Genomic DNA, 137569 nt, shown 5'->3' on the forward strand with positions numbered 1-137569 from the left:
TTTCCATGTCTCTGGTTCTATTTTTCTCATTTGTTTGTTCATTAGGTTCCTTTTATAGATGAGATCATGTGGTGTTTGTCTTTTACCACCTGCTTATTTCACTTAGTACAATACTCTCCAGTCCTACCATGCTGTCACAAAGGGTAGGAGTTCCTCCTTTCTGCAGCGTAATATTCCATTGTGTAAATGTACCAGTTTTTTGATCCACTCATTTACTAATGGGCACTTGGGCTGTTTCCAGCACTTGGCTATTGTAAATAACACTGCTATGAACATTGGGATGCATAGGTTCTTTTGAATTGTTGTTCCAGGAACTTTAGTGTATAATCTCATCAGTGGGATCACTGAATCAAAAGGTAGTTCCATCTTTAATTTTCTGAGGAAATTCCATGCTGTTTTTCTACTGTGGCTGCACTAGTCTGCATTCCCACCAACAGTGCAGCAGGGTTCCCTTTCCCCCACATTCTCGCCAGGATTTGTTGTTTGTTGATTTGTTAATGATGGCCATTCTGACCAGTTTGAAGCAGTATTTCATTGTGGTTTTAATTTGCATCCTCCTGATGGATAGTGATGTTGAGCATTCCTTCATATGTCTGTGTGCCCTCTGTATGTCCTCCTTGAATAAGTGTATATTCAGGTTCTTTGCTGATTTTATAATTGGATTTTTTGTCTTCCTGTTGCAGAGTAGTGTGAGTTCTTTATATATTTTGGAGATCAAATCCTTGTCTGAGGTATCACTGGCAAATATGTTTTACCATATGGTTGGTTCCCTTTTCATTTTGATGATGTTTTCTTTAGCTGTGCTGAAGTTTTTTAGTTTGATGCAGTCCCATTTGTGTAGTCTTTCCTTTCTTTCTCTTGCCCTAGAGGATATATTGGTGAAAATATTGTTGCATTTTTGCAAAATATTATTGAAATTTTACTGCCTATGTTTTCTTCTAGGACTTTTATGGTGTCACAGCTTATATTTAAGTCTTTTATTCATCTTGAGTTTATTTTGGTGTATGGTGTCAGTTTTTGTTCTAGTTTCATTTTTTTTTTTTTGCATGTACCTGTCCAGACCTCCCAGCACCATTTATTAAAAAGGCTATTTTTACTGCATTTATGCTCCTGTCCCATTTGTCAAATATTAATTGACCATAGAGACATATGTTTATTTCTGGGCTCTCTATCCTGTTCCATTGATCTATGTGTCTTGTTTTTATGCCAGTACCAGACTGTTTTGATTATAGTGGCCTTGTAATATAATTTGATATCAGGTATTGTAATCTCTCCTACTTTGTTCTTCTTTCTCAAAAATGCTAAGGCTACTTGGGGTTGATTATAGTTCCATATAAATTTTTGAAATATTTGTTCTATATCTGTGAAATATGTCATTGGTATTTTGATAAGGATTGCATTGAATCTGTATATTGCTTTGAGTAGTAGGGACATTTTGATAATGTTACTTCTTCCAATCCATAAACATGGTATACGCTTCCATTTATTTGTGTTATCCTTAATTTATTTCTTAGTGTTGTATAGTTTTCTGAGTAAAGATGTTTTGCCTCATTGGTTAGGCTTATTCCTAAGTGCTTTATTTTTCTTGTTGCTGTATCAAATGGGATTTTTTTCTTGATTTCTGTTTCTGATATTTCATTCTTGGTATACAAAAATCCCTTTGACTTCTGAACATTGATTCTGTATCCCACTGTTTTGCCAAATTCACTTATTATGTAAAATAGTTTTTGGTAGAGCCTATAGTACAAGTGGCAAACACAAGGCCCATGGGCTGAATCTGGCCCTCTACCTTGCTTTATCTGGCCTGGCACCTTGTTTCTAACTGGCAGCAACGCCAAGCTTTCACTTAACTGTTAAGGAGCAGTTACATTTATACAGTCCTAAAAGTACATTTGGCCCTTTGAAGGCAACTATGAGGCAACCAGGGGCTGATGTGGCCCCTGGTGAAAATGAGTTTGACCCCCCTGGTCTATAGGGTTTTCTATGTATACTATCATGTGATCTGCAAACAGTGACAATTTTACTTCCTCCTTTCCAATTTGGTTGCCTTTTATTTCCTTTTCTTGTCTGATTGCTGTGGCTAGGACTTCCAATACTATGTTGAATAGAAGTGGTGAAAGCAGGCATCCTTGTCTTGTTCCTTATCTTAGTGGGAAAGCTTTTACTTTTTGCCTATTGAGGATGATGTTGGCTGTAGATTTCTTTTATATGGCCTTTATTATGTTGAGGTTGTTCCCTCTACTCCCATTTTGCTGAATATTTTTATCATAAATGGGTGCTGTACCTTACTTACCAAATGCTTTTTCAGCATCTGTTGATACGATCATGTGATGTCTGTCTTTCATTTTGTTTGTGATTTATTACATTTATTGTCTTGCAAATATTGTACCAACCTTGCATCCCTGGGATTAATCTAACTTGATCATGGTGCATGGTCTTTTTAATATATTGCTGGTTCCAGTTTGCCAATATGGTATTGAGGATTTTAGCATCTATGATCAGCAGCAATATTGGTCTGTAGTTTTCTTTCTTTGTTTTGTCTTTACTTGGTTTTGGAATTAGAATAATACTGTCCTCATAAAAAGAATTTAGGAGTCTTCCTTCCTCTTGAATTTTTAGGAATAGTTTAAGAAGGATGAGAGTTAGCTCTTCCCTGTTTGGTAAAATTTGCCTGTGAAGCCATCCAGTTCAGGGCTTTTGTGTGTCGGAAGTTTGTTGATTACTGTTTCAATTTCACTAGCTGTTACCAGGCTATTCAGGCTTTCTCCTTCTTGATTCAGTTTCAGAAGATTATATGTTTCTAGAAATTTGTCTATATTGCCCAGGTTGTCAAATTTCTTGGCATATAGTTGTTCATAGAAATTCTGACAAACCTTTGTATTTCTTTGGTATTGGTTGTAATTTCTCCTCTTTTCTTTCTGATTTTATATATTTGTGTCCTCTTGTAACAGGGTGCAGTCAAGAAGGGGGCCCCAAATAGGGATTTGTAATGAAGTCTGGAAGAGCTTGGAGATAATTGGCTCCACGCCACAGGGCCACACCTGCCCAGAATACTGGCAGCTGTGACCAATTGTGGGAAGAGACAGAAATTGAGCTGCAGAGGAAGATTGGTGCTAGGATCTAAACCTAGGTGTGGCAGCCATTTGGTGTCTGTCTTTGGGACCACATGTCCTTTCAGGGACCACATGGCTTTGGTGGAGTCAGGACCACCAGCTTTGGAAGTGCTCCCTTTTGCCATGTGGATGGTGCCAGGAGCCTGAATCATGGATTTCTACATCTTTCCTGAGATACGGTACCCCAGATTGGGCAGAGGGAGAAGGAAAGACAGCGTGTGTTTGTGGGTATTCTAAAAAACTTTAGTTTGTATAACTTTTAAATAAATAATAATTCATTTCCTCTTCATGAATCTGTGGCATTGAGAGATGTTTTTCCTCTGGCAGCAGGCAAAGCGAACCTAGTACAGAGGAGGAACCCCTGGACAAAAAGAGGAGGTCTTTTATATTGTTCAGCACTCCAGTCTGTTCTGTAACACTCTCTTTTTCTTAATGAGTCTGGTTAAAGGCTTGTTGATTTTATGTTTTCAAAGAGCCATCTCCTGGATTTACTGATCCTTTGAATTGTTTTTATAGATAATATGTCACATCTTCTCTGATCTTGACTATTTCCTTCCTTCTACTGGCTCTGGGCTTTGTTTAGTGTTATTCCTCTAGTTCTTGTAGATGTATGATTAGGTTATTTACTTCAAAATTTTCTGTTATTTTTTTATTTTTATTTATTTTTATTTTTAGGTAGACCTGTATTGCTATGAACTTCCTTCTCAGGACTGCTTTCGCTGTGTCCCATAGGTTTGGGGCTGTTGTGTATTCATTTTCATTTGTTTCCAGAAAATTTTTTATTTCTTCCTTGATCTCATTGTTAACCCATTCAGTGTTTAACAGCATGCTATTCAAGCTCCATAAATCTGAATGTGTTTGAGTTTTATCCTTGAGGTCGGTTTCTAGTTTCAAGCCATTGTGATTTGAGAAAATTCTTGATATGATTTCAATTTTCTTGAATTTATTTGAGGCTTGTTTTTTGTCCTACCATGTGGTCTATATTTGAAAATATTCCATGTGCATTTGAAAAGAATGTATATTTTGTTTCTTTGGGGTAAAGGGTCTGCATATATAAATTAAGTCCATTTAATCAAGAGCAGGAGTTTCAAACTCATTTTCACTGGTGGCCACACCACCCTCTCAGTTGCCTTCAAAGGGCCAAAAGTAATTTTAGGGCTGTATAAATGTAATTTCTCCTTAACTAAGGGTAAGGATCTCAGTGCTGCTGTCAGGTAAACAAGGTGCCGGGCTGGATAAAGCTAGTTGGAGAGCCAGATTCTGCCCGGGGGTGTTGTGCTCACCACCTGTGATCTAGAGTGTCATTCAGTGCCATAATATGTTTGGGGATTCTTTGTTTCAAAGATCTACCCATTGTTGACAGTGGGGTGTTTAAATCCCTTACAATTAGTGTGTTGCTGTCTATATCTTTTAAAGTCCTCCAAGATTTTCCTTATATATTTTGGTGCTCCTATGTTTGGTGCATATGTTTACAATGTTTATGTCTTCTAGATGGCTTCTTCCCTGGAGTATTTTAAAGTGTTCTTCTCTGTCTCTTTTTATGCAATTTGGTTTGAAATATATGTTGTTTGATATAACTATTGCTACTATGGCTTTTTTCCCTGTCCATTTGCTTGGCATATTTTTTTCATCCCTTCACTTCCAGTCTGTGTAGATCTTTTTTCTGAGGTGAGTGTCTTGTAGACAGCATATATATGAGTCATGTTTTCTTATCCATTTGGCTACAATAGCATATTCTTTTGATTAGAGCATTATACCATTTACATTTAAGGTTATTATTGAGAGGTACTTATTCATTGCCACTTTTTTTCGTACCTATGTTTCTCTCTGTCTGTCTTGCACTCTCTTTCTTCTCCTTTTATTGTAGTCCCTTTAGCATCTCCACAGTGGTGGTTTGCAGGAGACATATTTTTTTAGCCTTGTTTTGTCTGGAAAGCTCTTTATTTCACCATCTATTTTAAATGAGAGCCTTTTTGGATAGAGTAGTCTTTGTTGTAAGTCCTTGTTTTTCATTATCTGGAATATTTCATGCCAATCCCTTCTGACTTGTAGTGTTTTTGTTAAGAAAATGGCTGATAGCCTTATCTGAGCTCTCTTGTATCTTACATGCTGTTTTTCTTTTGCTACCTTTAAGAGTCTCTTTTTGTCCTTATTATGTGGAATTGTAATTTTGGTATGTCTTAGAGTAGACCTTGTTGGATTCATTTTGATTGGGAACCTCTGTGCTTCCTGAACTTGCATGACTTTTCTCCTCACCAAGTTAAGGAAGTTTTCTGTCATTATTTTTTCAAACAAGTTTTCTATCCCTTGCTCCTTTTCTTCTTTCTGATATTCCTATGATGCAAATGTTTTTTTTTTTTCATTTCACGTTGTCCTAAAGTACCCTTAAACTATCTTCATTCTTTTTTAGTCTTTTTGTTTTGTTTTGTTTCTCTGCTTGGGTATTTCTTTCTACCTTGTCTTCCAGCTCGCTGATTCACTCGCTGATTCAGTCCTCGGCTTCACCCAGTCTGTTTATAATTCCTTGTAGTCTATTTTTCATTTCAGATATTGTATTCTTCATTTCTTCCTGGTTCTTGTTCACAGTTTCTATTTCCTTTTTCATGCCACTATAATTCCCACTCAGTTCCTTGTAGTTGTCACTGAGTGCCTCTAGCATTCTTATAAACATTTTTTAGAATTCTATGTCTGATAGATTGCTTGCCTCAATTTCATTTAGTTCTTTTTCTGGGGATTCCTTCATTCCTTTTGATTGGGGATTCTTTCTTTGTCTCCCCATTTTAGGTGACTCATTTTGTTTGTTTCTGCATCTCAGGTTGCTGTGCTTTGCCTGCCTGTCTTCATGGGGTGGACTTCTGTGGTAGGAGTTCTGTGGGCTTCAGTCATGCAGTCTCTTTGGTCTCCTGATCTGGATGCTCTAACTTTGCCCTTCATTTAGTTTTTGTGGGCTCTCCTCTAGTATTTTGGCTTTGCTTGTTGGTGGTTTCTGCTCTCTGGCTGGCTGACTGGTAGTACCAACTCCTGCTATGTCTTGTTTGAATTGGATAAAATAGAAGTAGCCATGATATCCTCACCCAACTAGCCACAACTTGTAAAGGTGGAAAGTAAATAAGACTATTATGAGAAGGGGAAAAAGAATGTGAGCTGACTTAAGGATATAAGAATGCTTTTGAGAGGATAGATGGAGGGGAAATAGTAAGAGTAAGGAATAGGAACACTATGGTGTGGGAAAAATAGAATTTACAGCAATGATAAGAAAGGTCAAGAAAAGGGCAAAATGGAGTAAGGCCAGAAAGGGTACAATGTAGAATTTGAAATAACAATAATATAAAACAATATATAATCTTACTCAAAATAATACAATATAAACAACCAAGAGTAGTGAGTTAGTTGGTATATGATTGAAACAAAAGAAGAAATGTTAAAAGGCTATGTGAAAGGAAAAAAAGGAAGGAAGAAAGAAAAACACACTGGCTCTGAGGAAGAGAGATGAATTTCACCTCACAGCTGTTGGTGTTTGCCTTCTACCTTCTTTCTTGATCTGTCTCTGGTTTTGTATCAGCTCAAGGTCCTGGGGTGGGTCATCCCACCCCAGGCAACACTTCTGGCAACAGTGCCTGTATCTCCTTCACTTGCTCCCTCTTGTGGGAGCTTCTGTTGTGACTGAGAGGGTGGGTCCTCTGTGTCCCCCCTGGGAGGCACTGTTCAGTCTCCTGGGAAAATTGTGGGTGCATTCCCTCCCTGCCCCTACATGTCCCCTCTTAGTCTGTTCCAGTTTATTTCCAGCAATATGTATGTGTGTGTGTGTGTGTGTGTGTGTGTGTGTATATAATTAAATAGCTGTCCATTTCATGGGTTGGAGGAGGGAATTCAGTCTGTATAAGAGTCAGTTATCTCCTGTTGGTGTAAATGTCAGCTCTGTGGGTGAGCCATGGCTGAGCAGAGCCCTGAATCCTTCTTGTTGTACCACTTTTAGGTGGTTTTTGAACTCCCTGCTTTGATGGTCTCAGTGAAATAGGGCCGTAGGAGCCAGTGTACTTTGTATCCATCTGAGGAGTTCAAAATGGGCCCTTTTAGGCATCCCTCTTGGTGGCTTTCTTTTGTGGAGAAAATGCTCCCTGCAGTGTTGTTAAGCCTGCCCAGATGTCTTTGCAGATCTTCCCCTGCTCCTGCAGGATGTGGGGGCTGGGTACAACCTTCTCTCTCCCCTGCAGTTTGCCAAGAAAGGGAGCTCAGTCTGGCTTTAAATAATCTCGGGTACTCAGGTCCCCACCCACAGCATACTGCAGCCACATTCTCCACTCTGCATAGCTGCGCCAGGCTAGAGTCAAGAAACCACCTTGCTTTGTACCTTTTTGATCAATCTGTCGGGCTGTACTGAGTGGGAGAAGATCGCACCCACAATACTTTTTCCTTGTTGGCAGGGCAGCTGCACATGCGGGGTCCCTGCCCAGCATACCTCAGCTCTCCTTTTAAAAAAGTCTCTCTGGGCACTCCCACTGCAGCACTGAGTCATTGTCTGGCTTTCTGTACACACCACCTCTCCAAAATGTCAAAAGTCTAGTCAAACATCCAGTCACGGCTAGTTGTGGCCCTCCACCTTCACCACATCCAGGTGCAAGTCCAATCTCAGTCTCTGACACTCTCCCAGTTAACATTTGTCACTGTAGCTAAGGGTGTGCTATTAGCTGTGTGTGTTCAGCCTGGGTGTCCTGATGACTGTATATCCAAGTCACTCCTGGCCCAGTCTGGGGATTCCCTGCTCTGGGTTGGGAGCAAGCTGCTAAGCTATCTCTGACCAGGCTCTCCATGGATGTAGGCACTGTGGCTGCTGGTACTGTGATTGCTGGTGCCATACCTGGAGATTTTTCTTGTCCACCTATAAATCCTCCTTACCACCCATTTTGAAGAATCTTCTGCACTCTTTGGCTTCCAAACTTCATATCAGCTAAGATTCCATTGACTATTTATTTTTTGGAAGATCAACTAAGTGTCCTAGCTGGGCACAAGAGCAAGTGGACTCAGTTCCCACCTACTTGGTCACAATCTTCCAGAAATCATCTATTATTAAGTTTTGAGCATTCTTTATATATTGTACATAAGTTTCTTGTCAGATATGTAATTACAAATACTACTCTCCCAGTTTGTAGCTTTTTAAGTATCTCCTTAACAGTGTCTTTCCTAAAACAAGTTTTCAATTTTGGTGAAATTAAATTTAACATTTTTTTTCTCTTATGGATTGTGGTTTTGATCTCATTTATAAGAATTTTTTTGCCCAGTTCTAGTTCACAGTGATTTCTCTTATATTTGTTTCTAAAACCACTATAGTTTTACATTTTATGTTTAGACCTGTGACCTGTTTTAACTTAATTTTTGTATACTATCTGACATTTAAGTCAAAGGTCCTCTTTTTTTTTAATTTGAAATAATTCTTTAGGTTTTCCTTGTTTTTCATGAGCTGTATTTTTTTATGAGTAAAATCCAGTTGTTTTCAGGTTGTGATTCATCTTGGTTTGTCTAATTATTTCCTCAACACTAGATCCAGATTATGTGCTTTTGTCAGGAAAACTACAAAATGGTACTGTGATCTTCTAGTATATATATTAGAAGGCATATGATACACTGGGTCATCATTTTGCAATTTATTTGGATTTCTTTTATACATTGAAATTATTAATGGCCTCAGGTTCACATCAGATCTTTTTTCCTGATAAAAATCTCACATTTTTAGGCTTTTTCTGATATCTAGTTATTTCTATTTATACAATATAAAAAGTATATGTTTTCTGGATAAATACATATTGAATAGATGAAATAGATATTTTATATTTCTATATAGAATATTATCCTGAAAATATAATTTTTGGTAGTGTGATAAATAGCATTTTACTAGTATTTATTTCATTAAAAAGTGATTTTTATCTATTTGTATTTTTCCAATATAAGACAAAAATATGGCTTTTCATATTTATTTAACCCAAGTTTGATTTCTTTACCAGCTCTGTGATTCCTGGACCTTGATAAATAAGAGGTTCTCGAGTGTAGTAGGTCTTTGTACTGCCTCATTTACCATGGCAGTTTTAATTAAAAATTATAAATGAAGATATAAATTATTTTAAAAGCATCATTGAATAATAGAATCAGATAAATTGCTAAGGGATCAACCACTATAGCTTTTAGACTAAAGTATAGAAAATTAGGACTTCCATCAAGATGGAGATATAGGTAGATATACTTCTTCTCACTCAACCACAGGAAAAATTACAACTATATCTTGAAAGAAATAACACCCAGATCCATCAGAAAGTCAAGCTGTATGGAAGTCTGACAACCAAGGATTTAAAGAAACCACATTCAACCATACAGGTGTGGGGAGGTGGTGGCAGTTGAATGGATAGTCCCACATTCACATATGGTGGAAAAATCAGGAGGGATACCTTGGGAGGGAGTGATTCCAGCTCCAGGCTAGACTGCGAAGCCCAGGGTTCCAGACCTGGGAAAATGAATCTCCATAACTTCTAGCTGTAAAAACCAGTGGGGGTTGGGGTGGTGGAAGAAATGGCCAGGTTTTCAGAAGACTCTGTTTAAAGGGCCCACACAGACTTAGAACATTCACAAACCCACCCACTAAGAGATTCAGCACCAGGGAAACAGCTGGAAGGGAGCCAGTCACACACAGGAAGTGGGTGAAGTGACTGGAAATAAGGCAAGTGCTAGGCAAGCCTCCAGAAGCCAGTCAGTGGCATTGTCCCCTCTCCAAGCCCTTCAACCACAAAAAGTCACAAAGCAGTGAGGCGGGTTGCCCCTCCCTTGTGATTACAGCTCTGTCCCACACAATTTATAGGTGCCTTTTCTACAATAGGACATGTTACTAAGACAGGAAGTCAAAGCAGCTCTACCTAATAAACAGAAACAAGTACAGAGAGGCTGCCAAATAGAGGAGACAAAGAAATATGGCCCAAATGAAAGAACAGATCAAACCCCAGAAAAAAAATAAGCAAAATGGAGATAACCAACCTAATAGGGGCAGAGTTCAAAACCCTGGTGATCAGGATGCTCAAAGAACTCACTGAGTACAGCAACAACATAAAGGAAGAAATGAAGCTTACACTAAGTGAAATAAAGAAAAATCTATAGGGAAACATCAGTGGAGGGGAGGAAGTTGGGATTCAAATCAACAATTTAGCACATAAGGGAGAAATTACCATTTAACAAAAACAGCAAGAAGAAAAAATTATTTAAAAAACAAGGGTAGTGTAAGAACCCTCAGGACGTCTCCAAACATACCAACTTCTTAATCATAGGGATGCCAGAAGGAAAAGAGGAAGAGGAAGAAATTGAAAACTTATATGAAAAATAATGAAAGAAAACTTCCCCAATTTAGCAAAGGAGATAGACATACAAGTGCAAGAAGCACAGAGAATCCCAAACAAGTTGGACCCAAAGAGACACATCTTAATTAAAATGCCAAAGGTTAAAGATAAAAGAGAATCTTAAAAGCAGCAAGAGAAAAGCAAAGATTTACCTACAAAGAGTTCCCATAAGACTATCAGCTGATTTCTCAAAATGAATTTGCAGGCAAGAAGGGACTGGCAAGAAGTACTCAAAGTCATGAAAAACAAGGACCTACAACCTAGATTACTCTATCTAGCAAAGCTATGGTTTAGAATGGAAGGGCAGATAAAGTGCTTCCCAGATTAGGTAAAGCTAAATGAGTTCAACATCACCCAGCCATTATTAAATGAAATGTTAAAGGGACTTATTTAAGAAAGAGAAGGTAAAAATTATGAACAATAAAATGACAACAAATTCACAACTAGCAACAACTGAATCTAAAAAAAATAAACTAAGCAAACAACCATAACAGGAACAGAATCATAGATATGGAGATCATTTGGAGGGTTATCAGCTGGGAAGGGAAAGGGGGAAAAAGGGGAGAAAGGTGCAGGGATTAAGAAGAATAAATGGTAGGTACAAAATAGACAGGGGGAGGTTAAAAATAGTATAGGAAATGGGGAAGCCACAGAACTTCTATATATGACCCATGGACATGAACTGCGGGAGGGCATTGTTGGAGGGAATGGGAGTACTGGGTTGAGGGGGCAAAAGAGAAAAAATTGAGACAACTATAATAGCATAATCAATAAAATATATTTTTTAAAAAACAGAAAATTATTTAACACTGTTCTTAGAATTGGATTTGCCTTAACTAACCATTGGCTCTTTTACTCACCCTGTCCTCTCTCTATGGGCAAGAAACTACCATAAAGCCCCCAATGGCAAAATCAGAAATGTCTGATTTAGATACCTGTGTTTTTCTCTTCCAATATTAATCTTGCTGTGTTCAGAATTAATACAAAGATAACCCTACATTGTTCATTTTACCAATCCTACTATTGATTCCAAAGTTACATTTTAGTCTACAGTGATGTGCTGGAGTGATACAGTGAGCTTGGATGCATATGTTGGCTAACTATTCCAACTATGCAAGTTGATGTAACATCTACAATTAGAAAGGATCTCATTGTAAATCATTTGACATAAATAAGCATTGCACTTTAGGAAAGACTTCTTAATTAAAACAGTCTAATAATTTTAAAGGCTTGATGAGGAATCACACTAAAACCATTGATAGTACTAAAGTGATTAATCAAAAGATATTGTTTATTTTTTCTCAGATATGATTTCTAATTATAGCATAGACAGGATCATGATTGAAGTTCTAATCTTATCAGTATAACTTCTTCATTACAAAATGAATCTACCCACTGCTTAATGTTATGCATTCTAACTAGTGGGAAGAAGAAAGAAGAAGAGAACTGATATTTATTAAAGATCATCAATATAAGGGTTTTCTTATATATTAACTCATCTAATATATATCTAAATAGCACGATAATATTATTATGTGTTCATTATTATATCTATATTTTTAAGGTGAGAAAACATAGACTTAGGAATGTCCTGAAACTTCTTCAAAGATTATAGAGATAGATAACAAGAGAAAGAATTTGGGCCAGATTAACAGAATTTAAATCTCCTATCCTTTCCACTGTATCAAATTATCTCATTTTATAACATTATATCTATATATTATTATTCAGTGTCCAAAAGTAATATTTTAAATTTTATTTCTATTTAGGCATTTTATTTAAAAATTTGATAAATTAATATACACCTTATCTTTATATGTATTTGAGGTTATTTTATCTGTTTCCCATGAAAGATATTGTCTCTGTCTTATAAGTCATATCATGCATTTCAAATGTACAAGTAATTTAATGGAAAGCATTTGTTAAAGCTACCCATCTACTTGTTACACATGCTTCCATCTTCATTGCACCAATAATTTTAGCTCAGTGCATGAACAAGTTGGGAAAAGATGGCTTTCCTGAGTCTGATAGTAACAACCGTCAGTGCCTTGTGATCCCCTGAATCTCTGCACTCATTTTTTCTTCCATCCACCACTAAGCCAGTTAATTAGCTCATCCTATGAGCAAATAGGTTTGGCAATTCAAAGAATTTCTAAATGCAATGAAACATATGAACATGTACATAATCATCAATATTAATGCCATTTTATTCTTGGGACTCAGGAGCATAAATCAGTAGCAATTCTTAGCTCAGACTAACCAATGTCTTTTGGATTTTTTTCCAAACTATGTCTTGTCTATTTTGTTCACAGTGATACTAGTTGAATGAATTGAATGCATGATCTGAGAGTCCTTATCTCTTGCCTTTTTACCTGGAAAGCTTATATTCCAAAATCAAACTACCAGAAATCCCAGAACACGAGTAATGACTTACCATAATCAATATTTTAGGATGAGTCCCTGTGATTTAAATCGTCTTAACAATGGTCATCTGAGCAGTAACCAAGTAAATAAAATTTTCATTGTTTATTCTGCCTTTCAGTGAACTTATGTGATGTCAGTAAAATCAGATCTGAGCCTATAAGCCAATAAAGAAATGACTGGGCAATAAGCATAAGGAAAGATTCACTTCCAAATGCATTCACTTCCCCAGTGCTGAGCACAAATGTATCAGCTGGGGAAATCTAATCTCTCCAGAGAACTAAGGTCACCAAATGTAGGCTCTATGCAAGGCCTACCCTTTGATTTTAAGTTGACTTTTTGCCCCCATCAGGTTAAAGCTCCACAGCTCATACGCAGGGCAATTTAGCTTAGATTCTTATTAAACTGGCTCAAAACATTTTAAAATGAAAACAATCATTCTGAAAGAAATTAGAAATGTGCTCTGGAAATGAAAGTGGTAAAATAAAAACATTGGCTCTTTTATTTCCAAGTCCAAGTGTCAACCCAAAAGGAAGGCTGCCAAAGGCTTAAGGAAAAATAAGTAACATTAACCACTTTGCTTAACAGCTCCCCAACCAATGAGAACTAATTAAAAACTAGCTATTTCATATTTCTACTAAATGAATAAATGTTATTATTGGATGGCTGATAGTTAAACCCTCTTCATCCAGATCTATATTAATAAAAGGAAGCTATTCCTTCACTCTTTAAAAATGTGCCAAGATTTTACATTAGCCAAGCCACACATGTTTAAGAATAATGACCATCAGAAAGGAAATTTGATCCTAGACCCTGTGCCCACAACGAGAAAGAAAAGGATACCTGCGGATCAGGCCTCTCGCCTGACCTCACTCTTTTTTAATTTTCACTGTTTAAAGAATTTTTATGAAAGAAAGACTTATAGCCCAAATTGTGTTTCCTTGCTCAGTTATCAATTTTATTATTTAAAACAGAAATGACATTATGTAAAGAATTACAAAATTAAAGAAAGGAATCTCTAAATTTCTGTACTTTGCTAAAAATTTGTCTTCCCCAGTTCTGTAAAACTTCGAAGACTAGCATTATGTTTGCTAGACCTGGCGTTTACTCAGTACATAAGGTTCACGGTTTCCTTTACTTTTACATTTATTTTATATTTTGCAATGTTTTTACCACAATATTTAAGTTTTTCAATGTTTAGATATTTTTGTCCAAGGAAGCACGAGTTTCTTTTCATGGTGCCTGATCAATTTTAAACAGCTGGAGCACCAGTGGCACTGTTTGCTTTCTGAGCACCCTCGTTAGCTTGGTGGGCTTGTAGTATGGCTACAGATTAACAGAAGAAATCTGCTATGGGAGTTCCCAATCCTCAACATTTTAACACAGATCCACAACTGACCATGCAGCAGCTGCTGTTCATGAACAAGGTCAGGAGCCTTTCACTGCTTCAGGTTGGCATGTGCCCCTCCTCAAGAGCAGAAGCAAAGGTTGGAAAGGGCTGTTCCATCCAACTCAGACTGTGTACCCTACTCTTGCTGGGAATATCACTAGCATGTTGTTGGAGATCAATAACTCAGAACTTCTTCCTATGCTTGAGTCTGCAGTCTCTCTATTCTAACTTGACCTCACTCTTTACTGTCTTCTCCTTAGTTTATTGGTATATGTTAGTTAACAGATGAGTGTTACGCCAAACACTGCAACAATATAAAAGGAGACACATCATGGTCCTTAACCTGCTTTTATGAATTTCCTATTTTGTAGGTGGAGGAAGAGTGAGAAGAAAAAGTAACTAATATTTATCCCTAGCAAGAAGCAGTATTGTATAGTAGCTAAGAACATGGGCTCCAGGTACACCACAATCAAACACATCAATAACTAGTTTTTATCTGCATAAATAAGGAAGACATTGAGGGAGAACTGGCATAATTTTACTTATGTTTTGAAAGGATTCCTTTTGTTGCTGTATTGAGAATAGATTGTATGAGATTAAAGGCAACAATGAAAGCAGAAATAACAACTTTTATATCAGTAGAAGAAAACACACAACAGAAAACAGCGGTGAAGAAAAAAGAAAAAAAAGCACAGCAATTAGGTGGCAAAAATAAAATCCTACTATATTAGTAATAACAATAAATGTAAATGGGAATAATTTACCAAGTAACAGATTGGGGTCTCAGATGACAAAAAAAAAAAAGTCAGTAATACACTGTATACAAGAAATTCTCTTGGGACAAAACAACAGAGAAAACTTTTAAAGATTGAATATGAACAGGCTTTTAAAAAATTATTAGGTAAATAAAACAGAATAAAGCAATATTAGTAGCTAACAAAATATAAAGAAGGTAAAAAATAGCATGAGGAATGTTATATACTGGTAAAAGGAGCAATACAATGAGATGATATACCCCCATTAACATCATTGCAACTAAGATTAATGTTTGAAAATATTTCAAGCAGCAACTGACATAAGCATAGAAAGAAATATGTAAATAATGGTAGCAACTTGGGATTTTAACACACCCATCTCAGTAATGGGTAGATGAAAGACAAAACACAGACATCAAGGATTTGATCAATATTATGAATATGGTGGTGCTAACACAAACACACACACACACAGAAAGGAATATACACCTAACAAAGTAAGGTACTTGTAAAACTTTAACAAAAATAGGCAATATGTAAAGAAAAAAGGAATCACCAATAAAATCCCAATTGTTAATATTATGTTGACTATATGGCCATGATGCAATAAAATTAGAGAATGAAAATCAAATACAGATTCAAAAATTTATGTATTTGAAAGAAGTAAAATATTTTTAAAAGAAAATCACATAGGAAATTCACTAATTTGATGTTAGTGATTGTGAAAACAATATATATTAAAATTGGAGGACTATAACTAAAAGAGTGAGAATTTTTTTAACTCCAAAAGAGCCAATTTTCATTTTTTTGCAGGTGATATCACCCCTGTTGAGAATGTATGCCCTAGATCTGTCTACCAATTTACAGGAATTGAAGAGCACAGAGGCATATATTAACTAACACCGCAGGGATGCAATGAGCAAAAGCCAGAGAGTGCTTATTTTTTTTTAATGGAAGGATAAACAAGAACATTTTAAAAACTATATAAGGAGGGAAAATTAATAAGGTGGAGAGGACAGGGATAAAAGTTTAAATTACCTTAATATGTATTATTTTGTAGAATTGAATTTACACCTATTAATTTTCATAGTTAAAAGCAAAATTAAATTTAAAAGCACTAATCTCCAAAATATAAAAGCAAAATGAAACAAGTTAACACTGGAAGTATTTCCAAGTTAATAAAATATAAAAACTATACCTTATTTTCTTCTGCAAATATATAGCAGGAATATAATTGAGGGGGCATGTACAGATCAAAAGTAACTAAAAAAGCACCTCAGAAACATTTTTAATACTGATTCAAACAAACTGTAAAAAAATCTTGAGACAATTGAACAAATTTAATATTAAGACATCACTCAGTTTTCAAGTCAAAGGAATAAAAAGGATCATGAGCAATTACTATGAACAATTATATATCAACAAATCAGATAACCTAAATTAAATGAATACATTTCTAAAAACATACAGCCTACCTAGACTGGATTTTATTGAAATAGACAATCTAAACAAACATATAATTAGAAAGGAGATTGAATTAGTTATCAAATATCTCCCAACAAAAAAAACCCTGGACCAGATTGCTACAGTGATGAATTCCACCAAACATCTAGAGAAGAATTAACAAAAATCTGTCTCAAATTCTTCAAAATTTTGAAAAGCAGAGAACACTTCCAAACTCATTTTACAAGGTCACCATTACCCTGTTACCAAAGCCAGACAGAAGCTACAAGAAAAGAAAACTACAGGTCAAAATTCTTGATAAATACAGATGCACATAACCTAAACAAAATAGTAACAAACCAGATTCTGCAACACATCAAAAAATAATATACCTGATCAAGTAGGGATTTATTCCTGGGCTGCATGAGATATGGAACTCAAGGTGATATACCATATTAACAGGATGAAAGCTAAAACTCATATGATCATCCCAATAGATGCAGAAAATGTATTCAACAGTATTTAACATCTTCCATGATAAAAAAAACTCAACAAACTAAAAATAAAGGGAAATTATATCAACATAATAAAAGCCATATATAAAAGTCTACATGCAGGGGTGTCCAACTTAAGACCATGGGCCACATACAGCCCTGGATGGCTACAAATGCAGCACAACACAAAATCATAAATTTACTTAAAACATTATGAGATTCTTTTGTAATTACATATTGCAATGTATTTAATGTGTGTCCCAAGATAACTCTTCCAATGTGGCCCAAAGACACCAAAATGTTAAACACCTCTGGACAGCAAACATCATACTCAATAGTGAAACACAGAAAGCTTTTCCTTCTAGATCAGGAACAAGACAAGGATACCTACTCTTGCCATTCCTACTCATTACAGTACTGGAAGTCCTAGCCACAACAATTAGGCCAGAAAAAAAATAAAGGCATCCAAACAGAAAAGGAAAAACTAAAACTATTTTCATTTACCAATGACATGATCTTATCTGGTGAAAACCCTAAACATTCCAGCAAAAAAACTGTTAGAATTAATAAATAATTCAATAAGGTGGCAGGATACAGCATCTACACACACACAAAAATATCTAGTATATTTATGTGTGCTAACAATGAACTATCCAAAAAGGAAAATAAGAAAATAATCTCATGTATAGCAACATCAAAAATAATAAAATACTTAGGAATAAACTTAACTCACAAAGTAAACAGCTTGTACATTGAAAATAACAAAACATTGATAAAAGAAATTAAAGGGATGAATATGGAAAGATATCTGGTGTTCATAGATTGGAATACTTAATATGTTAAAATGTCCATACTACCCAAAGCAATCTTGATGCAATACAATACCTATCAAAATATTAATGACATTTTTTACAGAAACAGAAAAAAACCCCTAAAATTTATATGGAAGCACAAGGTGAATAAATTCTAGAGATCTGCTGTACAACACAGGCCTATAGTTTACATGACAGTGTTTGTGCAATTAAATTTATTTAAAAGGATGAATACCATGTAAAATGTTAACACATACACGTGAAGGGCATGAGGAAAGTTTTGGAGGTGATAAACGTGTTTATTAACTTGACTGTGGAGATGGTATCACAGGTATATGTATTTGTCTAAACTCATCAAATTGTAAACAATATATACAAGGTCTGTCCAGAAGGTATCCAGCCATGTAATGTGAAAAATAAAGACATTTATTAAAGAAGATTCAAGATGCAAAAAAACATTGTGCATAGGACAGTGATAACTCAGCCCCTTTCAAAGTAGGCACCTTGGGACCTCCCACAGTTCTCCCAATTGCTGTCAGCTGCCTTATTGTATTCTCTTGAATTTCATAGATGGTCTGAAATATCTTCTTTTTCAAAGGTAATTTTAGTTATGGGAAAAGCCAGAAATCACAGGGCATCAAATCTGGGCTGTAGGAAACTGAGTCACCTGGGTGGTTTGGTGTTTCACCAAACAACTGCATGAGATGTGATGCATGAGTTGGTTCATTTTCATAATGAATTTGTCAATCACCAGTTACCCACAGCTGCAGCCATCTGAATCATCTGAATAGTTTCCGTGGAAGAATGTTCAAGCTTAATGCAAAACTTGATGTAGATTTGCCCTGGCTGGTGCAGCTCAATGGATTGAGTACCAGCCGATGAATGGAAAGGTCTCTGGTTCAATTCCCAGTCAAGGCACATGCCTGGGTTGCAACCAGGTCCCAGGTTGGGGGTGTGCAGGTGGCAACTGATTGATGTATCTCTCACACATCAATGTTTCTCCCTTTTCTTTCTCCTTTCCTTCCTTAATAAATAAAATATTTTTTAAAATTGAGGCAGATTTGTTGCTCTACTTAGTCATTTTCAACATGATAGCCACACAGTACATATGCTCATTCAGTGGTGTCTACTGCCCCCACTGACTAGTACAGTAAAGTTATCATTGTTCATACATGTGCATTCCAGTTCACTCTCCTCGACTGCCAGGTTACATCACACAGCACTAGCTGTTCTCATTATATTAACAATGGCTGGACTTTTTCTGGACAGACTTCCATATGTGTTGTTTTTTATATGAATTACATCTCAATGAAGCTGAAAAAAATCAACAAGTATGAATAGAAAGAAGATTCCTGTATCACATCTTTCTAGGAATTTCTGAGGAAGCATATATTTATTGGAGTCTTTGGAGTCACTTGGTTGAGTTAGTCTTCACAATAACTTTGTGAAGAGGGTTGCTAAGACCTTTACATAGAAGAAATGAAAAAGGCCTAGCAATTCATTTAATACTGCATGATTCCACCTATATGACATATCTAAAATAGTCAAACTCATAGAAGCAGAGAGTAGAATAGTGGTTGACAGGGGCTGGGGGGTAAGAGAAAGTGGGAGTTACTGTTAAAGAGGTAAAGTTTCAGTTATGTATAATGAACAGGCTCTAGAGTTCTGCTGCTGCACATGACTGCCTATAGTTAACAATACTGTGTTGTACACTCTTAAATTTATTAATAGAGTAGATCTTAGTTAAGGGTCCTTTCTAAAATGAAATGAAATACAACATAAAAAAGATACCACTCAATTTTTTAAATTTTGGGTGGGATAATAGAATTGTGTTTATATTTCAAAAAATCTATATTTGGAGATTATTATGTAGGTATTTGTAGTTTAAATGATATGTTGTATGGATTTGCTGAAAATTAATCTTAGTGGGGAAAGAAGTGTGCTGGGTAGACAGAAGACTAAATTGTCCAGACTATAATTGCTAAAGCTATGTGTAGGTATATGAAGCCTCATTATTCTATTCTCTCTACCTAACATATAAATATTAATTTTCATAATATTTTATATGTTTATACAATGTACAATATAATATAAAACACATATGAAAGTTTCCATAATAAAAGTTTTTTATATGACTGTGCATTCAACTCAAGAATTTGGACTTAGAGCATCAGAACATAAACTCCCACCTCTACCTCCTCTCTAAAAAAAAAACCAGGAGGAAGGAAATAAAGATTAGAGAAGAAGGTTAGCAAAACCAAATGCTGCTTTTTTAAAAGATTACTAAAATAAAACAAAAGTACCCATAATGGGATTAAACAAGGGAAAAGGGGGAAAAATGTAAAAACAAAATTTAATATTAAAAAGGAAAAGTAGCCCTGGCTGGAATAGCTCAGTGGATTGAGTGTGGGCTGCAAATCAAAGTGTTGTAGGTTCGATTCCCAGTCAGGGTATATGCCTGGGTTGCAGGCCATGACCCCCAGCAACCGCACATTGATGTTTCTCTCTCTCTCTCTATCTCTCTCCCTTCCCTCTCTAAAAATAAATAAATAAAATATTTTTTTAAAAAAGGAAAAGTAATTAAGGAGATAGCAAATACTTAAAAATAATAAAAACTACTATGGACAAGTATATACTAACAAATTTAAAAACATAGATGAAATGGAAACATTTCTAGAAACATAAAAACCCAAAAAATGGTACAGAAAGAGAATGTCAAGACTTCTGGTCAAGATGGAGGTGAAAGTAGACACACTTTACCTGCTCACACAACAATAAGAAGGATAACAACCAATGTAAAAACAAAAAACAACCAGAACTGCCAGAAAATTGAACTGTATGGAAGTCTGACAACCAAGAAGTTAAAGAAGAAACATTCATCGAGACCAGTAGGAGGGGTAAAGATGGGAAGCCTGGGAAGAGAGGGTGTGCAGCAAGGTGGCAGCAGTGGCTGGTGGAACAGGCAGTCTTGTATTTATGTGTGGTAGATAAAAACTGGGAGGGACAACTGGAGAGCCAGCCATCCCAGCCCCAGGCCAGGCTGCACAGCCCAGGATTCTAACACTGGGAAAATAAAGTCTCATAACCTCTGGTTATAAAAACAAGCAGGGTTTGCTGAGATGGGAGAACTCCCAGTCTCTCAGAAGAATCTGTTTAAAGTACCCACAGGGTCCTAGAACATACACAAATGCACTAACTTGGGAAATCAGCACCAGGGCAACAGCTAGAAGGGCATCAGTCACTTACAGGAAGTGGGAGAAGTGACTAAAAATGAGGTGAGAGCTGAGCAAGGACAATGTTCCCTCTCTGACCCCTCCCCGCATATACACTGCCACAGAGAAGCAGGTTGCCCGCCCTAGCAAATACCTAAGGCCCTGCCCCTGACAACATAACAGGTGTGCTAACACTGGGAATCAAAGCAATTCTACCTAATACATAGAAACACAGTGAGCCTGCCAAATAGAGGAGACAAGGAAACATGGACCAAAAGAGAAAACAGATCAAAACTCCAGAAAAAGAACTGAGCAACAAGGAGATAGCCAACCTATCAGATGCAGAGTTCAAAACACTGGTGATCAGGAAGCTCAGGGAAATTATTGGGTATGGCCACAATATAAAGGAAGAAGTAAAGGCTATACAAAGTTAAATAAAGAAAAATATATAGAGAACCAAAAGTGAAGGGAGGGAAGCTGGGATTCAAATCAACAATTTAGAACATAAGAAAGAAATAAAAATTCACCCAGAAAAGAAAGAAAAAATAAGAATTCAAAAAAACAAGTAGAGACTTAGAATCCTCTGGGACAACTTTAAACCTACTTGGCATCCAAATCATAGAGGTGCCAGAAGGAGAAGAGGAACAGAATTTGAAAACTTACTTGAAAAAATATTGAAAGAAAACTTCCCCAATATGGTGAAGGAAATAGACATACAAGTCCAGGAAGAGAGTCCCAAAAAAGTTGGACCCAAAGAGGTCCACAGCAAGACATATCATAATTTAAATGCCAAAGATTAAAGATAAAAAGATGATTTTAAAAGCAGCAAGAGAAAAGCAGAGATTCACCTACAAAAGAGTTCCCATAAGACTATCAGTTGATTTCTCAAAAGAAACCATGCAGGCAAGAAGGGGTTGGAAAGAAGTATTCAAAGTGATGAAAAGCAAGAACCTACAACCTAGATTACTATATCCAGTAAAGCTATCATTTAGAAAGGGAGGGCAGATAAGGTGCTTCCCAGACAAGGTAAGGCTAAAGGAGTTCATCATCACCAAGCCCTTATTATAGGAAATGTTAAAGGCACTTTTCTAGGAAAAAGATCAAAACTATGAACAGTAAAATGACAGAAAACTCACAACTATCAACAACTGAACATAAAAAAAAAACTAGGTAAACAACTAGAACAGGAACAGATTCACAGAAATAGAGATCACACGGAGGGTTATTGGTGGGGAATGGGAGAGGGAGAATGGGGAAAAAGGTACAGGGAATAAGAAACATAATTGGTAGGTACAAAATAGATAGGGGGAGGTTAAGAAAGGTATAGGAAATGTAAAAGCCAAAGAACTTATATGTGTGACTCATGGACATGAACTAAGTGGGGAGGATTGCTGGAGAGAAGGAGGTACTAGGTGGAGGTTGGCAAAGGGGAAGAAATTGGACAATTGTAATAGATAACCAATAAAATATACTTAAAATATGAGTATATTTCTCAGAAGAGAAAAATCACATGTATATACACACACAATACTGCCCAGTTAACATAAATATACAATACTATATATATATATATATATATACACACATACACATATATAGTATATATATATAGTGTGTGTGTGTGTACATGAATGTGTGTGTGTATCTATAAACACAATACTGCCCAGTTAACATAAATAGTGACATAACCTATAAGATCCAATAAATATTCATGGAAATACAAGAAAGAGAGAGAGAATATCAGTACAGCAGTAAGCATTAAAGGAATTGAAATGATAATAAAAGACTGTTCCTCCCCAAAGCCTAAGCTATCTTGCCTTTACAGAGGATTCTACCAAATTTTCAAGGAATAATTCTTTACTATCTAATATAAATTATTTTAGAAAAATTGAGAAAGATGCCTAGCTTTTTATTAGGCCAGAGCAATCTTGATTCCAGTCAGATAAGGATACTTTAAGAAATTTATAAGTCCATTTTATTTATATAGGTAGATAAAAAGATTCCTAAGTAATATATTGACTTAATTAAATCAAAAAGTACCTTCAAGGTACATAAGAATGATTCACCTCAAAAGTATTATAGTGATTTTTCATGTCAATAGACTAGAAGAGAAAAATCACAATCACCTCAATTAATGCCCAAAATGATCTGATCAGATTGAACATGTGTTTATAATGTTACTTTTAAAAAGTGAAAACTATAAATAGGATGAAATCTTCTTTAATAAATAATGAATAACTCTATTATAAAAGGTAATCTTTTGTGTGTGGCTACTACATCAGACACTATGCAATGGACTTCATAAATTCCATTAAATCCTTACAGAAATACTAAGGAGTACACTTAGAAAGATTAATTTATTTGCCTAAGATTATAAAGCTAAAAGATGGCAAAGGATAGATGCAGAACCAGGTCTGTCCAATGACAAAGCCAAATGGTGTTTTCATCCTCCACAATGGTTCTTATAAAAGAACCAAGCCAATTTTATTGGTTTCCATCAAGACCTGCAGCTGCTCTGCAGTGAAATCATTTTTCTGAGTGCAGTCAGTGCTCATGATATCTTCGATATTTATGTCTAAACTTTGTCTTGAAACATTATAAACATCCTCATGATACAAAAAATGTCTCATCCAAAGGAGAATATAAAAGGCAACAGGGAATCTGATCCCAGTGGTCCTGAATATGGTAAAGCAGATCTGGATTCTGCAGATATGAAGATCCACAAACCTGGTGTGGTCATGAGCTTACTGAGATGTAATGCACTGATTTCAGAAACAGTAAGAGGAAGGTGAACATATTGCTTATAAACAGCCATAACAGTCACTGCAATTTACAGAATCACAACTGTATGTTGATCACCACTTAACAATTATTATGAGCTTAAACCTCTGCCTAGAGCAGAAGAGTAGGGGAAATGATTTTCCTGACTGATGTTAAATGGGGTAGATGGCAGCCACAGTGGCAACATCAGAGTAAAAATCTACAGAAGAGTGCCAGGAACTCTTGTTGTATATAATCTTCTCAGCTCAGCTTGCCAAAATTAACAGCGAAGGTCTAGGGAACTAGAGAAAGGAAATGCTGGGGACAAGGACATCTGGAAAATTTGTCCTGGGAAACTGACCTTTGATTTGCCCTCTGAGTAAGGACTCAAGAATATGCTGGGGTTGTTACTAGTTGCATTTTTTGGGCAAGCAGAAAAGTAGCTTGGAATCTACAGGATAATCAATAGAGGCAAGATTCTAAAAACAAAAAGCTGGAAGAAAGGCCCTGGACAAGATTCCTCTCCAAATAATGGTATCACTTTGGCGGGGACCTGAAGACCAGGCATAGTTGCTCCTATGGTTCTAATTGCTGGTGTTTCTCATGCTCTAAGAAGTATCTGCATGTTCTTAGTCATATCCTTTGTCTACATTAAAGGAACTTGTCTTATTTACCAGTTTTTACCAGCATCTTTTCAGTAATCATAACCACAATCCCATTATGACATATAGGAAGAGAAGGCCCAAAGATCTTAGTCACACAGCTGGCTTCTAGTACTCTTGACTTACCAATAATGCTACTCATTTTAAACATTAAGGGGATGGAGGAACTGGACAAAATGGAAAAAAGACTCATGGACATGGACAACAGTGTGGTCATTGCTGGGGGGGTGGTATAAGGGGACTAAATGGTAATGGAAAAATTGTATAATAAAGATTAAATAAAAAAACATTAAGTATGTACAAAAAAATAGCTATGATATAAAAGAAAGAATTTGAGGCTACTTATTGACCATCATCTGTCTCCAGGAGTGTCTTTTGGTGTCTCTGGACCACACTGGAAAAAGAAGAGTTGTTTTGGGCTACACATTAAATACACAAACACTAACAAAAGCTGATGAGTAAAAAAATGGTTTTAAGTAAATTTACAGTTTTGTGTTGGACCACATTTATAGCCATCCTGAGCCACTTGCAGCCCATGGGCCACGGGTTGGACACCCCTGGTAGCCAATTCATACATTATTTCTAACCTTTATCGCAAAGCATTGTATAAAGAACAAAATTTTTACATACCTGTGATGGGCAGATTACCGTTTCAGATACATTTTTAGTTCTAGGTGTGGCCATGAGAGTATGTTCTAACCAATGATACATACATCAAAGTGTTGTAGAAAACCTTTGGGAATTCCCTTTTAAAGGTAGGAGTCATTCCAGTCACTGCCTCCTCCATGCCATCCACGAATGTGGTGGCTGAGGCTCATTAGCCATTCTGGGTAATGAAGACAAGAATCACACCTTAGAACAGAGGATCACAGAGCTGGTCCATATCCACATCATGAGGATTCAATATCATGTGAGAGAAAAATATTTTTTAAATATAATTTAATCAACACTGATTTTGGGCTTTCATTATATGCATCTGAATCTGATTCTAACTGATGTAAGAACATAAATAAAATTCCAAGTTCACAGATCTAATAAGTAATAAAGCCAGAACTCAAACCTGCTCCAAACCCAGATCTATCTACAGGGTGCCAAAGTCTAAGAGGTCCAGAAAAAAATCCATTGAAAAAAAACAAGTGTTTTAGACTTCGTTCTTCAGGAAGCAGACTCTGAGTTGGAAGTTAGAGTTTTGTATAGAAGAAATTTATTGGGGAATTCACTCAGGAACCACATTCATTAGAAATGGACAGAAGAAGTTGAATTGTGATTTATTTGCAAAAGGCCTCAGTCAGTTCCATGGAGAGCTTCAAAGCAGGGATGAACTTTCAGAGATGTCTCAAAGGGGTTAGGGGGCAGGGTCTTTGAACCCCAGCTCAGTCACTGGATGCCAGTAGTTCCCAGGTAAGAGCCACAAGCTTGGGTGATGTAGCTCCTGGGAGGGGACTTAGCTGTGAATCATCACTGCGAGCTAACACTCCCAGCTGGAGGAATAAATGCCTTGGTTCTGCAGGGGTTTCTAGGTGTTACTAGAGCCTCCACTGTGATGTGTGTATTATTAAGGAGATATCAAAAGTACTTAAATCTGTTTCAATATGATCTGAGGACACCTGTTCACAGTCATCCATTCAATGTCACTTCAGTGTGGCTCCTACTTCAGTAATATGTACAAGCTGCTATACTGAGAGCCATAAAAAATATGGAGACATATATATATATCAAGAGGTAAAAATGGAGATGACGATGATTGAACTATCAAGCAAGGCTAAAAATACAGTTTGTAATAAGAGGAATAAACACATGTCCTGGATATTTAGAAGTGGGTGGGAGAAGTCATTTACATCTGGGGAATTAAGAATAGTTTCATGAAAATGTGAGCACTTGAGCTGGACCTTGAAAGTAAGACTTGGACACATAAAGATTATTGGAATTAACAGGAATATTCCAAGGTGGTGAAATAATGGAATTACAATGGATAATAAGAAACAGGTTTTTTTCAATTGATGTATAAAAGTAATGAAAAGAAGTAGAAAACTTCCATGACAAAGGGCATTTGTTATATTAATGTAGAAAAAAATACATCAAAATAAAACAAAAAGAGGACACTATAGCCTAATTCAGTGATGATGACATTTCAGCCTCTCTGTGTAGAGGTGTGACGTGCAGGCCCTGGAGTGAGATCCTGGCTCCGGCATTTACAATGTTGTCCAAATTACTGGACAGATCTGTGCCTTATTTTTCATTTGAAAAATGGGGTCATTAATTGGAACTTCTTTGAGGGTTTTATAAAGATTAAATGAGTTAATACATGTAAGCCCATTCAAACAGTGCCTGTCCTGTAACAAAGTAAGCACCCAATACGTAAATGTTCATCATCATCATCAACATCATCAGCTTGTTAATTCATGTCATCTACTCTCACAAATTTTTGTCATGTAGACATATTTGCATAGCTTTGTATCACTTGGCATACACATTTTTACTGTCATTTAGTTATTCAATATGTGTCTTAGTCAACTTTTTTCTTTGTTGATAATTCATATTATTTTTAGACAATATGTGAACAAAACTGTCCCTTTTTTAACTTTGAAAATCCCTTAGTAATTGTACTTCTGTAGCAGCATCTTTCCCTCAACTGCTTCTGCTCTCTCCTTCCACTTTCTTTCCTCACACTTTGTTCAGAATAAATGGAACAGATTAGGCAAAGTCATCAAAATCCCTGGGTCCCTGGAAGAGGTATGTCTCAGGGCACAGTGATCATTCATGATCACAAACTCACTGAGAACACTCAGGCCAACACAACCCCTCTCCAAAGAGGATTCACTCACACCAGCTGTGTGTCACCATAATAGGGATGCAGTTGGGTGGAAGGAGAAAGAAAAATTAGAGTCATCTTCATCTATAAAGTTTCCTCTTTTCACTTGCTTTCATCTAACATTATGGCAGTGCAAAAAGGGCCAAGTGAGGTACTCACAGGTAGGGTCTGAATACTTATATGATTAAGAAGCAAAAGGACTATTGTACATTATGCTCACAAATTGTCCAGAAATCTCCATTTCAGTCTGGAAATCCACTTAATGGCAAGGGGAGAGAGCTCTCACCCTCATCCCTTAGCAAGGCCAGAGTTCACACATTCCTTCTTCTAGACCACCTTTCAGATATATAGGAATCCAAAGTTTATCTCTCAAGGGGCCAAAAACTGCTTCCAGGGCCTGTTCAGTTGTCTTCACTAGGTCCAGGACAATTATCTATGCAGTATAGACAGAGCTTGTTTATGAGAGCCATGGTGTCCCCCATCGGAATGTAAAGCTCCTTGTGGTGTGTGAGGGTGACACAACCACTGGCCTGAAGTGACTGTGGAACACTGCAGATGGCTCGTCAAAACACAAGAAAAACATACACAGAGACAACCAAGTCCTGTGGGGATAAAGGGACCAAACGGCCACCCTCCCTCGGGGATAGCACCTCATTTTCTTGTCTGAGCAGGCTTTTATTGGGTTCATTTACACAGAAATTCGGGCAAAGCTCATTACTCATTGCCAGGAATTAAGGATCAAACAATAGATAACAAAGAACCCTGAGGGCCTATTTTGAGTCAGGGTCAGATAGCTAAAGAGCTGTAAAACTTTGAGGAACAAACTTACTTCTTCCTTGGACCATTATCAGTTCATTGAGAGCATTCTAAACAAAGCAGGTTTCACAGAATTTTATGTATTCTTTCTTAGGCCTGATCACCTGGGGATCCCACCCTTCCCAGCACAAGGCTGCACCACCCTCCGTCATTGTTTTAGGCTTAGGTGGAGCAAGGGAAGTAAGGCAGCCAAGAGATTAGGAGATTTTCCCCGCAGACAAGGAGGACTCAGGCTTTGTCAAAGCCTAGGAGTGAGGGTCCATCACCACCTTTTGCTGTAGCCCCCAAAGTCCTTCCTTTGGGGCCTCCCATGTGATTGTGCCTGTCTTAGATCATTCCCTCCTTGGGGAATCTTACCCATCATTGGCTAACTGACTAATCATTGGGGGCCAGGCAGGGTGAAGTAAAAGGAGCAGAAATGGTGCTCCTGCAAAGGAGAGAAGCTTTTGTCTCCTTGCTGGCTTATGGTCCAAGGTCATTCCCTCAGCCTTAGCCTTGGCAAGGGTTACAGCTTCTGATACCAGGCAGGGCAGTTCCCAACATGAGGGAGCCAGAGTTATGCAAAGAATGGAGCAGGCTGAAGGCCTTGCCCAAGATCTAGGGCTTGATCCCCGATGCTGCCACATTCCAGCATAAAACTCTGAAGAACCCAAGAATTCTCCATTCAAACTTGGCCTTTCAGCCATTGTGAAGACAGGAACAGGAGAACAGAACTTACTTTTTCTTTTCTTTTTTTTAAATTTATTTTTAGAGAGGGAAGGGAGGGAGAAAGAGAGAGAGAAACATCAATGTGCAGTTGCTGGGGGCCATGGCCTGCAACCCAGGCATGTGCCCTGACTGGGAATTGAACCTGTGATGCTTTGGTTTGCAGCCCACACTCAATCCACTGAGCTATGACAGCCAGGGCTAGGACTTACTTTTTCAATACTTTATTAGTGTGGTGAGTAATGTTTTAAATATTGACACATAGGTCCCCACTTGTACCCCTGTGCTACATTATGCACATGATAGCACAAGCATTTCCCAGCAGCATCGCCTACTTCCATTCCTTAAGAACCAAGTGGTGGCCCACAAGTCAGTGAACTAAAAGCATCTGGGTCATGGACCATGACAGATTTATCCCCTGAAATAATACCAAAACCAGTAGGAATAGGCACTTTCCAATGCCTAGATAATTCTTATACCTTTGTAATCCAGCAGCAGCACAGTGGAAAACAACTAATTGTTAAATCAAGGATGAACGAATGAATGAACTTGAACTTTTCCAATGGCTCAGACAATTTGAGAAACTTGAGTATAGTCCTCGGTTTGGTAGCAGAATTATTGCTAATATGTGCAGGTGCTTTGTGCATGAGAAGCAATGAAGCTGATGAACAATAGCAACAGCTATGAAATTTGCATAAAATGGATATAGAAAGAACTATTTTCTGCTTTTTAACAACACACTGAGGTACCCACATGTGTAAACTAGGGATACTACACTTGAAAATAAGTACCACTTATGTTCAGTTCCTTGATTACATATTCAAATAAATGTACACAATTTTATTTGAATGTGTAATCCTATGTAAATGGAAACACTCAAACAAACTCATTCGGTCCATTTATTTAGATCTCTGATGGCTCATTCTGGTAAAATTCATTCACTTTCTCCATTTTTCTTTCTAAACCATTAACTAGAAGAAACATAATTTAAAACATTTTGTTAAAATAGCATTAAGGGTAGTGGATTGCTTTTTCTTTCTTTCTGGTGTTGTTAACATTGAACTGTGAGGCATAGAAATATATGTGTAAATATCCACAAAAGTGAATATGCATTATGTATGACCTCAATAATAGTCTATTGAGTAAAGTGTCCTCATGTATATCAATTAAGTTTTCTAAAGATTTTATTTATTTATTTTTAGAGAGGAGAAGGAGAGAGAAAGAGAAGAAGAGAAACATCAATGTGTGTCTCCCTCTCACATGCTCCCTACTGGGCACCTAGCCCACGACCCAAGCACATGCCCTGACTGGGAATCAAACCATGACCATTTGGTTCGCAGTCCAGCACTTAATCCACTAAGCCACACCAGTCAGGGCATCAATTTTTTTATGTATTAAAAAATGCAGGGTGAGGCAAAAGTTGGTCTATAATTGTTCATATGGAAGATAATACAATAATAAATAAACAATAATACAAGAATAAACTATGTTTTACATACTCATGACTGTAAACCTACTTTTACCCAACCCAGAAGATTCCACTCAAACTAGAGAAAAGAGATGTTTACCTGCCTCCCTCCCTGCTTTGACAACTATGGATTATAGGATCGGGTGGATGTAAATGGGAAGTAGGTGTTTGTTATTATTTAAAGTTCTAGCAGGTAATAGAGGGGGAACTGGGAAATTAAAAAACTGCTTTTCGTTGAATGCATGGATTTTTCTAATGCTTATAACAATGGTGCTCCAGACTCAGAGGTACGGATAGTGGGAGGGATATGGAGCTCTTTCCAGAAGGTTAAGCTGAGAGCAGTGTGAAGGGGGCAACTTGGAGGGGAGGGCAACTGTCCTGTAATAGTCTTGATGAGAGAAATAAGGGCATGGAATGGGGTCATGGCAAAGACAAAGTGAGATGGGGATGTGTACAACAGTTATTGACAATGGAAGGAGGACCAGCAATCTAATAGGTATTATTGCTGATCCTCTCTCCTGAACCACAGACACTCGTTTCAACTCTAATAGACTGAACAACATAGGCATTTTTCAAAATCCTCGTGATCCACTCTGAACTTACTATCTTTTCTACTTGGTTCTTCCACACAGTTTATGGCCATGTTGAAATCTCCCCCTCATAACAAGCATTCTTTAATACTGTTGATCTGGTAAAACTTAGGGTCTCTTTGTTCATTTGGTCTTTCTGTTTTGGGTCAAGGAGAAAATAACTAAATGAAGTTTGATGGGAAGAATGAAGCAATTATAAACATCTCCCTGTCAGCCTGTGGGCTTCTCTCTGTTGTCTTAGGCCCTTTTCAGATAGTAAGATGAGACAAAAGATGATTACTAGGGAGGAACATTTACCCCCAGGGTTTGAGAGGAGCCACAGTGGGCCCAGGGGACGAACTTTGGCCAGTTCAAGCCCCACTCAGCTCATTAGAGTGAAACAGAAAATAGGAATTCAAGCTAAGACTCCCTTGAAAAAAAAACTGCATTTGGTTGAAGCTTCACTTTGTCTTATCTCTAAGTAAATTGATGTCTAAGTTAAAAAAAAAATAAAAGCAGTCTGACAATGGCTGGCCAATTGTTAACATCTGGCACAGCTGGAAGGAGATAACCACAACAGCCAGGAATCTCATTTATTCATACCTCTACCTAGTGAAATCTAGCTTTCATTACTTTATCGGAACAGCTCTAGAAAAACGGCCCCCTCATCTTCAATGCCTGTGGACTCTCTCATACTGTGCTCTCAGCAGTGGCTCTGGGTAGCACCTTGGCCTCTCTGCCCTCTGGGCATGTCTGGTCTGCCTCCATCTCTGGTTGCTCCTGTACAGCCCATGAACTTCAAGTTCTCCTCCCTCACTAATCTTGCCCACTTGCTCTGCCTTTATCCCTCTTCTCTTCTGGGTATTTTCTCCTTTGAAAATATGAATTCATCATATGGCTTCAACATTTACATTCACCTGGAAGACTCCTAAGTTTCTACCTCTAGTTCTGAAGTCTCACCTAAGCTCCAGCCTTATATTCTCAAAATTCTGTTAGGAAATCCCCTAATATTTTGATGGCTTCTCCAAATGAGTACATCCAAAATGGAACTCATCATTCTCTCTCCCAAACTTGCTTGTTCTCCTAAATTTTCATATAATACAATGCTCCCAGGCATTCATACTCAAGGTCTACTAATTGTTATTCATTTATTCACTGAAAAAAAAAACAACTGAGCCTCTGTTAGAGGCTGTGACAGCTGTTGAATATACATTCTTGCCACAGTCACCTTTAATTCCTTTTTCCTTTACTATCCAAATAACTGCTAAGTTCTGACAACTTTATCTGTTTAATGTCATTCAAATCCATCCTATCCTCAGTAAGCCAGTTTTCACTATTCAAACTCAGACCTTCATGATTTCTTTGATGGATCATTGATATGGCCTTGTCATAGGCTGCTTATCTCCATTCTAACTCATTTTACTTAACTCAAAGTTAACTTCCCCATGTTAACCCTCTCAAAGCACAGTTGTCATTGGTAACAAGCCAGCATAACAAGGTAGAAAGACATCCCCATATTAATTAGCTGTGTGAAACCTTGGCAGACAACTTACTATTCCTTCCCTTTAAAATGGTACCTTCCTCACCTGGGATAATGTCAGGATTTATGAAATGATAACATTATTCCAAGCACTTTATGCATATTACTTTACTAAATCCTTGCAACAACATCATGAAGTAAGTTATTAATGTTTCTTATGTAAGTAAAAAAAGAAAAAGAAAAAAACCTGAGGCACAAAAAGGAAGTAACTTGCCAGAGTCATAATGCTAGGAAGTAGCAAAACCAAAATAGGCATCTAGACTGTCTGATTCTCTTGCCTGATGCATAGTAGACACTGAAAATATTTCACTCCTGTCATTTCCCAAATACATAACTAACTCTTCCCTCTTTGCATAAACTAGATAGAATAAGGTTTCTGACCCTTGCAACTGGATGAGTTTTAATTATTACAGGTGCATACTGGTTGAGTTCACCTTTGAAGAACATTAGCGAGGCACAGGAGAGTTTCTGCACACCAACAAATCAAGCTTTTAATGGAAGACATGTAACTTATTAATAAAAATATCTTGCTTAATGCAAAAAAGCATGGAAAGCATAATGAAAGCATATTTCTCAAGTATATTCTCTAAACAAACACTTAGATATTTACTCAAAAACATAAAATTTCTAATGATCAGATTTATAATCTAAGGTGTGTTTGATTTGGAGCTTCCTCTCTATCCTGATATTGCTAGTGTGTCTTCTGAAATGTCCACAGTCATTAAGCTAATAAACTTTACAAGTACACTTTATCTACACCTGCTATCTGCTCATCAGCCAAAGAGTTGCTGATCTTCTCCATGGTGTCTCTAGATAATCAAATAAACACTTTATTCAACAAGAGCTTTGTCTATTACTCTTCTTAGCACTCTAAAACTAGAATTGCTCTTCTGTGTCTCAAGTCCTCCCCTCCCCAGCCACGGACGAGATTCAGGGCTCAGTCCCAGGGGCACTCTCAGCATGTGTCACCTTCACACAGACTTAGTCTAGGAGCCATCATTTTGACTGCTCAGGTTTATCTTTATCTTCATATCTGTAGGTTTTGCACTGCATATACAGAATTTCTTTTTGTAGCTTCAGCTCTGCTTGGCACTGTATGCAGAGAATCCAGCAGAGAAGATATGCCTTTTCAATTGCTCTGCATAGAGTTTGCATATAAAGATGAAAAATCCTAGCTAGCTTTACAAAAATGTTGTATAAAATAAACCACCAAAATGAGTATAGTACAAATCAGATGAAACAAAAATATATCTGGTGGTATCTACAGGGCATTAACAGTTCATATTAGATTTTCGATGCTCAAAACAAAATAAATAAAAATGAGTAAAAAATCCTGAAGTCTGAACACTAATGTTGAACCAATGTTTTTCTATATTCATTGCTGCTGTGAGTAGAGAATGCATAATGCTGAGTTGGATGCGTTGTCTGGATTAAAATTAATCTTCAGGCTAGCAGATGGCTTTTTATTTTCATGCATTTACTTGGATTTTTCTCATCTCTGAAGTCATTCTCATTAAGATGTATGAGCATTGAAAATACTTTTGAAGTTTTCATTGCACCACAGAGGTGCCCTGTGGAACAGTCAATCCCTGTTTTGGGGAAACTGATAAACAGGTAGGTAACTTCGTCACTTCCATGTAACCTCACAGTGAGAGGGCTGAGGTATTAATGAGTGAGCTCATCACTTTTGGACAGCAGCTATTTATTAGTTTACCTATCTGTGGGTGACAAACAAATACATCAAAAGGATGAAGCATCTCATTTAACAGTTCCATTAAATCTCCCTTTTTGATTCATAAGAGATTCAGGCAAAGCCTAAGGAAAGACTTTTAAGTAATAATACTAACCTCTGTTCACCATCAAAGTAATTCACTGCTTAAAATCCTCCTAATGACTTCCAATAATGTAAAGAATAAATTTCAAATCCTTTAGCCTAATAAATTATTGATGACCACCTGTCTACTTACCACTCACATCTCTTGTAGCAGCCAACTTATGAATCTTAGCAACTAATTATTCTTCCAGTTAACCCACCCACACCAAACACAGAGAGCAGCATTCCAGCTGCTTCCTCTCCCTGTGCCTTTGCTGCTCTGCACTCACACTGTCTTCTCCCTCCTGGCTAGCCCAGCAAATAACAAACACTTTCAGGAATTAGGCAAGCCAGACAACCCAGAAAATGATGAACAATTTCCTAGAAACATGCAGCTTATCAGTCATTAAAAAAATCTAACAGACTAATAACAAAAAAGGAAATTGAAGCAGTATTAAATAATGAAATAAAAATTAAAAACTTCTCACAAAGAAAAGTCTAGGACAAATAGCTTCATTGGTGAATTCTTCCAAATGTTTAAAAAAGAATTAATACCAACTCTTCTCAAACACTTCTAAAAAAATTAGAGACAACACTCTCAAACTCATTTTACAAAGCTAACATTACCCTCATAGCAAAGCCAGACAGGGCAACTTCAAGAAAAAAAATTATAGGCCAATATTTCTGATGAACATACATACAAAAATTCCAAAGAAAATACTAGCAAACTGAACTCAACAACACATTAAAAGTATAGTAAATGATGATAAAATGAGGAAGATTTATCCCAGGGTTGAAAGTTTCAATACACACAAATCAATAGATGTGATATATCACAGTACCAGAATGAAGGATAAATATCACATGATTATCTCAATGGATGCAAACAATTAATAAAACTCAACAATCTCTCATGATAAAAACCCTTAAAAACTGGATATAGAAGGAATGTGCTTTAACATAATAAAGGTCTTCCTATGTGACAAGCCCATAGCTAACATCATACTCAATAGTAAAAACTGAAAGATTTTGCTATAAGGTCAGGAACAGGGCAAGGACACCCATTCTCACTACTGTTATTCAGCATAGTACTGGAAGTTCCACCATAGCAATCAGTCAAGGAAAATAAATAAATGGCATCCAAATCAGAAAGGGAGAAGTAAAATTATTTTTAGATGACATGAGCTTATATACAGAACACCCAAAAGACTCCATCCAAAAAAATGGTTAGAACTACTCAACAAATTCCATAAAGTTTCAAGATACAACTTAACATACAAAAATAAGCTAATGTGTTTCCATACACTAATGTTTCCATACACTAACATTTGAACAGCCTGAAAAAAAAATAATCCCATTCACAATAGGATCAAAACAATAAAACACTTAGGAGTAAATTTTGTTGGTTTGTAGCTGGCCCCTACACAAAGAAGGCAAGGAGAGGCTAAAGAAGCAGATCATTTCAGATGAGTAGGTGGTGGGTTTCATAAGCAAGGGAACTTACAAGGCTTATCTTCAGTGACCACAAAACAAGTAGACCTCTGCACACGCCTACCAGAATTTTACAAGTAAGTTTATGTAGAAGCCTTAACTGGGTTTAGTCACATAGTCAGTCCAAATGGTCTCAACAATACATTGTTCTCTCAGGGCTATATTCCTAAAATGTCTTTGGCTATGGGAATGGTGGGAAGCACATACATTCCAAGGACAGGGAAGGGATGAGGGTCCTCCAATTGCCTGCTTCACCTCAGGGGTCAACCAGCACTCACATCCTCTTTGTAACTTCCTTCAAAATCCCACCCCTCCTGAGTGGCCAACAAGGGGATTCACTAGCATGGGGATGGCTATTTTGGCAGCTATCTGTCTACACTGGAGGCAGATACCACAGCAACAGCGTAGGCACAGAAAAGAAAAAACACAGATTAAGATAATGATTCCACAAATAAATGACTGTTCTCTTCGACCAACAGTCCCATGATCCAAACCACTGACTTTAGTCCCTTAGTCTGGGAGTCAGATCTCTCAAAGCATTCATTTGTGTCCTCATGTGACTTTATAAAGAGTATACATGGGGGTCCTAAGATGGCAGTTTTGTTGGAGGGAGCGTGATCCCCTTCTTCTGTGGAGGGGAGAGAAACTCGAGGATCGGCGGAGGAACAGAGCAAGGGGCCTAGGTTATTGAAACATTTATGAAAATAGGACATCAAAAATCATAGCAGGCACTGAAAAAACACAGTAAGGAGACTGCTTCAGGACAACAGGGACCCAGGCATCAGCGCAGAAATCAGGGGAGTTGCAGTCCCCAGGCCTGTGCTCCGGGGTCTGCCTCAGGGCACTGGGGAGAGTGGAGTCGCTGCTCACTCCCTGGACAACAGGGGTTGGGCAACACTAGGGGAGGCCTTGTTGCTTGAAGGCACAGAGAGGGGAGTTGGACTGGGACACAGTCGCACAGGGACTGCAGGCACCCACACATAGCCCTGGGAAGGGTGAGTGCCCCCAGCCTGTGTGACCAGGGGCCTGGACGTGCTCCCATGCCCCCAGCCCAGTGGGAGTGTGGTTCTGTGTAAGACCCAGACCCCACAGCCCTGAGCAAGGAAAGGGCACGGGGTTGTTTGCGAGTTTCTGGAGCCTGAAACAGGGAAATTGGTCCACGCCTCCTGGTGATCCCTTGAGTTTGCACCATGAATTCAGAAAAGACGCAGGTGCTTCCCAAGAACATAGAGCCCGCTGCGGTGAAATTTGGGGGAAGGGTGCGTCTCCTTGCGATCCCGGGAGTGCACCTTGAACCCAGAAAAGACACAGGAGCTCTGCGGGGACTCGGAGCTCGGGAGACTGAGGCTGTGAGCTCCAAAGACATGCTTGGGAGCGCCGGTACCCACATCCAGGGTCCTGCAGGGGGACGTCCAATCTCCCCAGACTGGCTCTGGGGAGAGCACCCTGCTGGCCCTGGGGACAGTACTGGAGAGACTGACCGAGTTTTGACTGGGAAGAGTGATAAGCATTCCAAATGCCCCTCAGCCTGCTGAAGCCAGCAAGACCAGAAAAACTGGTTTGGCTAGTTAGAAACCAACATGAGGTTTTTTTCCTTTTTGGTCTTTTTTTCGGGGGGGGGGGGGGGGGGGGCTGCTGTTTGATTGTTTGACTTTATCTTGTTTTTTAAGTAACTTTTTATTTTTTAATTCTTATTATTTTTATATCTCTCAATTCCTTATGTTTCTCTTCCTTTCATCCTAGTATTATTCCTTCCACACCAAATTTATCTCCCCTGCATTCCATCTTCTGCTTTTTTTCCTTTTTTTTTTTTGAGCTTGCAAGTTACTGAAAATTTGTGTTATCTTTTTCTCACTTTTCTGACATTTTTTATTTTAATAGTATTTTGGTATTCTTTTTCTTTCTCTATAATCTTCTTTGCTTGGCTGGTTCTACTGTCATTTGATAGGTTCCCCTGTTATTTCAGTCACAGTGTGTTGCTAATTTACTGTCCTTCATTTGTGTTGCATTAGTACACCACTCAAGGTTCTATACTCCTTATTCTTGTTATCTAGATCTCATAGATTCTGCCACATGATTGTTGCTTTAATATTACGGTAAATAAGACCTATTTCATACAATTGTAAACACTACATAACACCCCTCCCAGATCTCAGCCCACTTCGCAATGTGTTGAACTCTATTATTGTGGGAGTTATCTCTATTCTTTTACACACTACTCCCATTTACTATTCTTTATTCCCACCCTACCTCAGAATCTGACCTCCCATAGCCTCACAGCTTTCTACATCCAACTAACGATCCTTTCCTCCCCAATAAGAGAATTCTCTTCTTTCCATCCTTTCTAAAACATGACTGATGGGGAGGAAGATCATGGTTAACACTATACGTAGCTAAAGGTTATCCCATCTCTTCTCTACTGGCTACTAATGTAAACATCATAGAATACTGTCTTGCTGTCTTAAATCATTTTGCCTTATTCCTCCAACTGATCACAAAAAAGTAGGGGGAAGTAGGGGGAAGTAGGGAGTAGGGGGAAGCTTTGAACACCAGGATACCCTAAGGACACTGCACCACTGAATCTCACAGATATTCTACCATAGAAGTTCACACCATAAACAGAGGGAACCAGAACAGATCAATTTAAGAAGCAGAGGCTAACAAGAAGAGTCTCATGAACAATGAGAAGACAAAGAAACAATCCCCAAATGAAGGAAAAAGAGGAAGCCTCAGAAAGAATGCTAAATGAAATAGAGGCAACCCAACTATCAGATATTGAGTTCAAAACAATGATTATCAGGAAGCTCAATGAACTCACAATGAGCTACCAGAAACTACAGGGAAGCTACAACGATCTCACTGCAAACTACATCAACATGGAAAAGGAAATAGGAACTATCAACAAGAGCCAAGAGGAAATCAAAAATACAATTTCTGAACTGAAGAACACAGTAGAAGGAATGAAAAGCAGGACTGATGAAGCAGAAGACTGGATTAGCAAATTGGAGGACAAAGTAGAAAAGAACACCCAGAAAGAGCAAGAAAAAGAAAAGAGGCTCAGAAAGAATGAAGAGGGATTAAGAGAAATGCAAGACAACATGTAATGTAATCATATCCATGTAATAGGGATACCAGAAGGAGAAGAAGAATAGCAAGGGATAGAAAAACTATTTCAAAAAGTAATGATGGAAAACTTCCCTAATTTGATGAGAGAAAAAGTGACACAAATCCAGGAAACACAGAGAGTCCCAATCAAGAGGAACCCAAAGAGGCCCACCTCAAAACACATCATAATTAAAATGGCAAAATTTCAAGACAAAGAGAGAATATTAAAGGCAGTAAGGGAAAAACAGTAAGTGACATACAAGGAAGCCCCAATAAGGCTAACAGCTGACTTCTCAATGGAAACACTCCAAGCCAGAAGAGAATGGCAAGAAATATTCCAAGTAATGAGAACCAGAGGTCTGCAACCAAGGTTACTTTATCCACCAAGGCTCTCAATCATGATAGAAGGCCAAATAAGAAGCTTCCCAGACAAAAGAAGTCTAAAAGAATATACCTCCACCAAAGCAGCCCTGCAAGAGATGCTAAAGGGACTGCTTTACAGAAAGGAAGGAAGAGAGAGAGAGAGGAACACACATACATAAAAGGCAATGAATAAGTACCTATCAATAATAACCTTAAACATAAATGGATTAAATGCTCCAATCAGAAGACATAGAATAGCTGAATGGATAAGAAATCATGACCCACACATATGCTGCCTATAAGAGACCTACCTCAGGACAAAAGACCTGCACAGGCTGAAAGTGAAGGGCTGGAAACAATTTTTCCAAGCAACTGGACAGGGAAAAAATAGCCGGGGTAGCAATTCTCATATTAGACAAAATAGACTTCCAAAAAAGGTTCACAAAGAGAGGCCCAGAAGGTCACTTCATAATACTCAAGGGAAGAATCCACCAAGAAGATATAAACATTGTAAATATATATGCATACAACATAGTAACACCCAAATACATAAAGAAAATCTTACAGGACATAAGGAAAGATATTGAAAGCAACACAATTATAGTGGGGGATTTTAATACCCCACTATCAAAAATGGACATATCTTCCAAACAAAATATCAACAAAGATATTGTGGCATTGAACAGTACCCTAGATGAAATGGACTTAACTGATATATACAGAGCCCTCCATCCCAAACAAGCTAAATACACATTCTTTTCAAATGTACACAGAACATTTTCAAAGATAGACCACATGATAGGACAAAAACCAAGCCTCAACAATTTTAAGAAAATTGAAATCATACCATGAAATTTGCTCAGATCACAAGGGACTGAAGCTAGAAACCAACCCCAAGGAAAAACCCCAAAACATTCAAAATCATGTAGATTAAATAGCATGCTATTAAACAATGAATGGGTCAAGAATGAAGTTAGGGAAGAAATCAAAAGGTTTCTGGACACAAATGAAAATGAACTCACAACAACCTAAAACTTATGGGACACAGCAAAGACAGCCCTGAGAGGGAAGTTCATAGCTATACAGGCCTACCTAAAAAAGTTAGAAACATTTCAAACAACCTAACCCTGCATCTACAAGAACTTGAGGAACAACAACAAAGACAGTCCAGAGCAAGCAAAAGAAAGGAAATAACCAAGATCAGAGCAGAATTAAATGACATAGAGACTAAAAGCACAATTCTAAGGATCAATGAATCCAAGAGCTGGATCTTCAAAAAGATAAACAAAATTGACAAGCCTTTAAGCAGACTCATCAAGAAAAAAAGAGAGAACACCCAAATAAACACTATCAGAAATGAAAGAGGAGAGATTACAACAGATACCAAAGAAATACAACAGATTGTAAGAAATTACTACAAAGAACTGCATGTCAGGAAATTTGAAAACCTAGGTGAAATGGACAAATTTCTAGAAAAATGTAATCTTCCAAAACTCAATGAAAAAGAAGCAGAAAGCCCGAACAAACCAATAACAGCACAAGAAATTGAAGCAGTAATTAAAAAACTCCCAACACACAAAACCCCTGGACCAGATGGTTTCACAGGAGAATTCTACAAAGCATTTAAGGAAGAGCTAATCCCTATCCTTCACAGACTATTCCAAAAAATCCAAAATGATGAAAGACTCCCAAACTTTTTTTATGAGGCCAGCATCATCCTAATTCCAAAACTAGATAAAGACACAACAAAGAAAGAAAACTTCAGGTCAATATTGCTGATGAACATTGATGCTAAATTCTCAACAAAATACTGGCAAACAGCATCCAATATTACATTAAAAAGATCATACACCATGACCAAGTGGGATTCATCCCAGGGATGCAAGGATGGTACAATATTCACAAATCAATAAATGTACTACATCACATAAACAAAAGCAAAAACAAAAACCACATGATCATATCAATAGATGCAGAAAAAGCATTTGATAAGGTAGAGCACCCATTTATGTTAGAAACACTTGGCAAAGTGAGAAGAGAGGGAGCATTCCTCAACATAATAAAGGCCATATATGAGACACCTACAACCAATGTCATACTCAATGGGCAAAAATTAAAATCTTTTCCACTAAGATCAGGAACAAGACAAGGATGTCCACTTTCACCACTTCTATTCAACACAGTACTGGAAGTTTTAGCCACAGCGATCAGACAAGAAAAAGAAATAAAAGGCATCCAAATGGGAAAGGAGGAAACAAAACTGTCACTGTTTGCACATGACATGATAGTGTACACAGAAAATCCTATAGACTCCACCAAAAAACTGCTTGACCTAATAAATGAATGTAGCAAAACAGCAGGATACAAAGTCAATATCCAGAAATCAAAGGCATTTCTGTACACCAACAATTAAACAGCAGAAGCAGAAATCAAGAAAAAAATCTCATTTGAAATAGCAAAAAGAAAAATAAAATACCTAGGAATAAACCTAACCAAAGAGGTAAAAGGCCTGAATTCAGAAAACTACATAACACTGAGGAAAGAAATCAAGGAAGACACAAACAAATGGAATCATGTACTGTGTTCATGGATTGGAAGAATTAATATCATCACAATGTGCATACTACCAAAAGCAATTTACACATTCAATGCAATACCTATTAAAGTACCAATGGCTCATTTCACAGACATAGACAAACACTTCAAAAATTTATATGGAACCATAAACGACCCCAAATAGCTGCTGCAACTTTGAGAAAGAAAAGCAAAGTAGGAGGGATCACAATAGCTTTCAGTAAACTATACTACAAGGCCACTGTAATCAAAACAGCCTGGTACTGGCATAAAAACAGGCACATGGACCAATGGAACAGAACAAAGAGCCCAGAAATAAACCCAAGTCTCTATGGTCAATTAATATTTGACAAAGGAGGCAGCAACATAAAATGGAGTAAAAATATCCTCTTCAACAAATGTTGTTGGGAGAACTGGACAGCTACGTGCAAAAAAATGAAACTCATGCACCAACTTACACCTTATATAAAAATAAATTCAAGGTGGATAAAAGACTTAAATATAAACTGTGACACCATTGAAGTCCTAGAGGAGAACGTAGGTAGCAAAATCTCAGATATTTCACGCAGAAACTTTTTTACTGACATATTCCCTAGAGCAAGAGACATAAAGGAAAGAATAAACAAATGGGACCTCATCAAAATAAAAAGCTTCTGGACAGCTAAAGAAAACAGCATCAAAATAAAAAGAGAACCAACTGTATGGGAAAACATATTTGCCAATGATACCTCAGACAAGGGTTTAATCTCCAAAATATATAAAGAACTTACACGACTCCACTCTAAGAAGACAAGCAACCCAATTAAAAAATGGACAAAGGACTTGAACAGACACTTCTCCAAGGAGGACATACAGAAAACCCAAAGACACATGAAATGATGTTCAATATCGCTAGCCATCAGAGAGATGCAAATTAAAACCACAATGAGATACCACTTCACACCAGTCAGAATGGCCATGATAAACAAAGCAACAAACAACAAGTGTTGGAGAGGTTGTGGAGAAAAGGGGACCCTGGTGCACTGTTGGTGGGACTTTAGACTGGTACAACCACTATGGAAAGCAGTATGGAACTTCCTCAGAAAACTAAAAATGGATCTGCCTTTTGACCCAGCATTCCATTGCTGGGAGTATATCCTAAGAACACTAAAACACCAATAGAAAAGAACCTTTGCACCCCAATGTTTATAGCAGCACAATTTACAATAGCTAGGTGCTGGAAGCAACCTAGATGCCCATCAGTAAATGAATGGATCAAAAAACTATGATACATTTACACAATGGAATTCTATGCAGCAGAAGGAAAGAAGGAGCTCCTACCCTTTGCAACAGCATGGATGGAGCTGGAAAGCATTATGCTAAGTGAAATAAGCCAGGCAGTGAAAGACAAATACCATATGATATCACCTTTAACAGGAACCTAAACAACAAAACAAAGAAACAAGCAAAATATAACCAAAGACACTGAAATACACGACAGGCTGACAGTGATCAGAGGGGAGAGAAGAGGAAATTTCAGGGGAGAATGGGAAGGGTTTACAGGAACAAATTTAAAGGACACATGGACAAAAACTAGGGGGAGGGTGGTAATGGGAGGGAAGTGGGGACAGTTGGGTGAGTGGGCTGGAATGGAAGTAAAAGGGAGAAAACTGTACTTGAACAATGATTTAATTTAAAAGGTAAATAAAAATAAATTAAAAAAAGAAATTTCTTAAATTAAAAAAAAAAGAGTATACATTAGCAGACTCACAACATTCTGTTTGGATAATGGCACAGGTGCCTCCTTGTGAGGTAATAATAATGTCCAAGGCCATCTAGGACAATGAAGGATGGCTTTTCTCATTAGAGACATTTTAGTGTTCAGTAAAGTCAGGATTTATTGTCTACCATTTAAAGCTTGCTGTGTGAACTTAGAAAGAACTTCTACATGGTATAATGCCCTCCAGGCCAATGGAGGAACAAAGACAATAGCCAAATAACTATACCGGTGGAAAACAGAATGCGTCCACCCAGCCTTGAGGAGAGGGAGGTTGGTAGCTTTAAGAACTTGATTTGGTTGTGCATACTATACATGTTGGCTGGGGAAGAGCACCATTAGGTATGAGGAGTTGACCTGGGGGCAGGATATGCCAGGCCTGAGCTCCCACCTTCTTTCCTCTTTCAGTGAGGCATGTTTCATTCCAAATATAGTGCATTCAACAAGTCTGACTTGCAGCAGGACAATGAGATCCCAGTGGAGACTGACTGGTTCCTGACCACAAAGTAACTCATTCATCCAGGTGGGATGTCCCAGTGAAAATTCCAGTAGATACTGCCTTTCCAAGGTGTGATCAGACTTTGTGTTCTCAGTAGCATAGCTCATTGATCCAAGGTGAGGATCAGGACAGTGGCTGTTCCCCATGACTTCCACAGCTTTACAGCACTGGATGTCTTGGCAGGGGCTCCAAGTTTGGCTTTTGGGGCAACAGGCCCTATTGGTTGATCATTCAAATGTATTAAAGCCTGTGACAATATGCTAGTTCACTCCACCACTGTGATTTTAGTATTTTAATCTACTGCTTTATACTTTATTTTCCCTTTCTACAATCCTGCTACTTGTGGGCTACAGAGATAAAACCTGTATTCAATATCACATTCTTTTTTGCAGTCTTGCACATAATGACTTTTAAATGTAACTCCCAAAGCTGTCTATTTGTTGAGGGTATCCAGATGGTACTGAGATTCTCTAATCCCCAATAGTGGCAGCCTGGTTTGAGTGGCAACAGAAGAAAGCTTAGTTAGGCCACAGTACTCACAAAAACCAAGGCAAATTTAGAATCCTCACTTAGAGGGAAGGAGCCAATACAATCAATTTGCCAGTTCTTCACTGGTTGGGGACTCTAGTGGGTGACCCCACACTCCTTTGGTGGTTTCCTTGGGCCTTCTTTGGACTCACAGGACATGCTGTTACTGTAATTTCCCAGTCACTGCATTTCAGGGGCATCCTTGGCAGTATGCCATTCCACCAAGGCACTGGTATGGCCATTCTTCTTCCAATGCATTCAATCTGCTGAATCTACTGAAGGGTCAATTGCTAGGGTTCGTACCTAGGCTGTGCTTTGAACAGGCTGAATTTTTGCTTGCCTTTTCACCAATTTCCTTGAAAAATAGATACATAATTTACTTCCACCTATAAATTTATAAAATTGTAGATGGGACTTTAGAAATCAACCTTTGAACCTTCTTGTTCAAAGTCAGTGGCAGAAATGGTTCTATAACCAAGTCTACTCTTTCTACTAATAATGCTTTCTACTGTTCCACAAATCCAATGCAATTGATTTAACATATGTATATTATATGCCTACTTTATATAAAGAAAACATCTTCTTAAACATATTAAAAAATATGAACTGATCATGAGTAACCACCAAGGATTTTTTTTTAATCTAAATGGCTTTCTTAATTTTCCTAGGTAACTCATAAATATGGGCAATATTATCTGAAACAAACTTGTCCTTGCCTTGCCTCAAGGTTAACAGAAAGACAATATTGTCCTATGACTCAGCTTATTAAAAAGAAAGAAAATAGGAAAGGGAATCTATTTGAAATAAATCAACTTTTTCTCATGATGGAAAGTCTGCATGATGACTTTGGACATAATGTTTTACACTTGTTTCAGATTGACTCTAACTTAGTTAAGCTTTTAAATTATCAAATATTGAACATTTTCACACACACTAAATATGGTATAAAACACAAGTAACTGGGGTATAACATAAATGAATGAAGGATCTAAAATATTCATTTTCCTGTAAAAGGTTAAATAACTGCTTTGGGAACACTTATCTGACAACTTCACAAGCAAATTTATCTCGACTTACAATCTATCAACTATTTACAGAAATACTATTTTTAATGATAATTCTAAACACAAATGTAAATAAGGTTCAAGGAAAGGTAAACATTTTTCTTTTGTGAATTAATCATGCTAAAGTTGAAAGGATGTCAGTTTTGCCACAGGCAATTCCAACAGATAATGTATTTGATATTTTAACCATGATTTCCATGAAAGAAGATTCAGTAAGGCTATATCCTTCACTAAAAATCACATGTTATTTTTTGGAACACCCAAAACCCTCTTCTATTTGATGAATATTATCCAAAAATTATACTTTTTTATTGAAAAAAAAAGGAATGTTCAAATTACCTTTATCAAGACTCCAGGATCTGGCTTTTCTAGTATAGCTCAGTTCTAAAACAGTTTCAATTCATTTGCTTCAATGTTACTAAGCTTAATCCTGAATATCCAAATATAAGAGATAGACCTCAAAATAATTATTTGATCATTAAAGAGAACAGGTCTTCAATAATGATACAAACCAAACTTTACTAAATGGCTTACTTACCTCTTTTAAATTACTAAAAGATTAATACTTTCATTCAACCAGTCAATTGCACTCATTTGTATCTGAGGGGGTCCTAGGGAAACAACAAGAATTTACACTTGAAGAGTCAGGCTATATCATTGTTTTAATTACTATTCATAGTAAGTCTTTAATTATCTACAGGTTTTTTGTATGTTGGGAGCTGCTCTGACTGGTTACAGAAGCTGTAACCCCCACCATGGCTAAGGCTGAGTGAGTGGCCTTAGGACCATAAGCCACTGAGGAGACTAAGCTTATCTCCCTGGCAGGAGCACCATTTCTGCTCCTTTTACTTCACCCTGCGTGGCCCCCAATGCTTGGTTGGTTAACCGATGACAGGTAAGATTCCCCAAGAGGGAAATGATCTAAGACAGTCACGATCACATGGGAGACCCCCAAGGAAGGACTTTGGGGGCTACAGCAAAAGGGGGTGGTGCACCCTCATCTCTCGGCTTTGACAAAGCCTGAGTCCTCATTCTGCCTGAGTGAAATCTCCTAATCTCTTGGCTGCCTTGCTTCCTCTGCCTGACTTAATCCTGAAACAATGACAGAGGGTGGTGCAGCCCTGTGCTGGAAAGGGCGGGTTTCCCAGGTGATCAGGCCTGAGAAAGAATATATAAATTCCTGTGAAACCTGCTATGCTAAGAATGCTCTCAATTAAACGATAAAGGTCAGAGCAGGAAATGAGTTTGTTTCCCAAAGTTTTATAGCCCTTTAGCTAACACACCCTGACTCAGAATAAGTGCTTGTAGTTCTTTGTACACTATCTATTGTTTCATCCTTACTGCCTGACAATGATTAATGAACTTTACCTGTATTCCTGTGCAATTTAAAAGCCAATAAACACCTGTGAAGGGAAGGCTTGGGGCACTCTCCTCTTGAGAGGGTAGACATGCCATCCCTTTTCCTCCACAGGACTTGGTAGTCGGTGTGAATTTATCTCATATCTCATCCATAGTGCCACAGACACTGCCGGCCAGTGACTGCGTCATTTCTAGACCAATTTTAAATCACTAAATTAATATCAGATTTCAAGTATATTGAAAATTATCTGTCTTTAGCTCATTTACAATGTACAGTTGCTTTGAACAAAATTAATTTGAACAAAGTGGGCTATTCTTTTATTTTTAGGAGCTACACTTACACAGAAAAAAAATACCAGTAAACAACTTCCTCATACACAGCTTAAGACACATCTCTGCACCCTGAATGCCAATTTAAAAATTGCTATTAAATGGCCACCTGATCACTATCAATAAATTCAGAGCAGTGATTTGGAAATGCCAAATGAAACTAGAGTCCCACATTATAAGTAGTCACACTGTGACTTATATTATTTCCATATATAGATCAAAAGAAAAAGTATTGGCAGCTATTTTCCCGTCAGTTAAATGGCTGCTCAACTCATAGTCAATGGATTAAATTTTTCAATGCAAAGCTCATTGTAAAATATAAAATCTATGAAGAAAATGTTTAATTTTAATTATAAACAATCAGCTATACCCAAAGAGAGAATGATATTCACCAAACTGTAAATAACTGAGTTTCAAAGTCTACCATGGGTCTTCACAAATAGAGTTCTGGTTTGTCTTCAAGAACATATGTTAAAACTCTTATAACAAAAGCAATGACCTTTCTCTCTGTATTTTAGAATAAAATAACAGCTATTGCCTTGACATTAAGCATTCATTGTATAATGCTGACATTTTAATAAGGAAACAAACTTTCTTAATATTTTCAGTTCCTGAATTTTACAAGGGAAAGAATAAATTTAGATGATCATCAGGGCCAACAAAATTGCAGCATTGCAAAATATAGACGTGAGATTCAAATTCAGCCTGTGGGTATAATTATTCAGATTCTACACTTAAAACTCTTTCCTGAAACATGAAACCTGCTTCAAACGTCATCTCACTTATAATACCAAAGGCCAAAATATGGCTTTTCACCATCCATCCTGATGACACTGTGTTAGAAGAAAGAAAATGAGTGTTTGAGTGAATTAAATTAAAATCAGAATGATACCATTTACTAGTACTGTGACCTCAGAAACATTACCTAATCTCTTTGAGTCTCAGTTGTATACTCTTGAAGTGAGAGTAATCATACTTACCTTGTAGGGCAAAGAAGGTAAGTATGATGCTCAAGTTAAGAATATAATTGAGGTTTTAACACAATGCCAGGAACTGAGAGTCTAGAGGTAGAAGGAAGACGCAGACACTATACATATACATATAGATACATAGTGTAGATACATAGTTATGAGTTGGGATAAGGGCAAAGAAGGAAAGATATCAGCTTGTGTGAGAAAATAATGGGGGGAGAGGGCACAGAAATAACCCATCTGAGGAAGTGATTAAATAGGTAATATAGATAGAAACCTATTATGGAATGAATTGTGCATATGTTAAATTCATATGTTAAATTCCAAATTCATATGTTAAAGTCACTAACTCCTCTTGTGACTGTATTTAGATACTGGGTCCTAAAAGATCAAATGAAGGTTAAATGAGGTAATCAGATTGGGCCCTACTCCAACATAAATGGCCTCCTTACAGAAGAAGAAATTAAGACACCAACACACACAGAGGGAAGACATGCCAAGATGCAGTGAGAAGGTGGCCATCTACAAGCCAGGAGAAAGGTCCCAGAAGGAACCAACCCTGCTGATACCTTGATCTTGGCTTCCAGACTTCAGGACTGTGAGAAAATAAATTTCTTCTGTTTAAGCCACTCAGATTGAGGTACTTTATGATGGCAGCCCTAGTGAACTAATAGGAAATCCCAATATTCATTCTTTCAAAAAATAGTTTATGAACTTTAATATGAATTAGAAAACTGTTCTAGGACCCCGAGGAAATAGCAGTAAACAAAACTAGTTTAAGGTCTTACTCCACATGGAACTTATAGTCTGACAGGGACTGGAGCAGGGGACAGATAGTAATCAAGAAAGGAAAATAAATGATGGCAAGTGCCATGAAGAAAAATAAAGGAGGGAGGAGGGATTAGAAGCATTGGGAGTGGGAGAAGAGGCAGTTTACAATTTTAGATAGAGTAGGCAGGAAAGGCCCCACTAACAACGTGGCATCAGAGTAAAGATCTGGTGGAAATGAGGAAGTGAGCCTTGTGGATATGTGGCAAAAGAACATTCCAGACAGAGGCAAAATGAGTTCAAAGGCCTGAAGCAGGAGTGTGCCTGACATATCCAAGGAACAGGGAGGCCAGTGTGCCTGCAGTAGAGTAAACATGGGGAGGATAACTAGAGATGAGATCAAGGAGGTCACAGGGGCCAGTAGATATGCGCACATGTTTAGTTGGCTATTGGAGTTTTGAGTCTGAAGACAGGTAAGAGATCTGGGTAGACCTGGGAAGAATACAGCAATTTGGGAGGCACAGGCCTGCCAGTAGATTTAAAGCCTGAGGCTGGATGAGGTCACCAAAGGAATAAGTATGGGTAGAAAAGAGATGCGGTAAAGGACCAAGGTTTGGGCTGTCATGTGCAGTTTGGAGAGGTGAGGAGGCACCCACATAGATCATGGTAAACAATAAAAGGGGTGTCCTTGAAGCCATGTGAAAGAAGAAAAGTAGTATTTAAAGAAAGATTAATTAACTGTCTATAAAATGATGCCAAAGTGAGTCTTAACAGTTAGTTTACTGATGTGAATGTCTCTCATAAATTAGATAAGTACCATTTCAGTGAACAAGGTGGAGTGGAAACCTACTCAGATTTAAGAGAGAAGGAGAGAAAAGATTTGCAATCACTGAGTATATATACAATGGCATATAACGTAAAAAGAGAAGTAGAGTGGTAGCAGATGGGAATTATTAACTTTAAGAGGGGAGGAACAGCTGCATGTTGATATGCTAGAGTGAGTGACCCAGTTTGAAAGAAACAAATGGTGACAAGAGAGAGAAGGCAGAACTTTCAGAGCCATATTTTTGATAAATGAGAGGGGATAAATAGAGGGGAGAGGGGAAGTGGGAACGGATGTAGAAAGGTGGGCAGATGATATTGCTGAGAATTTATGGAAGTTCTGATAACTTTAATTTTTGTTCAGTGAGATAAGAAGTAATGCCATCAGCTGAGAGCAATCTAGTGCAATTTCAGGGTTCTGAGAGAGAAAGGAGAGATAGGAAACAGACATTCAGAACAGAAGATTGAATGAAGTATAGTATGGAGTCACTGAGTGGTATCAATGGCCCACATGTGGTCAATTATCATGAATTTAAACTGAGACAATGGAACATGGTTTTCTCCAGAGAGGATCAGTTATGTGAATGCAGGCATAAAATAAATAGAATGAGTTTAACCAGGGTTGTGGCTTACCTAAATGTTTAACAAATGAAGAGCAAGGAAATTGAGGGAAAAGGCAAGAGATGTTTGATCACAGAATCAAAGTGATTAAGAAGAAAGTAAGGGCATGAAGGGAACAAGAGATAGTGAAACTGTAACAGGATCTGTGAATAGAAGAATCAGTGAGATTAAGGTTACTGGAATTCATTTAGCAAAGGATATGAACTAAAAAGATAGAAAATGATGTTTGAAAAGCAGGACGTCTGAAAATAAGATTGTGGAGAAGTTAGTTACTAAGGTCCAGGAAATACTCATGGAAGAAGGTAGCTGAAGTAAGATGAAGAATATTGGAAAAAGGAGGTTAAGGAGCTGACACGCTAGGATATTGGACTGATCATCTACATGCACATTAGAGCTGGCAAGAGTTTAATGTGATGGAGAGAGAGTGAGCTGAGGAATAGGGGCAAGTGCCTCAGGACCACAGTAAGAGGAGAGAAATGGTGGGTAGTATCGACTGATGACATAGGAACAGGAGAAAGGAGGGGACTAACCCGAAGCTTTCTTTAAAGAACAAGAAGAGCATCTAAGCCACCTCCCAGCCCAGTGGTATTAGGGAGGTGGGAACACAAACAGACACATTCGAGAGGTCTAGAGGAGAGTCATTAGCTAAACCTTCTTTATCTTCAACCTTTCCTGTGATGGGTCTCCCCTCATCTGCTCTGATTGAAATATGTCTCTCCTCTGAAGGCACCGTTCTCACAGGAAAGGTTGAAGATAAAGAAGGTTTAGCTAATGACTAACCTTGCATTTCTGAGGGCACTAAAACAAGGGTTTCCATAGATGGTGAGGGTGGAGAGATGGAAACACATGTGGGGACAGCAGCCAATCTTCTCAGGGATGAACTGAGAATCATAGGCTTGTGATGACTGACATGGGCAAACATGGGTGGGAGCTTATTAACCTGAGGAGATAGGATATGGAGGCCAAGTCAGTCTGGGTTCAGTGAGGAAAATAGAAACCACTCATCACTTCAAAAAGAAAGACAGTTTCTAACTAAGCTTTTTGATAGAAATTGTAAGTTCACATATAGCTATAAAATACTAGAGGTTTTCTAGATATTCTACCCTTTTCATGCAAAATTGTAGAACAGTATCACAATCAGGATGTCGATATTGATACAACTGGAATACTAGCATTAACATCTTCACAAGGATACTTCAGGGAGCCACGCCCAGCTTCGTTTTGCCCCCTTCTCCTCCTTAACTCCTGACAACCACTAACTAATCTGCTCTCCACCCCTAATTTTATCATTTAAGAATGTTATATAAATAGAAGTACACAGTATGTAACCTTTTAGGATTAGCCCTTTCCCACTCAGCATCATTCTGTGGAGATTCATCCAGGTGGTAGCTCATTCTTTTTTTTTTTTTTTTTTAAGATTTTATTTATTTTTAGAGAGGGAAGGGAGGGAGAAAGAGAGAGAGGGCAACATCAATGTGTGGTTGCTGGGGTCCGTGGCCTGCAACCCAGGCATGTACCCTGACTGGGAATCGAACCTGCAATGCTTTGGTTCACAGCCCGAGCTCAATCCACTGAGCTATGCCAGCCAGGGCAGCTCATTCTTTTTTATTGTTGAGTTAGTACCCATAGTAAGGATGCATTACAGGTGTTTCTCATTTACCTATTTTGAACATACAGTAGCCTGATTAATGGCCCCCTAAGATATCAATTCCCGATTCCCGGAATATGTTAGTGTTATATTATATGGCAAAAGATACCAAATATGTTATTTAGGTAAAGATCATGAATGTTGGATTATCTGAGTGGGCCCTAAATGCAATCACAAACGTCCTTAAGAGAGCAGAGCAAACAAACAAACAAACAAACAAACAAACAAAACCAAGCAAAAGAGGAGGCAAAGTGCCTATGGAGATAGGACTGGAGCAATGTGAACAAAAGCCAGGGGATGATGGCTGCCACCGGAAGAGGCAGGGGACAGTGTCCTGGAGTTTTAGATCCCCCAGGAACAGTACAGCCCTGCTGACACCTTAACCTTAGCTCAGTGGAAATAATTTCCATCTTCTGGCCCTTAGAACTGTGAGAGAATACATTTCTCTTCTGGTAAGCCACCGAGCTTGTGGTGATGAGCAGGTTTGCACAGAACAGATCCACATTCCTATCTCTCTAGTTCTTTGGACTTTTCCCTTTGGGTGTCCAGCCTTTTGGCATCTCTGATCCACACTGGAAGAAGAAGAGTTGTTTTGGGCCACACATTAAATACACAAACACTAATGAAAACTGACGAGCAAAAAGTAGGTTTTAAGTAAATTTACAATTTTGTGTTGGTTCACATTCATAGCCATGCTGGCCTGCATGTGGCCGGTGGGCTGTGGGTTGGACACCTCTGCTTACAGCATGCCTGGGAAGTTCTGACAGGTCAACCTAGTTGACAGTAGGCAGTAATGAGTCATTGCTATCACCATTCCTAGGTCCTCAAACCAACACACTAAAGAATATTTCCTGTGTGAGTATACCCATATCAATATGACTGGTCTCTCTTATATCATCCTTTTTGGTTTAATATCCTTAGAGTTCATTCCTAAACTTATCCCCCAAACCCCTACCAATGCAAAGTGGTAATAATCTGCAATTCTTCTGCATGGATGCCTTCTCTTTGACCTGATCTTGTATTTCTCTTTGGGATACAGTGGCATCTAATTCATTATTTCCCAGGAAGTAAAGGTGGATGGTAGGTATGGATCCTGAGAACCAATATTTCTGAGGAGAGAACTGTCTTAGAGGAAGTCATTGACACCACTTTCTCTCATGGGTGTAGGGGGTGGGGTAAGACCATTTCCCTCTTTGTCAGCTACAAAGATAAGGTATTCTTCCACTAAAGGAAGTTGCCATGTTTTCTGACATTTAACTTTGATTTTAATTTATATTTTTTCCTGTGTCTAAACCCTGAACATCCAAAACAAACAGCTGAAAACAATGTTATCCCCACCATGGCCATACTGGCTAAATGCTAAACCCCATAGCCACTTGATCCTCCAACTCACTGTCCTCCATCATCCTACACTACCATTGGTGATAACTGGAGTAAATGTAACATCACCTCTTGCCACCAATTACAAGTATCCATTTCCCCTGGAAAGCAAGTTATTTATATACCCATCAAATGTGTGAGCACTCCAATCCCAGAACCCCACTTGGTTTCCTGGGGCTACTCATTGTACAAATTACTACAGTTTTCCGGACTGCAGCAGGAGATGGCACACCCAAAAGGAGTTAAATGAAGAGGGTGGCAAGGATAAAAGAAACCTACAGAGATGGTGAAGCAGCCTGAGAAAACAAGACCAAGGTGTTTCCACTCCTCAGAAAAGGTAAGGAAAAGTGGTTCCTGAACCTGGATACCTCTCTCTGGAGGAGAGGGCTGTGTTAGAAGCTGTGACACAGAGGAGCACAGCTATTTCTAAACCACTGCATGACATGAAGAGAGGTAAGACAATAAACACCCTGACCTCTTTCCCTTCCCATTCAGTTTTCTCCTAGTGGCCTCTGCCATTTGCAAAAGCCAACCAAGGATTCTGGTTAACACAGTGCATAGAAGTCAACTGCCTAGGACATTCAGCAGTGTGAGGGGATGGAGTTGATTTAGAAGGGTAAAGAGCATCCCTTTTAGCAGGCTCCCAGCTAATGCGGTACTGGAAAGGACACAGAAAGGAAGCTATCAACAAAAAATAGGGTAGTCTCAGGACCACCGAAGTTTAGCACATGGGCACTCTTCTCGAGCAGGTGACCTGCAGAGGGGTGTACTATGCCAACTATCATGCTCTACTTCTGCTTAAATATTTAGTAAATCTTCCTTTCCAATTTTTCCACTGAAAAATGCTTAAAATGTGACTATTATATACTTGTACCCCTAGGCAGGGAAATTCCTCCAGAACCCCTTGCCTTTTATCTTAAAATGTGGCAGGCTTACATTCTATTACTAATATCTGTATTGCTTTTATTATACAAACCTTCTTTCCAAACACTGAAATAAAATGCCTCTAGGTGTCCAATTGTAATTCCTACCACATCTCTGCCTGTCCCTAAGGGTTATATATAATTTCCTTTGAGAAGCTTGGGCTTAAGTGAGCTCATTATCAACACTGTTACCACTTTTAAATGACAAAGAGCTCCCATTCTGATGTTTCAGTCCTACTAGGAACACATAGGACATAACACCACCCATCAACTATGGATGCACACCCAAGTAGTTATATGAATAAAACTCCTAGTGATAGGTTATTCCTGGAGAGAGGAGGAGCAGGTAACTGCGGGTAGGTCTTTTACTGCATCTGCAAGGAAAAATAAAAATTTGAAACTAACATAGGGAATAGCATTACGTGTGAGGTGCTACTCACAAATGTGACATTACACGCCAAAGTTAGTAAAAGCCACAAATAAAGGCTTCCTGGCACCATCATCCCTGTCCCAGGATTGCTCATTGTTAAATTTGCCAGCATACCACTGAATTTAGTACAGTGATGTTAAGGCACTGGATTGGGGCTGTGTAGTTCAAGAATTGAGTCCACTATTCAATGAAGTATCATGTATGAGGTCTGTCCAGAAAAAGTCAAACCATTGTTTTTTTTTCTCTTGTTCAAGTAAGTTGTTTCCATTCCCTACCCACCACCACCACTATCCCTTGCCCCACCCACCCCTACCTCCCACCCTCAATCCTACCCACCTTTGGCTTTGTCCACAGGTCCTTTATACACGTTCCTTGACAACCCTTCCCCTTCTTTCCCCTGTTATCCCATTTGCCTCCTCCCCTCTGGTTATTGCCAGTTTGTTCCTTATTTCAATGTCTCTGGTTATATTTTGCTTGCTTGTTTTGTTGATTACATTCCACTTAGAGGTGAGATCATATGGTATTTGTCTTTCACTACCTGGCTTATTTCACTTAGCATAATGCTCTCCAGTTCTATCCATGCTGTTGAGAAGGGTAGGAGCTCCTTTTTCTGCTGGATAGTATTGCATTGTGCAAATGTACCAGTTTTTTGACCCACTCATTTACTGATGGGCACTGAGTTTGCTTCCAGCACTTGGCTATTGTAAATTGTGCTGCTATGAACATTGGGTACATAGGTTCTTTCAAATTTTTTTCAGGATTCTTAGGGTATAATCCCAGCAGTGGAATTACCAGGTCAAAAGTCAGTTCCATTTTCAGTTTTTTGAGGAAATTCCATCTTGTTTTCCACAGTGGGTGCACCAATCTGCATTCCCACCAACAGAGTACTGGGGTTCCTTTTTCTCCACAACCTTGCCAGCACTTGTTTGTTGATTTGTTTATGATGGCCATTCTGACTGGTGTGAAGTGGTATCTCATTGTGGTTTTAATTTGCATCTCTCTGATGGATAATGATGCTGAGCATCCTTTCGCATGTCTCTGTGCCTTCTGAGTGTCCTCCTTGGAGAAGTCTGTTCAGGAGAACACAGGCAGGAAAATCTCAAATATCCCATACAGCAATATTTTCACCAATATATCCCCTAGAGCAAGGGACATAAAAGAAAGAATAAACAAATGGGACTTCATCAAAATAAAAAGCTTCTGCATACTAAAGAGAACATCAGGAAAATGAAAAAGGAACCAGCCATATGGGAAAATATATTTGCCAATGATACCTTGGACAAAGGATTGATCTCTAAAATATATAAAGAGCTCACACGACTCTACTCCAGGAAGACAATCCATTTAAAAAATGGGCAAACAATCATTGTTAATGTAAGAACAGTTTGTGTGACATCAATGTTACTCAGCAGCCAAGGAGTGGACTGGAATGCACATGTGTGAACAATGAAATTTTCACTGCACTAGTCAGGGTGGGTGGTAGACACAACTCGGTGAGTATGTGTATTGTGTGGTCTTTGCATTCAAAATGAGTGGCTAGAGCAACCAATCTGCATCAAATTTTGCATTAAGCTTCAACATGTCTTTGCAAAAACTATTCGGATGATTCAGAAGGCTGCAGCTATGGGCAAATGGTAATTGGCAACTTCATCATGGCAACACCCACTCACGCATTACATCTCAGGCAGTTTTTTTGTGAAACATCCAATCACCGAGGTGACTTAGCCCTGCCACAGACCAGATATGGCATTCTGCGATTTCTGGCTTTTCCAAAACTAAAATCACCTTTGAAAGGGTAGAGATTTCAGTCTATGGGATTCAGGAACATATGACAGGGCAGCTGACGGCACTTAGAACTGTGTGAGGTCCCAAGGTGCCTACTTTGAAGGGGACAGATTGAGGCATTATTGTTCTATGCAGTGTTTCTTGTATCTTCACTGTCTCTATTTTTCATATTACATGGCTGGATACCTTCTAGACAGACTTCATAGAGCAAGTTGCTTAAGATCTCAGGACCTTATTTTCCCATCAGTAAAACAGGGATGACAGAACCTACCCTATAAGCTTATGAAGATCGAACAGCTTGATTCATGTGAAGCGCTTACAGCTGTTCTAAAACTGAGGAACAAAACAGAAACAGAGGCATGGACACATGGAACAGAATGGTGGCTGTCAGAGGGAGGGAAGACTGGATGAAAGAAGGGACTAGCCAAAGAACATATATGCGTAACACATAGACAACACTATCGTGAAGGGAAGAGGGGCCAGGGGCTGGGTGGAAGTGGGCAAAGATGGGAGGATAGGGACATAGGTAATAGTGTCAACAATAAACAAAAAAAATGTTCTAAGAGAAAGCTGTTATTAATTGGAGATATGTCCTAAGGCCTTTACCAATCCAAAATTCACCAACACTGTAACTTTTATTTTCCCCCTTAAATGAACTCATTAGCTCTCTTCACATTCCCTTTGAGTACTAGAAATTGTTTTCAGGTATATATTTTTGATCGAAGATATACGTATTAACATGCATTTATAAATCTATTTAGTTTTTAAGTTCAATGGTAACATTTCAACCAGTGAAGGTCTACTGAGTTTCCCAAATCTAATTAGAGTTTCAGATACTCAGTAATAGATACTGAAAAACGTAACTGAAAACTCACACAAATCTGATCAAGTTTCAATAGCAAGGAGTATGTGAATATGTGTACATGCACACACACACAAACAGACCCATATTTAAAATCAATTCACCAGAGTTCTTATGCAGGAAACTGTAATTGACACTAATAAAGTTACATATTGGGTAATGCAGCACATTACCCAATACCAAGGAATGGTTTTGGACTCAGCAGAACATGGACATGAAGCAGTACTACGATCCAGCTCAGTACAGGACTCAACTGGCAGTGCCAACACTGGGCTTTGGTGGTGGAGGTGAAGGGAGTCATGTGTAAGCAGCAGCTAGATCTCCAGTACCATCTGCATAAGGGCACCGCCCCTTCCTCATATGGTCTTAAAATTTATCTCCATATCCTCTTTGTTCTCAGGAAGCTACTGGAGGATATGTTCCACACAGAAAGTGAGAAATGAGGGACTCCAACATAGAGGAGAGGCAAGCAATCCCAGGATGATGGTGAAAGGAAGTTCTAGAACAGATGTGTACCAGCCACAAAAGCAAGAAGTCCAGACTGGACACAACAGGAACCATTTCCTCAAGAAGATGGATGAAAACGATGAACTGCTATGTCTGAACATAAGATATTCATACACCTAGTAGAGTTTTAGGTAGAATTAGCAAAAAGTACATGGAAACGTATGCAAACAAAGTCAGTTATTAACTCAAGGAAATAAAAATGCAGTATAAGGGGGCTGGGTGGAAAAGGTGAAGAAATTAGACAAGAACAAAAAAACAAAAAACAAAAACCACAGACACGGACAACAGTATGACGATTACCATAGGGAGAGACGGTTGAGGGGGTTGAAGGTAAAGGAGGGGAATGGGGAATGATAAAAGGAGACTTGAGTCTGGGTAGCAAACACACAGTACAATATGAAAATGTTACAGAATTATACACCTGCAACCCATAACATTTTATTAACCAATGTCGCCGCAATAAATAAAAATAAAAAGATTTACATACAGTTCAAAGGGACAAAGAAAAAATTAAAATAAAAAAATGCAGTATTGGGTAAGAATACATTCAGCTCTGCACAGCATTACATAATCTTAATAATGTAAACATTCTTAATCAGTCAATATTGTAAACGATGTACCGTAATTATGCTGAGAAAAAGGGAGAAAGGAAGGAAATATGTAATGGCTGGGAAGCAGAATAGTAAAGCTTTGTATTACACATTAAAGAACTGCCTTATTTTTTTATTAATTTATATTTTATTGTATTTTTCCATTACCATTTATCCCCCTTATAGCCTCCTCCCCCCTGCAATCGCCAGTGTTGCCTTAAATTGAAAAACCAAGCAAAAACGATATATGAATGTTATTTGGATATGTTTATAAAGAACAAAAAAAAAAAGTTTTGAGAGCTTACTCTGGAGACTAGAAATGGGAAGATATCAGGATAATGGTGTTTTTATTTAGAAAAAAATCTGTAGATTTGACTCTTTAAACTATGTGTACATGTAACTTGAAGAACAGAAAAACAAAAACAAAATCTAGCACAATGTTTGGCTCATAAAAATTCAATGTTAATCATTTTATTATAATGACAAGAGAGATGACAGTTTTTCCTATCACCATTACATTCATGCTAGAGATAATGCTTTCTATATTATAAATGCTACTCAATTTGTTTAAAACACGTTATTTACTATGCTTGGAATATTGGGCATGCTTAATAAAATAAAAAATTATAAAACATTCCAATTATTTCTTTTTACTAAGTATCTAATTTTACACACAACTTTCAATTTTAGTAACAGAAACAATAAAATTATCTCACTTCTTGATATTAAACAGTAACACCAATTCTCCAAGACATGCACTACAACCACATGAAAATGGGTTGCCTTGAAAGTCTGTTTAGTTTTTTCTGTAAAGTAAAAGACACGCTTTTCATTTTCACCAACAGCCTTATTGATTTGGATATTTTGAGTATGTTGGCTATCTCTTGCTACTGGCTTCCAGTGGGTAGAGGCCAGGAATGCTACTAAACATCTTCCAATGCATAAGACAGCCCCACAGCAAAGAATTATTTGGCTACAATGTCAGTAGTACCAAGAAACTTTGAAAACCACTTTTAACATGTTTGATCAGTCTCAGCACCTTGTCCCTACACTGTATAAATCTTTTTGCATTTCAGTTGTGTTTTTACCTTTCTTGAAATGATAAAGTATAATATGGCGAAAATGTTGCCTATTTTCTTCCATCTTCAATATTAAAATGCGCAAATCTACCAATTTTGATTTTTTTAAAAATGCACGCTGATATGACAGCTGTTACAATACAATCTAATCAACAAAATTATTTCGAATGAAGTTAAAGACAACTAAACACTACTAGAGCCATCGTACAGAAAAAACTAAATGAACTGTTTGGCCAACCCAACAGATTCTGTCATCAATATGATGGTCTTGGCATTTTATATATTATGTTCCCACTTTAACTTAAAACCTATTTACTCAAAAACAAAAACAGGCAAACACAATGAACAGGCAGTTCATTAAAAAAGGAATACAAACAGGCAGTAACAACACTGACATATAAACCTCATTTGTAATGAAAGAAACAGAAATTAAAAAAAATAAGGTACCATTTTTCACATATATTGGCAAAGGTTAAGTTAAAAAAAGAGTTATCTATAGCTTATCAGGACAGGTGGGGGGGTGAAAGGTGGTCACACATGTAAAACTAACTGGAAGTGTAAGTTGTACAAGCAAAGTTTTGGAGAGCAATTTGGCCACACAAAACTCTAAAAAAGTTTAATCCCTTTGAACCAACCATTCTACTTCCAGAAACTTTCTCAAGAAGTAATTCAGCATGTAGCTCCAATGTGGTTGTAAGGATAACCACTGCACCACTACTTAGAGTCTACAAGCAATCAAAATGTCTAACAAAGAGGAAAAATGAGTAAATTGAGGCATACCTCCCTTGCAGCAGGCAGTAGGCTTCCCTCAACGCCAACTTCACCTTAGCTTCTTCTTTACAGTCTAAGGATTGGCTTTCTTGGTGATCTGATCTCAGTCAAGGGAAACTGAAGGGAACTCTTCTGCGGACTCGTGGGAAATGTACTCCTCACTGATGAAACTGAGATGTGAGGGGGGGAACACAAGAGCCTTTCTTTGAGATGCAGTTTTATGAAGATGTGAAGCTGGAATTTATACTGGCAGCTCTCATGACCATGAAACAAGCCTAAGGCAAAACAACCTGAGGCAGAGGCAAAAATGTGTCCTAATGATGCCTCTGAACTGTGTTTTGTATGAGATAATAAATATTCTTGGTAACTTTACATAAGTTTAATTTGGACACCGTTACCTCTGGTCAAAAGCATCCTAACTGATATCAGCCATACAAGAGAATACTTTAGAGTCAGTAACAGGTTTGCCACAGAATTATTTATGAACAGTAGATGTACAATTAAGAGAAAAAAATTTACAAAATAGTATGTTCCCATTTTTTTATTAAAAAAAAACCCAAGTACATTAATATGGATTCATTTGCCAAGAAAAAGGTTTTAAAAGTAGTTATCTCTGATATAGTTATGTCTGAGGGACAGGAATTTAAATGCTTCCTTATTACATACTTGCATGCCTCAGAGATACCATGGGTTTAGCTCCAGACTACCATAATAAAGTCAATCATAATCTTTTTGCTGGTGGAGGGTCTTGCCTTCTTCCATTTGTAAAAAATGTTAACCTGTGAAGCACAATAAAGTGAAGCACAAAACAGCAAAGTGCATTAAAACAAGGCATGCCTGTATCACTTAACATTCTGCCACCCTTTTCTATTTCTTCTGTCAATTCAACGCGATTCTGGGAAGAAAGAAAAGGTAAACGTATTCTATTAAGCTATCTTGAACTGGGAGTATGCTTTTTTAATAGGAAAGTTGTTTTTCTTTTTTCAAAGTGTTTTGTGAAATAAAACTTGATAGTATCAGGCATTTATTTTTTGTGAGTACAGCATATTACAAAGTTTTCATTTCCCTTTATTACTTATCATATCACGATTTTGTACCATTTCGTATCAGAATTTCTTCTGTGAAGCAAAAACAGTCCCAAAATGAAGGATCTTCGGGGGTCATAGGAACAGCAGATGATATTAAGTCATTATAGGTGAGAATAGTAAACTGCCTCTGGGATGGTTTAGAATCATCTTGAGATGAAGCCTAAAAGGGGAAAAAATAGATTATCTCACTGTTATACTGCATGTTAATCTTATGATCAATTTTATAATTAGGAAAATAAGATTATAAATTACATTTCAGTAATACTAAAGTGTTAACACAGTAGAATTTCTCATTGTTTTTACTCCTTCTATTAGTGTTGCCAATATAACAAATTCAGAAAAATATGAAATAACCTGATTGTCACTTTTTCTTTATCACAATAACCTATGGTATTTGATTAAAATGTAGACTGAGTCACACATCCAAACATTCTACTTCAACAGATGAATTAAAAAGGAATCCCAAAATATATAAGAACGTGGGTTATTCTGATAGAGGGGGGCTACCAGGCAAATTTTTGAGAAATATTTTAGAAAGTGAATCTGATAAAATTCCCATAGCCACACAGAGATGCAAAACTTCTTTAGGAAATGATTCATTCCACACTAAACTTAATCTGTATCTTACACTCTGAGGTAGAACCCTTGTTCACAACTGAACCCCACAGAGACCTTTATCATCCTGTACATTCTTGTAAAGGTACTACTTGGATTTTATACAGTGCTTTAACAAGGTCAGTACCTATTTAATGTGATTTATGTCTCACAGATATGCTGATATGATTGTTATCTCAATTTTATAGATGGAGAAATTAAGGTTTAGGAAGATGAACCACTTTTGCACAAGCTCACAATACAGGTTTAAATGGTAGTCCTTTTCCCATGTCACCGCTGCTGCCTAAACAGGCTCTCTCCAGGGAAATACAAAGGAAGTACAACATGTGCAAATGTTACAAAAAATATAAAGTTCTATGGAAATATAAGGTATTCACAGAGAATGCAGGGCTGAAGTAAAATAAGATAGGTAACAAGGACAGGTAACCGTGGTCAGAACATCTTCAGATAACAAAAGTCAATTTTAACATACCATCCCTGTTTTTTAAATTTATTTTTTTTTAATTTTAGAATTTGTGTAACAATTTATGAGACTAACTGATGATATATGCCAGAGAACAAGATTTCAAACGTTCTCCTCTTTGTTGGTTTTAGATATTGCAAAAATCTCCTCCCAATTTTCATCTTTAACTTTGTCAATGAACTTTTTTGAACAGAAATCCTTAATTTTGGTATGATCTAATCAGTCCATTTTACTTATTGTTTGTGAATTTTAAAAAATTTTTTATAAGCGTTTACTTGAGCCAACCTACTAACATATGCAGGGGAGCAAGATCTTGGTTGCTCCCCATGCCATCCCTTTTTAAGGAAGATAATCTATGAGGGTTTTAATCTTCGTTAATATCTCTAAGGCATGGTCTATCAACTAAGCTATTTTTCGAGAGATAATGATATTTGTATATTGATCACACCACAGTTTCTGACATGGATTCTGTAAAAATGGTATGCATGTAGTTTCAATTATTATAACATTATCAGTATTCCTTAAATACTACTATAGAATCACAACTATATGCAGGCTAAGAGTCCTTGACCCTACGTGTTTTTTGGTTTTTAAATTTTTTCACTTACCAATTAACAACAGAAGAAAGTAAAATCAGACTGTAATTAAAGAACTGGGGCTGACACTGTACCACCATACAATGCTCTCACATGTTTGATACTGTAACTTTGGGAATAATTAAGGCTAAAAGGGGGAACAGGTTCAATTTCAGGGTAAATTCCATTACTCACCACCAGTCAACTCGGTACCCTTATATTCAAGATGTACACTGGGAAACAGACCACAGTTATGATGACTAAGGTAGTGATTTCCTTGAATTTCAACTGAAACTGTGAGTAGCTGGATAGCATTACTGAAGTTTTTTCTTTATAATATTTAAGTATTTGAATGTGAAGCAGGTAATATGCTTCTTATAATTTTCTGTAAAATCGCTGATGATCTTAAGGATTTGATAACAAAAAATACTTCTAAACTTATAATCTAAAAACAAACAAAACCCTCCCTCTAAAACTGATATAAACCAAATGATTATTTCTATCAGTCAGGAACAAACTCAGTATTGATTCATGCTTTTAAAATAAAAGTCAGAAAAATCTTAAAATCTTACATCCTGATGTCTAGATCCATCGGGTTTCCTAAGAGCTACTGCAACAAAATGGTGCTCATCTATTTTACTCTCCTGAAAAATAAAACACAGTACAGATCACAAAATATGTAAACTTAGATATTTAAATATGTAAACATCTTTACAATGTTCTTTACATCTCAACCTCTCCATCTCTACACACACACACACACACACACACACTCCCTCACTTCCACCGGCCATTTCAGAAGTCAAATACATTTTGACCCTTTAGTTTGAAATATTTCAGTATGTATTTCCTAAGTGGAATATTCTCTCACATAACCAGAGTAGTTAATAACTTTGGTTAATAATACATTGAAATTGTACTTAAATCTGCCATTTGTATTACAAATTTTTGAACTAATCCAATAATGTCTTTTACAGCATTCCCCCGACTCTAATGCAGGAGGCAGTCTAGGGTGGTCAAGTGTTGCATTCAGTTGTTATGTATTGCTAGCCTTTCTTCTGAGATTAATATTTTAAAATACAAGCTATATTCCCCCCTTTACTTACAGAACACTGCTCATTTGGGGCTTCCTGCTATTTCTTAATCATTTATATAATATATTCAAAACTGGAGTACTACATAAGTGTCCTAACTAGAGGTACGTTTAGCCATCTGCCCTTACTGGTAATGTTTAATTTTATATATGCTTAAAATTAACATATAAAATCAGCTTGCAACACTGGTTTATAAGTATTTAGTTAACTACATACTATAGCCTACAGGAAATCATGGTGAAATTTTATAGGTAAGACAAAGAACACACAACTTTCTATTTTCCCCTATGTATGAGACTAAATGGGAGGGCAGGGAAGGGGATAGGGAGCCGGCTTTTAAAAGACAACTGATACTGAAGCTGCTACCAGAGAAAAGTATGAGTGACCATTAAAAACAAAACAAAACAAAAAAAATCTAGTCAAAATTTTCACTAAAAAGCCACTTTACTAAGACATTCTTCCACAAGACATCAGGTGAACTAGGAAACTACAATCAGAAACTGTTACTTATATCCAAATTAACAAAAACTAAAATTCAATATGAATTTAGAAAAATACATTTAAAGAGGAAAAATATATAATTAGCTACAATATGTATCAAAAATATTTAATACATTATTTCCCCTTTAGCTAAAAACAAGCTCACAATATTAAAAACAAATCTATTTTTTAAATTTTTTTTAAATTTTATTTAGATTGTTGTTGCAGTACAATTTTCTATCTTTTACTCCCATCCCAACCCACCCACCCACCCAGCCCTCCCCTCCATCCTCCCCTCCACCCTCCCATTTCAACCCGCCCCTAGTTTTTATCCATGTGTCCTTTATACTCGTTCCTGTAAACCCTTCCCCTTTTCCCCTGAAATTCCCTCTCCTCTCCCCTCTGAACTTGGTCAGTCTGTTCTTTATTTCAGTGTCTTTGGTTATATTTTGTTTGTTTCTTTGTTTTGTTGTTTAGGTTCCTGTTAAAGGTGAGATCATATGGTATTTGTCTTTCACTGCCTGGCTTATTTCGCTTAGCATAATACTTTCAAGTTGCATCCATGCTGTTGCAAAGGGTAGAAGCTCCTTCTTTCTTTCTGCTGCATAGAATTCCATTGTGTGAATGTACCATAGTTTTTTGATCCATTCGTTTACTGATGGGCACCTAGGCTGCTTCCAGCCACTTGGCTATTGTAAATTGTGCTGCTATGAACATTGGGGTGCATAGGTTCTTTTGGATTGGTGTTTTAGGGTTCTTAGGATATAATCCTACCAGTGGAATTGCTGGGTCAAAAGGCAGATCCATTTTTAGTTTTCTGAGAAAATTCCATACTGTTTTCCATTGTGGTTGTACCAGTCTGCAAACCCACGAAGAGTGCCCTAGGGTTCCCTTTTCTCCACAACCTCTCCAACATGTTATTTGTTGCTTTGTTTATGATGGCCATTCTGACTGGCGTGAAGTGGTATCTCATTGTGGTTTTAATTTGCATCTATCTGATAGCTAGCGATATCGAAGCGGTTTTCCAAAAGCAATTGTAGTCAAAATATCTCTATGTTATGGTGTTTATATTATTAATATATTCACTATAAAGAATGGGAAGACAACCATGTGCCAAAAATAGATTTGATTTAAAGTTAGTGTCAAATCTATTGTTTTTGACACATGGTTGTCCTCCCATTGTTTATAGTGAATATATTAATAATATAAACACCATAACATAGAGATATTTTGACTACAATTGCTTTTGGAAAACCGCTTCGATCAGCATTCTGCAGTATCTGTATCTTAGGCGAATATCCGAGATTGTGATCATGGGTAATAACCAGGTTTCTCATTCAGTGTCTGTCCACTAAAATGCTGAGTCTATTCTCTCCTTAAGGTTTTAGCTTCCATTTCAGATATGCTGTTTTCTTGAATGTTACTAAAAACACTAAGCAAATACTTATTAAATCTTCTTTATATAATTTTCACTTACAGTGTTCTTTTGGGTCACCAAGGAAATAAATGCCTCCTTTTTTTCCCTCTTATATGCAGAATTTTACCATATATCCTATGTGGCAGTGTCCTTAAGTTCTGCTTAGAGGAAGGCAGTATCCTTAGCCTGCTCCATCACTTACTTGGTTGCCAGGAGATACCATACAGTTGTACACCTGGAGTTAATGTTGTTACATATATGCAGCTTCAACCCCTGCAGGCATTCTTTTAATGATGCCTGTAGAAGTAGGACTTTTTTTCAGCTTAACTAAATCAGTTCTCACAATATGAAAAAGAGAGTGTAAGAGTATAAAGTAGTTTAGTTATTCACTGGCTATATGCATTAATAAAAACCATAGTCTTATGAGGGATTTGTCCTGTGTCCAACCTAGGCAATAGTACTTTCTCAAATGGCCTGTTACTTAAATTCAGTCACCAAGTACACATACGGGAAAAAACCTAGCCATGGAGCTAATGGTATTTGGTCACAACTCTGGCTATTTCAGGAAATAGTATCTACACAGTAGAAATAGAGAGTGGCCAAGTTGTCCTGTGAAGATGTTTCATTTGGAGTTAAATGTAAAAAGTGGGGAAGGGCTGAACCTTCTTCATACTTTCTTCTCTGTTTACTAAAGGCATCAGGCAACATAGTGTAGGAATAGAAGGCAACTTATTTTCTCAACCTTTAAACAAGTTCTATGACAATTCATTTTTCTCTTTCCCTGGATGAAATCTTGAACAGATCTCCAAATGACATTTTTAGTCTCTCTCTGTTTTCAAATTTCCCCTCAATCAAGGTGCTTAGCCCTGTTTGCTCCAAATTCAGTTTTATTCTCATGTTATAAAGAGCTCCTTCCTCCCATCTATCTAGCTTGTATCTAATTCAGGTTTGGAAGCCTCCAATGGGGAGAGGAATTGATTTCATTTCTTCCAAACTCCAGACTCGTCTCCTCCGCCCTCATTAAATTAACTATGCTGTCTCCAGTTCTTTCAGCGTGGGTGAATTAGTGTGTATGAGCACAAATGCAAAGGGGTGAAGCAAAAGAAGGAAAGGGCAGAGAGGATCATTCATGCGAGGGCTGTACACTAAACTCATAGCCTCACCTCAGCTGTGAGCTCAAAAGGCTGGCTCTTTCACTAGTGGAGTAATTTGGGGATGCCCTGAAAAGACCCTCCCATCTGCATTCCTCGGCTCCAGGTATGCCTCCCTTAGCTCTATACTCATCATTCTTTCCTCAATCGCTAGTTTCTGGCTGTCCATACCACCATATTCATTCTGTTATGTTTGCTCTCCCCTCCTGAGCCGGAGATTGTGTATAGTGTAAAAAACAATTCACATTTAAATATATCATGCATCATACATAAATGTATTTACATGGTTTCCTTACTTTTATAACTGGTACATTGAATTGCCAAAACACTTGGGGACATTTAAAGAATTATTTTCCATGGCTGCCTTCAAATGTGTCCTGATGAACCTCCCTTTCCAGCTCCTGAACAAGCCTTTAGGCAAACCCCACATCTCTTTGGTCACTTTGGGCATAAAAAAAAATCCCATTTTACTCCTTGAACAAATGCACAAACATCCTCCCTGGCCTCACCTTGCTTTTCTAATCTTTCTCCTCTACTCTGGTTTCCTTGAGGTAGGTGGAACAAGGAAGGGTATGGGAGGAAACTGGCAGAATGACCAATGCTATTTAATTCAGTTTTTAGAACCCTGAACATATGAAGTACTCAAAGGCTAGTTTAACTCATGGGGTGGGCATGTGGGGTTCTTTCAAAGAACTACGTCCAGTTCTTTAGCCCTCACTGCACCACTTCCCAAAGCTAGCTCTGCATTCAGATTTCCTACAACCCTAGCCCTCAGCAACTAATATAGAGTAGATTGCCCACTGCCTCTTTCTTTTGGAGTTCCTTGGGGTCCTTTCAAGATGCTTCAAGCCCAGTGGCTACCACTTTCCACAGCATCCACTGGTTCCACAAGAACTCAGACATCTTCACCACCCAAAAAGGTGAGGCACAGCTGGCTCAGCCATGACTGTACGCCTCCCCCGCTCCTAGGCCTACGCCGCCATCAAGAATAAAGGATTCTCCCAGAGTGAAATGGCTAAGGTTTAACCCTTTAAGTATTAAAGATAATTTTGTTTACAATTTTTTTAAATTGTACCCTTAAAATATCCTAAATATAATTACTACTTAATTGATAAAATTCCTACCTTACTTGGTTTGTCAGTGGTTTTGACACAGATCTCATTCTCAAAATACCTTTTGCCCCTTGGATCCACCAACACTACTCTGTTAGTTTATTTCTAATTATTTTTTTATCATTCTTTTTGTCTCTTCCACGCCTGCTTTAATTATTAGTAGTCTCAAAATGATGCTAGGGCCTTTCTTCTAATATAGATAATTTCTCTTTTCTAAAATAGCTGCAACCTTAAATCCCACGGCTTTAACTACCATGCATATGTTATGATGATTACGATGGTTTCCCTCTGACCTGGCCCTTCATTCTATTCACCTGACATCTCAAACTCATATCTGACTTGTTCCCTAGAATCCAGTTTTTCAATAGTGGGACCTATGTAAATCACAGAATTGATCATAATATCTTTGATATTTCACTTCCTTAATCTCCACCCAGAGAGAACTTGTTCTTAAAATACAAATCTGATCTTATCACTCTTTACTAACACCTGTTAAATTCTTTTCAGAATATTAGTGAATAGGGGTTCTTTCCCCATTTTATCCACTCATCAAGAATTTTTTTTAAAGGTTTTATTTATTTATTCTTAGAGAGAGGGGGAGGAAGGGAGAAAGACAGGGATAGAAACATCAATGTATGGATGCCTCTTGCAGACTTGGCCTGCAACCCAGGCATGTGCCCTGAATGGGAATCGAACCAGCAACCCTTTGGTTCACAGGCTGGCGCTCAATCCACTGAGCCACACCAGCCAGGGTGACTCATTGCTAATTCTTTATTCTGGGCACCAAACTTCTCTGAAGACAATTCCAGTGATTATTGCAAGAATCGCCACATTAGTATACAACCTATTTGCTTGGCTCTGGACACCTGACACAAGCTGGACCAATCACAGTAGATCCCTTCCTTGGCTACAATGACCAGTCAGAAGATAAGCACTAGACCCAAGCCAGGCCAGTGAGCTCAGGACTCAGAATAGAAAGGGAGTCCACTAATCTCTGTGGGGTTTTATCCTGTTACATGAGTGGTAGGCAGCCATGTTTCCAGCTACACAAACCACAGAAGAAAGCTGATGTACAAAATGAGAAACAAAGGTGGGAGAAAACTGAAGCCAGGATACATAGAAAAGCAAAAGTAAAATATAAAAGAGTTCTGAGATTCCCAGTCCCTAATTCTAGTTAATTCTGAGAGGCCCAGTTACATGAAACACTAGTAGCCTCTATGGTATCATTTGGCTTAAATGAGTTTATGTTGGATTTCTCTTACTGACAATTAAAAATTACTAGTAACAGAAATCAAGTACAGAAAGAGAACAAAATCTTTAACTGACCCATAATACCCTGCATGAAATTATCAATCTGGCCTGGAACGCCCTCATCACAACAGTCCAAATGGCTTCCTTCAGCTGTTTATACACACAAAGCTCTTTCTGTACCAGAGCCTTTTTCTTCCCATTTTTCTTAACTCACCATGACTAATCTTTCAATCAGCTTAAATGCTATATGTCATCATGGTACCCTGGACTTCACCTTCTGAGCACCGGAACTGGATTCCAGTTGTATTTCATTTCAATGGCTGGCTTCCTCAAATCAATCTCACACACATGCACAAAATAAGCAAATCCTTGCAGTTACAGCAATTCTGATAAATTTCTTACCTCAAATGCCCATTCTTTTTCTTCTTCTCCATCCAGAAACAAGCGTGTTTCTTTGTAAACCTGGCCTATATCCAGGTTTAATGGAGATATGTCAAATTCAAGCCGTTGCAATTCAAATCCTAGTCCAACGCCTATGGCTTTTATGAAGCTTTCTTTCAGTGCCTAAGATACAGAAAAACATTTTCTCTTAGAGCTTTAAGTAGATAAAAATTTTCAATATAAGGTTACAGGCCTAAAACATCTGGATCTTTAACTCCATACTACAATATGTCTATAAGCTATTTTTTTTCACTGTTATAGTAGACCTGAAGACAAACCAGCCATATGACCTTAAGGAAAATCATTTAAACTTCCTGGACCTCCGTTTTCTCTTGTGTAACATGTAATAATAATAGGTCTTTTATAATAATTTAACTAATTTATAAAAGGCTTCAAGTAATACCTTCTGGCATACAGTAAATTTTATATGTGTTTGTTAAATAAAGCCTACTATGTATAAGTTTAACATAGAAAACATTTATAAAAAGTGATAAAATGTCTTGTTCTAGCTTCAAAAGTAAATACCTTTTAACTGAGCATTAAATATGTTAAATTTTCTTAAATGTCATTATAATAATGTATACATAAAAATCATGAAGTTTCCAACTAATGACCTATTTAACTTCAAACAATATATGAATTACCAGGTAACCAAAACTTTTTTTGGTCCTATTTTTTGTAAAGATAATAAAAATCATCTTTTATTCTCAAGCATTTACTCTCAAAATTAGAAAGAAATTATACCCAATTCCTATAAAACATATCCAGTTGAGTCCATTCATCCTTAAAGCTTCTGATTGTTTCCCATTCTTTGTTGGTAAACTTTCTTTTCATAATATGAAAGAATTCTGAAATTGAACCACGACCTGTCAATTAAGGAAATAGAGAATTAAAAAGAGCTGTTCTATTATCAAATCTATTAAAGAGAGCACACAAAAGAGAACCACAGGCCAAACTCACTTTTGAATAGTCACAATAATCCTCAACAAAGTATCAGCAAATCCAATTAAGCTGGGAATTATAAGAGTAATGTACAATGATGCACTGGGGTCAGCTCAGGGAAAAGATAGGTCAACAGGAATAGTGAAATCCCATGAATTACTAAATGTTTAAGGAGAAAAACAATATTGCAACAGATGCCCTCCCAAACTGGTAAAATTTAGCAGCCAAACCTGTTATAAATTTTAGTTAAGAGGAAATTCCTATATATGACAAAGAATCATACACCCTTAAGAACTCTTAGAGCAATCTATTCTGGGGTTTAGAATTTTACTTTGCTATATAAACAGAAAAAAAAAAAGGAACAGCTTCTTTATTATAATTTCCTGGAAATGGGTAGAAGGCTGAAAAGTGTTCTTTTATTGAGAGTTATCACAATGAATGGAAAATATACTTATTTCCTTCAAAATAATTAATGTTTTCTAATATGACTTCTCCAAATAAAGGAGATTTCAATTTCTATTCTTTTGGGGATACTATAAAACAGGCTCATTTAAAAAAAATTTGAAGTCTATCCCTAACTCTACTGTTCCATAAACAAAATATTACATAGTATTATAAAAATAAATGACAAAAAGCACAGAACTCAAAGGACCTGATTCCCAGAGTTAAGGGTTAAGACACAAATTAAAATATAGACAATGCCTTTTGTACTATATTTTCCAAAATATTATAATTACGTTTGTATCTTTTTACTATTATAAGGCAGGAACTTTCTGTCATCATCCATTTATTCTACAGGCATGCAGACATGTATAAATATTACACAAACAGGTACTGAACTAACGAATAAAAACAAATCAGTCACGGTTCTTGCTCTCACGCACTTCAAGCTTAATGGCCTCTCAGAAAGCCTGGCCCAAGGTACATGAACACAAATGTTTACTCTATAAATAACTGAATGTTTATTATTTGGCAAATTATTTCCTAAATGTTTTACTATCCTATGCTTTTCCAGAAAACCTCTTGAAGATCATCCCTCTGCAGATTCTGTTCCTGTACCTTGCCTGTTCTAACTCCAACTCCCATTTCTAAAATATCCAACTCCAAAATCTGACATTCTTAACTGATTGACTACAACCCTGAAAATGGACATTTGCTAACATAGAATGTCTGGCAAAAAGATGTCAAATCCCCCTACTTGATGCTTAACTGGCATTTAATCACTAATTTCTCCATGAGAATTCAATTAGACTCCTATTATTATAATTTTCACTCTAAAAATGCCTAAGTGCTAGATGCTGGAAGTATCATGATAAGCAAAACACACATGAACCTTATCTTCATAGGGAGTTTATAGTTTCTCCTCCAGGCAGCGACTTTCAACCTTTTTAATCTCATGGCACACATAAATTACTAAAATTCTGCAGCAAACCAGAAAACATTTTTTTTGCAGATCGGAAAAAAAATAGATATAATTTTGATTCATTCCAAGGACAAGAAATCAGTGCCCCTCACTAAACAGTCAGGTACTGCATGTTTTAAAAATTCTTGTGCCATACGGGTTGAAAGTCACTATTCTACAGTAAAGAAGTAACTTTCCCGTAGTTATCTCAAGGGTAGAAAATATTAAGAGCCAGCTGTGCTCCAAATTAAGATTCCTCCACCATCCTCATTTCAAAATAGTCGAAAGTCTCCTCTTGTTTAGCTAGGAAATATTTCCAACAGCCCTACAATAATATGTGGTCCTTTAGTTCAAGACAAAGGTCCTCATTTATTTTCAAGTTCATTAGATTCATTTAATCATCTGTTGTCTCCTTAGCCCTCTCCTCTTCAAGAATAACATTACAATACATTTTATGAATTCAATTAGTGTCTACTGTTTGTTATTGTTAAAATGATTATTTCCTAAAAGTAGCCCAGCAAAGCTATAAGCCATTTCATGCAACAGCATCAAAATATGAAACTGTGATCTTAAGAGTCCCAAGGCTATGAATCCCTTTGGCAGTCTGGTGCTTATTCCTTAAGGTGTTTAATAAAAACTGTCTTGTTAAAATGCAAGCATCACTAGTATATTCTGACTTGACAAATTACACAGTAGAGAAAGTAAAGCAAGCAACCTTGCATAAATGATCTGAAGTACATCTGAAGACTTTAAATAGTGGAAGCACTGTAACTATATAAATCATGAACTCCGTCCTCCTGAATAGATTCTGGCACAAACAGTGTAAATAATAACAACAGGAAGAACAGCTACCTTGGATTTGGAAAACGGCAGTACGTAATTTGAGTGGAATTGTAGTTTAACATAAATACTACCCAAAAAGCCTAAAATTTAAAAAGATATGCTTGTTGTCATCTACAGAGTCAATGTAGATGGTTTATTTGTTGGTTTCTTCAAGTTATAATTTTATAACCCTCTAATTTTTAACTAAATATAACAGGGCAATCAAGGAAAAATTTAAATATGCATGCTAATAATAAACTGATTAACATAAAAAGCAATCTAGCACAATCATTGGAAAGCAATCATATAACTGATTATGTGCAGCAAAAAATATCTGATATGAGTACATTTTTATACACTTTTAAGAGCATCTTATTTACTTCACAAAATAAGAGATCTGACAGCAACAGAAAAAGATGGTTTTGTAAATATTCAGCCAAAGCACGACAGCACCACCCTGTGGCATCACAGTGGAAATACACAGTGGGTGAAGGCTCTTAAGTACTGTTTATCTGGGAAATTGGAATTTAAAAAATTTGGTAGGAATACCAACTAGTACATTGCCCTTCAAACTAACTGGAAACAGCATGATTACTGGATATATAAGTTGGCAAAGTCGCCTATAATACCATCACATATTCACGTAATTACAATCTTCATTTTAATCATTCTTTTATTGCACACGAAAAAACTTAAGTATACACATAGAACAGACAAAATGATTGAAAATTTATATAGAACCATTAACTAAGTTTTAAAAAGTAGATCCCTTATCTTACAGATTAATCTTTAGGGAAAGCTGTGTTAGATATTAACTAAATGTTCCCAGTAATCAACTAATCAAGGTCATACACCAACTGGAAGCATATTAAACATACAGTCGTAAAGTAAAACAAAATAATTTGTAGTTAATACCCCTAGGTGCTATTGCAAGCCTATTGGGGAAAAAAATTCTACAAGTACCAGAACGTTACGGCCAGCCAACATCAATCTCTTTCCAAAACAATATACCAGCATCTCAGTTAAAGTTTGCCATTTTTCTTCCATCTGTTTGTTTCAAGTAATGAAATACAGCTTTGGACAATGAATTTATACTAGAAATTCTAGTAGTTTCATTCACTAAGTACTGAATTACTTGTAATCTTGCTTCCACTGGATGTGACAGTCTTCCAGTCACTATGTACACAATAATGCTTGACTTATCAGCTTACTTGTCTGGGACTTTTATCCAGATACAAACCCAGAATAAAAAAAAAGTCTGAGCTGCTAAAAACGATTTCACACACTACCACAAACCATGTAGTATGTTAACAAAAGAGCCCCTTAAGCCTTCCATACAAGTAGCTCATCACAGAAAAAAATTGCTATTGAGACTTGAAACTCTCCACCACCGAAGCAGTCCTAAATTGCAGTTGCCTTTCGTATTTTTAAGTTGCATTTATCAATACCTACATGTAACAACACATACAGGCAAGAAAAGGGCCTACAGAGTTAAGGCTATCTGGCTGCAAATGCATTATCTTTCAAGTAAAAGGAAGGACTGTGAAAGCAGGGTAAAGGGGCAAAAGGAGGGGCGGTCAGTCACCCTGAAGAGCCGGAGGACCTAGCAGGGAGCCACAAAGGATTAACCTCAGGCCTTGACACTTTATGTAATTTGCTCTGCAAGCTTTTGAACTTTGTTGGGACCCATGAGCCTTTTTTCTTCCAACTTCTCCCTTTTAAAACAAGAATGTCAATCCCATGCCTGCCCCACCAATGTACTTTAGAAGCAGGTGATCCTTCCGTTTTACAGGTTCACTAGTGGAAGGGAAATTTTGCCCCACATTCCATCATACCCAGAGTCACCCATACCTGATTTAGATGATTCAGATAGAGATCTGGAACTTTTTGAGTTGATATTTAGATGTGACTTAAGTTTTAAAGTTAATGCTATAATAGTTTAAGACTTACGGATGCTGGGATGGGGTGAATTTATTTTTTATGTGAGAAGGATATAAATTTGGCAGGGCCACAGGATAGAATGTAGTGGGTTGAATAGTGTCTCTCAAAATTCATGCCCATCTAGAACCTCCAAATGTGATCATATTTGGAAATAGTTTTTTTTTTTTGCAAGTGTAATCAAGTCATGTTAGATTAGGGTGGCCCTATTATCCAATGACTGGTATGCTTGTAAGAAAAAACATTTAGACACACAGAGAACCTACAGGGGGAAAGATCACGTGAAGATGAAGGTGGAAAATGAAGTGCGAAAGGTCCAAGCCAAGGAATGCCAAGGATTGTCAGGAAATGAAGTAGAGGCAAAGGAATCTTCCCCAGAACCTAGAGGGAACATGGCCCTGGCAACACTTTCATTAACTTGGGACCTTCACAACTGCCAGACAATAAATTTCTGTTGTTTTAAGACGTCAAGTCTGTGGTACTTTGTTAGGAGTTCTAGGACACTGACACACATGAATACAGTTTAACTTCAATACACAAACACAATCGAACACTCTTAAGAGCTTTAGTGTTATGGACTGGAGTCAAATGTTCAAATCCCGGCTCCAACACTTCTTTACTGTTATTTAACATCGTTGTGGCTATTTCTTAAAGCTAATAAATTAGGGACAAAGAGTTGGGCATATTAAGGAATAAACATGTAAAGTGCCCAGAACTATTAAGTACTTAATGTTAGCTGTAAGGTTGTTGGGGTAATTGTTTTATATATCCTCTTTGAATTATTTTATCAAGCCTTTGGTCCATTCATCAAGTGGGCCTTAAGTCATTTTCCTTTCAGTACTCGCAAGTATTTTATATATTAACAACATTCTCCTTTGTTATATTTGCCACAAATATATTGCATGGTTTCTGAGAGAAAAGATATTAATATGAAATCAATCACATCTATTGACTTTGTGTTTTTTTGCCCTTTTGAGTGTAAAATGCATCCTTTTTTAATAGGTCTGACCAAATATACATTTACTACTGTGTTCTAGTAATTGTTTCTAAAACCTAACTTTAACTACTAGTATGTTGTTATACAGAGTGAGATAACAGAGTGAGACGGTTATTTCACTTGTAAAAAATGTTGATTGGTTACAATCATTTTCTTTTGTTGGCTCTGTAAATTTTTTTTTTCTCAAGATTTTATTTGTTTATTTTTAGAGGGGAAGGGAGGGAGATAGACAGAGAGAGAGAGAAACATCAATGTGAGGTTGCTGGGGGTTATGGCCTGCAACCCAGGCATGTACCCTGGCTGGGAATCGAACCTGGGACACTTTGGTTCCCAGTCCACGCTCAATCCACTGAGCTACGCCAGCCAGGGCTGGCTCTGTAAATTAATACAATATTGCTCAAACATTAATGTGTCTAACAATCACCTGGGAAATTGCTTACATATAGAACCCTTAGTTGCATCTCAGAAATTTTGGTTCAGTAGGTCTGTGATTTCAAAATATCTAAGTTTTTAATAAACATCCTGGCTGATTTTAATATTTTGACCACCATACTAAAAACATTCTGTACACATAACAGCAACAACTACCACAACAAACTTAGAGCTAACATTTATCAAATGTTAAGTACTTTATACGTTTTTTCCTATTTACCCAATTCTGATGGTGGTAGAATTGTTTAGCTTCAGGATGTAAAATACACAATATACACATAGACGCAAATTCTAGAGGAATTAGATAAATATAAAAAGGTACAATTTTAGAATAAAATAAATACAGGAGACTCTATAACCTACAATTGGGAGTAAATCTTTTACCGATTTAATTATTTTTTTCAAACAAGATGAATCCAGAATTTATCAAGGAAAAGATAAGTATATTTAATTAAGTAAAATTCATATAGCAAAAAATAAAACCAAATTCAAAAGATAATATATAGATACTGGGCTCTAATTCTTAACCCCCCTAGTTGTCTATTCTTCTGCTAACATCACACTCTTGTTTACAATGTCTAGTATTTTTAAAAATCATAAGACAAGTCTCCTTAGACATCAGTTCCTCCATAAGAACTAAATAAACTTAACTGAGTTCCACAGAATTTTTCAGATTTTATATCTGCAAATCCTTAACCATTATCAATAAAGCCTAGTATTAAGAGGCCATATATTGTAGAGTGCAGGCCTAAATACCTGGGTTTTGTAGTATGGGTTCAAATCCATGACCTTCTGTTCAAGTAACCTTGAGGAAGTGTCTTAATCTATTCTATAAGATTAATAGTACTGCTGGCCCTTGAACAATGGAGGTTTGTATAACAAAGGTCCACTTACAGGTATATTTTCTGCTATACACTCGGTCCTCCAAATCTCAACATTTCACATCTGTGGATTCAATCAACCACAGACAGAATTTTTGATCCAAGGTTGGAAAACCACAGATGCAGGGCACAGACTGTAAGCACCATTCCATGGCATCTTATATAATGGACTTGGGCATCTGCAGATTCTGGTATCTGCAAGGGTTCTTGATACCAGTGCCCTGTTAGATACTGGAGGGTAACTATAGACAAGTTCTGCGGAGAGTAATAAGTTATACAGATTTCCAGCTGCATGGGAGGTTGGTGTTCCTGAGCCCTGCGCTGTTCATGGCTCAACTGTCTATCCTCGAATTAAGTGGATAAAACAAGATAATGCACACAAGGCATTTAATAGTGTCACACACGGGTGCTACTCAATAAATACTAGTTCTATGTTATGACCCCACTCAAAGTCCATTTAGTAAATGAGAAGGAGGAATACTCCCTGCCAGTGAAGACCTGGGTTTTCATTAAGAAGTTCAGACTACAAAGGGAAGTGCTGACTTACTGACTTACCTAGGCAAAACTCCTAGCTTAAAAAGAAAAAAAAAAAAAAAAAAAAAAAAAAAAAAAAAAGGCAAGCTTTAGCACAACATGCAAAATGCTTTAACTAGCACATCCTGCAAAATGCAGATCTAGAATAATATCGATCAGCCTAGACAGAAATGATGGTGGAATAGATTAGAACAGGCACAAAGCTGAAAACTGACTCTGAAATGAATGGAAGTGGAGAAGAGAAAAAGCTCGGGAGATAAAAGGAGAGTGAGTTAGAAGACTCAAAGGAAAAACTATTTTTTATCGTAACTCACTGAGAAAAGTTTATGTTCTAACTAGTATCTGATACAAATAGCATTGTTCATTGTGGTTATGTACCTTTTTCATTTTTCAACAAAGTTATTATTTTCAGCAAAATTGAGAACTCCTATCATTTGTACATTCAATACATATTGAGCTCCTGCTATATGCTCAACCCTATTAAGTACTAGGTATACTGTGGCAAAAACAAAACAAGCATGACTCCTCAACTTATCTAATGAGGGAAAATTATCAAGTCAGTCATAGTTACAAATGAGAAGGAAAAGAAGATCAAGTGGTCAGCAAATGGAGAAGTAATGAGAATGTTTAGGTCATGTTAAACAGACTGGATTTTATTAAAAAACAACCTAATAATTTTAAGAAAAATTATTAAACTGCTGCAGGTTTTATTCTTTTTAAAAAAGACCACTTCAACTCTGTAACAACTGGGTGAGTACAATAGTAAAAAAGGGGAATCAATTAGGAAGCCATTATAATGGTACAGGAGATGGATGGCACAGTGGAAGGAGACAAGAAACAGGCCCTACCACATTCCGAGCTATCATATACTACCATCACTTACTTTATACTTACTGAGCTTAATTTACATAACAGTTGTTCTAGAAAAGTTCTATATTATTTCAAAGCTATTAAATTAGTATTAAATCTCAAAATACTGAGTCTTTTGTGCTGCCAATTAACACTCAGCAAAGTTTATAATAAAAATGTAAAGCTGAAAATGTAAAGCCACAGGGGAAAAAAATTCTTGGTCATTTCCCAAATTTAAACCAGTTTTTATATTGTATCTATCTTATCTTGCCTTGTTTTGTAATTACGATACATAAAAAATGGTAGATAAAAATAAAAAAACAACTAAAATTTCCTAATTGGGTACATTAGGGGAGAGAGAGAGAGAGAGAGAGAGAGAGAGACTCTCTCTCCCCCTCCCTTCCCTCTCTAGAAATAAATAAAATCTTTAAAAATATATATATTTATCAAATGCCAACTATGCACCACTTTTAAAATAAGGTTTCTTTCTCCATTAAGCAAAGACTAAAGTGGTGGTTGCAATAATCTCCTTAATTGTGGGCATCTGGCTAGAAGGAACCCAAAGCTTCCTAGCGCCATTAATATATTTTTACCAGCCCTGCCATAGTAGCAATGAGAACTGGGAGGGGAAAATGGAACCTAGAAGAAATGGATAATGTGACAAGGGAAGACTCCACAAGTTCCAATGTAATGTTTACCTGCAGACAAAATGGGAGTATAAAACTGAGGCTTTTAATATACAAACAATGCCTGCAAAGACTGACTCCATCTTCAGAGTTGACAATATCATAATAATGTCCAGTACAAAGTACAATATACTTGCTGCTCTAAGTTTTACCCTCCATCATTTCATAACTTTTAAAACACCCCTTGCTCAATTTCCTCACTTATTCTGATAAACACAGCAATTCAAATAAATCCCCAGCGAAATAAACCAGTGTCTACTTGCCGCCTCACTAAGAAATGATGTCCATTCATACTTTAGAAATTATTGACACAATAATAGTGATGACCAGAAAATATCTCTTGCCCCATTTTTTATTGGCTATATCGCAGCTTTCTGGCAATGAACCAGTCAAGGAGTAAGACAAGGCCTGGATACCATTAGTCAATTAATGCTCAATTATCTTCCTATCATTTCTTATAAATTTCAATTAGTAATTACTTGTTTATTTAGTACTGACCAAAGCCAACATTGTCCATCAAGGCAACTGGTAATAAAATCTGTGTCTTATGGTAAGGCATAATTTCCAGGTGGACAACAACCTGATGAGCCAAACTTTGCTGTGTAATTATGCTGACTGAGGAGCAATGGCCTCTCTGATAATTTCTGATTTTAGGTAAAGTTCATGTAAGCACAACAGAAAACTCTGAAAGCTTATGGGCTCATTCTAAAGTTCATTCTCAATTCTCTACAGCAGTGGTTCTTTCAGAATAAGCTTTCTATATTACACTGCTGAAAACTAGTTCTCTTCTTGAGAAAATGTATACAAAATGTAGCAAATAATTTCAGTAGATTAAAGTAAAATAACTTGATGCTTATCCAAGGACTCAGGTAAGGAATCCATTATCACTTGTACATCCTCCATGTGAGCAAAGTTAAGAATAGAGTTGTAATAGAATGGTTTTATGAACAAATCAGAAAAGCAAGTAGCTGGTGGGCACCAGCCAGTGTAGCTCAATTGGTTGGGTGCTGTTGCACAAACTGAAAAGTGGGCAGTTTGTTTCCTGGTCAGGGCACATGCCTGGGTTGCTGGTTTGGTCCCCAGCTGGGTGTACCCAACGCAGCCAATTGATGTTTTTCTCTCATATCACTGTTTCTTCCCCTCTCTTTCTGCCCCTTCCCCTCTCTCTCAAAAAGGAATAAAGAAAAAGTAGCTGGCGGGAAAATTTCAAGTTAAAGACACTGACAGCAAAAATGAGAGATAAGATTCACAGCTGTACTCTGAAGCCTTGCTGTGTGTGTGTATATATATAAGCACAGAGCATTCATTGATTCATTTGACAGATAATTATTGGGAACTATGTAGCTAACATAGTTCTGTTCCCTAAGGAAGAGAGGAATGGCAATCAATCATCCTGATAAATAATCATAAACAGATTATGGTACCAGAATGCAGGAGATACATTTTATGAGGGTCTACAACAAAGAACCTAGTTTAGATTAAAGGTTCACAAAGGCTTCCCTAAAGTAAGAATGAGGCACAAGGTAACCAGTAAATAAGTTATCTATGCAGAAATCGGGGGGGGGGGGGGGGGGGGGGGGGGGCGGCACATAATATTAATAAAAATCTTCCATACCCAGGGAATCATAAGCAAAGATCCTGAAGTTGCACTATGAAATGAGGAAGATGTCTCTCTTATTAACTGCTTTCTTCCTGGACTGTTACTTATCCTTTGATAAAAATAATAGTATATTCCTTTTAGGGTTGGGACAATTAAATTGCAGAACATATGCAAAGCACTTAGTAAAATGCCTTGGCACACAGTAAGAGCTTGGTAAATACAATATTAGTAATGATGAAAATTATGGTTAAGAGAATCTGTGTTCTAGTAAAATTCTCTGGGCATACTCAACCCCAAAATAAATGTTAGCAGTTCCTACAGCCACCAATTTCAAGTTTCTAAGGTAAAATATAAGCAACTTGAATATTTTAATAATTGCTTGCTCTTTATTTTTACTTATATAAATGTGCTACAAAGAGTTCTAAATATGGCATAAATACATGTTCTCTTATTCTAAGAACTACAATATACTTTTGTCATATATACTGCAGTATACTGATGAATTTTGGGAAATACTTAAGTGTAACAAGATTCTTACAATATAATCACCCCAGTTTTGAATAGAATGCCACTCAAAATTGACTGGAGTCCAGTTTGGTCCAGTTCTGGCCCAGCTGGTCCAGAACTATTGAAAAACTGTTCTTTAAAAATTTAAGTTTCTTAAAATTCAGTCTTATTTAACAAGGTGAAGTATAATTCAAAAAGAAAAGCCTTACATTTCACTTTGTCTCTGACAAAGCATTATATGACTCCTCGGTAATAAATAATCTATCCTTTATATAGAAGTCTGTTAATATTCAAAGAAATATGCCTTTTTCAGATAATGCTCTCTCAGATATACCACCTTTGAGTATTGAGCATATTTTCCCTGAAACTTCATCTACATTTCCTGGCCTGAGATTACTCATTAATAGGTACGAATGGAGACAAGGAGATACCTAACCCTTGTACTACAAAAATGCAACATTACCTGGAAAACTAGTTTTCATTATATCAATTCCAACCTGTAGCTCAGGTTCAGCAGCAAGTACAGCATAGTCCCCTTGATGAGAGATGTTAAAGTTGAAATTGGGGTAAGGATTCAATGAGTCTTTTGCAAGAACTGGTTTTCCTTTTGCAGTTCTTTGCAAACGAATGTTATTCCAAGGGATATTCAATTTCTCTGCAATTAATTTCCTTATCATGAGACGACCAGCCTGTTAAATAAATAAAACATAAACATTCAGTATATACAGGTACCCTGCCTGTAACATACAAAGTCAATTTTTGTGGTTTTAAAAATATTTTTTAAAGTTTTAAAAAGTACATTGCATCAAGATTTAAGCAATGCTTAAGAAAGTAGAAGTTAACCTCTCCTTAGCAACTTCCTCACCTGAACAGGCAACCAATGTTAGCAAGTAGGCATCCTTCCTGTCTTTTCTCTAAGTATCTAAATATATGCTCATGTACCTATGATTCTGCTATCTGCATATGAGACCCTACTGTATATAGTATTCTATTATGTATAATCTTTTTTAACTTACTGGGGATTATGTCATATCTGTATATAACTGTCCAGTCTGTGCCCTATCAGTTGTAGCATATTAAAAAAGTTAAAATGGATTTGCTCTAGTTTTGTTATTACAAAAATTCCCTAGTGAGTAACCTTGTTGTACCTACACCTCTGTGCACACGTGCAAGCATTACCAGGTCCTACACATCAGTGATTTTCAACCCGTGTGCTGCCAAGAACTTTTAAAACATGCAATATCTGACTAGTTAGGGGCACTGACCTCTTTTCCCTTAAACTGTCAAATAAAAAAAATGACAACAGCAAACACAATAGCTGTCGGTGTGAATGAATCAAAATTATACATTTTTTTGGTCAGAGCAGCAAAAAACTTTTTGGTGTGAGGTAGACTTTTAGTAACTAGTCTATGTGTACTGAGATGAAAAAGGTTAAAAGTCACTGCTATATACTCATCACTCAGTTTCAACAATTAGCTATGCATGAACTATTTTTTTTCACATATTCCCCTGACCCACTCCTTCACACCTCCACCTAATAATTAGGAAAGATATTACTAAAGTTACACAAAAATAACCAAAAATACTCATGGGTATAACAAAGTATATAGTTGTAAAGTATCTTCCAAGTTTTTTCCTTCAATTCTAACACTTTTAGAAACTGCAACACTAAACATATTCACCAATGTCTTCAAAAATTATGAATTAGCTCAAATTTCAAATGAAAGGTTTCTCAATATAGGGTCAACTTCAAGGAATAAGTGTTTCTTGAAATGACAGTAAATTACAAGCTGTTTCAAACTGCATTAAAAAAAGTAATTTTGAAATCCAACTTTCCACTTGTTGCTTAAAAATATGTAACTACAATAAAAAATTCTACTTATTGTTTCCCAAGTTATGTAGCAAGGAAGGTATGCCTGGGAGCGCACCGTCCATGGGTTCAGTGTCTTTGGTAAAAGGAAGCTCTTCCAGTTCCACAGTGTGCACGAATACACGAAATAATGAAACTGGAGGGCAACCGAGTCCAGGGTCCGTGCTGCCTGCCTATCGCCACTCAGCCAAAAACCAGACAGGAATTGTATTAAAATTACGCTTTTATTAATACCAAAGACTAGCAGTCTGAGAAGGTGGCGGGTTAAAATCCTAACATCTACCGTACCTTGAGCTTTCAGAATAAAGTTTATATAAGGGAAACGTGGAAACCTGGGAGGGGGCAATTCCTGCTGTTTCTCAACAGAGGAGCTGAAAGGGAAGTCCCCAGCTCCTTCTCAAGCTGGTTCCTTTGTTCCAGTGTTCTCGGGCTGTACATTGCTCCAACTGTTTAGCCTTGTTTAATTTTCTTTACTCAGTTTCCCCATTCCACTTCCCCAGGAATTTTCCTAGATTCTTAATATCCTGCTTCAGTCATACCATCAATATTTTTAGGAACCTATCACGTGCAGGGTACCCTTGCTGAGTGGTGGGCTATTCAATTGGCGGACTAAGTATGTGCTACACGCCCACGCAGAAAGAAAATAAAAGGATAAAAATACAAAAAAACACTCATGGAGAGGAGAACCCCAACCATTTTGTAGGCCTTCCCTACACCTATCTCATGGTTTCGTAGGGTCTCTATTTTAATTACAACATGGGAGAGGCTAATTTTTGCTCCGGAGCCAGGCCTCCAAAGCAACTACAAAGGCCGTAGAGACCAGGCCACGCAGAGATTCGGCAGGGCCGACCACTCTAGCCCCGCGCCTGACCCAAGTAGGCTAAAAGGCGGGCTTCGATGCTAGGACGCGAGGGAGTGTCCACAACCAGGCCCACCGCCCTCAAAATCTCCCTCGGCTAAAAATACCAGAGACAAGTAGTACCATGGCTGCCTTAGCGTCCCGGGCAAAGACGAACTGGCCAATGCGCTCCTTTTCCTCAGGCTGGATCGATCGAACTGCGAGCAGCCATTCGGCTCGGCTCGGCAGCCAAGTGCCGCAAGAAAACGCCCAGCGCACGCCCTCCATGGCTGAAACCAAGCAGAACCGCCTGGCGTGGAGAACCATACACTGAAGACGAGGCTCGCAGCCACCAAGACTTGATTGCGCCCTCCTACCCGGCGTGTGTGCTGAGAGGGCGGAGCATCGCGTACGTTCTAGGGCACGTTCGCCATCTGACCCCTCACATCCCCGCCCCCAACACCACTGCCTCCTCCTCTAGAAGGTAGCGGCTGGGGCGGTGGACGGAGACCCGCCTCTGCGCTCTGCGGCAACGTGTAACGTCACGTGGGGCGGTGCTTGAGTGGCGAGAGAAAGGAGGGACCAAGACCCAGAGCGGATAGTTAACGCCACTCACACTTGGAAAAGAGCTAACGGGACAGCAGTGCAAGCCAATCGTAATCAGTCTTCTGGAGGCAGAGAGACTTGGGTGGAGACTTTGGATACTGCGGTTGCAGGTGCGTGATCTCTGGGGTCTCAGGGAGGAGTGGGATGATAGCATCCTGATCCTGGAAGCTAGGATCGGCCCCTGTGACACACCAAAGAGAGGATTCCGTGCCGCTCCTTCATGTTCGGGATGGGAGAGGTTCCCACGTCTGAGAAGGGACTGCATGGTGCCGTTTGGAGTTGTGCTTCGTGTAGGGTTGAGTTGACTTCCCCCGCCAACCCCCCAGCCCCTTAGGTCAAACCTTTCCGCTCACCTAGGACACTTCCTATATACCCCTAGGTGCCGCCCACCCTGAATCCCGCTTTCCAAGATTGGGGCCGAGACGCTGCCCCCAGTGTGGGGCGTCTGCCCCGCCTGAAGCAAAGGCTGCCCGCGAGCAGCTGGGCTAACGCTGATCCTTTGTTCTCACCACCAAGGGACTCAGGCGCCGTTTTGCGGTGGCCAAGCCTGGACCAAAACCCTCGGAAGAAAACGGGATTCTCTTGTTGAGTCACCAGTGGTTACACCATATCACAGGTCCTTGCTCTAAAAGTGTCAGAAGTTAAGTAACTTTAGCAGCCTTTCGGAATTACTCTGTGCCTTCGCTCAGTTGTTTTTATTGATGTCTCTTGATTTCATAGTTGTGCCACGTAGACTGAAGGCGACTTTTATAAAAGACCTAGTGATCAAAGCCCCTTCCAGGTTTTGGTCCAGAGAAAAGTCGATCTCTGCACATGAATGTAAGTGCCTAACTTTGTGGTAGATTAAATGCTATATCACTGTGGGAATCAGGTTCTTTTCTTCCTTTGGCTGCCAAGGAATTTCAATTCAAGGCCAGCATTAGTAATTAACAGTTATCTGTGGATTATTTTCATGCTCTTTAACATGGGTTATATATACTGTTTTTTATCTATATTCGTTTCCATTAGCTTTTCGTGATACCATGAGCCCCCTTCAATCCTTTGCAGGAAAACGGGATTTTGAACACACACATACACAAATCCGCAAAGGGCTGTAAAATGAATTACTGGCTTTATATATTAGTTTAGTTAGTGGTATAAAAGTCTGTGCCAGTAGCTATATTTAAGGTCTACTTATCACCTGCAGAGAGTTTACAATCTGGCAAAGCAAAAAAAAAAAAAAACCGTACAAAAAAAGCTACATAAGAATAAATATAAAGATATGTGAAGTATAAGGTATCTACTAACCTTTCAGTAGGGTGAAAGAAGGAAACTTGATTGTAGTGGGTTGAGATAACTGGAGGTGGAGTTAATATAGACGTCTTTAAAGAAGTTTTCTGCATTTGGGAGTAGAAAGTGGGACGATAGCTAGAGGGGAATAAAAGGTCAAAGGATATATTTTTGTTTGATGTTTGTTTAAAGATGGGAGATGATAAAATTTGTACACTGATTGAAAATGTTCAGTACAGTGGGTGAAATCGTTAAGGTAAGCAGAGAGTAGGGGTGTGTGTGTGTGTGTGTGTGTGTGTATCTGTGTTCACCACTCTAAATTGTATTCCAGAGTGGAGGACCATGCCTTTATTGTTTCTGGCTATATGCCCAGTATCTGGAATAGTGCTTGCCACATTAATAGCTACTCTATAACCTTTCTAATATATGTTGAATAAATGAATGACTTGGACTCTATTTCTCTTTCCTTCTTTTAATTCATTCTGCAAACATCAGATACTTAAAAATATAAAAAAAGATCATGCCACTGTCCAGTTCAAAGTCTTCTGTGGTCCCAATTTCACTTAAAATAAAATTCCAGGTTCTTGTAGCCCATGGGATCCTGCATGAGGCAGTACTGGCCTCCTACAGCCCTATTTCACCAACATCCTTGCTTGCTCTAATTCCATTTCAGCAATGATAGCCTTCTTTCATTTTTTATAAAATGAAGGACTCTTTTCTCTCTTTAGGGCTTTATATGTGATTTTGTTCAGCAACCCCTTATGTTCTTGTCATTGATGTGTCAATTTAAATGACACTTTGTCAGAACAGCTCTCTCTCCCTAATATTGTAATGGATGAGAACAAGGACTTGGGAGTCAGACTGTCTGGGTTTACATCCCAGCTCCCTACTTATTTACTATGTGACCTTGGGTAAATTAGTTAAATTCTCAAAGCCTCATTTTCCCTGTGTGTAAAATGAGGACAATAGTAATATCTATTTTACATAGTTGTTTTGAAGATTTAAAGAGTATATAAAGCATGCAGTACAGAACCTGATGTGAAACACTCTAAGTGTTCACTGTTAACCATTGTTACTATCTGAAGTGAGTAGAGTATACCCCCAGCAGAGTTCATTTTTGTTTCCATTTTCCAGTTGTTTCTGCATAGTATTTATAACAGTTTATGATTTGTCAGTCTTCTAAATACTAAACACTAAGAAAGCAGGGATCATATCTGATTTATTCGCTATGCTATCTCTAGTGCCTAATTCAATACCTGGCATATATTTAGCACTCTGTAAGAAATATTGGCTAGAATAGGCCAGAAATCATGTTCTATATTGAAACATCAGTTGCCAAATTAATGTTACTGCAAGACCCAATGAAATCAAAGCCCAGATTAGTCACAGCATAGCTTTACTTTTGACATTTTGCTTATATAAAGTGGGATTTTCATTTTTGTCATTACCTCGAAGCTTGATTCTTAGGCTTGATTCTTGGGCTTTTATTGATTCAATTCTGTAAGTCAAATTTTAATGGAAGACACTAAAAAGAGAGCAAGAAAATAGTAGTTTTGAAAATTGATTGAATGTTTTGAAGTAGAAGGTGAGATGAAGCTGAGATGCAATCTTACAAGATATACCATGGCCCCTGGCTGATGTAGCTCAGTGGATTGAGCAAGGGCTGTGAAACAAAGTGGTTGCGAGTTGATTTCCAGTCAGGGCACATGCCTGGGTTGTGGGCCAGGTCCCCAGTAGGGGGCGCGTGAGAGGCAACCACACATTGTTTCTTTCCCTTTCTTTCTCTCTCCCTTACCCTGTCTAAAAATAAATAAATGCAATCTTAAAAAATAAAATATACCATGGTTTTATGTGCTACTGAGAAAGAAGATGCATTTTAACTATGACAACATTTTATCACTTAATTTTTCATATTTATGGAAAGCCCTTTGTAAAATAATATCACCCTAGTACATAAATATGAAGAAAATATAAGTAAAATTATTTGTGATGCTCTTATAACTTCTTCACATTCATAGTCTTTTTAACTCTTCTAACTCACTTTCAACTCAAAGTCTTTTTTAAAATATATTTTAGTGATTATGCTATTACAGTTCCATTTTCCCCCCTTTATTCCCCTCTACCCTGCACACCCCTTCCCACTTGCATTTCCCCCTTTAGTTCATGTCCATGGGTTGTCCATATGAGTTCTTTGGCTTCTACATTTTCTGTAATATTCTTAACCTCTCCCTGTCTATTTTCTACATACCATTTATGCTATTTATTCTCTGTACCTTCCCCCCCCCCCCACTCCCTCACTATAACCCTCCATGTGATCTCCATCTTTGTGATTCTGGTCCTGTTCTAGTGGTTTCCTTATTTTTTTTAGGTTTGGTTGTTAATAGCTGTGAGTTTGTTGTCATTTTACTGTTCATATATTTTTTAAAGATTTTATTTATTTATTTTTAGACAGGGAAGGCGGGGAGAGAGAGAGAGGAGAGAGAGAGAGAGAGAGAGAGAGAGAGAGAGAGCGAGAGAGAGAGAGAGAGAGAGAGAAAGAGAAAGACACATCAATGTGTGGTTGCTGGGGGTTATGGCCTGCAACCCAGGCATGTACCCTGGCTGGGAATCGAACCTGCAACACTTTGGTTCGCAGCCCGAGCTCAATCCACTGAGCTACGCCAGCCAGGGCTTGTTCATATTTTTGATATTTTTCTTAGATAAGTCCCTTCAACATTTCATATAATAAGGGCTGGGTGGTGATGAACTCCTTTAACTTGACTTTATCTGGGAAGCACTTTATCTGCCCTTCCATTCTAAATGATAGCTTTGCTGGACAGAGTAATCTTGGATGTAGGTCCTTGCCTTTCATGACTTTGAATACTTGTTTCCAGCCCCTTCTTGCCTGTAAGGTTTCTTTTGAGAAATCAGCTGGTAGTCTAATGGGAACTCCTTTATGGGTAACTATCTCCTTTTCTCTTGCTGCTTTGAAGATTCTCTCCTTATCTTTAAGGAGATTACCCTGTCAGGTAATGTAATTATGATGTGCCTTGGTGTGTTCCTCCTTGGGTCCAGATTCTTTGAGACTCTCTGAGCTTCCTGGACTTCCTGAAAGTCTATTTCCTTTGCCAGATTGGGGAAGTTCTCCTTTATTATTTTTTCAAATAAGTTTTCAATTTCTTGGTCTTCCTCTTCTCCTTCTGGCACCTCTATGATTCGGATGTTGGAACATTTAAAGATGTCCTGGAGGTTCCTAAGCCTCTCCTCATTTTTGTGATTTCTTGTTTCTTCATTCTGTTCTGGTTGAATGTTTCTTTCTTCTTTCTGGTCTACACCATTGATTTGAGTCCCGGTTTCCTTCCCTTCACTGTTGGTTCTCTGTACATTTTCCTTTATTTCACTTAGCATAGCCTTCATTTTTTCCTTTAATTTGCAACCATATTCAACCAATTCTGTGAGGATCCTGATTACCATTGTTTTGAACTCTGCATCTGATACGTTGGCTATTTCTTCATCACTTAGTTGTATTTTTTCTGGAGTTTTGGACTGTTCTTTCATTTGGACCATTTTTTTTCTGTCTCTGCATGCCCATTAGTAGTGTGGGGCGGAGCCTTAGGTGTTCATCAGGGCAGGGCAACCCACATGGCTGCATTGTGATGTAGGGGAGTGGTCCAAGAAAGAAAAGTGCTGCTTGCTCCACTCTCTTCCAGTTTTCTGTCACTTCCTCAGCTACCCACAATCAAATTGGGCCCCTCCATTGTTGATTCCTGGGTACATGGGTTTGTGTATGTTCTAGGACCCTGTGTGTCTCTCCAACGAACTCTCCTGTGAGGCTGGGAGTTTTTCCTGGTATCACTTCAACCCCCACAGGGGTTTTCAGTCAGGGGTTTGAGGCTTTATTTCCCAGTGCTGGAACCCTAGGTTTTGAGGTCTGTCTCATTCCCTAGTTGTTCCTCCTGGTTTATCCACACACAAATATCAGACTGCCCAGTCTGCAAGCCGCCGGCTCACCTGCTCCGCCAGCTGCTGCCTTGCTGCAGTCCTGTCCGTCTGGCTGCCCATCTTCACCCCTCCTACCAGTCTGGATGAATGTTTCTTCTTTAGTTTCTTGGTTGTTGGACTTCCATACAGTTCAATTTGTTTTTTAAAACTTCCATCAGTTTTGGTTGTTTTTTGTTTTTAAATTTGTTGTCCTTTTGGTTGTACGAGGAGGCACACAGTATCTACCTCTGCCTCTGTCTTGGTGTCCCTGTGTTTCCATCTGTTCTCTGCTATCAAGAACATTAATGATGTATCATTTCTTAAATAAGTGACTGTCATTATCTATCTCCAAGGTTTTCTTTCAAGACACTGATACCCATTCTTCACACTTTGATGCATGTACACATAATGTACACATAATGACAAATATGTCATGACTGCTATTTGACCAAGAGTGATTTTAAGATATGTATCAATTTTAGATAAATGTTAAAATATATGCCTTCAAATTAGTGAAATATGATATTGGATTTGCAGAATCTTTGGAGGAAAAATAGTGCCTTACAGATTTTTTACCAAGAATTAAAATGTTTTTGGCTAAGTGTGTATTATTGATTTTAACCATTAATATTTGCATACCATTTGACAATATTTAATGTTCATGATATCACTTACACATTATAGTACAGTGTAACTTGTGTGTCTACTTGGCTGAAGAGCAAGCCAGACCCTCAGAGAGCCTCAAGAGGAGTCCTTAGTAATTGATGGGCCATTTAGAACCCTTACTCAAACAAAATGTAAGAATGTAAATTTTAGCTCTTTGCAATTGTCATTTAGAATATGCATGGAAGGCTTTATCTTTTAACAACTTCTTACAAGTGAATAGCTATGTATGGGACTTTTTAACACATTGTTTGCAGGTAGTTTTTATCACGTGCTCTACTATTGTATAAATACATTTCCTGCATACAATGTGTTAAATTGATATTCTCAAGACTTATGCCACTATGAAGAAATAACAGATTTTATCCTTTTGAAAGTCTCAGGTTTGGGTACCTTTTAGCTGTTTTGTCTTATATTCAGCTTGTTTTTAAAAACCGAGGAACCACTTATACCAAAAATAAAACAATGTTTTCTTTGCATTCTCTGCATGTTTTAAACAATAAAACTAGGAATATCAAAATAGTTTTTGAACTGAATTTATATTTTATTATATATTTCTTTCAATTTTTTTGAAATAATTATAGATATACAGAAATTTACAAAGATATAATAGTGTAGATTGATCACTTGCCCAGTGGTTGATCCTTCACCCAGTTTCCCTGGTGGTTACATCTTACATATTATTGACTAAAATCAAAACCAGGAATTTGATATTGGTATACCATGTGTGCATAGTTCTGTTATGTTATCACATGTATAGATAGACTCCTATAACTACCACCACAATCAAGTTACAGATTGCTATAGATTACTACACAGGTCTTCTTATGCATACATATCCCCCTATCTTGTGTATATCCACCTCATTCTCCTCAATCACAGTTGAGGATTGTGAGCCATAATCCTCAGTCTCTGGCGTCCACTAACCTGTTTTCCATGTCTCTAATTTTGTCGTTTCAAGAATATTATATCAGTAGATATAGAATCATATGGCATGTGACTTTTTGATATTGGCTTTTTTCACTCATTATGATGCCCTTAAAATCCACATTAGTTATTATATATGAGTAGTTTGTTCCTTTTTAATGGTGAGTATATTCCATGGTATAGATGTACCACAGTTGTATACTCATTTATTTACTGAGCAATATTTTGGTTGTTAACATCCATCACTTCACATAGTTATAATGTTATTTATTCTGATGAGAACTTTTCAGAACTACTGTTAGCAAATTTCAAATATATGAGGTCTGGAAAAATTTCAGCCATTGTTAACGAGAACAGTTTGCATGACATCTGTGTAACCTGGCAGCCAAGGAGAGTGGACTGGAATGTGCATGCATGAATAATGATTTCACTGTACTAGTCAGTGGGAGCAGTAGACATTGTTGAATGAGCATATATACTGTGTGGCTGTCTCATTCAAAATGACTGAGGGAGTAGAGCAGTGATCTGTGTCAAATTTTGTGTTAAGCTTGTACATTCTTCCATGGAAACTATTTGGATGATTCAGAAGGCCATAGCTATGGGCAACTGGTGATTGGCAGCTTCACCAAGACAACACACCCACTCATGCTTCACATCTGGTACAGAGTTTTTGACAAGACATCAAGTCACCCAGGTGACTCAGCACCCCCTGCAGCCCAGATTTCCTGGCTTTTCCTAGAACTAAAATCAACTTTGAAAGGGATTTCAGACCATAGATGAGGTTCAGGAAAATATGAGCGAGGAGCTGGTACTATTGGGAGAACTGTGTGAGGTCCCAAGGTGCCTACTTTGATGGAGACTGAGATGTCATTGTCCTGTGTACAATGTTTCTTATATTTTCTTCAATAAATGCCTCTCTTTTTCATATTGCATAGCTGGATACTTTCTGGACAGGCCTCATCCAATACAATATTGGTAACTGTAGTCATCATGCTGCATGTTACATCTCCATAATTTATTTATATTATAATGGGAAGTTTGTACATTTTGACCACATTCACACAGTTCTCCCACCTTCTGGAAAACACCAATTTGCTCCCTATTTCTATGTGTTTAAAACTTATAAATGACTTCACATATACATGACAGCATACAGTAGTTGTCTTTCTCTGTCTGACTTAGTTTGCTTAGCATAATGTTTTCAGGGTCCATCCATGTTGTCAGAAATGGTTGGATTTCTTTTTAATGGCTATATACTATTCCTGTGTGTACATAATAAATATCAAGTTTTCTTATCCATGAATCTACCCATAGACATTTGTTTCCCTATCTTGGTTATTTTTAATTACGCTGAACTAAACTTGGGGTTGTAGTTATCTCTTCAGGATAGTTATTTAGCTTCTTTTGGATATATACCTAGAGGTTGAATTGCTAGATCATAGTAGCCTAATTTTAATTTTTTTAATCACCTCCATACTGTTTTCTACATTGGCTTTGTGAATTTACATTCACATCAAAACTGGGCAAGGGTTCTCTTTTCTCTATATCCTCCACAACAATTATCATCACTTGCCTTTTTGACAGTTGCCATGTTGACGAGTGTGAGGTAACATCTTAGAGTTTTGATTAGCATTTTCCTGATGATTAGTGATGTTGAGCACCTACTCACATACCTGTTGGCCATTAACATCTTCTTTTGGAAAATGTCTATTTGCGTGCTTTGCACATTTTTAATTGGATTATTTGGGGTTTTTTGCTAGTGAGTTGTATGAGTTTCTTATATATTTTGTGTAGTAACACCTTATCAGATGTGTGGTTTCAGAATATTTCTTTCCATGTTATAGGTTGCCTTTTCATTCTGTTGATAATTTTTGTATGATACAGATGCTTTTTAGTTTGATGTAGCATCACTTGTTTATTTTTGTTTTTGTTGTTTGTGCTTTAGGTGTCATATCCAAAAAAAATCATTACTATTACTGATGTTAAGGAACTTATTTCCTATTTTTGTTCTAAGAGTTTTATGGTTTTAAGTGTTATATTTACATCTTTAATTGATTTTGAGTTAATTTTTGTAAGTGGTATGAGATTGAGGTCTAGTTTCATTTTTTTCATATAAATATCTAATTTCCCAGCAATGTTTATTAAATAAAATGTTTTTTCCTCCACTATTTGTGGCTTCCTTGTCAAATATTAGTTGACTGTATATGTTTACTTCTGGGCTCTCAATTCTTTTCCACTAGTCTGTGTGTCCATTTTTATGCCAGCACAATGCAGTTTTGATTACTATACCCTTGTAATATGATTTAAAATTAAGAAGTGTGATATGTCTAGCTTTGTTCTTTCTCAGGATTCTTTTGGACTTGGAGTCTTTGGTAGTTCTGTATGAATTTTAGGATTTTTAAAAATTTTTGTGAAAAATGCCTTGAAAATCCTGATAGGAGTTGCCTTGAATATATAGATGGTTTTGGGTAGTATGGGCATTTTAGCAATATTAATTATTCCAATTTAAGAATGTAGGCTATTTTTTCATTTATTTGTGTCTTCTTTAACTTCTTTAATCAATGTCTTACAGTTTTCAATATATAAATCTTTCATTTACTTGGTTAAATTTATTTTTATGTATTTTATTGGTTTTGATGCTACTATAATGGAATTTTTCTCATTTTTCATTTTTTGATAATTTGTTGTTTAGTACTACTGATTTTGTGTATTATATTTGTATCCTGCCACTTTACTGAATTAATTTATTAGTTCTAACACTTTTCTGGTGGAGTGTTTAGGCTTTTCTATATATAAGATGATATTTGCAAACAAAGATATTTTTACCTCTTCCTTCCTAATTCTAATGTCTTTTATTTGTTTTTTTTTTTTTTTTGCCTTGTTACTCTGGCCAGAACTTCCAGTACTATGTTGAGTAGTGGTGAGAGTGGGCACTTTTGTTTGGTCCTAATACTAGAGAAAAAACCTTCAACTTTTCACAGTTGAGTATGATGTTAGCTGTGGGCTTGTCATAATTTGCCTTTATTATTACGTTGAAATACTTCTATGTACAATTTGATAAGAATTCTTACTTATGAAGAGATGCTGAATTTTCAAATGCTTTTTCTGGATCTTTTGAGTGATCATATGATTTTTATCTTTATAATTAATGTGATGAATCACATTTATTGATTGGTGTATGTTGAACCATCCTTGCATCCCAGGGATGGATGAATCATGGCATATGATCCTTAAATGTGCTGTTAAATTCAGCCTCCTTGTATTTTGTTGAGAATTTTTGCATCTGTATTTCTTAGGGATATTGGCATATAGTTTTCTTTTTATGTAGTGGCCTTATATGGCTTTTGTATCATGGTAATGCTGGCCTCATAAAATTATTTTATGTGTTCCTTCTTCTTCAGTTTCTTGGAAATGTTAGAAAAGAATGGCTGTTAATTCTTTTAAAAAATCTTTGGCAAGCCCTGGCTGGTGTGGCTCAGTGGACTGAGTGCTGGCCTGTGAACCAAAGGGTCACCAGTTCGATTCCCAGTCAGGGCATATTCCTGGGTTGTGGGCCAGGTCCCCAGTATGGGGCATGTTAGAGGCAACCACACATTGATGTTTCTCTCCCCCTCTTTCTCCTTCCCTTCCCCTCTCTCTAAAAATAAATAAATAAAATGTTTTTTAAAAACTTTGGTAAAGTTTACCCATCAATCCTTCTGCTTTTGGACTTGTTGGAAGGTTTTTGATTACACATTCAATCTTACAGTAATTGGTCTATTCAGATTTTCTATTTCTTCATGAGTCAGAGTTGGTAGGTTGTTTCTAGGAATTTTTCTAGTTTATCTAGGTAATCTGGTTTGATGGTGTATAATTGTTCATAGTAGATTCTTACTGTATTCCTGTGGTATCAGTTATCGTGTCTTCTCTTTCATTTATAATTTTATTATTTGGGATCTCTCCACTTCTCTCTCTGGTTAGTCTAGGTAAAGGTTTGTCAACTTAATCTTTTCAAAGACCCACATCTTAGTTTTGCCAGTCTTTTTATTGTTTCATATTTTCTATTTCATTTATTTCTATTTTGGTATTTATTCTTTCTTTTTTTTCAAATTCTTGAGATGTAAAATTAAGTTATTTGAGGTCTTTTTCCTTGATTTATACATTTATTACTATAAATTTTCCTCTTAGAATTGCTTTTGCTGCATTCCATAAGTTTTTGTATGTTGTAATTTCATTTTCAAGATTTAAAAAATATGTGTGGATGTATTTAAATCTTTACCCAAGTATATGTTTATTGATTTTTTCAGAGAGAAATGGAAGGAGGGAGCAGGGAGGGAGAAAGACAGCGACAGGGAGGGAGGGAGGGAGAGATATCAATTGCCTCCCATATGCACCCTAACCAGTGATAAAATCTGCAACCAAGGTGTATGCCCTGACCAGGGATCCAACCCACAACCTTTTGGTGTATGGGAGATGCTCCAACCAACTTGAGCCAGGGCTCAAAATATTTTTTATTTCCTACTTAAATTCTTCTTTGATATATTGGTTGTTCAAGAGTGTGTTGTTGAATCTCCAAATACTTGCTAGTTTTCCTCCTGTTACTGACTTCTAGTTTGGTATGATTGTGGCTAAAAAACAGAGTTGGTGTGTTTTTAGTCTTATTTGCTGAGACTTGCTTTGTGGCCTAACATATGTCTTAATCCTAGAAAATGTTCTCTTTATGCTTGAGAAAAATGATTATTCTGCTTTTTCTGGACAGAATGTTCTGTAAATATCTCTTAGTTCTCTTTGGTCTATAATGCTGTTCAAATCCTCTGTTTCCTTACTGATTTTCTGACTGGATGTTCTCTCCATTGTTGAAAGTGTTGTATTAAAGTCCCCAATTATTACTGTAATGTTGTTTATAGTTCCTGTTAGTTCCGTTAGTGTTTGCTTTATATGTTTTGACGCTTTGATGTTACATTCATGAATATTTACAATTTTTGTATCTTCTTGATGATTGATCCCATTATCATTATATAATGACTTTCTTTGTTTTCTTTGACCATTTTTAGCTTCAAATCTATTTTGTGTGTTATAAGTACAGCTACCCCTGCTTTCTTTTGGTTACTTTTTGCTTAAAATACCCTTCCCCACACCTTTTCTCTCAATTTGTTTGCCAAAGTGAGTCTCTTGTTAGCAGCTTATTGTTGGATTTTTAAAATCCATTTAGCCATTATGTCTTTTGATTTAGACTTTAACCCATTTACATTCCAAGTAGTTATTACTAGGTAAAGTCTTGCCATTGCCCTGTTTTTGCATTCTAACAGTTTTGTCGATCCTTTATTTCTTTTTATCTTTCTGTCTTTGTGATTTGACCACTTTTTGTAGTAATATTGTTACACTCCAGTATCACAGTATTGTATGTAGTTCCTACAGGCTTTTCCTTATTGGTTATCATGAGGCTTACATATAATATAACACCCTTTCAGCTCATAACTTAATTTTTATAATATATATAAACTGGACACTTTTGTTCCCTCCATATATTTTAGGTTATTGATTTTTGGGGTTTTTTTTTTGAAGATTTTATTTAGTTATTTCTAGAAAGAGGGGACGGGAAGGAGAAAGAGAGGGAGAGAAACATCAATATGTGGTTGCCTCTCACCCACCCCATACCAGGGACCTGGCCCACAACCGAGGCTTGTGCCCTGACTGGGAATCAGGCTGGTGACTCTGGTCCACAGGCCAGTGTGCAGTCCACTGAATCACACCAACCAGGGCTGTTATTTCAATTTACATACATTTTATAGTATGTATTCTGTAACACGTTATTGTATTTATGGTTATTTTATTTGTTTTTATTTATTTTTTAAATATATTTTATTGATTATGCTATTACAGTTGTCCCATTACCCCCTTTCATTCCTCTCCACCCTGCAAACCCTTTCCCACCCACATTCCCCCCCCTTTAGTTCATGTCCATGTGTCATAAGTTCTTTAGCTTCTACATTTCCCATACTATTCTTGCCCTCCCCCTATTTTCTACCTACTATCTATGCTATGTATTCTCCATACCTTTCCCCCTCTCTCCTCCTCCCACTCTGCTGTTGTTAACCCTCCATGTGATATCCATTTCTGTGATTCTGTCCCTATTCTAGTTGTTTGCTTAGTTTGTTTTTGTTTTAGGTATGGTTGTTAATAATTGTGTTTGCTGTCATTTTACTGTACATGTTTTTTATCTTCTTTTTCTTAGATCTGTCCCTTTAACATTTCGTATAATAAGAGTTTGGTGATGATGAACTCCTTTAACTTGACCTTATCTGCGAAGCACTTTATTCACCCTTCCACTCTAAATGAAAGCTTTGCTGGATAGAACAATCTTGGATGGAGGTTCTTGCCTTTCATGACTTGGAATACTTCTTTCCAGCCCCTTCTTGCCTGTAAGGTCTCTTTTGAAAAATCAGCTGACATTCTAATGGGAACTCCTTTGTAGGTAACTGTCTCTTTATCTCTTGCTGCTTCTAGGATTCTCTCCTTCATTTTTACCTTGGCTAATGTAATTATGATGTGCCTTGGTGTGTTCCTCCTTGGGTCCACTTCTTTGAGACTCTCTGAGCTTCCTGGACTTCCTGGAAGTCTCTTTCCTTTGCCAGATTGGGGAAGTTCTCCTTTATTATTTGTTCAAAGAACTTTTCCATTTGTTGCTCTTCCTCTTCCCCTTCTGGTACCCCTATAATTCAGATGTTGGAATGTATACGATGTCCTGGAGGTTCCTAAGCCTCTCCTCATTTTTTTGAATTCTTGTTTCTTCATTCTTTTCTGTTTGATTATTTCTTTCTTCCTTCTGGTCCATTACATTGATTTGAGTCCCAGTTTTCTTCCCATCACTATTGGTTCCCTCTGCATTTTCCTTCATTTCACTTAGCGTAGCCTTCATTTTTTCATCTAATTTGCAACTAAATTCAACCACTTCTGTGAGCATCCTGATCACCAATGCTTTGAACTGTGTATCTGATAGGTTGGCTATCTCTTAGTTACTTAGTTGTATTTGCGCTGCGGCTTTGATCTGTTCTTCCATTTGGGCCATTTTTCTTTGTCTTGTCACACCTGTTACATATGAGGGGCGGAGGCTTAGGTGTTCACCAGGGCAGGGCAACCCAGTGTCTGGGTTGTGACGCTGTATATGGGGATGGGGTCTGAGAGGGAACAACGGAGCTTGCTCTACTCTCTGTCAGACTTCAGTCCCTTCTGTTCCTTCCCACAAGCAAACTAGGCCTTTCTGGTGCTAATTCCTGTGTGGGTGGGCTTGTGCACGTTCTAGGACCCTGTGAGTCTCCAACAAACCCTTCTGTGAGGCTGGGAGTCTCTCCCTGTGCCTCAACCCCCACAGGTGTTTTCAGTTAGTGCCCTGAGGCTTTTATTTCCCAGCGCTGGGAGACTGCGTTGTGCACAGTGCCTTACTTAACAATCGCCGTGTTGCTGGGTCTGCGGTTGCCACCCTGAGCCCGGTGTCTGCCAGCTGCTGCCTGGGTGCCCAGGATCCGCCCGCTGTGGTCTTACGTGCCCGGGATGCCTTACATGTGGGCCCCACCTCTCTTTGTGCTGCGACCCCTCTGTGCCCGACCCCTCTCTGCCCAACCCCTCTCCACCCGGCTGCCCAACTCTGCCCCTCCTACAGGTCTGGATGAACGTGTCTGTTTTAACTCTTTGGTTGTCTGACTTCCATACAGTTCAATTTTCTGTCAGTTCTGGTTGTTACTGTTTCTAAATTGTTGTTGTCCCTGTCTTGGTTGTGCGAGAAGGCACAGTGTGTCTACCTATGCCTCCATCTTGGCCACGGGTCTATTAATGGTCATTTTAGTATGTTAACTTTTAAATTAGAGCTGTCAATGAATTATGTGGCACCATTACAATATTAGAGACTCTAACTTTGACACTGTATTTACAATTGTCAGTGTTACGTTTATATTCATGTGTTCTTATGATGTTAATGGCATCCAATTTCTGCTTAAAGAACTTTGGTATTTCTCATAAGGCAGTTTTAGTGGCAATGAACTCCCATAGCTTGCTTTTTTTTTTTTTTTTTTTTTGCATGGGGAGAGTTTTTATCTCTCATTTTTTTCTGAAAGACAGTTTTGCTAGGTGTAATATTCTTAGCTGATAGTTTTTTTCCCTGTATTTTAAATATATTGCCTTGTTCTTGACTGACCTACAAAATTTCTGCCCATAATCTTATTGGGGTGGCAGTCTGATGTTTTGCTCTTCTGCTGCATTCTGTCTTTGGCTTTTGACAATGTCATTATAATGTGTCTCTGTGTAGCCCTTCTGGGTTAAACCTATTTGTAATCCTTTGGGCCAAATGGGACTCTGGACGTCCATTTCTCTCCCCAGGTTTGAGAAGCCTTCAGTCATTATTACTTTAAAAATACTTCCTGTTCCTTCTTTCTCTTCCTTATTCTGGCATTCTCGTAATGCATGTATTGTTCTCTTGATGGTGTCCTATGACTCCATAGTCTGTGTTCACTCTTTATTTTCCTTTGAGCTCCTCCTTTTAGTACACTGATTCTTTCTTCTGCTTGATTGTGACTGATGTTTAAGCTCTCCAATGAATTCTTCAGGCCAGTCATTGATTGCTATTTTCAACTTTAAAACTTCTGGGTATTTTTAAATGGCTTTTACTTTGTTAAACTTCTCACTTTGTTCATTTCATTTAATTGTGTTTTCTTGTAGTTCAGTAAATTTTTGTAAGAGGAATATTCTGAATTCTTTGCAGACAGTTCATAAATCTCTGTTTCTTTAAGGTTAGTTATTGGAGCTTTATTACTTTCCTTTGGTGGTATCACATTAGCTCACCTCTCTGCTCCAGTGCTGTAGTAAGTGGAGCTGTAGGTGAGGCTATGAAGTTTTCCAGGTATTCTGGTTAGGCTTCCTCTTTGGTAGGCCTGCAGGCTGTATTCAAACCTAAGCAGGCTGAATACATATTTGCTTTCCAAGCTTGGGTGGTTCTGTATAACAGACTCCACAGCTGGTATGTCTTGCTGGCTAAAAACCTGAATAAGATAAAACTGTACACCAACCTCCCTGGCCTAATGAGTTCACCAGCTGGGCTTTGCAGATGGGTGGAATCACTGGCCAGGTGTTCTCCTTAAGTGCTGCTGGGCTCGTCAGTTTCCCAGGTCCTCTGGCCAGCTTACTTGATGGCGGGGGACTGTGGGCTGCACTTAGCACTTTAGCACAGGACTAAAATTAACTTCTCTGCCCAGGTGGGCAGTACAACTATGTCCTAAGCTAAGTAAGGCTTGTTGTTTGGGGTCTCAAATCAGCTAGAACTGTGCCATCAAGTTCCCTGGCTAGATGCAAGCACTATCTTATGTTCGAAGTTTTAAGAAACTCAGTTTTCACTAGCGATGTATGAGAGATCCAGTATCTCTACATCCTCTTAGGCATTTGATGTTATCACTATTTCTATATTAACCATTCTAATAGATGGGTAGTGATAGATATTTCATTGTGGTCTTAATTTTGCATTCCTGTAATGACTAATGATATTGAACATAATGTCACATGCATATTTGCCATTTGTATATATTCTTTGATGAAATGTTTCTTCATGTCTTTTGCCTGTTTTTAAGTGGATTATTTTGTCTGTGTATGTGTGTGTGGTTTTTGCTGGTGAGTTTTTTTTTTAATTACTGATTTTTGGGGAGAAAGGAGGAGGAGAGACAGAAAGACAGAGAGATACATTGATGTGAGAAACATTAATCAGTTGCCTCCCATACACACCCCAACCAGGGACTGTATGTGCAACCTTTTTGTGTATGGGATGATGTTCCAACCAACTGAGCCACCCAGCCAGCCTTTTTTTCCTGGTGAGTTTTGAGAGCTTTTTTTAATATATTCTAGATATCAATCCTTTATCAGATTTCATTGCAAATAGTTTCTTCAGCCCATAGTTTGTCTTTTCATCCTCTTAATGAGCCCTTCACAGAGGGACAGTTCTTAGTTTTGATAAAATTCAGTTTATCAGCTTCTTGCCTCTATATCATGGATTGTGCTTTTAATGTCATATCTAATAACCAACTAATCCCTGGTTACAAAGATTGTCTCCTATATTTTCTTTCAAAAATTTTAATAGATTTACATTTAAATCTATGATTCATTTTGAGTTATTTTTTTTTAAACCTGTGAATATCCATTTTCTTCACCATTATTTGTTAAATGTGTATCTTTGCTGACTTGCTTTGGACCTTTGGTCAAAAATCAGTTGGCTCTGCTGGAACTATACCCTAAGAATCCTGAAACACCAATTCAAAAGAACTTATGCATCCCAAAGTTCATAGCAGCATTATTTACAATAGCCAAGCGTTGGAAGCAATGTAAGTGCTCATCAGTAAATGAGTGGATCAAAAAACTGTGGTACATTTACACAATGAAGTACTATGGAGCAGAAAGAAAGAAGGAGCTTCTACCTTCTCTGTTAGCATGGATAGAGCTGGAAAGCATTATGCTAAGTGAAATAAGCCAGGTGGTAAAAGACAAATACCTCATCTGTAAGTGGAACCTAATCAACAAAACAAACAAGTGATCAAATAGAACCAGACATTGAAATCAAGAACAAACTGACAGTAAGCAGAGGGGAGGTGGAAGGGGATAATGGCGGAAAAGTAGGAAGGGTTGTGAAGGAACATGTATAAAGGACACATAGACAAAGCCAAGGGTGTAGAACTGAGGGGGGAGGTGGGGATGGCTGGGGTGGGAGGGAGTGAAGGGGGGAGATAAAAAAAGTAATCAGTTGGCTTTGCTTGAGTGGGGCTACTCCTTTGTCATATATTCTGTTCCACTGATCTGTGTGATCCACAGTCTTGACTACTGTGGCTGTATTATTCTTGAGATTAGATAGACTGATTCTTCCTACATTATTCTTTTCCAAAATTATGTTAGCTATTCTAGTTTCTGTGTTATTCTGTATAAGTTTTAGAATAATCTTACCTATCTCCACAAAAAAATCTTCCTGGGATTTTGATTCAAATTGTGTTAAACCTGTATACTGCTATGGAGAGAATCAACATCTTTACTATGTTGATTGTTTAATTCATGAGTATGACCCATCTCTCCATTTCTTTAGGTTTCTTTGATTTTTTTTTTTTTGTCAGCATTTTGTAGTTTTCAGTGTACAGGACAGGTTTAGATTTATACATAGGTATTTCTCTTTTAACTATTATAAATGGTATTACATTTGAAGTTTTGGTTTCCATGTGTTCATGTCTTTGGTATGAACAGGAATTGGTAGATGTACTGCAGATACCTATAGAAAACAATTAATTTTTATATGTTAGTTTTGTATCCTGTGGAATTGCTGAACCAAATTACTAATTTTATGAATTTTTTTGTAGAGTACTTGAAATTTTCAATGTAGACAATCTTGTCATCAGTAAATAAAGACACTTTGTTCTTCCTTTCCAGTGTATATACCTTTTTATAACAGATTTTTTTTTGCCTTGGAGTATTGACTATAATGTCTATTGCTATGATGAATAGCAGTGGTGAGAGTGGACACCCTGGCCATTTTCCTCATCGTAGAGCAAAAGCATTCAGTCTCCTGCCATTCAGCATAATGTTAGCTCTAGGTTTTTTATAGATGTCCTTCATCAAGAGGAGGAAGTTTTTCTCTGTTTCTTGTTTGCTGAGAGGTTTTTTTTTTCATGAATAGGTGTTGGAGTTTTAAATGCTTTTACAGTCATGCACCACATAATGAGATTTCAGTCAACAATGACCACATATATGACAGTGTATACCATGTAACCTAGATGGGTAGTAGGTCACACCATCTAGGTTTATGTAAGTATATACTATGATGTTTGCACAATGACAGAATCACCAAGTGACTTGCTTCTCCAAATGTATCATTGTTAAGTGGTGCATGATTGTACTCTGTCAGTTGGTATGATCATGTAATTTTTCTTTTATAACTTGCTTCAGTGGTGGGTAACATTGATTGATATTCAAATATTGAACCACACTTACATCCCTGGATAAACCTTCTTGGTTATAGTATATAATTCCTTTTATATGTTAATGATTTTTTATGCTGAATTTTAAAAACAATTTAAAATCTATATTTGTGAGGGATATTGTTCTGTATATTGGGTATTTTATTGTACTGTCTCTCTTTGGGTACCACAATAATACTGACTTGATGAAATTTGTCAGAAAACATTTCCTTCTGTTCTGTATTCTGGGAGAAATTATATAGGTTCAGTATTAATTCTTCTTTAAACTTGATTAATTTAACTTCCTTCCCAGTTACAGGGCTGTTCAAATTTTGTTTTTCATTTTGATTGAGTTGTAGTAATGTGTGTTTTTTAAGGAATTAGTCTGTTTTACCTGCACTATCAAATTATTATGTGTAGAGTTGTTTATGACATTCATACTAAATTCAAATTGATTTTTCCTTACAAGTAAGTTATTTCTTGCTGCTTGCAAAATTTTTGTGTGTGTCTTTAGTTTTTAGAAGTTTGACAATAATGTTCCTTGGCATAGATTTCTTTAGACTTATCTTGTTTGGGCCTCGCTTATATTCACAAATCTGTAGGCTTATGTCTTTTGCCAAATTTTGGACATTTCCAGTCAGTTTCTTCAAGTACTTTTTTAGTCCCACTCTCTTTTTCCTGTCCTTGGTGGCATAGGTTTCAGGTTTTTTATTATAGTCCCACATGTTCTTCAAGTTGTTCATTTGTTTTTCAATATGATTTTCCTCTTTTCAGTCTGTTTGTTCATTGTGTTACCTTTCATTTTCATTTCAATCGGAACCTTTCATTTTCAAGTTTCAGATTGTGTAGTTTCTATTGTTTTCTCTTTAAGCTCATTGATGCTTTCTTTTTTTGTCCCCTCTGTTATGTTTGGCTATTTTATTCATTCTAAAATTTTTGTTTGGTTCTTCTTTAGACCTTCTCTTTCTTTACTAAGATTTTCTATTTTTTCATTTGCATATTTATAATTTCTTCTTGAAGCATTTCTGTGATGACTGTTTTAAAATTCTTAGCAGATAATTCTAACATCTGTGTCATCTCAGTGTTGGTATTTGTTGATTTTCTCATTCAATTTGATATGTTGCTAGTTCTCAGAATATTATCTTGTAAGACTCTGGAACTTATTTAAATTTTGCATTTTAGCAGGTCTTTTCTGACACTGCTCTTTTAAATTAAGGTCATCACCTAATTACTTCCAGGTTGGGGTGGAGGTCTAGATTCTGTACCTCACCTACACTGACATCTAGGATAGGAGGGTCTCCTTTTTACTGCTAGATAGAATTGGGAATTCAGGCTTTGCTCTCTGCATCCTCTGATACCACTCTGGCTGGGAGAGGGAGGAGCACCTTGTTGCTGTTCCTGATGTGGTCTCCACTGACATCATGTGAGGTTGGCTTGTTGCTACTGAATGAGAGTGAAATTCTTGACTCTGCACTAGGCCTTTGACTTGATCCCAGCAAGGAGAGGGAGGAATCCCATATTAGTGCCAGCTGGGAGTGGAAGTGCAGGCTCCCCATGTGCCACATGGTCTTGACTTCCAGTGAGGGGGAAGTGATTGATGGACACTGTTATCACTCTGCAGATATTAATGGCCTGGCTCTCAATTCAGCCTTCTCTGACATTACTCCAGCAGGAAAATTGGAGGAGAGTTGAGGCACCTCATTACACCCTGGTAAGGTGGACTTCTGTGCTCTCTATTCTACTTACGCTGACTTGGGTGGGTAGATACCAAGTCTCCCATCCAATTTTATGATTCTCTTGTAACAAAAACCCAGGCTCAGCCGCCTGCATGAATGAAAACCAAACCTGTGAGGCAGTTGCTGGTTAAAAAGGAAAGAAGTTTTATTCAAATTGCTGGCAGTTCACGAAGATGGGAGACTTGTGTCATCAGAAAAACCCATCTTAAAATTTCAATGCAGGTGGAGGTTTTTATAAGGATTTAGAGGTAAAGCAGAACAAGGAGATCAGGGGGAGGGGAATGTGCTGCTTCTCCAGAGAAGGGGGAGCATGGGAAAGGGAGGGGGCTTCCTCCCCTCATTTCAGTGCAATTTCTCTTCAAACAGGAATTGGTAGATTTCCCATGGACACCTATGGATTTTCACAGCTGGTGCCGGGCAGTCATTTCTCCCCCAGAGCCGACTTCTCTAAGCTGTAAAAAAAGGCTAGATAAGGGGTAAAAACACAGACTTTTAGTTATACAATCTAGGAAAATAGATGGTTGACTACAGCCTTGAGAAAATGTATTTTAATTAAAATGTTAAATTATGGCTACCCTCTGAGGCAGACCATGGAGACGAGGCCCTTCTTTGCAGTAACAGATTGATGCTTCAGCCTATTGCTAGACTTGAGAAATAGATCAGGGGTTAACACCTGGTTCAGAACTACCCCCAAACCTCTCATTATCACTCTCCCTCCATTTCACCCACTCTCTTTCTTAATGTCTCCCTATTTATAGCTACTCAGAACAGTGCTCACGAAATCATTGCAGGCAACTCTTTTTCCAGTAATCCTGCCAATTACATCCAAATATGTATGCACACACACTCACAAAATTAGATACTCCTATATAAGCATACTATTCTTAATATAAACAGTATATCAGCTATCCAGTGGAACTTGCTGTATACATGCTATACAATACAGTAGGCACTAGCCGCATGTATTAGTTGGGTGTTCCCAGAGAAACAAACAATCGGAGGGCTGGCTGGCTGGCTGGATAGATGGACTGATAGATGGATTTACTATAAGTGGTTGGCTTATGTGTTTATGGAGACTGAGAAGTCCCAAAATCTGTGGTCACAATCTGGAAAACCCAGGATAGGTGATAGATAGTCAAGTTGTAGTTCAAGTCTTAGTTTAGAGTAGGAGAAACCTGATGTCCCACTTGAAGTCAGCCAGGCAGAGAGAAGGAATTCTTTCTTACTCAGCCTTTTGTTTTCTTCAGGCCTTCAGTGGATTAGATGAGTCCCATTCACGTTAGGGAGAGCAGTCCACTTCACTTGGTCTACTGGTTCAAATATTAATCTCGCCCAGAAACACCCTCACAGTCACACCTACAAATGATGTTCAGCCAAATAAATACAGGATGGGGCAGAAGTAGGTTATAGTTGTGAGTTTAGTCGTGAGTATTCTTATATTATTGTAAACCCACTTTTATCCCATTCTGTATATGGGTACCCTGTGGCCCAGTGAGGTTGACACATAAAAGTAACCATGACACTATATATGGCTATGATTACTTAACTATTTAATTTTAAGTAATTTAAATTTAAATAGCTATACATGAGTCATGGTTACTGTACACAGCAGTAGATTGTCTCAGTCCTAGAATGTAGCTTTGTTTGATGCTTTAGAACCATTGAGACTACTACTCCAGTGTTTAGTTTCCACCTAAACTTGAAACAGCCCCTTTGGGTGAACCAAGCCTCCATGAAAGAAGTCCAAATATCACAAGACTGCCATGTATGCAGAGGTACGAGCTAGCCGTGTGGAGAGAGTACATGAGGAGAGAGAGAGTCCCATCTGTTCTAGCAGTCCTATTTGAAGCATCAGAAATGTGAGTGAAGAATTCACACTGGACCTCTAACCCAGTCAGTCCCTCAGGTGACTTCAGTAAGAGCTGCCACCTGACTCTAACCCCAAGCAAGAAGCACCAGTTAATCTCCCAAACCATAGGAGATTTTAAATTGTTGTCTTAAACTACTAAGTTTTAGGGATGATTTGCAAAGCAATAGATAACCAAAACAGAACTATACTAAGGAATCAAGGATCTCTATTTCTCTAGCTCCTCTAGTTCCTAGTCTTTTCTGTGCTGTTTGTCACATTCTTGCTTTTTACAGTATAAACTTCCATGAATTTCAGGTTTGGGAAAGTCAGTTATCTGGCCTTCAACTATCTGGGATTTCTCACCTCATGTTTAAAAGGCCTTTAAAATAAAGTCATTTGCTGTTTCTTTCTGCTTTCAAATGGACTAACGTGGACCAATGCTTGCCTTTTTCTTCCTTAGTAAAATCCGTAACTAGTTAATACAACTTAACAATGATTTTTTTTTTCCCCAATCAGTTGTCTTTTAAAAGTCTAACCCTAAAAGGCATATATCTGTGCTTCAAAATCAACATTTTAACATCTACTTTGCTACCAGAAGAAAATGAATGGGCAGGGAGAAGGATGTGTTGGGTATATACCCAAATGATGATCACTATATAAATAATAGCTCTTACATTACAGTATACAGTATACTGTACTGTATATAGCCCTGTACTGTATATAGCCATACAGTACAGGGCTAGTCATGTAGTAAGAGCCTATATAAGCTATTTATACAACTTATAAATTGTGCTACTTAACACATTTATATAGCCTTGAATTTTATCCCTTAATAGTATAATTTTTATTCCAGTGAGCACAATATTTATAAAAGTTCAAAAGGAATTATTTTTAAATGTCATGAAAACACGTATTTAGAACAAGGTTTGCTCTCTTATGATTGTTCCTAGTGAGCATTTTTTTGTAATTGATAATGAAGGCAAATTTGATTTGAAAGTTTTATTAGGACTCTACTTCAGTGATTTTTTTCTTCATTTCAGTTCTAAGAAGAGATAGAAATTGGCTATGGATAATTCATATGATTTCAATCAACATAGCTCCTGTAATGGAATTTCATCTGAGAAGATTAATGACTTTCTTGTCTCAGAAGATCATGGACAGAAAATCTTAAGTGTACTGCAGAATTTTAGAGAACAAAATGTCTTTTATGATTTCAAAATAATTGTGAAAGATGAAATAATCCCGTGTCATCGTTGTGTGCTAGCAGCGTGCAGTGACTTTTTCAGGTACTTTACCTTGTTTATTACTCAGATTTTATGATATGGATAATTATATTTTAAAACTCAATTTTCCATGCACAGGAGCATTCAACAGTAAATTTTAATTCTCAAAAACAGCTAATTAGAACCTAGGTTAATTAATGATTTTTGAGTATGAAAATTTAGTACAATCTTTTGTAAAGTTTAGGTCTTTGCAGGCCAGCATTTCCTAAAGTTCTATAGAACATTAGTCCCTTAAAATGGTCAGGGGAAAACTGTTTTGATCTGGGGTCAGTTTCATTTGGGGGGTTTGTGCACTATGTCTTTTAGAAAAAGAGGAAAGGAGAGATTCGTCCAAAATGGAAGGAAAGTTCAAAGAACATGAGGAGTCTGAGAGGAAAATACATTTCAGGGTCATGTATTATATCCATGGGTTGTCCGGAGGAGAGGCACTCGGACCCAGAGGGTTTCAGGTTTGTCCTCTCAGGCAAAGTTGCTCCTATAATAGGGAAAAGTACCACCAGAAGCATCTCTGGAGAGCACCCAACTTGTTCTAAATTTAGGCAACCTACTGCTCCCCAGGTAGATCATCTTACAAGGAGTGTCCTAGCCGTGATACTGTAACAACCCACTGTTTCAACATTGGGTGTTTGAGTCTGCAAGGTTAAGGGTAGACACATGGCCCACCTTGCGAGGCCTCTTGGTCAGACACACGGACTTCTCGGTGACATCATGGACTTCAGCTCTGTTAGTCACACTGCAATAAAGTTAAGCCCTCACTGTAGTATTTTGCATTATGTTCAATTGTAGAAGTAATTTTTATTTGAAGTAAGCAGGGTTTAAATTTCTAATAAACAAACTTACTTTAAAAAAACAAGTAAGATTTAAGATAAAAATACAATTCTTATTAGCTGTTTGCCTAACTATCTGTTTTCATTTTTTTTTCCCATTTCTTTTCTCAGGGCACTTCAGTTATTCTTCTTCACACTTCACTAGAGCCCTAATTGTTCTTATGCTCTCTCTCAGGTTCCACCAGTTTCTCCCCCTCTATTCTAATTCAGTTTCTCTTCTAAGTAATTCTTTTCTGGTCCCTTATCCTCATGTCACCTCTTCATCAGAGGAAGCTGTATAGTATAATGGTTAAGTAATTGACCTCCTAATACACATGCTCTAAATCTAAGTCCCAGCTCTACCATTTACTGATATGTGACCTTAGCTATGATACACTGTTATCATTTAGTTTTATGAAATCTCATTCCCTTTTTCCTGAAGTGCTCTAATGAAATGTGTCCTTTTAGAGGTGTGTTTACTTATTTGGAAGATTTCCCCACACCAATGTGTCAGAGACACCTGATATCACACTGTATTCCATCTTTCACAGGTCTCACTACTGCCAAAGTGAAAATTAATTTGAAAGAGACTTTTAAATACTAAACCCAAAAGCATTACATATCTTAAGTAATTTTAGTTATCACCTGCAGGGTTGATACTAATTAACTCACAAATAAATAAATTCAGCCATTAGAGATATTTTACCCTGATTTTATGAATAATATATAAGAACATCAAATCAGTATACAAAATTTAAATCTTTTTATAGCCTTGTTTGAATTAGTTGCTATATCTCTGATATAATGTATATATTTTGCAATATATACATTATATCAGGAGTTATATCAGGGAGTTATATAATACATATATTTTATGGAAAAATAATATTGTATATGACTATTCTAGACATTAAGCTAATTTTTGGGATGCTTTGAAATATATTTTATAAATATATTTTAAATCAACTTAGAGGAAATTTTGTAAGTTAATACTGAAAATTATGTAATAGAATATTTGTTTACTTCCTCTTCTATGTTCTTCATTTTTGCAGGGCTATGTTTGAAGTAAACATGAAAGAAAGAGATGGTGGAAGTGTTACCATCACTAATTTGTCCTCTAAAGCAGTGAAAGCATTTCTTGACTATGCCTATACTGGAAAAACACAGATAACAGATGACAATGTGGAAATGTTCTTCCAGTTGTCATCATTTCTTCAAGTTTCCTTCCTATCCAAAGCTTGCAGTGACTTTTTAATAAAAAGTATTAATATTGTCAATTGTTTACAGTTATTATCTATGTCAGATAGCTATGGCTCTACCCGCTTATTTAATCATGCATTATACTTTGTACAACATCACTTTTCCTTATTATTTAAATCCAGTGATTTCTTAGAGATGAATTTTGGAATACTACAGAAATGTCTGGAATCAGATGAATTAGATGTTCCTGAAGAAGAAACTGTACTGAAATTTGTCCTTAATTGGACTAAATATAACTTAGAATCAAGGCAAAAGCATCTACCTTATTTGATTAAAAAAGTAAGATTACATCAGTTACCTGAGGAGACACTTCAAGACTGTCTGCTCAGTGAAGAGTGTTTACTCAAAAGCACAAACTGTTTTGATGTAATCTTGGATGCAGTTAAGTGTGTGCAAGGTTCTGGTGGACTTTTCCCTGATGCTCGACCATCCACAACTGAAAAATACATATTCGTTCACAAAACTGAGGAAAATGGAGAAAATCAATATACATTTTGCTATAATATTAAAACCGATTCGTGGAAGATACTGCCACAATCGCACCTGATTGATTTGCCGGGATCTAGTCTGTCAAGCTATGGAGAAAAAATATTCTTGACAGGTGGTTGCAAAGGGTCATGTTGTAGAACGGTTCGGCTTCACATTGCAGAGTCATATCATGATGCCACTGATCAAACCTGGTGCTACTGTCCAGTCAAAAATGATTTCTTCCTGGTATCAACTATGAAAACACCCAGAACCATGCATACATCAGTTATGGCTCTTAATAGGTTATTTGTCATAGGTGGAAAGACTACAGGATCTCAGGACATTAAAAGTCTCTTAGATGTTGAATCTTACAACCCTCTTTCCAAAGAATGGATGTCTGTGAGCCCCTTACCCAGGGGCATATACTACCCCGAAGCAAGTGCATGCCAAAATGTAATTTATGTTCTTGGATCAGAGGTGGAGATTACAGATGCCTTTAACCCATCACTTGATTGCTTTTTTAAATACAATGCTACAACTGATCAGTGGTCTGAATTAGTCGCAGAGTTTGGGCAGTTTTTCCATGCAACATTAATTAAAGCTGTCCCAGTAAACTGCACACTCTATATATGTGATCTTTCTACCTATAAGGTTTACAGTTTTTGTCCAGATACTTGTGTCTGGAAGGGTGAAGGATCTTTTGAATGTGCAGGCTTCAATGCAGGTGCAGTTGGAATTGAAGATAAAATTTATATATTAGGTGGTGATTATGCACCAGATGAAATCACAGATGAAGTGCAGGTTTACCACAGCAGCCGGTCTGAGTGGGAGGAAGTCTCACCAATGCCAAGAGCCTTAACTGAATTTTACTGTCAGGTGATTCAGTTTAATAAATACAGGGATCCATGGTTTTCCAATCATTTCTAAAAGTAGTGTGTGCTTATACACTGTAAAACTATTCTGGTTCCAGAAACCTACAGTAAATTTGTTAACATTAATAGTTGGTAAAAAGGTCTTTACATCTTAATAAATTAAAACTGTATGTTCTATTATAGAATTACTATGAGTGTACACCATATAAGAATATGCAGCTCCCAGAAACTTAAAATACAAAATACATTGTACCAAAAATTGTACTGAATATAATCCAGAATATTTAGTATTTTCATATGTAAATGAAACTCTTAGACTTTAATGTTTTAATTTTTAAAGTACTTCATCCATGGGAGACTGGTAAAAATAAAGTTCACAGATCAGTACTATGTGAATTGGAGAAATCTCTTCATGTAGTAAGAATGAATTATGTATATTCTATATTATATAAAGTGAAAAATAAACTACAAAGAAGGGAGAATCCTACCTTGTTACTACAGGTATAAGAGTTGTTGAGTTCTTACTCTTTTTGACCATAGTCAGCTGCTTTTAAATCCTTTCCTTTCACCATTGTTTTGTTCACAAATTTTTCTAAAATGCAGTGTGGTTCCTCAGCCCTCTAAACTGCACACTAAACATGGTTTACCTTTTGTTATGATTCAGCCTTTATTTAATGATTCAACTCTTCATCAAGAGCGTAGTGTACCATGAAAAATTCCACAGTGCCATCAGCAGTCACTGAAATGCTTTTTAAAATTGCTGTGTCTGTTAGTTCTCAGTTTAGTTGGCTTCATTTTCTAGCAATATCATATCTCTCTTAGTTTCTGACTCAAGCTCAGTAAATTAACATTCTTGATTTAATTATTAGTTTTATGTTCCACTGACCTGAGTTTATCTTAACACGTAACCCATTTGAATGGAGTTCTTAGATTCTTGGATGGAAATGCTAGCATACTTTTTCTGCCAGGTTCCAAAGTAATTGAGAACATAGAAAATCTGACCCCTGGATAAATGGATCATTTTCACTGAATTTCTTAAGCCATTAGATGTCCAAATTTGTGTTGTAATTAGGAATTTCGGAATTTAAATGAGTCCCGTGTCAGTTTTCTGTGGTGATGCATACCACCTGTAAAGCACCATGTTGGTTGTTACTTTAGTAATTTATTCATAGTGAATGATATTCCAAATTTAAAGCAAATGACTGGACTTTTGGTATTAATAATAGTATTCACAACCTACTTCTGTTTAGATGTTTAATCACTTTTAACCCAAACAATATTCTCCGCTAGGATTCTTTTTTTGCAACAGGATATGTTTTCTTTAATCAGTTTAAAAGATATAAGCATTTTAGGTTTTAATACTTACTATTTACAACTCAGGTAATGTGCAGATTGGATTTCTTTGGAGTCGAATGTAGTTTCTCACACTCTGTAGTAAACAATGTACATATTCTTTAGAAATACTTTCCAAAGTGGAAATACACCTAATTGAAGGTTCTTTTACCATATAAATGTATGCAATTATAAGTTTCAAATATATTTTTCAATATAAAATAGGCTATTAGACTACATTATCATGTCATTACAAAATCAGGGACTGTCCTTAGTCAGATGGCAGTGCATAAAAACAATTCTGTAGCATTGGTCTTCCTCCCTCTTGACCTTACTTGGTTCTGCATGTCTGTCTGTCTGTCTCTCTCTCTCAAAGGAAATTAAGTCCATAAGATTGAGTGACTGTACACATGTGAATTTTCTGAACTCTTAAGTATATATAAAGTATGTTTAAAAGACTTTTAATCACTGACTTTAGGAATTGTTAACCTCTTCTAGAAAGGAGAAACTAATGCATGGGTCTCTGACATGCAAGCTTCAGTAATCTATTCTCAGTACCCCCAGAAGGAGCTATTTTTCCTGTCAGGTTAGGGAAGAGGGAATAATATTCTTTTATCATTGGGCTCTTAAGTTTTTTTTTTTCTTTAAAGCCTGATTCCCTTTCATTATCACCCATCAGCCATTGCTGCAGTGTAAGAGACAAAATGATTACACTCAGTATCCATATTGTTTTCAGTCCTGTGGAAAAGTTCCATTTAACACTTCTAATCCTTTGTCATTTGTCTTTATCCACAACATTTGGACTATTGATGCAAAAAAATTCTAATGTAATATGTTCTAAAACTGAAAGTAGGTATATGGTATTATTAAAGATACAATGAAGAAAGTTAAATTCAGCATTTTTATAAAATAAATTCAAAGTTAATGGGCATTCCTAGAGTGATCTTCAAACTTGATTTAAAATGCAGAACACCTTTTGTTCACCTGTTGCTTGGGAGATTGCATATATGAAGAATATTTGAGTAATCAAAATCATTCCCATAACAGTCTAGTCTAGGGATGGACAGAGGTGTTTATCACAGATGAAGTATGACCTCATCCTGCAATATAATTCTGTTTTTCCTAGACACCAAGAAAAGCAATTGAACATGTGTTCAGTGTACCTAGCTGAAGTTATACTATCTGGGAATCAGAATCAAGTATAGAGGAAGGCATTTGTTTGCATTTTGAGATTTGGAAGCAAAATGTAAGGATTAAATATATTGTTGAATATATATGTTACTTTTAGATCATAATTCTCAGTTTAATTGAATCCAGTGTTTGGGATATCTCATATTTACAATGGAATTTGTAAGACTCAAATATGTCTTCCAATAGGCAGCTCTAGAGGGCAAGCTAAAAACAGGCTAGAATTTGTAGGGAAGCAGATTTCTGCTCAATGTAAGAAACAACTTTTCTCCACTTTATAAAGCCATATTTAAAGTAAGACAAATGATCAAAAACTGGCATCTGGCAGATGATTAGTCCAATAAATTCCTACACAGGAATGTACAACCAAAGATTTCTATATTCTATTTACACATTTTTAATAGTTTTCTGATGTAAGACTAATTGCTTCCTCCTCCAATTCAGCATTTTTGTAACTTGATTTCAATGGTTCTGTGTACTGAAGATTTCAGTAGGGCTTGAGTCCTAAAACTACATCATTTCAGGAGCATTTTTATGGAAGGAAATTTGTTGTTTGTTTTAATTACTCAGGAAAAAGTCTGTAAATGGTGCTGACATTTATGGTAAACTGCTAATAAGGATTTTTCCTTCTGTCTACCATAGGTGCACATTTGTTTTACAGTAATTAGAAACCGAAAGACCAGTACCTAAAACTTTGTTCTAAATTGTTATAGCGACAAGTGTAGCTATATAACTAAATGTAGTGATTCTAGTTAAAGATTGTGTGATTTGAAAGAATATCTTAAAAATCTAGATGTATTTATAAATATTTGATGACACTGATGCTTAATCAAATTTAATATCTAAATAGGGGATTTAATCAGAGTATGATACTATTGTACACATTAAAAGATAACTCTTCTAAATCATATTGAAACTTGAAAATAACCTTGAACTCTAATACAGCTTTCAACCTGGTATAGAAAGCCCCTCCAAATTGTAAAACATCCTTGAATGATGATTTTTTTTCCAATTTCTAATTAAGTGCTTTCAGGGGTAAAGAGCTCACTACCTTCATTTTTAACAGTTCTCTCAGAAAGTTCTTCCTAACATTAAAAGCAATTTTGCCTCCTGTATTAATTTCTAGCCCTTGGTCCTAGGTTGTTGTTTCCACAAGTGTTTGAAAAAGTAGCATGTGTCCCACGTTTCTGATATCAAAGCCTTGTTTTTATTCTTGTTTAAATGTTTAGCACTTTAAAACCTGCCACAATGGCCAGGGTTACATGATTCTCCATGTATAATGGCCTCTGTTCTAGCTTATCACATTTTGGTGAGTTGCATCTGACCAAGCGTGGCAGACCTTGATAACTCATGTGTCTCATTCCCTTAACCAGCTCTCTAGCTCCTATAAATCCAGTTTGAGCTGGAGCCTTGTGCGCTCTCTCTCTCCTTCTACCCTCTGTCAGCATAATTGCAAACACATTTTCTGGGAGAGGAAGTCTAAGGCCAAATATTAATGTCTCAATCATTTGTCATTGGGCATGCTTTTCAGAATTTTATTCTGTTTTTATTTTTATTTTTTATTGTTCAAATACAGTTGTCTCCATTTTTCCCCTGCCTCACCTATGCTCACCTCCCACCCTTGACCCTACCCCCTTTGGCTTTGTCCATGTGTCCTTTATAAATATTTTCCCCTATTAACCCTCTCCCCCCACCCTTCTCATTAGTCAGTTTGTTCTTTATTTCAATGTCTTGGGTTATATTTTACTGGCTTGTTTGCTTTGTTGATTAGATTCCAAAAAACTTAAAAATAAAGGCCCCCCAAAATATATAAAAAATAGAAACCAAAGCAGTCACATCCATGATGGTTAAGTTAATGAGGACAGTTTGTTTACAAATCAAGAAAGACCAAGCTTATGGTAATAATCTAAGTTTGGAGATTCTGTGCTGTTAGCCAGTTGAATAAAGTATGATATTTTCCATAAAATAATGCCATTGTTTAAAAAATACTTAATGGGCAACATAGCTTTGTTCATTTCAATAACTTTGACCACATTCTCAACCTTAACGGTCTAACTCAACAAATTATGAATTTGGTTCCAAGGGTAACAAGACTACTGGAATAATGAGACTGGTGCAGTTCTCTGAATATCACATTATTGTATAAAATATTTCTTTGCATGTCTGTCTTCCTCATGTAATTGTAAGTACTTTGGAATAGGGACATATATTCATCATTTCTGGACCTAGAAATTAGCACAGTGTCTAAATGTTATAAGGCATCCAATAAATGGATATTGAGCCAATATGTGAAGCAAAATATATTTATTGTTACTGAAAAGATTTGCTATAATTGTACACTTAGTAACTTATTTCCATCTATAAAGGAAATGATTTACATTAGTATTTTACATTTTAGAATTGTATCACATTGTACTTTATTAATGTATATGTTCATTCTTTTTGTAATATGTTTCTCATTTAAAGTCTAAGAAACTGGATTAATTTATACAACTTCACTTTTTGTTAGTATATGGAAGAGTTGGTAATGCAGCATTTTTTATTTGAGAGAGAGATTGCATTACACAGTGTACTCCCCACCTTTGGAGAACATGTGGAGCTGGTTGTATGACTGTATAGTACATGTATAGTAGGCTCTTGTAAGTGAAATTACAGATTTGAGGTCATTTATCCACCTAGTGAATTTTATTTACAGTATCTAATTATCTGTTTCCTTTCAAGGGCAATAGGAGATAGGACAACAACTGCAAGTTTCATTAGCAGACCATTACTCCTATAGAGCTTAGTAGTTTTAGTGACCTTTGTTCCCTTTGGTGGATAGTGCTCAAATCTACTTACATTGCATACACAAGTATTTTGCTTCATTTTTCTGTTAGTGGAATGTGGTCTTTTGTCATATGCTATGAGAAATAAAATCAGCCTTTTTATAGGTCCATGTTAACCAGATTAACATAAAATATTTCAATCTGTAATAAAATATTTCAATTCTATAAAATATTTATTAATTTATTAAAATGTATCTCAGAAAAGAATGTGTTCTCTTTGTATTTATTGCTATTAAAAATAAAAGAGGTATATAAAGGTGTATGCTAAACTAAGGCTCTTACTTTATTGACATCCCCTTCCCCAGAAGCTCTGCGTGGCTCTAGTGAGCTTCAGAATTACTGAGTTTTCAATGGTTGACTGTAGCGATGGTGCCATGTCCTGTAACCTAGACTTCAAGAGGTCACCCTGGTCTGAAAGAATAGAGTACCAGCTACACTTCAGATGAGTCATAGGTGGGAAGAGACCCTCCAGGCCCTGACCAAACATTGACTCATCCATTTCTTTTCAGTACCCATAGAAGGCAGTCTTTGGCAAAGAAGTTTACTAAAAGCATAAGAGCTAGCCTGTTACCACGTCACTGGGGATGCTCCATAATTCAGAGGTCCCCTCTCTCAGGCAACATTTTGATAGTCTCAGGTACCCAGTGAAGCTTTCTTCAAGTCATTAACCAGAATGGTCAGTAATCTCAGTCTGATGCTTCCGCACTTGAAGTTCTCTCCCTGAAATCTGAGCCTGCCTGAATTTGCCCCTTTTTCCCCACTACAGGAGAAAAAAGGGGAAAGGCCCTCTTTTTGAAAATTAACCTCCATACTAACAAAATAATTTGCAAAGAGCATATAAATTATTAGTTTGTCCCCTTTCCAAATCACTAAGATTTACTTAATATTGTGCTGCAGGCTCTTATGCATTTGCAGAATCGTTTGCAAATAGTTTTGTCAAAAACTGTTTGTAGCAATTGGCCAGTATACATATTTTAATTGATTTATATTATGTATATTTTCCAGAGAAAGTAATTCTTAAAAAGTAATACTCTTGCCCCAGCTGGTATAGCTCAGTGGATTGAGCACAGGTTGCAAACCAAAGGGTCACCAGGTCAATTCCCAGTCAGGGCACATGCCTGGGTTGCAGGCTAGGTCCCCAGTGGGGGCCATGCAAGAAGCAAGCACACATTGATGTTTCTCTCTCCCTCCCTTTCCTTCTCTCTAAAAGTAAATAAATTAAATCTTAAAAAGTAGTAATATTCTTTTTACTGTGAATACAGTTTCAATATCATGTTTATGAAGTGTTTTGAGATTTTTGAAACTACAAAATGTTGAATTTTTCAGCAATGCAGTACTAAATCTACCCAATGAATATTAATTAAAATGGCAGATTGTACTTTTAAATACCTTTGTAAAATCTGTTTCCAGAAAAGAGTTTCTTTGCACTTACTGAATTTTGTAACTTTAAAGACTTCTATAGGCTTAATAAAAGTAATGAAATCTGTTGGACCAAGCTTAAAATGGAACATAGGCATCAATATGAAACAGACCCATCCTAGTATTTATAGTGTTAGACTTCACTGCACCTGATAAATATTTTGGGGTTTCTTTTAAGTTCAGGGCTTGTTGAACTTGATTTTGCTCTAGGAGTAATTAGTGAATCTTCCTTGGGAATTTAATTACCCTTCCCTAACCCTGACCAAAATGTATGCGATAAAATGAGTTTAAATTTTTTAATCAAGGAAAGCCTCTCCCTTTAGGCTTTTCAAATTTAAAAATCCAATTAACCTTAATGTTTTTCTTCTAGAGATTAACCAGTCTTTTATGTTATGAAACATTAATTGGAATTCAAACTATTTATAGCTTTTTAAAAACAACCTTTTAACAAATCAGTAAATTTTTGTTGTTTTCTTTTACAAATAATATTTACCTTCTATCTATTCCTGCAGGAATGAATATTGCCACAGTATTCTTTCATTTAAATATAGTATACATTTCTCTTACAGGCACAAATTAATATACACTCTTGTTTCTAAGAATTTTTATAAAGAAAATTATTCAATAGTTTAAAGCATCTACATTTCTTCCATTGATAAGTGAAATGCTGAAATTCTAACATACTTTTTGTAATGGCCTGTCTACCACCATATAGCATCACGTATGTCCCTCAAGTTTGCTTCAAAAAATAATCATCTATGGTGTCTGTTAAAAATACCTAATCTAGGACCTCATTCTTAGAAACTTTGGTTTAGTTAATTCTAGATTCCAGTCCTAGGAACTCATATTTTTAAAAGCACTGCAAATAACTCTTACTGGTGAGCAAGTGAGGAAGTATCCTAAGATAAGTGTTAAAAAACCAGTTCTGAAGTTGGACAGACGTGAGTATGAATCTTAGTTCTACTGTAGAGAGTAATTTAAAGGCCATGTAAAGCTTGGGCAAGTTACTTAAACAATCTGTGCTCCAGTTTCTTTATTGGTAAAATTGGAATAGTAGCTGTACATCCCACAAAGTCTTATTGTGAGAATTAAATCAAACAATGCGTGTGATGTGCTTGACACAGTACAGGACAATGGAAAATGTTCAGTAAATGTCTATCTCCTTCCTCTTTCTTCTTGGTTAATTTCAGCAGAAGTCATCTTCTCCTAGCTCTCCAACATACTACCACAGTCTTACATTCTACAATTAGAGATGAAATTTTAGATCTGAAAAGTACCCAATTTTATCTTGACAGAGGGAATGGATGGAACAAAGTAAAACTTTGCCTAATACACAGTTTAGTTTTGACTTGGCCCTGAATATTCCCTCTAGGTTCAACCATGAGTTTCTCAGTTATTCATTCAACAATGATTTCTTGAGCTCCTTCTGTGTGTCATTGCTATAATCTAGGATTGAGGGTATAATAGCAAGAAAATTAGATCTATTCCATGTTCTCCTTCAACTCACCGAGTATCTGGCTGCTTCTGTAAGTCTCTTCAGATTTGATTTAGCCTGATCTCTGTTGTTAACAGTTTCAATTTTGCCCCATTTGTATCTTCCACTCTCTCTCAGGCACTCACGCCTTAGTAAGTTCGTTCGCTTCTACATCTGCACTACCCAGGTGAGAATCTCCTTATCTTCCTCGAACCACAGCTCTTGAGTTCAACTGTGGTTCCTGTGGCTGACACTAGATGGAGAATAAAGTCCAGATCTCCTGTGCACATGGGTGGAGGGGTCACACTACCAGACCCTAGAACTCTAGAGTGGTCACAAAATGGGTGAGAGCTCTTAGCAGTCTAAGGAATTTCAAATTTATTGAATATTTCATTTCACAAACTGCAATGCAGAGAAAATGGGTAAATCTTTGAACAAAGTTAGAAAAATTTTTCTCAATAATCTCCCACCTTGATATCTGTATCCAACCCTCTGTAATGTGCCATGTTGGCAAACTGTCAGATATAATCATGCAGAGAAGTCCTATAATATTTTTTCACCTGGTAAGTTGGGTGTGATTACCATTTCTCATCAGTTCCCCAAGCATATATCCTCACCAAAATAAAACAGACTTGTGAAAATGTGCAGGGGTTAGCTTATTTATATTTGGAAATATAAAGGGCATGGTCAGACATGAAAAATTCCACTTGTATATGATGATCCCTCTCATTAATGATTTAAGAGTCTTCCTGGATCCTGAAACTGAAATTAATGCAGCATCAGGGGAATAAAAAAAAGCAGAGGCAAGTAGTCTAAATTCCATGTGACCAGAAATATCTAGGGAATCTATGCAATGCTGAGTCAGGCCCACAGTGGAAAGGGGAGGGCTGAAGGATAAAAACCAGTGATTCTGTAAGATGAGTTATATCAACAGCTGCTGTAAACTGTCATTCTTCAACCCTGCTCTGCTCAGCCAATGTCTCTGGCCTTAAGTTGGCTATGCATATGTATGGCCAGGAGTTATGCAAAAAAGACTGTAGGGTATCTTGTGGGGAATAGGAGGGATCTGGATTTACAGGTTCTGTTGAGTCCAAAGAAAAGACACTCAAATACAGTGGATGGGCCCAGACTTCCTTGTTATAATTTCCAATGTGTCATAGAAATCTCTCTGAGCAGACGGTGAAGCCTGCACATGGAGACCCTGATGCTTAAGAAATGAAATTGGTTCTTCTTGCACATTTTACTTCAAGCACTTTACTTTCTTAAGCTGGGGCATAGGTGTAGTCAACATTTCTGTATAATACCAGTGTCATCGCTTGACTGAAAAGGCACATAGTATTATGTGTCACTTAAAAAAGGCCAGCAGGCTACCCCAGTCAAGTCCTCATAGGACAGCAGGAGCTTATAGACAACATGTCTATATTAATTATGTATTTCTACATAATAAACCACATCAAATTTAATGGCTTAAAACAATCTTGTTGCTCATGGTTCCACAGGTGAGGAATTTGGGCAGTGCTCACCAAGGGAAGCTTGTCTTTGTTCCACATAGTGTTGGCTGGAGGCCACCGAAGTCTGGTAGCCTCACATATCTGGTGCCATGGTGCAGGTGGTCAGTGGGACACCTCAGTTCTCTTCCATGTGGCCTCTGTCTTTGTGTGGACTCTTTCCTCTAGGGCTGCACTGTCCAATATGGTAAGCATGACATGTGGATATTTATATGGAAAATCATATTACTGAAACATTTTTAAAATTAAAAATTTAGTATCTAAGTCACATTTCAAATACTCAGTAGTTATGTCCAGCTAGTGGTTCACACATTGGACACTGTTTAGTACTTCCATCAAGGCAGAAATTTCTGTTGGAAAGCACCAGTCTAGGGCTCTTCTCCCCATGGAGCCTCTCTCCAGCAGGATAGCCTGGACTTCTTTTCATGGTGCCTGGCTTCTCTGTGACAGCAGAGCCACAGGGCCTCGGGGCTTGGCCTTGGATGTCCCAGACACCACTTCTACATTCTATTGGTCAAAGAAATTCATAAAACAACACAGATTCAAGAGGTGGGAAATACACTCCATAGCAAAGAGCAAAAACATGTTGTAAAGGATGTAGAAACAGAGAGTCAGGATTCATTGGGAGCCATTTTCAACAATCTTCCACCATATCAAATTCAACTGTGAGTTCTTTCTTGGGAGTAAGTACCCACATGTCAGAAGCTGGCCTCCTCTTGGCCTCATCTCTCTTTATCTCTGTCTTGCATTACACGCACTAGTCTTTTTTTTGGCAGCAATAGTTCTTCTAACCTCTGCCTCTATGTCCTCTCTCTCCCTTACCATTGCAAGGTAAAAATACGTTGTAAGGTAAACATTGCTTCAATTCTACTGTAAAACTTGATCACTGCCATGCTTACACGCTGAAATTTTTGTCCCCTCTTGCTTTGTCATACTTGCTTTGCAAAATCAAAACTGAATTGATCTGATGAGACTTCTATAAATTCCCACAACCAAACACATCTACTCACCTACCAGTACCTTTACTCATATACTCTACCTGCCCCCTTTTCACTGTTCTTGTGTCCACTCCCTACTTGTGAATAGACCATATCCCTCCTCATTTCACAATCCTTCCTCATTTCTCCTTCAGCATCCATTTCCCCATCCTCATGGACCATTCCCATCAGCATACAAACATGGTGATTCCATATGCCTTCCAGCAACTGCCCCATTCCTCTCTATGTGCCCACTTATCTTTCTTCTCTCAGGTTTTTGCCAATCATTTCACCAAAACTGTTTTTGTCAAGAACACCAGTCGCCTTTTAACACTTGTCTTACCTGACCTATCAGCAATTTTTACCTAGTTCATCACTCCCTCCTGCTTAATACACACCATCTCACAACCATGCTGTTTCCCTGATGACCTTGCTTTCTCTTCAAGGTGAGCCCACCCTACCCCCCAACCCCCTGCATGAACCACCAGGAGCAATGGCCACCTGAGAGTGGGGCTGCTGCTACAAGGGGTGAACCAGCAGGGCCTGCTCTGCCTCATGACTCACCACTCACGACTCATGCACTGTGAGGCCCCGCGGGTGCTGCTCATGGTGGGCAACACCCTCATCGTGCTCATCTTTCAAGGGCTTCAACACCAACACCACCACCCCTCTCCTCCAAGGTGTCCCCGGCATCACTGTTAACCCCTTTGGAGCAGGCATCAGTGGCTATAACATTCTGCAAAGCATCTCCTCCTTCAGCCAGGAGCTGAGCCCTGAGTACCCTGGCAAGAGAAAGAGCTGCCTTAACTGACTTCGCAATGGTTCCTGGAGACCATGGCCAGGACCTAGAGAACCTGAGGCTGGACTGCCATGCCCAGCACTGGCAGCACGAAGAGGGTACCGACAGGGGCGGCTGCAGGGAAGATGGCCTAGGCCACTGGCCCTCCCCAGCCACCTGCATCCCTCTCCAAGCCCTCCTCCATGGGCTGCCCTCCCATGTGAAGTTGGCCTACAGGACATTCCCTGCTGTGTGGGCCAGCACCACCTCAGGACAGGACTGCCCAACCCCCAACCCCGGAGCAGCTGTCCCTTCCCCAAACTGCAGATGTACTTTGAGTTGGCAGTGCGGGTGTCACAGGCTGAGGACCCCCCAAGCGCATGTCACTGGTGGCCGCTGACGACCTGCAGAAGATGCAGGAGGAGGAAGCCTGAAAGCTGCAGCAAAAGAGGGTGCTGCTGCTATAGGAGGCTGCAGACTCAGGGCTCACCTTGGACTGGGGCCTCCCAACAAAGAGGAACTGGAGCAGAAACCACCCTGCACCAGCCCAGGCCCTGCCACAGGGTTCAGCCCTTTGTCCCCTCTGCTCTGGGAAGCAGAGCCCTGATGGTGACAGCCAAAGCTGAGTGGCGCCATGGGGAGCGGCTCTGTGTCTAGAGCCCCTACCTTTTAGCTGCCTGTGTGCCTTAGCAGGTGCTGTTCCTTGCCCAGCTCAGCACCCTGGAGGCCCAGATGCAACCCATTTACACACAGGCATTATCCTAATTCCAAAACCAGATAAATACATTACAAAGAAAGAAAATTGTAGGCCAATATTGTTAATGAATTTGGAGATCATATCTTACACCCCCAGCCTGTAATGTCTGTCACTTCAGGTGTCACCTAGGGGAAATGAGTGGTGAGGATGTGACAGCCCCCCCCGCCCCAGAAAAAATGGAGGTTCAGCTGCCTGACAGAAACAAAAGCCAAACTCTAGGCAGGCACTGGTGCAAAAGAAAATGTTTTATTTAGGTGCTGCATGACCTAAGAAAACTGTGGACTCAAAGACCACCTCATCTTCCTGCTCAAGCCCCCAGTTCTTATAGGGATAAGTAGGGGAGGGCTCCCTCCATCCAGTTATCTTGCTAGCTTTTGGCATGCTGGGGGGTGGGGAAAGCTGAAAGGGGAGTCCTATCCATTCATCTTCCTAGCTTTCAGCTCACTCAGGCCCTATCCATTCATACTTACTAGCTTTTGGCACTTAGTGTAAGAACCTCTCATTGCCACCCTCTTGGCCAATGGGGGAGACTCCCCAGTTTTGACTGACTCTTTAAGGTAACATAGGCACTTTTGATCTTAGCAGCTCTCCCACTCCCTCTCCAGAGCCCCTAGTGTAAACGGCAGGAGGACTCACAGGTGCTGATGCCACAGCTACCACCTGTGTGTGTTTGACTGGGCCAGGACCCCTGCTTCCTCTGGAGTTCTCAGTTTGACAGAACTCCTCTTTGGCACTGTACAGTTACTTCCTAGGCTGCAAGTCTGGCCAAGGAAGCAGGGGCCTCTGCCTGTCAATATGCTCATGGCTCTCAAGCCAACATGGCCGATCCTGAGCAGATCGGGAAGTACCTGAGGGTCCAGGGTGGATCTGCCTTTGTTGGCTCTGGGTCCTGGAGCATCCTCTGTGCAGGGCCCTCTGCATGTGCCCCTCCCCCCAGAATCTTAGACAGTTAGTAGCTCCTCTGGCAGAACCTTGGTAAGAGCACCCGTTCATCTCAACCATCCCCTGCCCCACACAACTGGCAGTTCCAAGCGTACCCTAGCAACAGGCCCAACAGTGAGCTCTTGGCTTTCAACAGTGTTGTTGGCTGCTGAAAGAGTTTGCTGGTATCTTGCTCTTTCTGTTCAAGGACAGAATTCACCTAAGCACCCAATGGGCTGTTACCTGGCAGACTCTGCATCAGACTCTGCCCACAGCCCCAACCCTGGGTACCTGGAGGCTAGCACCGAGCTCACTGTGTCCACAGTCTTCCATGGGTGTACCAGCAGCATCCAGTTGCCCATGCACCTCCATCTACTCCAAGGCCATCCTGCAAGTATCTACCTAGTTGGTTTCCATGCCTTGTTCCAGCATTCCTGCGAATGTGTTTCAGGATCCCTCAGACCCTGTGCTTTTTCTTGGGGATCCTTAGCCCAATCTGCAAGCACTGCCTTCAGAGAGCCTGGTGGAAAGAACAGAAAAAAAGGTAGCTGAATGGGAGGAAGACCCCACTGTTCCAGAGAGGCAGGCTGATCCAGAAAGGGGCCCTGATGGCTCTGGGGAAGCACAGTCTGCCTACAGACCTCTGGGAGATGAGGGAGACCTCTCTTTTGTTGTGCCCAGGCCTGGGCCTCAGCAGAGAATCCTTCATGTGCACAGCCCAGAAGATGGGTGCCACCGGAAACTCCAGGCCTCTGTGAGGAGCTCCTGCTTCCAAAGAAACACCATCACCAGTTCCTACAGCTCCACTCGAGGTTTCCCACCAGTGGAGAGGAGGATGCAGCCAGCTACTTGCCACTCCAGCTGCCCCAGAGGTTCACAAAGACAGTGAGCCAACAGGGCCCTCAGACTCCCTCCTCAGCTGCTGTGATTGCACACAGGAAGAGTCAGTCTGCAAAGGACGAAAGTGACACCCACAGGCAGACCACCCCGTACCACTCACCTTCCCTTGACAGGCTCAGAAGGCAGAAGGTTTCTCTGCTGCAGGGCAGGCAAGGGGAACCTCTTAGGCTGTCACCGCCTCTTCAGCTGGGTCACAAAGTCACTGCAGAAGATATCAATGCAGATAAGCAAGCACTGTGGTGGTGAATCCACAATGCTCTGTGGGGTGAGGTGGAGGTGCATCTCAGTCTGTGGTGCTCCAGAGACTTTGCGGTCTTCAGCAAGGCCTGCTCCTGTTGCTATTCCTAGCACCCTTTCATCCAGCACCTCTGCAGGCAGTGCTGGCCCCTCAGTGGGCACATCTGCAGGCTTGGCTCCCAAGCCAGCTACTGACATGGAGGTCACCCCAAAGGACACCATTCCACCTACCTACAATCTTCTCTCAGGGGCTCCCTCTGACTCTAGAGGTGGAGAACCGGAAGCTTCAGCCCCAGCCCAGGCTCCAATCCTTACTCCAGACCAGCCAGCCCTGGACAGCACCACACAGGCCACCTTGGGCACACAGGCTAGCACCGGGCCAGCCTTTGCTGCCACCTCAACTGTAGGCCCCTCTGGCACAGCCACTCAGCACTGTGGGGGAAGCTTGGGCCAAAACTCCTGTAAACACTCTCGACAAGGCACCCTCAAAACAACCACAGGCCCTAACCCTCAGAACAACCCTATGCTTGGAGGTACCACTGCCTCCACCTTAAGTCCCATCCTGGGAGGTACCCCACTGCACAGTGTCCATTCTTCCAGCAGAGGTCTCAGCACCACCAGCAGCAAGGCGGCCTCTAGTGAGGTGTTGGTCCCGGCCTCAACCCCCAGCTACCCTGCCTCTGCTATGGACACAGGAAGGACTGGTAGGACCTCCAACCTACCAGTCACTTCAATGGTCAGTGCGGGCCCATCCACAAGCACATCCACAGGCTTGGCTGCCCAGCCCACTTGTGACACGGAGGTCACCCCCATGGACACCACCCCAACTTCCTAGCTCTCCTCTTAGGGGCTCCTCTCTGACTCTAGTGGGAAGAGCCTTGCTATTGAGGCCCTACCATCACTTTGTACAAAAACCATTGGTCCATCAACCGAGTCCTTGCCAAAGCACTAAGCCCTTTGTCTGAGCCTCAATGCAGGGTCTTTTGTCTGCAAGGTATCATGAAGACAATCATGAAACCCAAGGCAGTGTCACAGCACAGGCTTTGTTCAGTAGCCAGAGAATGGCAAAGAGGGAGCTGGACCTTCCAAATGTACTTCTCTTTAGCTGGGGTCTGAGAGGTTGTACTATCTCTAATAGAAGGATAGAAATGAAGGGGTGGTCCAGGTTAATAAGAAGGAGGAATCTTCATGGTCTTTTGAGGAAAAAGCAAGCTGGTAACTGCAGAAATGAAGGGAGAGAAGCAGAATTGTTAAGGATGTGGATCAATGTGATGGCCTGCTTTCTCTCTTACATTGTGCAATATATGTGTGACCTGAAGGGACAAAAAATGTATAGCACAGTCTCTTAAGTGCTGATGCCAAAGCTGCCACCTGTGTTTAGCAGCTGGGCCAGGACCTTTGCTACTCTGAGCTCCCCCTCAGTTTGACAGATCCCCCTCTTTAGCGCCACACAGGTACGTCTGCCTGGGCTACACAGCCCCCCAGGGGAGAAAGTACCAGCTACCTGTTTAGATTTGATAATTTAGAAGAACTCAGAATAATTTATTTAAGATTCTCCTATCGTGTTTGAAACAACAGTGTGTTACTTTTTATTGTTCAGTAGTATTCTGTTGTATGAATTTACCACAGTTTGTTCACATGCTGTTGGGAACCGCCCTGCCTAGTATCAGAAGCTGTAGCCTAGCCAAGGCTAAGGCTGAGGGAATGACCTTGGACCGTAAGCCACAAAGGAGACAAAAGCTTATCTCCCTGGCAGGAGCACCACTTCTGCTCCTTTTACTTCACCCTGCCTGGCCCCCAATGCTTGGTCAGCTAGCCAATGACAGGTAAGATTCCCCAAGGGGGGAATGATCTAAGACAGGCACGATCACGTGGGAGACCCCCAAGGAAGGACTTTAGGGGCTACAGCAAAACGGGGTGATGGACCCTCATCCCTCAGCTTTGACATAGCCTGAGTCCTCATCATCTGGGAGAAAATATCCTTATCTCTTAGGTGCCTTAGTTCCCTTGCTCCACCTAAGCCTGAAACAATGACAGGGTGGTGTAGCTCTGTGCTAAAAAGGGCGGGTTCCCCGGGTGATCAGGCCTATGTAAAGAATATGTAAAATCCTGTGAAACCCGCTTTGTTTAGAATGCTCTCAGTTGAATGATAAGGGTCCAAAGAAGAAGTAAGTTTGTTCCTCAAAGTTTTACAGCTCTTTGACCCTGACTTGAAATAGGCCCTCAGACTTCCTTGTTACCTATTGTTTGATCCTTACTTCCTAGCAATGAGTAATGAGCTTTACCTGAATTCTTATGCAAATGAAACCAATAAAAAGCCTCTCCGGAGGGGGAACAGGGTGCGCTCCCCACTAGAGAGAGTGGCCATTCCGTTCCTACTTCCCCACAGGACCTGGTTGCCTCTGTGTATGTTTTCCTCACGTGTTGATGAGCTATCTGCAGTGTTCTGAGGTCACTGCCGGTTGGCGGTCAGGTCAACATGCCATGAAAGATCTGACAGTTTTTAATATTTTTTTTTATGCTAAGCATTCTAATAGATATACACTGGTATTCATTGGGGTATTAATGTGCACTTCTTAATGACTAATGATATGCAGCATTTTTTCATATGCTTATTTCCATCCATATATTTTCTTTGGGGCAGGGTCATCTTATCTCTTACTCCATTAAAATAATGCAGTTGTTTATTTTTTAAATTAAGATATGTTTTTAACATATTCTTGATACATATCCTTCCTCAGAAGTGTGAGTCCTCCAATTTTGCTCTTTTTCAATATGCTTTGGATTTTGGGCTCTTTACAATTCCATGTGAATTTGATGACCAGATTTTCTATTCATGTAAAAAAAGGTGATTGGATTGAAACTGCATTTAATATGCACTCATTTAGATAGTATTGACATCTCAACAATTTGTCTTCTAATCCTTGAATACAGGATGTCATTCCCTTTATTTGGACATTTTAAATTTCTTTCATCCATTCTTTATAGTTTTCAGATTACAAGTCTTTCATATCCTTGTTAAGTTTATTTCCAGGTATTTAGTTCTTTTAGATGCTATTGAAAATGGAATTGCCTTTTAATTTCCTTTATGGATTGTCATTGCTGGTGTATAGAAACACAACTGATGTTTGCATGTTGATGTTATGATCTGAAAATTTGTTCAATTTGTTTGTTACCATTAGGGGATTTATGGTGGATTCTTTGGCAGGGATTACATATATATATATATATATACATATATATATATATATATACACACACACATATATATATATATATGCAATCATGCCATCAGTAATATGGTTTTACTTCTTTCTTTCAGATTTGGGTGGCTTTTATATCTTTTTCTTGTCTAATTGCTCTGGCCAGAAGTTTAGTATAATGTTGAAGAGCAGTGGTGAAAACACACATCTTTATTTTGTTCCTGATCTTAGTGGGAAAGCTTTCAGTCTTTCAACATTATGTTGTTATCTGTGGGGTTTCCATAGTTTACCTTTATAATGTTGAAGAAGTTCCTGTCTATTCATGTTTTTCTCAATGTTTCTTTTTTACTCATGACAGAGTTTTAGATTTTATTAAATGCCTTTTCTGTGTTTGTTGAGGTAATCAATAATTCCATTTCATTAATGTGTATTATATGGATTGATATTCTTATATTGACCTCTTCTTGAAATCCTGGGATAAATCCTATTTGTTCATGGTATATAATCTTTTTATATGCTTCAGATTCAGTTTGTTAGTATTTTGTTGAGAAGTTTTCATCTATATTCTTATAAAGTGTATTGGATATTATAGTTTTTCTGTGGTGTTTTTTTCTGGACTTGGTATCAAAGAAATGCTGGCCTCATCAAATGAATTAGGAAGAATTCCATTCTATTCTATTTAGAAAGAGTTTGAGAAATATCAGAGTTAATTCTTCCTAAGTGTTTGATAGTATTCATCTTTTTTTTTCTTTTTTATCCTCACCCAAAAACATTTTTTTCATTGCTTTTTAGAAAGAGAAGAAGGAGAGACAGAAACATTGATGCAAGAAAAAAAGCATCATTTGGTTTTCTCTCATAAGCCCCCTGACCTGGCAACAAAGCCTCAACCTAAGTATATGCCCTGACAGGGCAGGAATCAAACCCATAACCTATTAGTTATGGGATGACACTCCAACCAACAGAGTCACACGAGCCAGGGCTCAAGTCTTTTTTTAAATGTAAGTGTTTACTGCTACATATTTTTTTCTCAGCACTGCTTTCTCTGCATCCCATAAGAAAGATATGTCGTGTCTTCATTTTTCTTGGTTTCTAAGCTCTTCCAGCATATTTAAGAGAGTTGATTGAAGTCTTGGGCTTCTATTATCTGTACTTTCTCAGGAACTGTTTCAGTTAGTACATTTATTCCTATGAATGAGCCGCACTTGCCTAATTTCTTTCCTAATTTGTTAAAGCCTTATGATTTTCTTCTTGAAAATATGATGTTTTATCATTATAATGTAACTGTGGAAATCAGCTTTTCCTTTTGTCCAGATTTGACTTTTTTATTGTTGTTGTTATTGTTGAAGGCTATGGTAGTCCTTTTTTTTTTTCATGTGTTTGCTCAACTATTTTTACAGGGAATGCATTTCTTGCTATGAATGGTCACTGAAGACTATTCCTTAACTTACATTCAGGTAGTGTTTTGATAAATATTTCCTTGAATACTAGGATCCAGGAAAACAGAGGGTAAAGCTTTCATAGTCTTTACACATTGGCTGTGTTAGGACTGTTCCTCAACACTTAGCCAGGCTTGCACTGAGCCATAGGAACCAGTCCAAAGTGAAAGCTACATCTTCAAAGATAACTTTTGAGCAAGCCTCTCAACCTGGGTGTGTGTGTTCCTTTCTAAATTCACCAAATGTATGGGTGATTTTGAGTGCTTTAATTACCCAAGGAAGTTCTCTTCCCAACTTTTCCTCCTAGGCATTAGGCAATCTGTTGTATGCTCCAACAATATTCTTTTGCCCCTTGTTGGGGACTGCCCTGCCTGGTCTCGGGAACCTATAACCCCCTGTAACTTAGGCCGAGTGAAAGACCTCCAGACCAGGAGCCACTAAGGAGACAAAACTTATTTTCCTGGCATGAATGCTGCCTGTTCTAATGCCTGGCTCCCTTTGCATGATCGGCAGTCAATGACGGTAACAATTCTCTAAGAAAGAGAATGAATCTAAGATAGATGTGATAACGTGGGAATGCCCTAAGGGAAGAGACTCTGGGCTGTGGTTATGAAGAGGTGATGGCATCAACCCCTGCCCCCTCGGCTTTGTCAAAGCCTGAGTCCTTGTGAGAAATCCAAGTCTCCTGGCTGCCTTTGTTTTCTCTGTTAACTCAGGCCTGCAGAAATAGTAGGGGCGGTGCAGCCCAGACCAGAAATGGCAGACCCCCAGAGTAATCAGGCTGGGACATAGAATATGCAAGATCCTGTGAGATCTGTTTGCTGGAGGATGTTATTCACTTGGAATTTAAAGGCACAGACAGGAAACCTTTGGAACCTGTAGTCCTTTCATATGTTAAAACCCCAAACTTTGCCCAGAATCACAGTGGGGGTTCTGTCTGCATCTTTGTAAGTCACCTACTTCTTTCTATCTTTTCTGCCAGACTGTGAATCCACAAACTAAGTCTGTATTCTCAATAAAAATCTGCTTGGGAATGGATATGGCGCACTCCCCGCTAAAGAAAGTGGCCATGGCATTCTCCACTAGAGAGAGTGGCCCTTCTATCCCTGTTTCCCCACAAGACCTGGTTGTCTTTGTATATGTTTTTCTCATGTTTCGATGAGCATCCACAGCAGAGATGGATACTGCTGGCTGGTATCAGCCCCTGGCAGCTGTGGGTTGTTTGACCAGCTTAATAGTTTCAACCAATGCCTATAGCTTTTCTAGCATTCAAGTAGCTCTCAGACAGTAGAAGACACTTTTCACTATTGGAGATAATAAATATCTCATCATCTTACTATTTTGTATTAGAAAGAATAGACAGTAATACCCTTTGAAAACCTCTAATGCTCTAAATGTGAAAAACTGTTTTTTTTTAAATATATATCATGAAAACATAGCATGAGATCAACCCTCTTAAGTTAAAAAAACCTGAATCTTAATATATCCTCTTGCATTGCAGTAAAAGTATAAATATTAAAGTTTTTTGGTATATATTTGAATTTAAATATTAAAGAGGTGTGATATAATATATGCTTATTTTTATATGTATGATATACATTAATATATTAAAATTACCATCTAATTCTTTGAGGAACAATTTGATGTTTGAATTAGAGATATTTAACTTTTTAAAGAGTTTTTTCAAGTTTTAGTTCAGTTTTAACTTCAAAATTATGTTCAGTTATATTTTTTCTCATAAATCTTATTATAATTGAAAAATGAAACTCTGTATTTTGCTAAGTATCAATATGAAAATACAGGTAAGCATATTAAGATCTAAAACTAGAACCACAGTACTAAATAAATATAAATTTAAGCTTTTTTCTCTACTTGAGTATGATATAACATTTTCAAAATCGAACTATAGATGTGGGAGGAAGATAGCAGGAAGATAGGTAGAAGTGGAGTCAACTTTCCCCTATATGTGGGTGTAACACCTGGCTGATCTTCTGAGGAACAGAGCAAACAGCCAACAGTATCCCAGCATATAAGAAGACTGGAGACCAAAAATTGTGGAGGAAATTGAAAAATCAGATGGTGAAAGCTGTGAACATCAGGATGCCTGCTGGAAGAGGAAACCCACCAATAAAGGAACCACCAACAGATAACAACAAAAGAAGGTGAAGGAGAGAGTGGAAGCCACACTAACTCAACCCAGGACCTATCTGGAAATACAACTAAATGATGGAGAAATTACTCAGAACAAACAACTGAACAAGAGCAAAAGAGAATCTTCAAATCCTTGTACACACAGAAGAACCAGCTTCAACACAATCTGCCCACACCTACATAACAGAATATAAGAGGTGGTGGGTGGAGTGACCCTCAGTTAACCAGCTGGAAGGAAGGACACACTAAAGAAAGACCCAACAACAATCGAAACCCAAAGACATACAGACATCCAACATAAATGACAGCCCAAGACCAGCGAGCTCAGGAGATTAAGGAGACTGCACCACTGGATCTCATAGGTAATCTATCTCAGAAGTTCATGCCATAAACACAGGGAGGCAGAAGAGATCAATTTAAAAACCAGAGGCTAACAAGAAGAGTCTCAAAAACAACGGGAAGAGAAAGAAACAATCCTCAAACGAAAGGAAAGGAGGAAGCCTCAGAAAGAATGCTACATGAAAATAGAAGCAAGTCAACTATCAGATATTGAATGCAAAGCAATGGTTATCAGGTAGCTCAATGAGCTCACAGAGAATGACCAAAAACTACAGGGAAACTACAGTGAACTCACTGCAAACTATATCAACATGAAAAAGAAAATGGAAACTATCAACAAGGGCCAAGAGGAAATGAAAAATACAATTTCTGAACTGAAGAACACAGTAGAAGAAATGAAAAGCAGGGTTGATGAAGCAGAAGATCAGATCAGCGAATTGGAGGACAAAGTAGAAAAAAAAAACACCCAGAAAGAGCAAGAAAAGGAAAAGAGTCTCAGAAAGAATGAAGAGGAGCTAAGTGAACTGCAGGACAACACGAAATGTAGTAATATCCATATAATAGGAATCCCAGAAGGAGAAGAAGAAGAGCAAGGGATAGAAAAACAGTTTGAAAAAGTTATGATGGAAAACTTCCCCAATTTGATGAGAAATTACACATCCAGGAAACACAGAGTTCCAATTAAGAGGAATCCAAAAGGTCCATTTCAAGACACTTCATAATTAAAATGGCAAAATTCCAAGATAAAGAAAGAATCATAAAAGCAGCAAGGGAAAAACAAGTAGTAACATACAAGGGAGCCCCGATAAGATTAGCAGCTGACTTCTGAATGGAAACGCTCCAAGCCAGAAGGGAATGACAAGAAATATTCCAAGTAATGAGAACCAGAGGCCTGCAACCAAGACTACTTTATCCAGAAAGGCTCTCAATTAAAATGGAAGAACAAATAAGGAGCTACCCAGACAAAAGAAGCCTCAAAGAATATACCTCCTCCAAACCAGTTCTGTAAGAGATGCTAAAGGGTTTTCTTTAAGAATAGGAAGAAAACCAGTGAAAGAGAGAGGAACACAGGTATGAAAAAATGACAATAAATAAGTACCTATCAGTAATAACCTGAAATGTAAATGGATTAAATACCCCAATCAAAAGACACAGAATAGTGGAATGGATAAAAAAAACATCACCCACAGATATGCTGCCTACAGGAGACCCACCTCAGAACAAAAGTCCTACACAGACTGAAAGTGAAGGGCTGTAAACAAATATTCCAAGCAAATGGACAGGAAAAATAAAACTGGAGTAGCAATACTTATATCAGACAAAATAGACTTCAAAAAAAGAGCCATAAAAAGAGACCCAGAAGGTCACTTCATAATACTTAAGGGAGGAATCCATCAAGAAGACATAAACATTGTAAATATATATGCATCTAACATAGGAGCACCCAAATACATGAAAATCTTGGAGGACTTCAAGAAAGATACCGATAGCAACGCAATTATAGTAGGAGATTTTAACACCCCACTGTCAAAAATGGACAAATCTTCCAAAAAAATATCAACAAAGATATTGTGGCATTGAACAATGCCCTAGAGGGAACTGATGGACTTAACTGGTATATATAAAGTCTTTCATCCCAAAGAAGCAAAATACACATTCTTTTCAAATACACATAGAACATTTTCAAAGATAGACCACATGATAGGACACAAAACAAACATCAAGAAATTCAAGAAAATGAAATCATATCAAGCTTTTTCTCTGACCACAAGGGACTGAAAGTAGAAACCAATCTCAAGGAAAAAACTCAAAAACACTCAAACTCATGGAGATTGAATAGCATGCTATTAAACAATGAATGGGTCAAGAATGAGATCAAGGAAGAAATAAAAATGTATCTAAAAACAAATGAAAATGAACTCACAACAATCTAGAACTTATGGGACACAGCAAAAACAGTCCTGAGAAGGAAGTTTATAGGTATACAGGACTACATAAAAAAAATAGAAACATTTCAAATAAACAACCTAACCCTATGCCTACAGGAACTCGAGGAACAACAACAAAGACAGTCCAGAGCAAGTAGAAGGAAGGAAATAACCAAGATTAGAGCAGAATTAAATGACATAGAGACTAAAAACACAATTCTAAAGATCAATGAATTCAGGAGCTGGTTCTTTGAAAAGATAAACAAAATCAACAAGCCTTTAAGCAGGCTCATCAAGGAAAAAAGAGAGATGACCCAAATAAACAGAATCAAAAGTGAAAGAGGATAGATTACAACCGACACCACAGAAATACAAAGGATTGTAAGAAATTACTATGAAGAACTATACACCAATTTGAAAACCTAGGTGAAATGCACAAATTTCTAGAAAAATATAGTTTTCCAAAACTCAATGAAGAGAAAGCAGAAAGCCTGAACAGGTCAATAACAGCTGATGAAATTGAAAAAGTAATCAAAAAGCTTCTGACACACAAAAGCCCTGGACCAGATGGTTTCACAGGGGAATTTCACAAAGCATTTAAGGGAGAGCTAACCTCCATCCTCCACAGATTATTGCAAAAAATTCAAGAAGGTGGAAGACTCTCAAAGTCTTTTTATGAAGCCAGTATAATATTAATCCCAAAACCAGATAAAGACATAACAAAGAAAGGGAACTTCAGGCCACTATCGCTGATGAACATAGATGCTAAAATCCACAACAAAATATTGGAAAACTGCACCCAGCAATATGTTAAATATATTGTACACCATAATCAAGTGGGGTTCATCCCAGGAATGCAAGGATGGTACAATATTTGCAAATCAATAAACATAATACACCACATAAACAAAATGACAGACAAAAATCACATGACCATATCAATAGATTAGGAAAAAAAAAAACATTTGATAAGGTACAGTACCCATTTATGATAAAAACACTCAACAAAGTGGCCATAGACAGAGCATACCTCAAAATAATACAGGCCATATGTCAGAGACCTACAGCCAACATCATACTTAATGGGCAAAATCTAAAAGCTTTCCCACTAAGATCAAGAACAAGACAAGAATGCCCACTTTCACCATTCCTATTCATCATAGTACTGGAAGTCCTAGCCACGGCAATCAGACCAAAAAGAGAAATAAAAGGCATCCAAATTGGAAAGGAGGAAGTAAAACTGTCATTGTTTGCAGATGACATCATAGTATACATAGAAAATCCTATAGACTCCACCAAAAAACTACTTGACCTAATAGATGAATTTAGCAAAACAGCTAGATATAAAGTCAATACTCAGAAATCAAAGGCATTTTTGTACACCAACAATGAAACATCAGAAACAGAAATCAGGAAAAAAATCTCATTTGATATAGCAGCAAGAAAAATAAAGTGCCTAGGAATAAACCTAACCAAGGAGGTAAAAGACCTGCATTCAGAAAACTATAAAACACTGAAGAAAGAAACTAAGGAAGACAGAAACAAATGGAAGCATGTACCATGCTCATGGATTGGAAGAACTAATCATCAAAATGGCCATACTACCTGAAGTGATTTATAGATTCAATGCAATCCCTAGTAAAGTACCCCTGACATATTTCACAGATATAGAACAAACATTTCAGAAATTTCTATGGAACCATAAATGACCCTGAGTAACTGCAGCAATTTTCAGAAAGAAGAACAAAGCATAAGGAATCACAATACCTGATAGCAAACTGTATTACAAGGCCACTGTAATCAAAACAGCCTGGTACTGGCATAAAAACAGTCACATAGACCAATTGAACAGAACAGAAAACCCAGAAATAAACCCAAATCTCTATGGTCAATTAATATTTGACAAAGGGGGCAGCAACATAAAATGGAGTAACAATAGCCTCTTCAACAAATGGTATTGGCAGAACTGGACAGCTACATGCAAAAACATGAAACTCATTCACCAATTTACACCACACACAAAAACAAATTCAAGGTGGATAAAAGACTTAAATGTAAATTGTGACACCATTAAAGTCCTAGAGGAGAACATAGGCAGGAAAATCTCAGATACTTCATGCAGCAAAAGTTTCACTGATATGTCCCCTAAAGCAAGGGGCATAAAGGAAAGAATAAAC

At 37.8% G+C, this 137569-nt stretch overlaps 2 protein-coding genes across 4 annotated transcripts; one reads left to right on the plus strand and one right to left on the minus strand.

The window, feature by feature from the left end:
* Positions 1–58983: 58983 nt before the first annotated feature.
* AASDHPPT (aminoadipate-semialdehyde dehydrogenase-phosphopantetheinyl transferase) lies at positions 58984–84814 on the minus strand. The gene is made up of 6 exons (XM_028517203.2): positions 84514–84814; positions 82125–82350; positions 70816–70937; positions 70033–70194; positions 63698–63769; positions 58984–61632 (listed from the first exon to the last, which is right to left on the minus strand). Exons 1-6 carry the CDS (start codon positions 84694–84696, stop codon positions 61468–61470), a joined length of 930 nt encoding a protein of 309 aa, XP_028373004.1. The 5' UTR covers positions 84697–84814; the 3' UTR covers positions 58984–61467.
* Positions 84815–84868: 54 nt separating this feature from the next.
* KBTBD3 (kelch repeat and BTB domain containing 3) lies at positions 84869–117568 on the plus strand. 3 transcript variants are annotated; one of them, XM_028516641.2, is made up of 4 exons: positions 84869–85085; positions 105367–105456; positions 108371–108616; positions 110472–117568. In XM_028516641.2, exons 3-4 carry the CDS (start codon positions 108396–108398, stop codon positions 112072–112074), a joined length of 1824 nt encoding a protein of 607 aa, XP_028372442.1. In that variant the 5' UTR covers positions 84869–85085; positions 105367–105456; positions 108371–108395; the 3' UTR covers positions 112075–117568. The 3 variants fall into 3 exon arrangements, with proteins under 3 accessions (XP_028372442.1, XP_028372443.1, XP_035884512.1); XM_028516642.2 differs by lacking the exon at positions 105367–105456; XM_036028619.1 differs by lacking the exons at positions 84869–85085; positions 105367–105456 and adding an exon at positions 106868–107340.
* Positions 117569–137569: the final 20001 nt, after the last annotated feature.

The sequence above is a fragment of the Phyllostomus discolor genome, chromosome 6 (genome assembly GCF_004126475.2).
Source record: "Phyllostomus discolor isolate MPI-MPIP mPhyDis1 chromosome 6, mPhyDis1.pri.v3, whole genome shotgun sequence".
In the NCBI taxonomy this organism is placed as follows: Eukaryota; Metazoa; Chordata; class Mammalia; order Chiroptera; family Phyllostomidae; genus Phyllostomus; species Phyllostomus discolor.

Excerpts from the sequence above, each read along its gene's own strand:
- AASDHPPT (XM_028517203.2), bottom strand. The coding sequence starts at position 84,696 with ATGGTTCTCCACGCCAGGCGGTTCTGCTTGGTTTCAGCCATGGAGGGC. Across the intron at positions 70,938-82,124 it reads AATGAAAACTAGTTTTCCAG|GTCGTGGTTCAATTTCAGAA; the intron begins GTAATGTTGCAT and ends CTTAATTGACAG. Across the intron at positions 63,770-70,032 it reads AAAAAGAATGGGCATTTGAG|GAGAGTAAAATAGATGAGCA; the intron begins GTAAGAAATTTA and ends TTTATTTTTCAG.
- KBTBD3 (XM_028516641.2), top strand. The coding sequence starts at position 108,396 with ATGGATAATTCATATGATTTCAATCAACATAGCTCCTGTAATGGAATT. Across the intron at positions 108,617-110,471 it reads GCGTGCAGTGACTTTTTCAG|GGCTATGTTTGAAGTAAACA; the intron begins GTACTTTACCTT and ends TCATTTTTGCAG.